This window comes from Orbicella faveolata, unplaced genomic scaffold (genome assembly GCF_042242905.1).
Source record: "Orbicella faveolata isolate gen_17 unplaced genomic scaffold, um_ofav_v1 contig_46, whole genome shotgun sequence".
NCBI classification, from domain to species: Eukaryota; Metazoa; Cnidaria; class Anthozoa; order Scleractinia; family Merulinidae; genus Orbicella; species Orbicella faveolata.
The window spans coordinates 22729033-22870000 of NW_028301576.1; the positions used below are offsets into that span (position 1 = coordinate 22729033).

Here is a 140968-nt window from a genome sequence, read left to right on the forward strand (position 1 = left end):
GGGTATGGATGAGGGGTGGTGATGCAAATGTCAGTTTTCAGTTAAAATGTTATTCATTTATTAGTTGTCAGTTAAATTTTGGGCCATTTGTCATTTGTCAGCTAAGTGGAGTGCTATTTGACCCCTTTTAAAAACAATACAGTGGGACCCCTATCAAAAGGCCACCTCGAGTATAGAGGAAGAAAGTAAGTGTAGAGAGGTGGCCGTTATGGGGAGTAAGGGGTGAAATATGACACCCGTTTTATTGGGATGCAAAATTTCTTTTTTAAAAAAGAGAAATGCTTACATTAACATAAAAATACGTAACACATTTTAAAAATATGTCAATAAAACAGAAACAGCAAGAGATCAAAGAAAAGCGGTACGGTGCAAGATTTGTGGCCATTTACAATTAGAAAAATGGGTTTTGTATACGCTGTTTGTCAGTCGTCGATGGTCTTGATTAATTTCGATTTTCCCTGACTCCTGAAGGGCGTGGCCTTCAATTGAGGAATGTGTAACAGATAGTATGAGGGTCAAATTGGAAATGATTAATAATAACAGACTTAAAGGAAAATTATCTTAATAGAGAACTGATAGTTTCGATCTAAAAACAATCTAAACAACTTAAACATCAAGCAGTTACAATTACAGTTACAGTAGGTTACAGTAATAATATTTCCACCGAAAACAATACACATTTTCAATAAATTTCAAACGAATAACGAATAAAGCTTTTTCTCAGTTTTTAGTAAATCTGACTACCTTTTTCAGCTATTTGTCAACTGAAAGTTGTTATTATTATTTTTTATTATTATTAATATGTATTATTATTATTATTATTGTTGTTATTATTATTATTATTATTAATATTTTGGCCATTTGTCAGTTGACAGTTAACTCCATCCAGAGCCTCTGTTAATGTTTATGCAGGCTGCAATTATGATTTGTTCCGCTAAATTCCAAAGGGCCAGTCCTGATACTTAAGTATACAGTGCTGTGTACAAGTCATCGCCATTATCGCGGCATTGCATAGGGATATCAAAATAATGGTACATGTTTTTTTTTTCTCTTTACATTCCAATTTTTTTTATTGCTAACTGGGTAAGCTCCCATAGGTAAGCCGCTGTATGTATCCTTTATACCTCAAATGGCTGCATACGAGAATCATTGTCATAAACGACCAGCTTCAGTTACGGACACCTTTTTTTGCGTCCCCCGAGGGTTTCGAGTTACGAGATTTTCCACTGTATCTATTCCGCCATCATTTCAAATTCTAAATTCATGTGTCTGTTCGCTTATTGACAATAAAAATTAGCCAATGAGTGCGTGAGAATTTCTGCAGTTATGGTAAAAAGGTTATTGTCAAGTAGTGTTTTCTGCTTTTTGCGAGTAGTCTTTTAAATTGTAATTAAAAAGAAAGCGCCGCCGAAAAGAACACATGTTCCTCCTTGATCGAATTTCCAGCGCAAACAACTTTATCACAATTACATCATGCTCTTGTGTGGAATATTCAGATGGTGTTCACAATGGAGTACCTTCAGACGATCCTTTCATGTAAACTTTCATTGATTTGTCTCTAAGCAAAAGAGACGTTTTAAATAAATGACAGCAAAAGGATTCTACTAGTGATATTTGCACATATGATTTCGCCACTGAAATAAATTTGACAAGATCGCGTTTTAACTGAAATCCTTTGACAATGGTAACTAAACAGAAAAACTATCATAGACTGTTAGCTCAGGATGATTATGAATGCCATGGCCGGGTTTCATCAGACCTTGAAGCCCAAATCGTCTTCACAATGCTTAGCGAAATCTCCCTGTCCAAATCGTACGTTGAAGAGGAGTAATCAGGAAATAGCAAATATTTGTCAAAGAATTCTAAAGACATTGAATAATGAACATCGAATCAGAAACAAACATGGAATATACTCTTGCAAAATTGGCTTGGGATAACGAATGGTCTTGGTTTTGAAAACTATTCTGTTTTTCTCCAGAATTGTGGAGGCAGCGTGGCCGAGTGGTTTTGGCGCGGGACTTAAAATTCGGAGGTCGCGGGTTCAAGTCCCGCTCTGACCACTAAGCTGGAGTTGTTTCTTGGTAGATCCCAGTTCAGCTCTTCGGTCAAGCTTGCAAATAGCTAACTGGTCTGCCTGCCTGGTCTGAAGTACTGTCAGAATTGAGTGGAAATAATAATACGTAGATAAAACGTCACTTAACGAGAAGCGAAGCATCGTTATGAAAATTTTGAAAGTCCAATTTAGTTATTTTGTTAGTATTTAAGCTGCTGTTAGCTAGTTGGCTTATAGCTAAGCCGCAAAAATCATAAGTTGAATGAATGAATGAATGAATGAATGAATGAATGAATGAATGAATGAATGAATGAATGAATATAATGACATCTTTATTTAAGTCTCAGTCTTAATAGCTGAGTACAAGTGTTCTACTAATTGGGAAGACTAAAATATAAAGTAAAATGTATTCACCTAAGATTTAGTAAAATTAAGAAAATATTAAAATATAAAATTGAATCAAAAAACTAATTTGTTGATAAATACTATCATACTATCATAATATTATCACCTAATAGTTATTTAACAACTAACTACATAGATAAACAGCAGGAACAATGCATACATCCGTCGTCCAGCAGAGAGATAACGTCAAACTTTGTAATAGTGCTTTTAAAGTTATTCAAAGTTTTTGCAGATCTAATATTTTTAGGCAGTTTTGCCCATAATTTTGGAATGTTGACCATATGTTGCTGTATTATATCTAGGAATGCTGAAATCAGTTTGTCTTAAGGAATAAGAAGTGCTATGAGTATTAATATAATGTTGTTAATGTAGGCTGGACATAATTTGTGTTTGACTTTATACATAAGGGTGCATACATCTTGCAGGCGTCTGTTCTTTAGTGTTGGTAGTTGAGCCCTCTTGAGTAATTCTGAGTAGTTGTCATACAAACCTCGTACCGAAGTGAGATGTTTTCGTAGAAGGCCGCATCATAGCATTTAGAAATCACTGCCTTGAAGGTTGAATAAGTAACAAAGCTCGTTTGGCAACCAAGCCTCATTTTGTTGTTTTTCCAACACCATAATAATTTTGCTGAACAGATGTTATCGAGCCACGCGGCCAGTTGGCGGCGTCACATCCAAGCATTTTAATAGTTCACCGACTTGTTGTACTATCTAGTCGGGTGTTTTGTTCAAACAGTCACAACAATTTTTTTTTTCTCCGCAACGAAATCTTATATTACTTATTTCTTTTCCATGCAATGGTAACCACCAGAACATTAAGTTTTTGCATTGTTGTTTTACTATAAAGTAAAGCACCAGCTGGAACGATTGATTACGTGGCAGACTAAGAGCATGTCACTTGTGACATCTTACGGCCGTATTTTGTATCAAATTTCAGCCTGATTCCAATCACATTATTGCTAAGCTTCTTTTGAACGCTCCATTAGAGGGCATTCCAGGAAAGAGTGTAGTGTATCTGGTCGGTACAAAGACCAGACAGCACCGTACCATTAAAGACCTCTGTTATAAAACCGCATCCGTGGGTGTTGAAGCGGAATGGAAACTTTGTTTGTTTGACGAGGCGGGAGATTCCCTTACTATTTGCCCCCTTCCCGATTCCCCTGTCAAACGGCACATGATAACGCGTTGTTGATGATAGTTAAAACTCATGCTGACCGTTTGACCGCAATGAATAATGCCATCAATTGTCAGCTTTCAGTGTGAACTTAATAATACGTTTTTCGGTCAACTTTTTCCTCTCAAATCCGGGTAGGCTCACATTGTCGCAACATAACTAGGCAGAGCTGAAATTGTGGAAAACCTTGAAACTGATAAAAAAAAAGAAGCTTATACCCGGGGGGTACTCCCATATAATTAGAACAGGGGTGCTCGCCGTACCTCTAGGGGTTTAAAAAGCGGTTATCGTACCTCTTAGGGTGTTCAACCTAACAAAGTCCACAGTAGAAGCTTTCGCGGTACCTTTTAGGGTATTGAGCCGAAAAAAATATGACAGGAGATATTTGACAATCAACTGATTTTTAATTTTGTCCCATTTACACCGAGAATTCACATTTCTTCAATAAAAGAGTGTGCATTCAGTTTGGATAACGAGGCTTTATGAAAGTGTCAGTTAATTTGCTGTTTAAGAATTGGAATCTCTTAGGGGTGGAAAAATATTTTAAGCCTCGCCCACAAAACGGGATCTTGCAACCTCTTAGGTTTTTTTTTTTTTTCAAAATTTTCGACGAGTGCCCCCGTTCTTTTTACATGGGAGTCCCCCCTCCCGAGCTTATATTTTACTAAATATCACAGGGATAATAAATCCAGCGGAACAGGTCTAGAAACCGACCGATCCTCCAGAACTAGACAGCTCTGAATTCCCGATCGGCTCGAGTAAAATGTAACAGACCGCCTCATTCCTATGCAAATAAAAGTTCGTGCTTTAAAAGTTTTGTCTGACTCTCTGAGCGCAACGCTATATCACACACCAGGAGTATCGATTAACGCTCAATCGAGTTTTCGATGAATCGGGTTAGATTTGACACGTATCTGGATAGAGTTGTACAAAGCACTCATGAGAGTCTTGAGGGGCTGGGTGCTAGTCTTAAACAAAATGGCGCCGGAAGGGATAAAGTGCAGTAGCCCTTCGTTTAACGAGATAATTGCATCTTTAAGCCTTACGAATTGTTTTTGGTGATTGAAACTGCATGCCAGGCAGAAATGAAACTAGTGGCTTAGAGGTTTGTCCTCCTTCTGGACCAATTTGTCCGTGAATGTAAGCGTGCAGCCGATCGATGAGGTATGTGGCGACTTCAGTGGGGCTTGATTATCTGCCTTCCTCGTCGTAAGGCTTTCATACCGAGCGTACTTTATAACAACATAACTGATTAACATTAACAGCTATAATTTTAAAAGGTAATTGTTAATATGGATTAATCTGGTGCTTACTCAACCGGCGTATCCATTATGCTATGACACTCGTTGTAATTCTTTGTTTTCCTGCACTGACATATAGCACGTTTTTGTCCATCAAAATCTCACGATCGTTTTAAACTTTACAGACTTATTTTTGCTGGTATTTTTTGACCGATAAAGGCTTCATAAAGGTAAAAAAACTTTTGAAACAATGCCGCATCAGCGATTTTCAAACCTTTTTTTTTACCTTAAAATCCTTTCCGCCCAACACTTCCTTCAGGGTATTATTTTCAAAATGCGTATGTTACCAGACCACTAAGTCATTTGAAATCTCAGTTGGTATCATTGCAATCTAGTTACATAATATTAATTACGCCAGCATTTTGAGCAGGAAAGTTTCAATGCTTTTACAAATATTTTAGTCCAAAAATGGGTCAAAATATGGTCAATTGTTGGGCTAAATTCGATCATGAGCACGTTGACCGCGATATCTCCTAGACGTTAAAGAATTTTGTGATAATATTCCACCCACTGCATTACCACCTTATTATGTAACCCTACAAAGAATTTGAACAAAATCTGAGAGGGTCGATGTGGACTCCATGGTTTTCAGATGGATGCTCTCTTAAAATCGGATTAAACTTTACTCAACATAAGTCGCACTAACAATAATGGTTACGATTTTCTCTTTAGTTTGAGTTGAAAATTCTACTTATATTTTGAGTATGCTTATATTATTTGAAATCAACATTTTGGGTGTTCACGGTCTGTAAAAGCACTTTGTTTTCAACTGTTCGGTGTCGTCTTGATCAGCTCCCAAATGGGATGCCAGACTTTCGCGATCCTTAAATCAATGATATAAAGACAAGCCAACGAAGAACAAAACCGCGATGATTCCTTTTAGAAAACACCGTATAAGAAAGCGCGCTAAAAGCCAACCTCTATTTATTTAGCCCAGCTTTTGTATGCATCTGTCATCGATTTGATGATAAAATGCGTCATAACATTGTCAAACTAGCTGTGGGATAAAAACGCGTCACAGCCAAGTGGAAAAAAAATAGTTTAACAATTTTAGGACGACATTTAACACAAAAAAGGTAGTGTGCGTCACGAATTTTTTTTTTTTTTTTTTTTTCGAGTAACCGAAGGCCAAATCGATGAAGCAGTAGATTTGATGACAGTAAATTCCAAGTAAGAGTGCAAGAGAACCTGGGTTTCTTTAGGGCAAAAGAAATCTGAAATCCAGTCTGACCCTAACTTTATCGTTAACTATATTGATAATATTCACTTTATAGATCTCCCGTAAGATGTAACTTACATACATACAATTACCTACATACATTTTATTGTGTTTTAAAATTAAAAGTACGATTATAACATGCCCGCGGGTAGCTGAGCTAATCTAGGCAGGTCATGTTTACAGGAAATATGTACAACTAAGCGCAACTAAATACAACTTAAGGCAACAAGGGAACTGAAGAAATAAAAATTGACAACAATGACTAGAGACCACTGATTAACTAACGGTATTACAAATAATAATTAACAACAGTTATGACAAGAGACTACAGATACACTAAAACGATATTACTGATATTAATGAATTCAGCTTTTCTTTTTGAACAATTTCTGGAAGATCAATACAACAGTCTTCTAAAACTAGAATTTCACGTTCTTGTGGGAGAACAGCGAAGGCTGGAGAGGTATGAACTTCTCGAGCTATCACCTGACGATAAAGAAGTCAAGAAAATCTCTGTTTTCACGACAGCAGCGAATGAAGTCCCAGCATCCTTGCTACAACGATTTGATTATTTCTCAAATCGGTTCCGTGCAAAGAGAGCCGTAGCTGTCTGCCGCAGATACCGGGACGTACTCCGAGAGAGAATGAAATAAAGGAAAGGGATCCACTTGACAGATGTGAAAACCTTTGCAACTCAGAAGTACCAGCCGGTTTGCATAGAAGAACTGAAGAAAGCTGTACGCGAAATAGTAAAGCAAATACAAGTAAAGGTCTTTGACAATGAGATCAAGGCGCTTGAGAACCTCAGGTAGAACGAAGAAATACAGAAAAGAGATGAAGAAAGAAAGCGAAATCAAGTCGTGAAACAAGCAAACACTCTCTGCCGCCTTCGTTCTTTCCTAGATAGACATAGGGTTCTAAGAGTGGGTGGGAGAAGTCAGCAAGCTAGCCTACCTGAGGATATAAAGAACCCAGTCATTCTTCCAAGAAGAGGACACGTCAACGAGCTCGTCGTAAAGGATTTTCATGAGAAGACTCAGCTCCAAGGGAGAGGTTTTACCCTCAACGGAATTCGCCTCTCCGGCTATTGGATCACTGGATTTAGCGGTGCTGTTTCAACCTTTATAAAGAATTCGTTACCTGCCAACGAGTGCAAGGCAAAATACAGGAGCAAAAAATGGCTGACCTTCCCGAGAAAGACTAGAACCATCCCCTTCATTTAGTTACTGCGGCGTCGATCTCTTCGGCCAATGGTACGTTAAGGGATGTGGTTTTCGAATGCCTGGCCTCCAGAGCCGTTCATTCAGAAGTCTGTCTTACATTGGAAACCGACTCATTACTAAACGCATTGCGACGATTCCTCTGTAGGCGTGGCCCCATACGCCAACTTCGAGCAGATCAAGGTTCAAACGTCATCGGGGCAAAACGAGAATCATGAGAAGTTCTCAGTGAAATGGATCAAGACAGGATCAAGTCCGACCTACTCGGAAAATGAACTGTGACTGTATAGAATTGAATTTTAACGCTCCCACAGCCAGTCACATGGGAGGCGTGTGGGAGAGACAAATCAGGACCATTAAAAGCGTCCTCTTCGCCCTCTTGGAAAAGAACGGGAGCCAGCTGAACGACAAAGTACTAAGAACATTTATGTGTGAAGCTGAAGCAGTGACAAGCAGCCGTCCACTCACTACTGACAAAACCACGTCGCCTGTTTCTCTAGAGGCCTTGATCCCAAATCATCTCCTTACCGCGAACGCTAAGGTCGTTCTTCCAACCCCCCCGGAGCCCTCCAAGAAGCTGAACAGTACTCAAGGAAACAATGGCGGCGCATTCAGCATATAACGAACGAGTTCTGGACTCAATGGAGGAAAGAATTTCTCCATGCTCTACAAGAACGGCAGAAATGGGTGCGCCCAAGACGAAACTTACAGATTGGAGATGTCGTTATAATTGGAGACGATAATACCCCCCGTAAACAGTGGCAACTAGCTCATGTGACAAAAGCTCCAAAGGGAGATGATGGGCTAATACGTAAGGTGGACCTCGCTGTTGGAAATCGCCATCCCTCTAGCAGTGGCAAACGATCAAAACGAGTCTCTTTCCTGGAGCACCCAAATCAACAAGCTTGTCCTCAGAGTCCCGAATAACACAGAAGGAAGACCGGGTGTCTCCGACGAGGAGCCAATCCCGCTAGGCTGAACAGATTCCCGTAAAACCAAGTGAAGTTGATGCTGACAGAAGCTGAATGAACACTTTATTTTAGTTGTATTTCTTTAGTTTGGACATTTTATAGCTAAGAATTCTAGCAGACGCCTTTTTTATAAATTGATTTTACAATTTAGAAGAGCCATGTATCCGCTGCGATATAGGCGCAGCTAAGTATCTATCATCAAGTTTCGTTCCGTGATTTACAGAGTATCACGTGGGATATATTTCGTTATAAGAACCAGTTAATAGCACTATAGAATGAGATCAGTAACGCGCGTGATCGAAGAATCAGAAATCGTTAAAGAACTTATCAAGACATAAGATAGGATTCAACCCGGAAACGTTGGAGAGTAAGTATATTTTATCAGCATTTAATTTCAGCCTGTTTCAGTTATGTTTGTTTTCCATTAGTGTACATAGCTAGTTTGTTTTCCTCGTCTCGCGTGTAGAACCACTTACCTGCTGTTAGTAATTTAGCTTTATGTAATTGTAATTTTAGTCGACCACATCGTTAATAAATCAAGGAAATAAATCCAAAATAATAGGAAAGACTGGGTCATTTTCCTCGGTGGTATAGTGGTGTGCGTTTTTAAAGAACAAGTTTCTGTGACAAGATTTGACTCGTGGCACAGTTCGAGTCTGGCCAACTACGGCAGCCACGGACACGTAGAGGCCTTGTGATTTAGATTTCACATTTGTTTTTAAGCTCTCGTAAGCGAGAACCCGAAAGGAATCGGGCCTGACGATGAAAGATACTCATAAACATTCGTAAGCTATGGTCCTGCATTTTGTTGCACTGAGACTGTCAATGTTACAGCTGGCTACAATATGATTACGAAAATGGGGAGTTATATTACAAGTTGAACGATGTAATTGGATTTTAGCAATTAGTATCTAAAATATAAATCGATATACTTATAGGTATAAACTAAATCAATATTAGTCCATCCACAGACGTTTCTTTTTTTTCTACTAGTTCATCTACTGCGATCTGCTCGCGAGGGGACTGCGAAGTGTGCACAAAAAAATTACCATGTCTTTCCCAGGGCCATCTCCTTGCGTTCGAGCTTTTTCAAATCCCCTGCTGTTAGCACTTTTTCTTGGGATATAGACGAACTCAAGACAAATAGAGACTTTGTGGACAGAATAACAATTAATGGGAGGCCAGACTTTGAAGTGATCGAGTTATACCTAAGATTGAAAAAAAACACCTTAAATTGACAAAATAAATAAGCAACAACAAAGAACAACACCATGGTAATACACTCTGTAAAAAAAGAGCGCACTCAAAGCCTTACACCTATTCAACAAATTCAGGCTAGCTTTTCATGCGTCTGTGCTCAAATTCATGACAAATTAGCACAGCTCAGCAGAGAGGATCTATAGAACATCAAAACGATCAAGCGTAAGTAAGTAAGCAAGTAAAAACTTTATTAATGTGTCAATGTATTTAGTTTTCACAACTAATTGGGGACACAACAAAAAAAAAATTAAAATTATTTACAAAAAAGGTTTACTCGGACGATGGAAAATGCCAGGTAAAAGTGCGAGAGCAACTAAACTTTCTTCAGTCAAAGTAACGAATGTTGTGCAATATACCGAATGGGAGTCGATCGAGTCGTCTAGCCTTGACGATATCTCGATTTATCAGAAGTTATGTCGTGAAAAACGAAAACTAGTGGTCTTCTGTTGTAGCCCTCTGACTCTACTGAACGAAAGTTTTGGCAACATGAAAAGAGATTAAGTGTGATGGTGTATAAAGAGGGAAAATGTAGCAACTGACGACTTTGTGGAAAGTTATTGGAAATAGTTAGGGAACAGTATTTATGAGATGTATTAGCTTGTTTTTCTTGTTGTTCCTACTGCTGACGGCTTTGACTTGTTTGTGTTTGTTTTGCTTGAGCTACTTAGCAGGCAAACGTTCGGCCTGCAGAGTATGAAAGAATGTGACGAAATATCCTGCTGGAAGCACCTTTTTATACCATGCACCACGTGTAATATGACTAGGTCGAAGCTTGACGTGTGCTACAACGTGGTAAAACGCTGACGTTCTTGATTCTCGAATTAGACTTGCGCTTGCAGCAAAGGGATATTTACGCGCACGTACAAAATCTGAACAATGTGCCCCGTTTGGAGGAGGAGGGGTCAGACGAAAATCCTGACCGCGCTACAAATTAATCAAATAGCAGGACTCTTACCCTGTGCTCTTGGAAAAAAATTGATAAATATATGTTATTTGCCAGGGGGAGGTCCCTATGAAAATATATCTTTACCTGAGCGAGGTCGTGAGTACGTGGTAAAACGCTGATGTTCTTGATTCTCGAATCAGACTTGCGTTTGCAGCAAAGGGATATTTATGCGCAGGTACAAAATCTGTGCAAAACAAATCTGCCCCCTTGGGGGGGGGGGGGGCAGATTTGTTTTGCACAGATTTTGTGCCTATATATCCCGCCTATATTTTGGGCCTATATATCCCGTATCCTATTTATTTAATCATCAAAATCAACAATTTTCATACTCTATGTCCCGGGATATCTGTTCATAATGTTCCATATCTCATTATTTTTACCCCCAAGTATCCTGTATCCTGTATTTATCACTGAATAACTCGTGAGCCTGAAAACCATTGGGAAAAAAGCTGGCGCGTGCACATTATCTGTAGGCGGGACAAGCGTCCAATGTGGTCGCTCATTAAAAGAAGTTACTTAAAGCTTCGAGTAATAATAATAATAATAATAGTGATAATAATAATAATAATAATAATAATAATAATAATAATAATAATAATAAACGAATCTTTTGACAGGATTAACCAATCAGTACTATAAAGTACTGTTATCAAAGGGGTCCTGTAAGATTTAAAAATTTAAAAATTTAAAAAAGGTAAAAAGTTAAAAAGGCAAAACTAGTACATTGGGAAACACATAAAAACGCACGATTAAAAATTACAAATAAAAATGTTCGTTGGCCTTTTGTCTAAATAAAAGCCTAGAGTTCAGAGTTCTTATGTCCGCCGGTAAACTGTTAAAAATTGAAGCCGCTAAAAGCGAAAAACTCCGACGACCAAACTCCAAGTTCATTTTCGGCAGTTCGATCGAGGAAAATCTATTTCTTGTGTTGACATTGTGACTTACCCTCTTAAAATAGTTCTTAAAAGGCGTGCATACATTTCCAATTAGACAATCAAAAACATACAGACAGACTTTTCTTTTCAAATAACTGTCAACTGATGGAATACGAGTGTCAGTCTTGTTTTGCAGTTCTGAGGAAATGCAGCTTAGTCCACGATGTTCGAGGTTGCGAATTAGTTGCCTGCGTGTATTTGAATAGCTCAGTGTGATTAGACTACAATAGGTAAAAACAGGCATAATCATAACCCTGTAAATGCTTTCTGCAGCTGCACAAGTAATGGAAGAACGAATTTTCCGTAGTAGAGTAACTCTCCCGGCCGCTTTCTTGTAGGTTTTGTTGAAATGGGTTTCAAAACTCAATGTAGGATCTAAATGAACACCCAAGTACTTGTAGGTTGTTGTGCTGTTTATAGGTAATCCATTTACCGTCAGATTGAGCTGTTTACCTTGGAGACGACTCAACCTTTGTGCAGTTCCCAAGATCATCGCCTCTGACTTCCCTTTTTTGAGATTTATGATGAGTTCATTCTTGCGAAACCAAGTTGCCAGATTGTTGATGTCATCATTTAGATTCCTTTCGATAACATCAAAATTGCTTCAAGAAGTAAAGATTACCGTGTCGTCGGCATACGTGATGATTCTGGATGATTGAAGAGGTTTGTGAACATCAGCAAAATATATATTGAACAGCAGCGGCCCAAGAATGCTTCCTTGTGGAACCCCAGTAAAAACGGGATTGGGTTCTGAAAGAACACCGTTGTATTGCACAGTCTGCTTTCGTAAAAACAGGTAATCTGTGAACCACTTCAGCTCATTGTCACAAATCCCATAAAAGGGCAGTTTGTTTAGTAGGCCTGAATGACTAATGGTATCAAAAGCTTTAGACAGATCAATAAAAACTGCTCCCGATACCTTGCCATTATCAGCTTCTTTCCTTATTATGTCTGTGAAGTATGTAACAGCCAGTTCAGTAGAGCGTTTAGAACGAAAACCAAATTGATTATCAGGAAGGAGGTTATTACTTTCTAGATAGGACACCAGTTGACTATACACCACTTTCTCTAGGATCTTTGATAGGATGGGAAGAAGTGATATTGGTCTGTAATTGCCTATCTCAGATGAGGAGCCAGACTTAAAGAGTGGTAATACTTTGGCTTCTTTCCATTCAGCCGGAACAGTTCCAGATCTAAGTGATAAATTGATAATGTAGGTAAGCGGCTTTGCTATTACTGAAGCAGCATCTTTCAGCAAGCCAGGTGGAAAGCTATCTAAGCCAGTAGCTTTTTTCCTTTTGAGATTTCTCAGCTCTTTGTAGATTTGCGATTCGTGAACCTCCTTGAACAAAAAGTTTGTTTTCACTGTCTGTAGGTAATTTTGTTGCGTAGGACGGCTCCAGATAAAGTCACGAAGCAAGAAGGAACTTGACTTTAGTAATCGGGCCACATTTGTGAAATAATTGCAGAAGGTGTTAGCAATAAGCTTTTTATCTGTTGTTTTTGTTCCATTTACTAACAATGTTGAGCCTAGCTCTGAGGGTGATTTCGTGGGATACAATTTTTTAATTGCCGACCAGAACTTATCTGGGGAATCCACATTGTTGTTTAAAAGTTCTCGATGATATCTGTTCTTAGCATTCTTGATTAAGCCAGTCACCCGATTCCGCTGCCGTTTGTAAGATGACCAATCAACCTCACAGCTTGTTCTACGAGCTTTCCTGAGCATTTTGTCTCTTAAGTTCATTTCTCTTTTAACGTACGGAGTCAGCCATGGACACAGCCTTCCTTTAACCTTTTTCTCGATGAGGGGTGCACGTTTGTCAATGCATTGTTGAAGAGAATTTTTCAGGAAAGACCATGCCTTGTTTACACAGGAAGATGCAAAAACATTTCCAAAGTCTTTGGATCTTAAATCATCACAGAATAGTTGAGGGTTATAGTTTGCATAGTTCCGACATGTAATAACCCTAGGTTGATATTTCACGTTGTGGAGTTTGCGTGCACAACCAATTAATTCGTGGTCGCTCAAACCAGCAGGGATTACTTTCGTACAACAGATGTGGTGTGGCTCATTGCTACAAATAACATCAATTAGCGTCTGAGATTCTGGCGTAATTCTCGTGGGGGTTCTAATGAGCTGATTTAAGCCAAAAGATGCCACAATTGATTTGAGTTCTTTGTGATCCGAATTCGCCAGAAAATTGCAGTTTATATCACCTGTCAAAATGCATTCTTTGTTTTCTGATGACACAGTTGACAGCATTGAATCGAATTTGCAATTAAAATCTGGACAGAGATGTTTCGACGAATCTGGAGGGCGATAAATAATTCCAATAAGAAGACCTTTGGTTTTCGGAAATAGAATTTCGAGCCATATGCACTCAATGTCTTCTTGCTCGAGATCCAGTCTCCTGTGGAAGGGTACAGCGGATGATATATAGGCGCCCACACCTCCGCCTTGTCCTGATGCTCTAGATTTGCCAATAAACGTAAAACCGTCAATTTGTGCCTGAGCCTCGTCATCAGTAGACAAATGCGTTTCGCTAACAGAAAAAATACCAATATTTTTGAAAGCATCCAAAATATGGTAGATTCTCGGTTTCTTTCCTAACAAGCCTCTGATGTTTTGATGTAAAATTTTAAGGCCCTTCTTTGACAGCAACTCCCTTAGTTCGGGAATGACGTATTGTTGAAAGTCCTCCGTAGTTTGTGTCTGTTCTTGTTCGCATTCTTGTCCAGTTTCGTTGTATTGACTACAAAAACAACAGGACACCTCTTCAGTGGAACCAAAACATCTCAGATGAAAATATTTCTGACAGAGGGGACACGATATTCGGCTTTGACTTTTCTTCACGGATTTATTGCACGAGCCACATCTTACTGCTGGTCCAGGACAGGTTTCGACATCGCCGCACAGTAAGAGCAATATTTGGCAGAGTGATTCCCTCGTTGCGCGAAGTCGAATTCTATTTCTTTGGCGAGAAGACCAAAGCGATGAATAAATGAAGGTTTCATGCCGGTCTTTGATGTCTTCCTCATGGTATAGTGCACTGGGGCTATAGAATGCCTGCTTCTTAATATAACAAATTGCTAAAATAGACAGAGCGATGTAGCACACAACCACGTGCATCGACACCATCTCTATAGCTATATAGTAAAAAGCTAAAGATCTTTAAAAACAGGCTTATGTGTTCCCAGGTTATTATTGTAAACTCTTTTACGAACAAAGATAACGTTTGCGTTATTTGAAATATTTTAATTAGCGTTGGCTAGGTAATAAAAGATTCTCTCTTGGGTGTTCCATCATTAAACATAGGTTGAGCAAACTCAAAATGATCGCGTGTAGTGATACTTGCCTCAAGAGAGCTATAGTAACGGGAAACATGTTACCAACGACTGAACGGGAGCAAATGTTAGGTGCGTTATAAAGGAAATACTAGCTTAATTTTGTCTCTAGGCGCAGGGCGAAGTTAGCAATTTAAAGCTCAAGAACACAGTTTTTCACTATATGGAAGACCCTAAGTCTGCAAGTAACAATTTGTTCATCTCTCTCCTGCGGTAAATTGGCTTACACTGTAAGTGGGTTGGTTTTTGCCACTGTGTCTGTGAATCGGCTTACGTGCCGTCTGCAAACAATTCCTAAAAAATCTTCTTAACGACCAATTTACATACTAGACACAAACGAATGTATGAAAGAAAAGATTTATATCTTGCAAATTAACTTTTCTTGCATTTAGTTCACCTCTAACCAACCAACGATCAAAGAGATAAACTCGACTGAAATTGACTTATTTTTTTTAGTCAAAGCTGTACGCCGTGAGAAACACAATATAGCACAACCAAACAAACTCACAACCTTAAAACATTCGTTCGAATTTACTCATAGTGACTTTCCCTGTCATTTTAAAGTGAATAGAGATAAACTTGTGTAGATTAATAGTCGATGGAAGTATGAGAAGGAAGAAGGTAGGCGATTGTCGCTATTTCACTCACTAAAATTAATCAACACGACAAATTTCACCCCTCCTTTCTCGCCGTCTAATACCTTACATACTTACATACTTTATTTATTTCAACATGGTAAAATCGTCAGTAAATTATTATAATTGTACAAAAAAGGAGTTCAATTAAAAGTACATTGTTTTACAAGATCGCCGTGTGGGAACCTGACAGACAGTTGTTATAAAGTTGGTCAATTTTCCTTTTGAAGCGTCCGGGAGAGTCTGATTTCCATAAATAAGTGAGTAGGCTCTTCCATATTATTATCACTTTTTTGGGCATTGTGGCGCATTTTGAAATAAACCAATGAAAAGTGAGAATCCAACAGTCGTACGATATAAGTAGGCAATCAAACTCGTGAAGCCATTACAATGTTCGCGCCGTTTTCCTCCAGCGTTGGTGAAAGAAATGATGGCGCCATTTTCATGCCCAAATCATGGCTGAAAACACAGTAGACAACGAAGGAAATCTACATTCTCAATCTTCTCAACTAAAGGAAAAAGATCTACAAAAGCTAGAGGCTGATTCCGTGCCTGTAAACACCAAAAGACAGACCTCTTGGGATTTAAAGAAGTTTACTCAGTGGCTAGAGAAGCTAAAAATAAGCTGTGATCTTCACACCGTGAGCCCTGCTGAACTAAACGGAATTCTGCGAAAATGTTTTGCCGTGATGAAAACAAACAAGAAAACAGATCTCACACCAAGGGCTAACCCAAAAACACTGACCCCCGGTCCGCGGATCCCCACTACGGACTGGGTCCGCGGACCACATTACGGACCGGACCAAGGACTACCCCTACGGACCCCCTCTACGGAGTACCCCGAAAATAAAATAAAAATAAGAAACAAATATTTCACTCATGGGTTGTCAAATAATTTACTCGTGTCGGCAAAATTTCGAACGTTACAGTGTACAAATGTAACATTCTTGGGTTTAGGCTCAAGCGCAAGTTATACCATTATATATTGCCATTTCTTGTGCTGTGGCCATACAGTATATTAATGACCGGGAAGCCTCCAGGAAGCCTCCAGGAATCCTCTGGAAAGCCTTGACATTTGTGCTCTTTGCCCCCTGCCATTTTCTTCAGCTCATTCTCGCGTGGATTTGTGAACTCGTTCCAGGCTTGATAATTTGTTCAGCGGAATTACAGATACAAACAAGCTTCAACAACCTAAAAACACACCTCCCATAGCTCGATTGAGCCACGAATGAAAGTTAAGAACTTTCCTTCTTTTTGTCATTGGCATCTCCTTACACTGAAAACAGCTTTCAGGCATTTTTTGGGAGAGGGGGCATGGGGAAGGGGGCGAGTTAATTATATTTGCACAGTGTAACACTCGAAATTTCGCCGATATGAGTAATCCATTAGACAACGTATCAGTGAAATATTTATTTCGTATTTTACACTGTTTTGGGGGGTCCCGTAGAGGGGGTCCGTAGGGGTAGTCCGTGGACCGGTCCATGGGTAGTCCACGGACCCGGTCCACAGTGGGGTCCACGGAGCGGGGGTCAGTGTTTTCGGGTTACTCCACGCCAAGTTCCTTGACTGGTATACGAGCTGCTATTCACCGTACAATTACGGGACAACCTATTTCAAGGTCGATAAACATCTTGAAAGATGTCGATTTCACACAAGCGAACAAGATGTTTGAATTCGTTTGTGAATCATATTACAAGCGCGGGAACCCTAAACCACAACACAAGAATCCAACTGAAGTTGGAGATATGGCGAAATTGAACTCGTAGTTTTTCAAATGACTGTTCAGACAAGCTCCAAGAATTTGTGTGGTTCAACCTTTGTTATTATTTGGGGCGGAGAGAAAGGGAAGGTTGGCGCGAACTTACTAAGAACCCGCTCAAGTTCAAGCACGACGATCAAGACAAAGAGTATATCACTATAAAGCATACAGAACAAACCAAGAACAATCAAGGTGGTTGTAAGCAGAAAGACCAAGATTACACTGATGTGAGAATTTATGGGTTACCCGGTTCATCGCTGAAATTGATGCTGAGTAAACTTCACCCTGATTGTGAAGCCCTGTTTCAGACTTCGTTGACAAAGTTCCCCAAGGCGTTAGAGTGTTGATACAAGAACGAGCCCTTGGGAAAGAATTCGATCGCCCAACTTATGCCAAAGATTTCCAAAAAGGCTGGACTTTCCTAGGTTTACACAGTACATTGCGTAAGGGCGCCTGCTATAACAAGTATTCACCAGGCCGGGGTTGATGCAAAGCAAATTTGCGCCATTACAAAGCATAAAAATGAACGGAGCTTGACGTCCTACATAAAGGGGTCTCTGTTAAGTGCCGACCGGATGGCCGTGGACGGCGGATGGCGGATGTAAAAATGCGGATGTAAAAATGCGGTTTATAAAATGCGGATGGAAAAATGCAGGTGACAAAATGTGAATGATAATATAGACACGAGGGGAAATAAGTTTACGATGTTTTCTTACATTCTGAGTTGTAAAATTAGGCCGAGACTCCTAGCCTGGAGAATTCATAGATCGAAACCTTTTTTACTCCGGTTATGAAAAAAGTGAAATTAAAAGGAAAAAAAACACGAAAAGACTTTGATCAAGGAACAGTAGTTATTCAGACTCCGTCTTTTACCACATCGAAGTGAAACACTTCTACGGTCACAGATCGGCTACCCACTGTACCCTTATTGACAAGTTTGCTGGGCACACAGAGCGTTCGCAGCAAAAGACTGTGCACAACACGTGTGCAAAGGTGTCTCTGTCACAAGTGGACTGCACAAGAGCCATGGAGTCGTCCGACAGCGACAATTCTGACTGAATCTATCTTTGTTTCGAAAACGTGAGTTGATGGATTTAATCTAGTCGATTAAACTTCGACCTTAACTTTATTTCTCGAAATCTTTGCTAACCATTTCCTTTTTTGCTTGTCTAGTGAAAGCGCCGGTTCATCTTCCGATCGGCAGGATAATAAGACCTTTGAAAATGGAAGGTAGGAGCGTTTTACAGCTTTTGTTTTGGAACAGATTTCATGCCATTACAATAGCGGAAACAAAACTTGAACACAAGGAGGAAACGTTCTTAAACTTTTGCAAAGAGTTCTTTTTGGATGTGCTGCAGCTTATACAGTTTACATAGCTGTCGCACTACAGCAAGGCAACTTTAAAGTGTAAAATCTGTGAAAAAACTTTAAGGCCGGACTGGAAAAAAGGACGAATTGGGAAAAGTAAAGAAAATGTTAAAAAGAAGATAGATAGAAACTTTATTAAGAATGTCATCAACCACCTAGCTGGGGAAAAACCCCCCTACTAATACGGGGTAATTTTGACCAGAAACCGAACAACTCTTTTAAAGTAACAGTCCGCATTAAAGCCACAAAGAAACTTCAGATAAAGAAGTGCTAAAAATAGCTTTGCACGCCCTTTCCAGCGAAACCCGTCAAAGTTCGTTGGATTTTTCACAGACACAACGGAATATATCAGAGATATATTTTGTTTGGTGTTTCAACCTAAGAAAGGTCAGTTACTATTGACACTACAGGGAAATAAGTTCGCCCCTTGTTTTTCTTTTTTTTTTTTATATACAAACTAACCTGAATAGTCCATCATCAGTAACAGATGAAATGGTAGTTTACTGAAGCGTATCCGGCACGCCGTGGGAATCTACAAAAACCTAGGGCTAATTTAGAAATTTGTCCCAAAAGTACATAAACAATAGCCTCCATTTGGCGCGAAAATATGCGCGGATATTTGTCCGCGGACATTATTTGTTCTGAGAAGTGAACAGTTTTCCGAGAGCGTAGTTCGAGGAAAACTGTGAGCTTCGAGGAACAGATAATAACCAAGGACAAGTATCCGAGCATATGTTCGCCCAAAATGGAGGCTATTGTGTTTATTATTCTTCAAATCTTTTTCGCAACGCGCGCAGTTTTGAAAATTGGGCAATATTCTCGGATAATACGGTTACCGCATTTTGCCATTCTCACATTTTATCATCCGGATTTTTCCATCCGCATTTTGTTATCCGTCTTTTATCATCCGCATTTTGTCATCCGCATTTTATCATCCGCATTTTATCATCCGCCATCCGCCATCCGCCGCCATCCGGTCCGCACTTTACAGAATCCCTACATAAAGATTAAAGAATAGCTCAGCCTCACAGAAACGTGCTTGCTCGGACATTCTTGGTCGTCCGTTTCTTTCAAAAGAAGCTTCTGATGTGAATACCGCGTGTAGTAGCTCTATGGCCGGTGGCGAGGTGCATGTAGTTTTGCGGCTTCAAGCCAAACGCATATCGTTCAACCAATTATGTCAGTTTAGCAATTGTACTATCAATTTCAACACTTACAAATAAGCTTTGTCGAACTTTCCTTTCATGTCTTCTACAATTTTTGAAAACTCAAATGGCAAGATTTCGTAATTTCTAGCCAGCTATTGTGCATTTTCATTGAGGGAAAAATAAAAGTCATTCAACTTGTAAATGCTCGCATGATTGTTCAGACTGTTTTGTTGTCATTTTTTTTTTCAGTTTTTATTTTCTCAATGCCGTCCAGATTGGTAATAATAGTAATAGAGTTGATTTTCTTGGGCATCAATATGTTTCGGGCCCTTCTCAGGCTCATTTTAACCCAGCACCTCGGGCTAAAATGAGTCTAAGTCGGGCCTAAAACATATTTATGCCCGCGAACATAAACTCCATTGTTATAATAGCGCCCCGCTATAGCCAAAGCCACGCTTGCAGTAGTCTGTGCGCGGCTTGGGCGGGTCTAGTTTGAGCTCAGAATTTCTTAGATTATACGGTGTACTGCGGATACTAAATAAGTTTTGCAGGTACGCAGGAATAAGCACCCCCCACCCCTCCCCAATTTTTCAATTTAAAAATCAACATCGCCTTAAGTTTTCTCTGCCGATTTTCTACATTTAGCGAGAAAATGAAGAAACTCTATAGTTAGAAATTTGAATTTTTTGCAAAACGCATTGTCGAATTCCGTTCTTTTTAGCTCTTCGTTTATCTGTGCGGCGGTTTCAAATGCCTCTTAAAGAGTTAAGTTTTGTGAAAACATCACTGGCGTCATCCGCTTCTAAAAAATATGACTAAGATGGTTTACCTCCGTTGACTCACCTTTGATATTTTTAACTATAAACCCCTGTAGACCATGCTAAATTACTTGTGCCAATTATTTTCCACACGCTTTATCTCTGAAACGAAGTCGGTGACCCCCAATATCATCATCATCATCATCATCATCATCATCATCATTATTATTATTATTATTATTATTATTATTATTTTCGCATTTCTAACACAAGTATCTCATTATCTGAGAGCAGTAAAGGAATTAAAAGGGTAAAGTCAACGCTGGGTAGAGCTTGAAGAGCGCCACTTTCAGAGATAAATGGTCCCACACGTTTAAGGGCGCCTATGGCTGAGGATATCTTCTTGCCCATTTCGTCTATATGCCTCGTCCATGAAAGGTGTTCGTCAATTACCAAGCCAACTGATTTGGCTTCTTTAACTTTTTCGTTCGATTTGCCGTCGATTTCAATATTGATTTGGTTATTCCAGAGAGCATGTATTCGTTGATTTGACTCAATTACCACAAATTCAGTCTTAAAAACATTAAGGGTTAGCATAATTATTACAATCCAGCAAATAAGTTTTGTTAGCTCTGAGTTAACGACAATTTCAAGGTCAGCTATTGCACTGGCCGCTTAGGTTATACTTGCGTCATCAGCAAACATCCTCGCAGAGGCTGAACTGAGGTAATTGGGCAGATCACTAATGTAAACTAAGAGTAGCAGGGGTCCAAGCTAGCTACCCTCTAGGACACCATAAGAAACTAGGGCAACACCCACCAAATGGCCATTTATGCTGCAGTTTTGGCTACTGTCGAAGAAATATGAGTCAAAACATTTCACCATATTTATGCAGCTTCCCTATGAGGAGGCTATGGTCAATGGTATCAAAGGCCTTTTTGAGATCGATAAAGATAACACCATTGACCACTGTCAATGTTGACCGACCAGCTATTTGTGGCTTCAATCAATGCAGTAAGTGTACTATGTAGAGATCGAAATCCAGATTGGCAGTGAGTTAGTAAATTGTTAACAGTAAAATATTCGTAAAGCTGGTCGTATACAATTTATTTCCAAAAATTCTGCGACTGTCGGAATGAGAGGAATTGGACACAAGTTGTTTGGGTCGTCCCTTTTTCTCTTCTTGAAAATAGGGGTCACCTTGTTAATTTCCACTCAGTTGGAAACAAACCAGTGCTAATCGACTTTGTAATTATTTGTGTGAGCGATGGTGCGACTATGTTGGCAGCCATTTTTAAAAACTTCCTTGGATTGTTATCAAGGCCCATAGCTTTCCTTTCATTAAGTTTTAGTAACAGTTTGCAATCTACGTTCACTGCTGGAGCTTTCATAGAAAAGGTAGTTTCAGTTGGCTCGATATAGGACTCGGGTTCTATGTTAAACGACGGTAATTCAAAGGCTAGTCTCTCACCAATGCTAGAGAAATAGAGATTTAAGACTTCGGCCATCGCAGGAGATTCAGTTATCGGTTGTTCTCTAATTTTATTTTCCGAAATATTCTTTACCTTGTTTGGATGTCGTGAGAACAAATTGTTAATTAAATGCCAGTTTTTCCTAGGTTTTGATTTACTGCAAGAAGATGATGAAGATTTGTAGTAAAATATTTCCGCTTGGCCTTCTTAATTTCGTTATTTGTATGGTTACGGGCACATCTGTATTGATAGCATGCCATGGTCAGAGATAGGAAATTCCGGACCGCGTTAAAAACCAATCAGATTGCGAGATTCGTTACCGTGCGCCTCTTGAGAAAAAAAAATATATATATGATATTTGTCGGCGGGAGGTCCCTATCGAAAGTATCTTTAACTGAGCGCGGTCTTGAGTACGGCCCGAGACCGAAAGCCGACGGAAGGTTGTTTCAAAGCGTAGCGCAAAATTTCTCTCGAGGTGGACCGTTCAAAGCCAGCAAATAACTTTTTTCATGTTGTTCTGTTGTCAATAAAATTGAACTGCCAAAATTAATAGCAAAATATTTTTGAAATGGCGAAAAGACACAGGACAGGAAAAAAGATCTCTAGATCTTCCAAATTTAACTGCTTAAGATTTTAAAATCGCAAAATTTCATTGCAAGGAGTAAAAAAAAAAAGCCAGTCAAAGATAGGCTTGTTAACAATTCTGCTCTTGTTTTCCTGCATAATGTTTGCTTCCAAATAGTACAATTCGCTTTCCCTCTGAGTGCTTTCATTCAGTCTAAATCCATGTCTTTACTAATTCGGCAACATTCTAAGACGTGGAGGTCACCACGATCTTGTTGGATAGTCACTCTGTTTATATTCCGCGTTGCAGACCTTTGGAACACGATCAGTACACATGCATACATGCTAAGGTTTCTTCTGTTGAGCTAGAGATTACATACGCATATTTATTTCGATAAAAAAAATTGTCACTTTTTAATCTGCACACGATGATAGAACGAGGCATGCGTAGTGCAAGTTCATTTTGTATGCGCCAGCTATACGTTCACGGAGCATAATTCTCTCTTGGCTTGGTTTACACTTTACAGTCGTGTTAAAAGTATTTTTACTTATTTATTCATTTATTTATTTGTTTATTTGTTTATTTATTTATCCATATATTTATAAATTTATTTGTTTATTCAATATTTATTTATTATTATTTCATTTTATTTTTTACCTTGTATGCGTTTGTAATTTTGTTTGTTTACATGGGCATTTCACTTAAAACATACATTATTTGTCTGCACTGGTTTGTAGAACGAGATATACATTGCACGCGTTCGTAGTTTTATTTGTGTCTACGAGGGTATCGCTTAAAATGTATCACTGGCCTAAAAGTATACTTAAGACTGCTCTCGTTCATAGAACGAAACATACATTGCATCATTTTATTTTTCATTTCTTTTGTTTTGGTTGAATAATACGCGGTTTTATACCGCACTTTGGAAAAGAGTGATAGGCTGCGAACGAAGTCGCGCCGCAAGCGCTTATGGGATTACTTGGGGGGACACAGTTCAAAACAAACTGGCGGAATTTAGTACGGAATGTCATAACGTGGATTGTAGTGGCGACAGCAAGGTTTTAACAGAGCTAGATAGCAATAAGATCGAAGTCATTATTTTAGACGATAAAAAGTCAAGAGGGTTCAGGAGAATTCGAACGACGTGTCCCGCTGTTTATTTATACCACGTTGTAAATAAATACACGTGAATGCGGACATGGCGAAATGAGGAACAAATAGTTGAGAAATAGAAGAAACGACATCACCCAAGGCTGGGAGTTCTGCAGTTTTTAATATCACCTTCGAAAGGGCAGGAAAAAGAGAAGATATTACAACACGGGGTATTCGTATTTCGTTTCCCATCCAGGTACGAAGCCCGCCGAACAGGGCTAAACTTTGTAGAGCGGACGAGACGTGGTGCTGTCCTTGTGGTATAGTGACTCTGAACGCAGTTTTTTTTTATTATTTATTTGGAACATGAGAAAAGGTGCAAAGAGAGAAAAAATCACTGATACTGGCTGGGAAAAAAAATGAGAGCAATAATTGAGAGCAATAACAAGAACCCTGAATTTAGGTATTTTTAAATTATTTGATTACTCTTTTTATCGTTATTGTAGATATTATTTTAGCTTTATGACAATTGTATTGTAAATTTCTGTTTCTCTTATTTAGATTTAGTAGTAGTAGGTCCACATCAGCTGTACAGTTGCTTATTTTAAACCTAGTTATCAAATAAACGTATGTATGTATGTATGAGTTTAGAAAAAAATAATAGTAAAATGTGACGTTGAAAGCATTTCTGCAGATTTGTGTTAAATGCGATTGCAGTTTGACAGTTATTTTAATAAAACGCCCTACTGAAAATGTGTCCAATCTAATTCATAAATTATGTGTAATTATGTTTTACCAACAGCTCCATAGTTTTATGCTCAGTGAAATGCCGAGTAGGAACGCAATATGGCGCTATTAAGGATAATGGTGTATACAGCGGTGGTTCGTTCTTCTCCGTTTAGCAAAGTCTACATGTTTGACATGCGTGAAGTGAAACGAATATCGCGGTTTAAGAGGCAATGTACTGTCGTTTGCATTACAAATTGCCGTCTCCTGTTTGCGCGAATGTTATTTGAAAGCCTTAAACGACGAAACTGCGCAAAATGCGCTCCTTATCTTTGTCACTTATTGGTGGGAAAGCATGCATTAATCTCTGTACTTCTATATATTCAATAAACTCAGGCCGCATTTTATCCCTCTGTTTTCGATTTGATGTTCTGCCTTACCCAGATTAGTAATCAGCCAATCACAAGCCGTGCCTACTGTCCTGACACCGTGTGGGTCGACCAAACTCACCTGATATGCCACCAAAGCGGAATAATAGTGACCAAAACTGGCTAACGGGTGACGGCCTTGGACAGCTCTAAAGAAATCTGATTACCAGTCACTTGACTACACAGTACACAACACACAGCACATGCCGACAGGTGTTGCTAATTCAACCCTAATCTGCTACATCAGAACGATTACTAGGAAACTTATTTCGTATTAACCACATACAATATTCGTTATGACAAATAATCTTGGCGTGTCCTCGTAGAAGAAGCAACAAAAGACGAGCAGAAGGGGGTGGAGTGGCATGTTACTTATTTATCCTGATTTTAGTTCATTTTGTTTGAATCAGAGTAACATTGGGAAAAATGATCTTGATATGCAAAGCCTTAATATAGCCTGCAGCTGTCTTACAATTCATTAGTCTGTCCAAAGACGTTTATTTTTTGCTACTAGCTATTTTTCTTCGAACGCGCGATAGCGGTCGCGAAGAGGGCGCAATACAATTTTGTCTTTCTCAGGGCCGACCCCAGTGTTCGAGCATTTTCAAATCCCCTGCGTTTAATACTTTTGCTTGGGCTCTAGACGAACTCAAAACAAACTAAAAGGTTTGTAGATAGACTAATAATTAATGGGAGGTCAGACTATGGACTGAGCCACGGACTAACCTTGAAAAAGAAAAAAAGGTAAGGTGAGCTTCACGTTTTTCACGACATGATTTCCGCGAAGACGGCTCGACTATACATAGATACGACTCCACTCACTTAGAATGTATTCGACATTAGTGAGAGTGATTTCGAAAACTCTAAATGTCACGCACGGTAGCGAAAAATGAAAATGCAAAACCGTCCTTTTATCCATTTGGAAAGTCTTGAAAACCCTCTCTGTTACCAAATTCAGTGCACTTGCGTCAGAAAATATCTCTGAACACGATGAAATAGAGAGATTTTTTCATCGAATTCTACGTCAAACTTTGACTAATGCATTTTTTCGGCCTTACAGATAAATCCAATCTGAGTAGAATTAACTCGTATTAAGATACAGTTTTTCGTTTATGTTCGAAAATAACAACACCACCAAACACACTGTAAGAACTTCCCCAAACTTTTCAAGCTCCGTGCATGCGTGTCGGCTCTTGTTCCCACAGAATTTCTCGTTCTTGTACACTTCCACTCGTGTTGCTACAACCCGATAGGAACACTAAAACAGTCTTTCATTTTGTACATAAAATAATCATAAAATCCTTGGGTTTACCTATCATAGCAATTGTCCAACCTTTCACCCGAGAAGAAAATTCGGAAAATGCCGAACTATATTACAACTTGAACGATGTAATTAGAATTAGGCAGTTACTATTTAAAACGCCAATCGATATACTTACAGGGTTTCCAAGCTCACCAAACCGGAGAAAACATTCTCTGTCAAATTCTGAATATTATTTCCCGATAAGTTCCTTCAATAGAAAAAGAAACAAGTAAAACATGTCTAGCATTAATTGTGAGATTACGAATACACATTGTAGTATAATAATAAGGCTAAATTGATCGTGCACCATGCGTCTAAACCAAACACAGTGTAAGCTCTCTTAACGAAGACTCTCGTGAACGGACGAATCAACTTGCCACCGCCTTCAGAAAACCCGCGTTTGAACTCCCATATTAACTCTGCATTTACCCCATTCCCCACTATTTAGATTTTGCTTTGTTTTTAAGCTCGCGTAAGCCGACACTCGAAAGGAATTGGCCCTGGCAATGAAAGATACTCATAACCATTTGTAAACTGCATCACTGCATTTTGTTGCACTGAAACTGTTGAAAGAGTCTAGATTAGGGAGAGGGCGTAAGGGGGAGGTGGGGGGTGTAAATGTCAGTTGTAAGTTAAAATATTATCTATTTTTCAGTTGTCAGTTTAATTTTGGGCCATTTGTTATTTGTCAGGTAAGTGGTTCTTAATTATTCACTTAAAATGGCGTAAATCTCTCCTATTTGTCCCCTTTTGTAAACAACACAGTTGAAACCCTCTAAAACGGCCATATTGAGGACAAAGGAAAAAGGTAAGTGTAGAGAAGTGGCCGTTATGGGGAGGTAGCGGTGTAATATGACTCCCGTTTTATCTGGATACAACATTTCTTTTCAAGAAGGAGAATATAAGTACGTAACACATTTTTATAATATATATCCATGAAACAGAAAATAAATTTAAACAGATGGAAGAAGGGCTGTACGGATCAAGATTTGTGAACATTTACAATTAGAAAAATAGGCCTTGTATACACTCTTTGTCAGTCGTTGATTGTCTTAATTAACTAACGGTTGTAGAGAGGTTTTTTTGGAAGTTGAGACGCGTTTCATCGGCAGTTGCTGTTGTGGAGAGGTGGCTGTTGTAGAAAGGTTGAAAAAGGAATGTATGGCCTGTCCGCCGAGACCAAACCAACTGGCCGTTATAGAGAGGTGGCCGATAGTGGAGGTTTCACTGTATGCCATGCATATAATTAAATGCAAAAACCTAAATGATTTTCTCTTTTTCCCACCCCTACCCCGTTACATTTGCGCTAATTTAATATCCAGCGCTTTTGTTTCGCTCGTGTGCTCGACCATCCTGTGAGAGGTACAACTGAGTTACACCTCTCTATAACCTCTGTTTTAATTCGGTCCGTGTTCATCTGAAGAAACAGACTATGAAAATTTACTTTATTGGTGTTGTGGATGGTCGTGGATGGTGTGATCGCCAATTACTTGAAACAAAAGAAACAAAAGATTCCAAATTTAATAAAGAATACATAAACCAAAACAAAAAAGCTAACCAACAACATTTTCGGCAACACCAGGATGAGAGGGTTTTCTTATTATTCCCAGTTCCGTCTGACATGCTGTAGAGCTTTAGTTCATAATTGCCTAACAGAGAATTTTTGTGATTTTCCCTGACTCCTGAAGGGCGTGGCCTTCCGTTGAGGAAAATGCAACAGATAGTATAAGGGTGAAATTGAAACAGACTCAGCAATTAAATTCGGCACAACTAATGCCACATTTAATTCAAATGCCGACCTTGTTATTCAAGTCGGGTCAAATTAGTATCAGTTTTGGCGCATCTAGAATGCAACGTTTAAACCGAGCGTGAAGTTTAATGTGTCCAAAATACCTAATATTGATGCACGCTGCTCTTAAGTGAAAAAAATAAAATAAAATAAAATAAATAAATAAATAAAGTAACTTTTAGTGATTCCAAATACATCATAGATATTATTCACAAACTAATATCTCAGATTTTTAGACGTTCACCTTCTCTGAAATTTCTAGTATGGTCACGGGTATACATGTACGCGTTAACATAAAAAATCAGCTAAATAGTCATTCTTTTGATAATAGCAACCAATGTCAAAAAAAAAAATTAAACGTACTCTAACTCTTACTGGTTCGTGAACAGCTAACAAGTCATTCATTCATTCATTGATTCATTTATTTATTTAATTATTTATTTATTTATATATTTATTTATTTATTTATTGTTTATTTTGTAACGGGAAAATCCGACTGCAAAGGTCCATGTCAAGTTGATTATCCACTATGTACACGCTCAAAGCGTTCTTAGTTGTCTGGGAAAAGACAATTTGCCATCACCACGACCTTCTGGGTTAGAAAAAATATGTAACTATAAATGTCAAACGGTATAAATTTAATTTTTTTTTTTTCAAAAAAAAAATAAACTTAAATAATTTAAATTTGAAATACTAAAAAAAAAAAACTCAACCCAGACCTGAGACCGTCCTGAAGTCGACGTTTTACCAACACCCCTTCCTATCAATTCAGACCGACCAAAGCCACCAAATAACGCTCTTTTTTCTTCTTGCAATAAATAAAGCCAAACTTAATACCCAGAGACAAGGGCAAATACTGGCTTTAAGGTAGCTTTTCGGCGGCTTTACGGAACAGTCAAGTTTCTATTTCGTGCTATGTAAGCTTCCATGTCTTGTCTGTAAACTTCTCAGCACCATTGGCCATGAATGTTAGACAGCCAATTCCTTGAAACCATCCTTAAATTTGCCTATTTACCAGCTTCCAGTGAGAGGGAGCCGACCTACACATTCAAGAGAGGATTGGTAAAGCCATAGGGGAATGTATAACAAAGGCAAAAAGATCTACCAAGCTTGCGTACTCTCTCTGTACTATTATATCAATCACAATGCTGGAGAATGACCTGAAGAAGTTGGAAACCTTTCACCCTTCTTGTCTTCGTAAAACCTCGGATATCTTATGGTCAAGAAAGGTTTCCAACAATCTGCTCTTCAAACTGACAGAGCAAGAGGATATGGGGATTGTTTCTTGTAAGAATAAGGTGGCGTTGGATCACTTACGCGCACCGTAAAGAATCTACTAACATTTCTAAAGATGTTTTCAGATGGACACCAGAGGGTAAAATGGAGAGGGGCCGTCCCAAATCCACCTGGAAGAGGACTGCAGAGGCAGAGCAACAGGACCTAAATCTTAACTAAGGACAAACCACACGGCTTGGAATCGAAAGGACCGATGATGATGATGATGATGATGATGATGATGATGATTCCATTCGGAAATTCCACTAAATTCCTGGCACACTCACATCAGATACGTTTTTTAAACACAATAAAACAAAAGAGATTTTATTCATCAAGTTCTTTCGTGTTTTCGGCTTACAAATAAATCCGATCTGACTTCAAGGTCATTCTTTAACAATTTTAATGCTTTTAGCCCTGAAGATAGTGCGGTAGAGTTAACTGAGGGTTGTTGTAAAAAAAAACACACACACACACAATAGACGTACGTCCAGGAGCCATAATTGGGGACGAAGACCGTAAGCGCGCGCTATTTCTAGTATTGGGGTTGTCCCCATGATATGAGACAATTATTCTATTTTTAGAACAAATTGCGCCATCGCCTGCGGCACACGCGTGTACATGCTGCGAGGATTTTTGCAGATGTCGCGCGGGGAAATGGCGTCCGAAATTCCCGAAATTTTGTATGTTTTTGGCCCACAACTCAACGCGTTTACGCCTGTTGGAATTTTGCTTAATTAAGTACTTTCGTCGTAAGTTGCTCCAGTTTGAGTGAAGTAAGACCGTATCGAATTTAGATATGTTTCGCTTTAAACTTATATATATCGCTGACCAAGTTGTGTTCCGACGGATGCTTCTTTTACATGAGCCGTACATTACCCCACTTTAAATTTCACATATGTTGAAGATTAACAGCTTTTCCATTACACAGTAAAAAACTAGCTGGATGTATTTAGATATAGCAGAGCTTCAGGACTTCATGGTTTCCTGGCTCCTCTTACCACACCCTTCCGAGGAATTTGCCAGTCTATCGCGACGGAAAGGGAAAACAAAATAATTGCTAGTTTGAGTTTCGCCTGAATTGTAAGCAACGCTTGATGTTTCATCCAGGCCCAATAACTTTACGTCCGTAGATACTGCTCAGTTTTATTTGTGTAAAAGTCCAGTAAATTCTCTGTTGTCGATGAATGAGAGCGCCCGCCGATGCGTGTTTTGTACAGTCAGTAAACATGATAAATTGGACTTCCGCCGCGCCGCACTTTCGTGTGAAAGCGTACATCGAACTCAAACAATAACTCTATAGTTTTTAAATATGTTTAAGATTGATAAATGTTTGAGAACATATTAAAAGCTAAGCTGGAAATATGTGAATAAAGCAGAAATATTAAGCAAAGTTACAATGACGCTTTCTTTAATCAACTTCGAATAACGATTTCGATTTTGTTAATCGAGTTATCAAACCTCCTTGTCTATTTTCATTTTCGTAGTGTAAAACTTCGCTATGCTTATGTTGAAGAAACACTCATGATGTTACTAGCCTTTTTTGCGTTCTTGAAATTTGTTGCATCTCAGCACAAAAGATAACGAAAGAAATCTTTGTCAAGATTTGTTGACAACTGAAAACACCGACTCGGCCTTGAAAGTGCACGAGCTGCACTATGCAAATGAGCTAATTGTACGCGTCAGACTTTCCTTTCAAAAACTTTTGCAAACTCACCAAACAAGCAGAAACAATAAGAAACCATCAAAACAGGTTTTGGTTATGATTAACCATTGTCTGAGAAACTCACAAATTAACTCGATACCAGAGTAGAGAGTTTTCTTGCTATATTCTTAAGTCAGAACAAACGCAAAAACTTACGCGTGAGCTTACAACTAGCGCGAGCAGATCTTATTATTCATTCCCAGCGCGAGATTGAAGTCTTGTTTTCGACCCTGAAAAACTCACCTTTTCCGTTAGCTCAGAGCATAAAACTACATATAAGCGTCCTGGTTCTTGTTCCCTGCCTTATTCCCTGCCATCACGGTGAAAAATCTGCAAGAGAATCTCGCAACTCTCACCATTTGATCACGCAACGTGACAGCATCCACGCGAGAGCCCCTGACATGTGCGTGGATCCGCGTGGATATATGACGTCAGGATGGCGCAATTTGTTCTAAAAATAGAAAAATTGTCCCATATCATAGGTGCGCGCGGATCCCAAGACTTACGCTCTCCGTCCCCGATTATGGCTCCTGGTACGTCTTGATAACATCAAAGAACTTTAGCCTGCGTAGCGTAGCAGGACGTAGCAGGCGTTAAACGGAAGAGGTGGAGGAGGGGGACTGGGAGAAAGAAGGAACGCCTGCTATAAGAACCCCCTTCTTTTCATTTCTGCGTTCGCTGGCGAACGCAAAATTCCTATTGGCTAATACTCACTAAGTAACTTATTAATTGTCGGTTACACAATCGCATCAAAAACAACCAACAATAGTCGCGGACCAGAAAATGTATTAACAAGGGTTTTGAGAGAGCAAAAACAGTCGGCCAGCACAGTCTCTAGACATTTTGTAAATAAAATTTCGAAAGACGCTCTCCGCTTTTGCCCAGACTCGATGCCACAGAACCTGTAGAGATTATTGCAATTGTAATCCTCCTTTCTATTCCCTATTTTTGAACTCTTGTTGGGAGTGGAGGACATTTCCACGCTAAAATGACCTCGATGTTTATGTTATGTTGAGATATTCCCATTTTTCACACTTCGATAATTGAGCAATAGCACTCCGGAAAATGATTTTTCAGGTGACTAAATTCCCGCAGGAAGTCAGTTTTGCCGATAAGCCTGCGCTAGTTTCTGATTGGTGAAACTTGACAGTAATTGACAGCTGTTGAAATCGAATTACATCGAAACCGGTGGGCGTGATGCGAAAAACCCGGTTCTTATAGCAGGCGTTCCTTCCCCTTCTTCCTCGCGTTTTAATTTTTGCCTCCCTACCCCTTTTCAGTTTACGACTGCAACGCAGGCAAAAGGACTTACATGAGCTATTAAAAAAAAAAGAAATAAACGTAACTTTTTTTTTCGTGTTTTTATTTATTTTTATAGAAACACTCGTGAAAATTTGGGATAACTTGTGAGAGCCGTGTAAACACTGATTCTCCCACCCTTTCTCCCGCGTTTCTACAATTCGATAAGACTACGAAAATGATTCCTTATTTCGTCAATAAAATAATAAATGTAATGTTGCTATCATAATATAATCTTTTTCTAACATAGGGTTGACCTGTAACTGCCCCCCCCCCCCCCCCGCCCCCTTGCGAGTGCAAAATTTGTCAAATGTCTGGAGTATCGAACGATGTAAGTGGGTAATAATGTTAACTTTTATTAAAATCTAACCTAGACCATTTGTCTAAACCAAATATTCTCTTTTGCCATGATTATTCCAACCGGTTGTAACCGTCTACTCTTGCATGGAGAGTAAGCCCAACGTTATGTTTTCAATAAAAAATAGTCTTGTGTGTCTTTTAGAGTTAAACTTAGCAGGATTTCATCGACCACCCTTCACCCATCACCCTCTTGAACAGTTAAGGGGAGAGACAGAAGTGGAGGGGGAGGGGGTTGGGCGTTTCGTTGTTATCATTATGCTGGAAAAGAACGGTCCTGTGGATTTCAGTACATTTTTTGGTTGTTACTGCATTTTGACATCTCCCTCTTAAAGGTCCCCCACTCTTATACCACTGTGCACTGTTGCTTTTAGCTTTCGGTCATGGCCTGTGAACAATGTAACAAACGTACCGATAACGCTTTCAATAATTCTTAGCCTGTAACTCGCAGGAAGAAAAAAACCGCTGAGCACAGGCTATTCGGCACCTATTCACGCAAACTTGATGATTTTCTTTTTGCTCGACAAACGGAGGGTAGGGGTTGATAGGACGCCCCACTGTCCTATTTCTGACAGAGACTTCAATAGTATAATATATTTGTCCGTTCAACCTTTTGACTACCAATTTTTCACCCAAAAATGCCATATTTAACCGTTAAATCAGTTGTTTGGCTGCCATTGATTATTATTATTATTATTATTATTATTATTTTAATTTACAATCAGTTTACAACATGTAATAAATATCTACTTACTTAATAATATATATCTTTTTTTTGTTAACCTAATTACTTCACAACTTCACATAAATCTGTGGGTTAGTAAACGTAAAAAACAAGAGAAGACAAGAAAAGTAAAGCAAAAAAGACGAAAAATAAAAAAGCTACAAAAGAAATCTATATATAGTCTTGAACTTTGTAATGTTGTTATTATGAACAGCAATTTTCCGTTGTATATTGATTTTTTTTCTCTTAGAAGCGTGAGAAAACTGGAAATTGCTGAGCTGAAAAGCATACGTCTAAACTAAAAATTCTAATATAGATTGAGAGACGAAGATTTGTTACAGGATTAGTAAACAATTGCAAAATATATAAATAACAAAATATTAAAAGATCTAGTAAGATCCAAACATGAAGGAAACATAATTTACTCGCGTTTCAGTCTGGGCTAAGCTGGTATGACAGAAGCGAGTTTATAGAGTCTCCTCTGAAAATCGACGGTTATGATGCAATTTTGTAAAGACACCAAAAACATTATTTTTAAGAGAGCTTTAGAACATCTGGCATAACTTTAATTATTTATTTATCCATTTATTTATTTTAGCATATCTTAAAACACAATTTTGTCTCGTTTACATATAGATATAAATTTTTTAGATATCTTTTAACCTTTTTACAATTGTAAATTTAGTTAGCATCGGGCAGGCGAAGAGCCACCCTGTGGATATACTGCCCGAAATGCCATTATTATTATTATTATCGTCCTCACGTAATGTTTGCTTAGAGTCCTTAGGGCCGAGACCAAACCATGGTCCTGGGGCACTAGGGGATAGCCAGTTTTTAGCTTGATAGCACCCTCCTCAAAATGTGTGCTGTACCTAGCAAGGTTATCTTTTGTAGTTCACTGATGCTTAATTGGCAGGGAATGCCCTTTATTATTATTATTATTATTATTATTATTATTATTATTATTATTATTATTATTATTATTATAAATTATACTAAGTCGGACCCGGTATCTTAACGAGTCGATGTCATGATAAAAGGGAAAGCAACTTACTTGTTTGAAATATAAATGTCTCAAAGGAAGAACTTTTTCAGGCGTTTTCTGGTGTTTCTTGAAGGGATCCTGTTTCATGCGCACTGGGCAGATCAACAACCAGAGCGTTATGGCCGTAGATGTCGTTCTGTTGAGGTTGTGGTTGATCGGGCCTCCACTTAATAGGAATCTTGTTGAACGTCTACCGACGTCCGTTTATTACAAGCTTGTCTGCGACTATGGAGGCTTTAACACGGTCGGTCTTTTGGGCTTTCCTGAGAGCAGGAACTAAAATATTTTTCCGTATTTCACGCACGTGAAAAGGCAGGTCTTCCCCCATTCTGATGTTAGACTCTGCAAGAAGACGGCGCTGGCTCCAAACGTGGTCCCTGTCTGCCCAGCAGGTGAAACGGACAATAATCGGTCTTGGCCGTTCGTTGTGTTTTTTTCCCAAGCCGATAAACTCCGCACAATGGCATGTTGTTTACACGCTGATCTGGGATTTGAAGGTTATTCTTCAATACATCCTTCACGATGTGATGTCAATTCTCGCCCTCTGTTTCGTTGATTCTAAATAGAAGCAGGTTCCATCTGCGGCTGTAAATGCTTTGGCGGGTCAACTCTGTCTCCTGCCTGATTTGGTCTTATTCACATGTGGCCACGCGGTCTTTGATGTCATCTTGCCCCTGTTGCGTAAACTGCAAGGAGGCTTCGAGTGCCGCCACTTTATCGGTCAAAACCTTTATTTCATCCTTCGCTGTTTGAAGGAGGGCTTGTAAGCCTGCGATATGTAAACCTTTCTCCGCGTCTTTTTGCTCAAGTGCCTTGTATAGGGTTAAAAGCTTTTCATAATGGCGGCCATCTTCCTCGAGTTCATCGCTTGTCGAGCTCCTTGGTCTTGCTCGTTTCCCTTTTTTTCTTTTTGCGTTCACCTTTACCACCCATCGTTCAAAAAACGTTTAGGAGAAAAACTTCAATTTACCTTTAGGGAATGATTGAAAGCAATAACTTTACAAGTAAGCTCACGTATGGCAAGACCTCTTCGGAGACTCGAAACGCAAGTACGCTCTCTATGGATGCATTCCCCAGACTCGTCTTTGGCTGCCATGACGCTAAATGGGCCAAAGTTTTGCTGAAAAAGCTAATTTTTATCAAAAAGAAAGATTTCTCGAGGATTAGGCACAAAAATGTGCAAGTTTCAATTTGGTGTGATTCCCCGTTCCGAATTTTTTTTTTCTTGCCCCTTTCCTTTCCTTTTTCTCGGCCCTTTGACGTTCGCGACCTTTTGCGTTGCATATTCTTTCTGGCTGCCGTAAAAAGTTGGGTGTTGATTATGGGCAAAGCCTAGAAATCGCACCGTGATCAATTATAGGTCAAGTGGGCCATTTTACCACCACTTTTGCACCAAAACTGATAACGTTGTTTTTCAGTTTGCTACGTCACAATGCCGTCAATATCCAAAGCCGACCATTGTGCGTATAGATCTATCCTAGCTCTACAATCTGCTTATTAAGAATATCTGGTGACGTTTAAATTGATGACGTCACAAGTGGTACTAAGAGCACGACCACCCAGGACGTGTATAAACGTCCTTGGGGGTCAAATGGTTACAGGATCCTCAACTTTGAAAGATTGGAAAACAAACCCTCGGGTAGTTTTTTAATTTCGTTGTCATCCAGCTTCCTGAAATTAGGTAGAATGTTGTTTATCTATTGTGCTTACTTACATAATTAGTTTGGCTTATTTAGGTTTTTTTATCCTGTTTACATTTAAAGCAATGCAAATAATATGAGGGATTTAAAAAAAATACAACAACAACAAATAAGTGGGTTTATCTTTCGTAGCAAGACAACTAACTCCTTGTACCTTAACAGTGTTTTTGTTTGTTTGTTTGTTTGTTTGTTTGATTTTGTTTTTGTTTTCCTAAAAGATAGATAAAGATACTTGACTGAATGCTTAACGGTATAATAAAGGAAATAATTTTGTTAGTTTTTTTTGGCAGCAGAATTTTTGCTAGCAATAGTTTCCATTAGTATAAGCCTTTGAGTTCAGATCGAGGAACAAATAACATCAGTTCTGGGCAAGGAAAGGGCACGGCAGGATTAAAATTCTGAAGACATTTGACCTTGAAATATTGAAAACCTTTATGTGTGACAAAGGTGTCAAAACCCAAACTTTTTGTAATAACAAAAAATTGCATGAGAACATTAAAGCTTTTTTTTTTTAACATTACATTAAAAAAAAAGAGCTAAAAAATGCTCCAGAAGTCATGATGCTTTCTGTACGCAAAGTCGTATTCCAATTATAAGGCGAAATGTAAACAGTTACGTCAACAGCTATTCTGCTAATTCTTCCACGAGGTGTTAATCTGTTAATATTGTATTCTTTATTCATAAAAGCCTTGCCGTTCTTTATTATCAATTCAACACTATATCTACAGCAGGAAAGAGTGACTTTTTATCATATTTGTTAAAAGAAAAATAAAGATAAACGTACAAGAGGCGTAATTGAGATAGTCCGGTGAATATCCTTGGAGGAAGACGACGAATGGCATTCTGAGACAGATCCCTGCAAACAAAGAAGTAAAAATAGACACTTAAATATATATTTTTATGAAAGACATTAAAAACTTGATGTATATAATCGGGAGATGTTAAAACTGTTGTAGTGACGCAAAATGGTCTCGTATAACGTTGCGGATATACATGTAAACACTCCCAGTTGCCCCACATTATCTCTTTCAGCCTAGACATTATCCTCCAGCTACCCGCCCCCAGCCCCGCATGTTTAGTAACATTTTTACGACGTTACTGAAGTTCAGTGTTTCATGTGGTAATGTACATTTAAACGTCACAATTGCGTCATAACCGCTTGTAGCTCGTTTGTAAAAAAACGCTTAAAGGCCTCGGGCAAAAGTCTCCTATTTTTCTCTCAAGACCGCCTGGTATTCTAATAGAGACCGCAATGCGGCCTGCGACATCATATTGGAATTCCGAGTATTTCTAAATCACTAGCGTGATCTGATATGTTGCGCAGCAGTCACTCGCTATATTTCTGGCGTACCACGCGTAAAACTGTGAACCGTTAGATAGCAGGTAATTTAAGGTGGCTTTTGAAAAGCAACGAATGCCGAAGTCGTTCGTTCAAAACGTCTTTCAAAGTCACTATACGAGTTGTTTGTAACGTTTCTATAGGTCAGTGCCAGACACAAATTTAAATGTATATTGCTAATATCCATCCCTGACTGCTATGTTAGCATTTTAAGTTCATTGTGTCATTTAATATGTACAGAACGTAAATGGTATACTTACAAGTATTGCAAGCTTGCCAAAGCAGAAAAAATATTTTCTGTCAAATTCTGAATATGATTTCCCTTTAAGTATCTGCAAAACAACAAGGAAGAAAACATCAGCTAGGGAGCAGCAACCATAACAATTACTGTTAAGTTCACTATCGGGGGACCCTTCTTCGGAAACTAACTAGGTATCCAATGTTCTGACGTAAAGTAAAAAAAAAATTGCTTGAATCGTCTTTCACAAGATTTCCAGGTTTGCTTTTCAAGGGTATATATCTTATTCTATATATATATATGGGACGGTACAAAAAAGCTTGGAAATCATGGAGGCGACGTTGAAAATAGTGATACAAAACTGAAAATTCGAAATCTTTATAATTTCGCAGTCACTCTGCAACGTATGAAGGACACTTAATATACAGAACTGACTGTCAGTGCCTTAGAGGTAGAGATTAGTTTATTCTGGTGGACCCTTTTTGTGTACTTATGGGATATATTAAAGCTTTTGTTTCGTTAAGTCCGTGTCTTTGACTTATAGGTAAATCTGGGCTAATAATTCATTTAGGCAATTCACAAAAATGTACCCATTTATTGAAAAAAAAATGGAATTATGTTTCTACTATTTTTTAAGCGTCTTATAACATTGATTGTAGCCTGAGTATTAGGCTTTTCATACTTGCGGGGTAAAAGGAGGAAATACACGGCAAAGAAAAGCCTGACACAAGGGTCTTTATTGCAGTCTTCCACCTCCTCATAGCGTGACAAGCGTCAGTGTGCGTATAGCTGGTTTTCACATGACGTCACTAAAATTCGAACTACAAAACTATTGATCTTCCTGAGATTTTACTTCAATGATGTATAAGAGCAGCTGAAAACTAATTTTCGTACAAATTTTCGCTCCGAATGGGTTCTTGGTTTTGTGATACTCTACGCTTGAATTTCTAAGCTTTTGCGTGACGCGGCATTTACATGACGGCCTGGAGAGCTGTCACGATGGTTAAAAAAGTGACTTATTTCGGGGAACTTGGCTATCTGAACAGTTCATGTCTTAGGGAAAGTATTATTTTAATGTTTTAGAGTTCGTCGAGGGATAAATTCATCCGTTTGTAGCAAAACTCAGTGACAGATGTTTCTGTTGGTTTCTAGCCGGCATGTTGGTGCCCATACGGATGGGCACCAGCATGGCGTCTCCTTACAAATCTCTATAAATTTGGGTAAAAAATTTCTCCGCATATCTCGCGTAAGAAAAATTGCTGTGACCAGAATTTTGGCGAGAGTCTTTGCATATTTACCTTCTTTCATTTCCCAGATTCTGGACTTTGTCCATTGACCGGTTTTGTTTTTTATTTTGATCTATTTTGAACTGCGTGACACTGAAAACCAGCAATTAATCAATCAAATCGTTTCCGGCTGTCATGTTTAATTGCATGCATCACAGATCACAACGGCGAGAGTTTGAGCAAATAATCCAGTTTCGTCCATGTTTGAACTGGTTTCCGAGAATATTTGCACAATTTGCCTCGAACATTTTCACACAGAGTATGGTAAGTGTGTCACCACAGTAACGCTTTTTTTTCTGAAACTTCGAACAAGGAGTTTTCTAATGTTTTGTGTGAAAAACCTGTCATTCTTGTGGAATTATTTCTCGAGTTGAGAATTGTTGTCATTCAAGATAGTGAAGACGGCAAAAGGTCTGTTCGCAAAAAATGCGCTAGGAAAATAGTGAATTGCTACAGAATGTTCGAGGAGTTACGGGAGGCATTTGCGCGTGGTAGGGCACTTGACCAGGCGAAGGAAAGCGCTCCACGAACTCCTTCGAGAGCTGGTCCTAGAGGTTCAATTCCTGTTCGAGGCCAGCGATCCCCAACAGGAGTGACTCCAAAGGCGAAGCGGTAAAAAAAAAGGCACTTGTGAAAATGAAGCTGAAGGGGGTCAGTGAAGACCTTCAACAAAGAGAGCTCTGTTTTCTGACCAATACTCTAAGCTCGACGATGAAATATCAAGCCTGATGAATATCGCGACAGAAAAGAATTTACCACCAATCGAAACACTTTCACTTCCGGTAGTGTGACGTTATGTTGCATTGTGTATTACCCAATCAGCGTAACATCCAGATTTTGGATGTTTGACAGAAGCCTATTAAAACGTTTGTGTCAGGCCTTTCTCTGCAATTTCCCCCTACCCCTACCCTCTTGCTAAGAAAGGCCAGATACTCAGGTTACATTGATCGAATTTCGATGAGCTACAAACTTACAAGTCTTGCAAACTGAACAAATCTGAAAATACGTCTTCTGGTAGCACTTCTATTTCATTTTCACTGATATTACTAGGGACAGTAAAGAAAATTATTTACAATCAAGTATGGCTATGATAGAATGACGATTATGCTGTTGTTGAACCACTCCTTGGGCTGGTAGTCTGGGGAGGGGGGGGGTTAGTAATCTGCTACCGGTAACTTACAGTTTAAGACTAATAAATTACAAAGTGGTTGGTATGCAACTCTAAACATCAGAGAAAAAGCTCACTCAGATAATGAATGAACATGCAAGTTACAAAAGTTATCTTGTTTTCGAAACAAAGCACTCATCGGATCGCTCTACCTTTGCACGACAAGGAAAATAAAAAGAATAAAGTGAAAAGATAAAAAAAAATAATAATAATAAACCCAAAAACAGTACATAGAAAAGTAGGGAAAAAAGCAGCTTTCGCTTTAGCCTACCCTTCTCTTGTTCGTTCTAACTTGACGACCTAATTAAAACGTTTCTATTGTACAAAAAAATTCCCCTGATTTTATTTATAAAGAATTGACTAAACTTTAGGTAGAAAAAGTAAGTTTTGTATATCTTCAACAATAGGCAAAAAATATAACAAAATAGCACGTGATGACAAAGGTCACATTTGAACAGGTTCCTCAATAGAGTGTTCTTTTAACCAAGCTCGAAACGTTCGATTTTCTATTTCACCCAGGATTCCCAGAAAGGAGCCTGTTCTCAGACACTTATTGTTATTAGGTACTTACAGGCTTTTAATCGCCACCATGTGTCGGAAGGCTTCTTTAGGTATATAAGTTATCATGGTCCCATTTATATTGCTAATTCATAAAGACAAACACGATATTAGAAGTGTGATGTGCCACATGACCATCAATAACACCCGTAATAATTTAAGGGTGGGCCTTATATTTATAATTAAATAAGGGCTCACAGTCGCAGTTAAAAAAGGAGCTGAAGTTGCTTACATCCAGGAGATTTACAACATAACTGTTATGAGTTTAACACATGCAACTTAAAGTAGGCCATATTTTAATTTGAATCTGCTTATTACGTTTTCTTATGCCCTTCCGTTGAATCGCAAAGAGATGTAATCTTCTCTGACGTGAAGCATTTCTCCCAGGAATTCGTGAACAATGTTACTGCAGTACATTTCCCAACACCCGGACGTAACAGATGCGAAGCGATAGCCTTCCCCAGTCCCCAGAAACCACAAGCCAATTGTCGCAAGCTTCTCTATCGGTACCGCTGCCAGGAATAGAGTGTTTCTTTTTTGTTATAACTGGTGAAAGAATACGGAAAAGCGCTTGAAAGACCTCAATGCTCATTCGGAAGTGCTCTCTATAAAAGTTATCAGCATGGCAGGATTTCTCGTGATTTCCTGAATGAAACCATCATTGATTCAAGGACAGTTCATTTGACCGCGATGGAGAACATTTTGACGTCTACGCAAAAATCAGCATCTTGTTTGAAAGAACTCACCCTTGGAAATTTGCATAGTGTTTACAGGAAGGAAGAAGAACTGCCTTAACTGTGAGTATAGATAAACGAAACAAAAGAGAAAGAGAAGAATCGAGAAAATAAGAACAAGGTCCTCGAAGGCTGTCAGTTTGTTGTTTTTATAAGACACTTCAGTGCGGCCGCTCAATCACAAAATATAGCCGCATTATTTCATCATAACCAACTTCTAACTGAGTTAAGTTATTTGGAAATTTTAACCAGGTTAGTGCGGCCGCAGCCAGTCTATTTAATCTCGGTGGGAAATCTAATATGTCTTCTGTCTGTCCTCTAAAAGGTCGAAAGGAAATTTCAAGTAAACTATTTTTAAGGACGTTCGCGATAATTGTTTCAGCGCATCCTTACTTCGCACGCAAATTCACACACCACGTCATGCATCGAGCGCGCGCGAAGTAATCAAATGAACAATCATAGAGCAGATGGCCATTGCTATAGCTTTGCCTGGATTTAACGACCTTGGACGTTCGGTGACCCCTATTTTTCTTTTGATGGATCATGTTCTACGGTTAGCGAAAAAAATGAAGAAAATCTATCGATTAGAAGTTTTAATTTTTTGCAAAATGCACCATCGAATTCCGTTCTTGTTAGTTCACCGTTTACCTGTGCGGGGGATTCAAATGCCTCTTGAAGGGTTTTGGAATTATTTACACAACAGATCCTCTTCTACAAAATATGACTAAGATCGTTTGCTTCCGTTGACTCACCTTCAACATTTTTAACTATAAACCCCTGCAGACCATGCTGAATTACTAGCGCCAATTTTTCAAAATCAGGGTAGTTTTCCACACGTCTTATCTCTGAAGCGAAGTCCTTGACCCCCAATCTTTTTTTTTTTTTTTTTTTTTTAACTTACTTTTTTTTTATTTTGCATCTTTGACAAAAGTGACTCATTATCTGACTGCAGTAAAAATTAAACAAAAATCTATCGACTGGAAATTTTCCGCACGACCGTCCTTAAGTCACATAGGTCAGCAACATCATGGTCGATACACATAACCATAATCTAATAAGAGAGTACACTTACAGGTTTGTTGTTGTCGTTGGAAGACACTTAAAGATGTAAAATGATGAATTTGACGTCCTGCACTTAACTTTGTTTTCAACTTGGCCGTTCCATTTCTCACCATGGCTGACACACAGATTTCTGCAATCTGAATGCAAATGAAGGAATTAAGATCGTCTCCGATGCCAAAACACAAATGTTTGGTTTGGACAGGAGCCATAATCGCGGACGGAGACCGTAAGTCTTGGGATCCGTGCGCACCTATGATTTAGGAAATTTTTTTTGGGAGGGGGGGGGAACAAAGTGCACCACCCTGACGTCATATATACACGCGCAATTTCACCAGTAGTTGCCAATCGTTTTATGGAACAGACAGAGCTGAGCCTTGGACACCGTTCCCACTCCTCTAGCTATGTGATGAATCATTTCTATTAGTATCACCCAACTAGTGGACTAATGGAAATCCTGCATTTTAATTGGCTACGCGAGTAGCGAAATTGGCGAGATCGAACGTGACGCTTTCTTTAGTTTTACTTCCAAATAAATATTTCTTCAACTTGCATTTGCTGGCTTTATTATTGGACTAGCTGGGTGATACTAAAACAATTAGACTCTTCGCCCTTAAGGACCACGGGTCGATAGCCCATTCGGCTACGCCTCATCGGCTATTGACCCGTAGCCCTTGCAGGCTACGGGTATAATTGTTAATTAGAACATTGAGAATGAAATTGGCAAAATTGTAAGAATATGTTAAGAATATACCCACGGCTGAGGCCTACTCTGGGGCCTCATGTCGCCTTAGGTCGCCTAGAGCCGCCTAAAGTCGTCTAGAGTCGCCTCATGTCCCCTTAAGACGCCTAAAGTAGCTATTCGTTACGCAATGTAAGAAAGGTTTTCACACCCTCAAATTGCCCCTGTAGAAGGACATTACACTTAATAACCTTCATGTTAAGGTAAACTCCACTCCAACCTTAAAGAGGAGGGGCACGGTGGCCCAATGATTGGTGCAATGGACCCCTGTTGGGGATCATTACATTGTGCTCGTATTCTCACAGTGTCTCCTCGCCCAGATCTATAACTGAGTTCTGGTAAGGGGAGGGGTGGGGGGAGGTGCAGCAGAGGTAACTTCAAGAGATCATTAGTTGATTTGAGGTAGGCAATCAGTTCAATAAGTGTGCTTTCTATATTTTTTACGGCCGTTTCCAATGCATTGGAACCATCTAATACTTCTCTTAAGAAGCTGAGGATCTGGCAATTATGTGAACATGGCTACCCTGCATGGAAAAAAACCTCATATTATAACAGTCCTGCGCTTGTCTAGCCTCCATGTTAGCGTGAATTATTTCTTCATGTAGACAATACTTAAATAGGAATGACAATCTGATGAACACTCTTTATTTTACCTAACAGAGACAGCTTTCTATTTTGGCTCAGTTCTTTTTTTTTCCTTGTATTTTCATTATAAAAGAGTTAATAAAGAAAAAAAGATGACACTGTTTTATCATCAGGAAATATATTACATATAGAAAGAGATAAAATTTTACTGTATTGCAATAATTTCGTTTATTGCTTTTGTTGGGATACTACTGAATCAAACTCTTAAAAGGCCTACAGTGTATAAACAACAACAATGAGAGGTGTTCTGGGTCATCAAGGTTAAAAGAAAAAAAGGAAATTAAAGTATTCTGGAGTAAAGCTCATTTTTCTCTTTTACGTTGGGCAGTTAAAATATGGTCGTCCAAAGTCAATTGAGCCGAACTGAGGCTACACTTTAAAATACTTTGCTTACCCACTGTAAAAGAGTAACAAAAGTGGGTCATTTCTCCAGCAAAAATCATTGTTTGCATTATTTCCACGTTCGACAGCTGTAAAAGTTTGATCTTCGTAACTGGACGAACCAACTTGCAACATAAATGTTTTCCTATCTTGACCGTTAAATTCTTTTCCTACATTTCATCGTCGTCAGTTTGATAAAGCCAGGTATTCACATCATCTGATATACTTTGCGTGGACTGTGCTACTCTTACTTTCACAAGGTACAGAAAATAATTTGTGATCAACTCTCAGCTAACATGCCGCCAGCACAATATTTTGATCACGTGACAGAATTTGGCCCCATGACAGTGATCATAGATCATGAGAGTAATCATTCTAGTACACGCGAGCACAACACGCGCGCAAGTGTGATTACTCCGAGATGCGTTTACAAACCGTAACAGAGAAATAACCAATTAATCTGCGCAGAAAGGAAACAAATCGCTAAACTGATTCTCTCTGAAAGTTAAATTGGGTGATTTGAAATAAACGTACAAGAAGTCCTTGGTTTCCGTTGAACTGACGTCATAAAATGAATGAAGCTGTATTGTATTGCTCTCCTTAAAAAACCTTGGTACAGCTGTACCCGCTTGTCATGAAACTTATCCCGGCGACACAGTTCGAGGAAAAAATAAAAGAAGCATTATATGCAGCACATATAATGTTATTTTATATCGAGACATTTTCTTGGGTACTATAATACGTCTATCAGTTATTTGGGTTGAGCAAGGAGAGGCACATCACCTAGGAGACTCCAATCAGATACTAGTAGGCGGGATCGCGGTTACTATTTAGTTTGCTTGGCATGTCAGTTTCGGCCTCCTTACCATTCAGCAGCAACGCTATCTCCAGAGCTAATTTTCAAGTTTTAAGGCAAGTACCCTTCACCCTCTTTTGTTGTTTGTCGGGTTTTCCGGTTTCTTTTTTAATTTACTAACGAAATGGGAAAACCTCGCGTCTTAATTCTGGGCCACTCTTTTATTCGTCGCCTGCACGAGCATATTAATCGTCCGAACGAAAGCGCCTATACTGCCAAGTTCGGTATTTCAACACCAGAATTTCTGTGCAAATGGCGCGGCGTGGGCGGTCGAACGATCGATAAAGTTTTAAAGTATGATTTAAGTGTTGTGGAGGATTTTGGCCCTGATATAGTGCTCTTACAGCTAGGAACAAATGACCTGCCCAACTCCCCCGCCATTACAGTGGGTTCCTCACTGGAACATCTAGTGACTGTGCTACACGAAGAGTACAAGGTCGACCTGATATGCGTATGTCAAACGCTTCGCCGTTCCTCGTCCGATGTTGCGTTTAACTCGAAAGTTGGGCTATTGACAAAATATATGAAAACGGTACTTGAGCCCATCCCATACGCATTCTTCTGGTCTCACAGGGGGTTTTGGAAAACAAAGGGTACCTATTTGTTAGGAGATGGCGTTCACTTGAATGGTAGGGGGCAACATAAATTGTATCGCAGTTTACGAGGGGCAGTGCTCAAATGCTTGCGTTTACTTGATGTGGTTTAGCTACTTATTCATATCTGCGTGTCGCCGGTTCCAATTTTGTTTTCATGTTTCCTTGCTGTGTTGCGTCCGCAGCTATTTGACATTGTACTTTTATCTGCCGACAAATTTGAGCAATGCTCTTAATTCTACTGTCGGCTGTATGCTATGTCACTTTATCTTAATGGGGTGCATGTTACTTATCTCGATTTTGATGGCAGTTGTATTTCCTGCCATTCATTAATTTTGCCCCCTTATCTGACGCAGAAAATAATTCTATCATGAGAGCAGGACGTTGCCATTTAAGTGTACAACCCTTTCCGGCCGCGTTCCGCGTGCCCAATTGCACTTGGTTACTGTCCTCGCCATTTTCTTTCTTGTATATTTGGAACCTGGCTTTGACTTGCTTATCGACTAGCTACAGTTTTAATTATGGGCCTATCACGTCTGCCCTTCGCGTCGCGCATCGGCATTTTAGTTCAGCCCTTCTCGTTTAATAAAGGTAGCTGCATGAACTCCTCTTTGTTCAATCACGAAGTCTAATTTTATTTAATTACACTCTCTGTAAAGCTATGTCTTCTCGTAAACGCCCATCTGCCAGCACCTCTCGCGGTCGACCCAAACGTGTTCGTGCCACTCCTTCGGTCTCGACAGCAACGGTGGTCCCACCTGCGACCGCTTCCACTGTAGATATGGCGGCCCTAACGGCAACTCTTACGGCCGCTGTGACCAGCGCCGTTCAAGCTGCAATGAAGACTCCAAATTTGCCGACTGACGAGCCTCCTGCAAGAGAGGGTGCGAGCACCGCCATGACGGTCGAAGAGGCGGTCTTCGAGCAGTTGGCCCTTCTCACATCGCCAGACAAAGGTACTCATGAGCCCAGCTCCTCTGGCTCTTCTTCTCTAGACTATTCAGAGAAGCTAGTATTTTCCAGTATTGCCCTCGAGCTGGGAGGCAACGTTATTGATAAGGTCAAGGCTCGAGTCTGGGCTAACGAGTTTGTAGATTTCAGTCTTTTACTTTCAGTATCCCCTAGTCCTGATCGTTATTCTTTGTCAGTCAATACCTCCTCTCTCAGCTCTGGGGCTCATCTTACTCTCGAGCCTTGTAAGACTACGAAAAAGGTCACTACCATTAATCAATGGATATCAGCATTTCATACTTTCGTAGCGATTTACGTTGTTGAATGAAGCTGTATTGTATTGCTCTCCTTAAAAAACCTTGGTACAGCTGTACCCGCTTGTCATGAAACTTATCCCGGCGACACAGTTCGAGGAAAAAATAAAGAAAATTTTTCAATCAGGCATTTTGTGGAAACACTTGGCGGGAGAGCTCGAATTTTTTTGTTATCTGATCAACAGGGGTAAAAAAAAAATTCTGAAAAATAATTCGGTTCACTCTAACTGGGACATCAAAGTCTTCTGGTACCTCCACAAAAATCAACATTTCTAAATTCCAATTCGATCGGGAATTCGAGGGCCACGGGTTTGTCAGTCGTAACACTGTTGTGTGTTACCCTCGTTAAACAAAGTTAATTTATTAATTTATTTTAGTGTTCTTACGATGGACCTTAGCATGTGGTATTGGGATGTTTTGTCTCACTGAGGCAAGAGAGTAATAAATCGATTGGGTCCCTGAAAATGACTGAGCAACTTTGCAAATTGGAAACCCATTCCCCAAAGTCGCCTTAAGAGAGGCCTACAGCTCAGATTTTGTCACGAGCGTTTTCTGGGTGCTGATGGAAAATAAAATGCAATAAAATCATATAACGTTTTCAAACGAATTGTATTTTAATTTACCTTTGAAAAGTATGGCGTATTCCTTCCTTTTTCTAGCTAGCAAACTGATAAAAACTAATACTAGACACACAGTTATATCAGTCTGGTCACATCCGTTTTGTTTAACTGAAAGACACACACTATGCTAAGTCTGTAATCTAAGAATGTACATAGCAATATTTTCAGCATAAAGTGGGTATAAACATAAGGATATCCAATCTGGGTATAAAAAAATATACATTCATAGTTATTGCATAAAACGTACAACAGTTTTTAAAGACATGTTTCGGCATGCTTATGCCATCTTCAGTTTAATAGAGTGACTAATGATACGTGACACAAGTTATATACTACAAAATATGAATAAATTATTTACAATATGCATTACAAAACAGTGGAAACGGAAATTACAGAGTTAAAAAGGTGTTGAAGTGATGTAACTGTTTGTTAAGGTCAGGTTTGTTCTTACTAATATAAAAGGCTTCTTTAAGTTTAAGATCAATAGAGCTATTCGCTGAGTCTAAGATGCGAAAACAAGAAGGTGTGTACATGCCCCTGCATGAAGAAAATTGAGAAAGATGTTTAAAAATATGCGAGTTTTTATCGCTTACTGTATGTTCTTTAATCCTGGTAGAAAAATGGCGACTGGTTTCACCAATATAACAGGAATTACATCCCGCACAAGTAAATTGATAAACTACCATGGATTTTAGAGTATCAGGAGTACGATCTTTAAAACTGAACATATTCTTGATTTTGAAAGAAGTAAAACCTAATTTGATATTAAGATCCGTTTCACAAAAACGTTTAAGTAATTGCCGTAGTTTGAGTTCCGTTATTCTAGAGTACTGGCCGATAAAAGGAAGCTTAAAATAGCGTATATTGTTTTCATCATTAACGTTGCGGCTTTTTTGATCAGAAGGCTTGTTAAGATACCGCTTGAAGGTTTTTTCAATGATGTGTGAAGGAAACGAGTTACGTTTTAGAGTGTCCGAAAGATTGATCAAATCGTTTTCAAAACCGGAAGAAGTGTTGTTGATTTTATAAGTTCGGTCAATGAGAGTACGGACAAGGCCAATTTTGTAGCGAAACGGAGTGAAACTAAAAAAATTTGTTAAGAGACCAGTGTAGGTTTTTTTATGAAAAACTGAAAAAACGCAGTCATGCGAAGAGTTGTCAATCAGAACATCCAAAAAGGAAAGTTTACCGTCGTTCTGTTTCTCGAAAGTAAATTTGATGTTGGGATGTTGAGAATTGATGAATTCAAAGAAAGACATGGCATCCCGCTCATTTTTAAAGACGCAAAAAGTATCGTCAACATAACGCCTATAGAGTAAGATGTCGGCCTTGTTAAAATTATTTAGCCATGTTTCTTCGTGAAATCCAAGAAAAAGATTAGCTAAAATAGGTGCTAAAGGGGAGCCCATAGCTACCCCATCGACTTGATCATAAAATTTACCATTGAAAAGGAAATGAGTCTCGGATGTGGCAAATGAAAACAATTTCTTAAGGTCGGGTTTTTTGATGGAAAATTTGGGATGATGTTTCAAAATAAGGTCAACGGCAATATCGATAGTTTCATTTAGCGGAATGTTTGTAAAAAGGCTTTCAACATCGAAGGAAATAAGGAACTTGTTGTTAAAATCGAAACTCCTGAGCTCTTCAACAAAAGAAAAGGAATCCTTAACCGAATATTTATCAGGCAAAAGCGGAACAAGAAGAGAACTTAAGTACTTAGCTAAATTATAATTGTAAGCTCCAATAGAGGATACAATGGGTCTAAGAGGTGGTTGCCTATGATTATCACGTTTCTTATGTAATTTCGGAAGGCCATAGAATTTTGCTGGTTGTGAACCCTTAGGAAATATGTTGCAATAGGTATCATCATCGATAGAACGCTTTTTCTTAAGTTGAGTAATAAAACGTTTATCATTATTGCTAGTATTACGACCTTATGGAAACATTCATAGTTATTAATACAAAGAGTGTATCGATGTGCTGATGATTCGAGAACCAAAATTTATGAATACGCAGTGATCTCGACTTCGATTATCTTGATGTCACTGATGCAAACATTCAGTTCACTTTGCAGGAAAAAAAAGAACTCCATGGAAGAATTCTATTCCTTGACACCTGTCTACATGTGAACCAAGGCGATGACTTCGAATAAGCCAACACCACCCCACCCCTCCCCCCTCCTCCCGTCCCCCTCAAAGACCCAAATGAAAATGATTAAACCGTTCCTTACATACACGTTTATAAAGTGGCTGATCAAGTTCGGTTGAGCCGAACGAAATATTTCAGACGGTCCAAAAATTTAAAAAAATTGGCATATAAACCGCGCATAATTAAAAATCCTCAATGATGACGCAATGTTTTATTATTATTATCATTATCATTATCATTATCATTATCATTATCATTATCATTATCATTATCATTATCATTATCATTATCATTATCATTATCATTATCATTATCATTATCATTATCATTATCATTATCATTATCATTATCATTATCATTATCATTATCATTATCATTATCATTATCATTATCATTATCATTATCATTATCATTATCATTATCATTATTATTGTTGGTTTTGAAACAAGTCTGTATGTTTATAGCAGCAGTGATGGCTCTCCATGGATGTTGAACGGCATTTTGAGTAGCTTTCCTAACAGCCTGTCTTTATCTCTGATGATAAAAGCGGGAAGGCCGCGGATATTCTTTTGTTTAAAACGCGCATCGAGGCAGCCGAACAGATGACACAAAACTGGACATTTTGAGGAGGCACCTAAATCTAATTGTTGTCTCTTTTGTGTGCGTGCCAACCGGTAATGTTAAAAGCGCTTGTTAGCACGTGAATTCGAACAATTGAACAAATTGACCAGTTTCGATATATTAAAATGCAACCTGAAACAATACTCCTCAGCACGAGGTCCCAGGGAATACCTACAGAATTTGTGGGGTTTATTCGCCGGAGCGGAGGTATGGGGCCAATCAAAATCTTCACAAATTCCGAGTAAAAACAAGTACTGGCAAACAAATGATCTCGTTTATGGCCATTGATCTTTTGGCAAGAAATACCATACAAGTGTAAAGATCTAAATCAATTTGCTTTCTCCAAAAGTGTTAAAAACTATGTTCTATCTCAGCAATATCAAACGTAAGTTTCCACAATTCTTTTAGCTCTTTCCTTTAGTAATCCGTCCTTCTACCATTGTTACCTTTAATTGCTATATATGTATTTTTCTTTTCTTTTTCTTTATGCTAATATTGTAAGTTCAAAATGTAAGTGCAAAATAAAGTGAAGTTGAGGTTGAAGTTGAAGTCAAGTGCACATCACTCCAATAGAATTCGACAGATGTAGCAAGTTTCGCGTGCCCGGGAAATTATTTTTGACAGGTATGTTTAACTTTGCTGTTTTCTTTTAGTTCAGAATGAAAGTTCGTTCGTGAAGTTCGCGGATAAAGCTCGTAAGTTCAGAGAATTGTGAGGCGAGACGTAGAGACGTGGTGCGTAGAAGCGCATATTGAGGCTTACGATACTTCGCTATGAAACTCTCAGAAGCGACAGGTCTGCAAATAAAACGTGGAGATTTACATCAAGAATGTAAGAGAGCACAAAATCGTGTCATAAGTGACATAAATGTACGTACTGGTCATTTCCTATTTCTGCTGTATTTTACACCTGAACTTGCGACTTTAATCTTCTCCTGCTGTATTTATATCGATATCGCTGCCACAAAATATATCTCTGAAAATTTTAACTCACAATCGATGGCAAAACGCTTAGCTAGATATTCCTTGCTGCATGATTTCGAATTACGTTAACACTTAAAATATCTGTTGTGTTTCAGAGAATGTTCATCAACTGCGAAATGACCCAATTTATGAATATTCCCAAACAGTGAGTTTCCCAAACATTTTATGGCTTTTTTGAGAACTTTACGGATGGCGCTCACTATCCATGTTAAAATGATCTGAATTTATTGTTGCTCGTTTTTTGTTTTTAATTTTTGTCATCAACTAAACTGTATGCAGAACGCTATGAAATATGAACCTTACTTAGGACGGAGCCACGGAGATAAATCAAATGGATAGTTTTAATACATACATTACATAAATTACTTTATTTACTCACGGATTTCAGAGTAGCTTATGGAGCTAATATCTAAGAGCATTTAACTATCATTCCTTGTGAGGTTTTTTAGCTTCTTCTCATGAGTCTTGATGAACTGATTTGCCGCTTTAGCTACACTGTGGGCAACAGCTTGCTTGCAAATTTTTTAAGCTTTACACCCCTTTGCTACAAAATGGGGCTGGTTAAAATGCTCATTGACAGGACCTTTAAGATCAACAACACGTGGTTGGGTTTTCACAATGATATTCCGGATTTGTTCACTATTTTGCGTACCCGAAATTTCTTTGTTTTCACCTACCTTCAAACACCGCCCGACAAGACGTTTGGCAATTAAGAAGCATCTTTTGAAAAGCGCCATCAACAGACGATTTAAGGAGCATCGTAAGCTACTTTGCAAGAGAAACAACTTGATGATCAGAATCTCCAGCGTCTTAAACAGTCTGGATAGCTACATATTACGTAAGGCTGTTGCCCACAGTGTAGCTAAAGCGGCAAATCAGTTCATCAAGACTCATGAGAAGAATTTAACCATCAGCTTTGAGACTGATAATTGTAAAACATAATGCACTTAATTTCACTTTCACAAGGCCGGCTTTTCTTGCTATAGAAGTACTAAACCAAAGATAACTAATTAAATGTGCGTAAATAAGTGTTAAATGGCCATCTTCACCTGTAGGGGTTCTCCCTTACTTAGAGGGATTAAAGTATTTTGGCCTATGCTATTTTCGCCATAATCATTTATTCACAAAGCCCAACAGTTATGCCAAGTTTGAGTGAAATCAGTGATTTGAGCTGTATCACCGCAGTCCCTGTCTGGTTCTCTCTTGGGCATGCTTTTAATCGCACTTATCTTGTTTATTTTACGAAGGGAAAATGATAATGACGGCTTTCAAAAACCAAAGAATTTCATTGTAGTCCCTACAGAAAAATATATCTTACCTACAATATTAACCGGTAATTCTTTGGTGTCGGTACCAGCTTCATTACTAGCCACGCATGAGTAGTTTCCAGTTTCATTTAAGTGAGTCATTACCAAACCAGTTCCTTTAGCCAATAACGTGGAGTTCTTAAAGATGGATATGTTGATTGGTGGGTAACCTTCGGCGGAACACCAAACAAAGTGACGTGGTACTGCCCGCACAACTGGGACTGAGATCAATATTTTCGGTTTATCTGCATATGTAAAGGTAATGCACAAAGAGGGCAAACTTAATTTTATCTATTAGACTATAAAAGGCCTTTATGAAAAACTCTTTCATTAATAGTAGCTTGTCATTTATTTCTAGATGTTTAGCTTGCACCGTAGTCCAAACAGTAATACTTCATGCAACAGACAAGGTACCGAGCATTACTTATTAGCTCTTGCCAAAGATCCATGTGAAGTCAGGATTGTTAGGTACACTGACAGCGACAGTATGTTATCAGACTTGTTTGACTATCACATGTGATTTGGACCCAGAATCTAACGTTTCACTACAGTGCGACTACTCAAACCGGGCCACTTGGAACAGGGTTGACCAATCCGAACGTTATCTGAGGGCAGAGGATGTCATTTTTTTCTTGTCATGATGTTGTGAAGTTCAAGAATACAAAGAATCGTCCAACTCAATGTTTAAAACAGACCAATAAGGTAGCGGGAAGCTATGGATCTCTTAGTAATCTTGGTGATTTTTTTTTGTTTATTTTCGATCCTAAATGCAAGAACTGTCTCACAAACAAGCAACAAGACGAAAAACCCTGTCGAGTGGAGCTCTTTGATACTCGTTGTACACATTTTTTTTTTCTAAACATCTCTCATAACTGTTTTTGATCGAAAACGTGAAATTAAAATTCAGTTCACGAAGACACTGAGAGGAACTGTTCTGATCAAAATCCTTCAAAACACTTCGCAGGTGCTGACAACTTTTTAACGAGCTGCGATCAGCTCAGGGAGCACGGGTGATCTGCAAGATTTTATTACCGGAAACAGTGTAACAAAAAAAAAAAGGGAAAATACTAATGCTTAAAAAATTGAATGGATTAAAACTTGCCGATAAAAAAAGATTACATTTCCATTCGTTTCCTTTCGTACTGGTATCACCTCCCCCGGGGAGGACCGGATATGTCTTTTCTTCGGTCTTGTCTTTTTAATTTCATTGGCTTATTTACGAAAAAAGTTTGGCCCTTTTTTCCTTAAGGTTCTATTAGATCAGCTTTGTTCCAAAAGGATCAGTTCGAGTAATCGCACTGTAAATCGGCAAAACGTTATAGAACTTCACAGTATAATTTAATGGGAATCCGAACCATCGAGTTTGCATTCGAGTTCAAGCTCGAGTTCGAGTTCGAGTTAGACTTCGAGTTGGACTTCGAGTTGGAGATCGAGTTTGACATCTGATAAAAAATATAAAAATGCAAATAACAAATATAAATAACAAAATAAAAAAAAAAATGGAGGAGGAAATTATATGCTAATTACATGGTCATATTCTAACCATGAGCCAACGATCTCTGTTAAGAAAGTCGAGTGGCGTGACGCGTGATGCGTGACTCATCTTGTGTTAAACTAACAGACCTGCATAACGTGGTATGATCTGAGGTCCTGTCATCAGCCTGCTTGCTGGCCATCGTGGAATTGGCAATGGAAAGGTAGGTTCAAGTTACTTTATGAAGACTTGCAGTTGAAAGATTTATTTTAGAATGCAAATTAACGCTGAAACATGCCCCAGTTTTCAGCGAGGAAACAATCATAGAGACCCGGCATAGAGATAACTTCATCGCTAGAGAAAGATGATCATCAGAAAGGTACACGTGGTGATACAATGTAAGTCTTCCTTTTCATCATGGATCAAAACGGTATTTCAGAAGAGACTGAAGGAAGAATTGCCGTTTTGGGATTTTATTTTTCTGTACGTGGCTTTATTGCTTATGCGTCCGTCCGAGTGACACAGCACAGACCTGCCATCTTGACGGGTGGGCAAAGCGGTCAGAAATTACAGTGAGCAACCGGAACGATGATCCTGCTGGTATACGTTAAAACAATAGTGATCTAATCGGCTTCACATATAAAATGGAGAATATAAAAGCAGAATCCAACACAACGTAGGATGATTTTTTGAAGGTATACGATATTTCGGCTGGCCAAACCAGCCTTCTTCAGGTACAATGAGAATTTAACATGAGGACGTGTTTTTATGTCGCATATTTTCGTCATACGGGAAACACGTAAAACTAATTGACAGTGTGAATTAAAGATAAGCATATAGTAAAACAAAATAAAATGTTCAGACCATCGGGATCAATTGTTCTGCCTTTTTGGATTTAAAAAAAGCTTCTCTGGCCTTACGGATGGAGTATCGGTTGGAAAAGAATTTTTTGATGGGGATTAATTGCATGTCGTGGCAGTGTGGTCAGGAGATGACAGGAAATGTTCTGCGGCTGTATTAAGTTTAGATTTGTTGTTAGGGTTATCTATGGTAAGGTGGTGTTCGTTAAATCGGTCTTTTAAACGTCGTTTACAGTACATGGGAGAGACGAAACGACGTTTAAAAGACCTATTTAATCAACAACGCCGTATAGGAAACTTCTCACTGTACCTGGGGAAGGCTGGTTTGGCCAACCGAAATAGTACACCTTCAAAACAATCATCCTACGTTGTGTCGCTTCCTGCTTTTATACTCTTTAGGATTTACTGTGTTTGTATGAGAATCCGATGGCAAACAACTTTTCCTATAATGCCCCTTAGAACATGAACTCCTCTATTACCCCAAAGATTTGGCCTGGAGGTTACCTTCTTCTGTACATTATCTTAAGCAAGTAATGAAAAATTTGGAATTTTCTTTTCCAGCCTGCGCGGGTACTAGCTGGCCAGGGATATGTTCTCTCATTCATACATCCATACACTTTCAATAGCTCCGATCAGTTCAATCCAATTTAATTTAAAACGATTCAACAAATGCAAATGTTTTCTTTTTCAGTTTCCTTAACACTAGTTGTTTTTTCGTTTACATTTAATGACAGTACTCGAGACTGCAAGATTAAGTGATTTAATGACTTTAAAAACATTAACAATGTTAATAGTTACAATTAATTTTTAAGCTTTTAGTTTAAGTGGACGGCAGGTTGTTTGTCACACTGTACCTGTATCTAACTATTTTTTGGTAAATAAAGAAGAATAAATATATTGTTCCAATATATTTCTTATAACTTTTTTTTTGACTTAAGTAAAGTGGAAAAAAAACAAACAAACAAACAAACAAAGCAAAAACAAAAAAACAATTGACTGCTGCCGGGCTACAAAGCCGGAAAAGCTAATTTGGTTGGTTTGGTTCCATTTGTTTGGTCTTTGCCTATCTTCGCCTTTATCTCTTGTCAAATCTATTTCCACTCGAAGTCTAACTCGATCTTCAACTCGAAAACCAACTCGAAGTCCAACTGGAAGTCTAACTCGAACTCGAACTCGAACTCGAACTCGAACTCGAACTCGAACTCGAACTCGAACTCGAACTCGTACTCGAACTCGAACTCGAACTCGAGTCCAAACTCGAGGGATTACTTCTCCCTAATTTAATGGAGTGCGTTGTTTCATTTGTTTTATATCATCTATAATTCTTTCACGAAGTCGTTGTTCGTTGAAAATTCCCATAAACCACGTACATTATGCATAAGGAGCCGACGCCTTAACATTTTTAGTTTTCTTTTCTTTTCTTTTCTTTTTTCTTTTTTTTTTTTTTCTGTAGTAGGGTATTTAGAGACAACATTTCTTAACCTTAGGGGCGTGTTCTATAATTATGTTTCTCCAGTAATAGAATTCTTACAAAAAGAAAAGGAAATCAAGTATTCTTCCTCAAATTTAAATTTCTCTGAACAATTCGTAGGTAACAAGTTTACCTTTAGATGAGTTAAATGTGTAAACACCCTTCAAGTTGCAAAGGTTATCTTCCCACCAATAACGGTTCTCCGTTAGCTCCACCAACATAAAACGGCCACTTGACTGTATGATGAAAGGTCGCCTTGCTCCGGTAAAAACCCCTAAAGAGGTGTTAGTTGTTTTTCGTCCATCATAGATTCGGATCAAATTCTGCCCAAGCTTTTGTGAATCAGATAACTGAAATGTCTCAAATTTCAATCTGATAGTGTGGTTCAGTGGTGCCGTGATGACCCAGGTGGAACGGTGCCATGACCAAAATGATTTGAATTCGGAACTGATGGACTCGCCAGAAGGTCCATTAACGACAAAGTTGCATGTGGAAAACACAACTATAAAGGTAGATGCCTCAGTATTAGATAATTGTAAAACAAAATCCAATTTGAAACACTGTATTTTACTGTTGAAATAGGAAATTACGGAACGAGTCGAAATAAATTATTTCTCAATTTCTTGCGAGTCATTTTAGCCAATTAACGGGTGCGTACAATCCTCCATAGGAAAAAAAACAAGATGGCGACTAGTACATTTACCCATAATTCTTAGCACAAGAAAACTTTGACGATCCTCATAAAAACGTACAGAAAAGTTCTCAAACCGTCAAACCCAGTAGACACAATGTCGTTACCACAGTGACAAATACTGCCAAAATATGGCTTTGCTTGTACTTTACGAGCTGTGTAAACCTTACAAGGTATTGTGGAAAAATGCCACCATCTTTTTTCATACGGAGTATTCACCCCCGTAATATTATCAACAGGTAATCTAAAACAGCTATGGCTCTTTTAAAACAAACTTTAATATCTTGTCACCTTATATGTTTGAAACCTTGCTGTCGATTTAGAATAGTTTAATTGTTCTATATTTGTCACTCCCTTGAGTTTATGCAAAAATAAATCCAAATTTAGTCTTGATCTCATTAGCCTTGAAGCAAATCCTCCGTGTGTGCGCATTTGTTTGCACGGATAATTTCAAAGGATCTCTATAGTCCTCATCTTTAGTTTTTACCTATATATAACTGCAAAATTAGTCAATCTTGAGTAATACTTTGATAGTACTGTCCACAAATGACTTACCTTGCGGATTGCACAGTAAAATTGCAATCAAGACTGGTGCTGTATAAAGCCAGCGTTGCATCTTTAACTCAGTGGAACAACTCCAATGCTATGAACTGAAATGATATGAATGCTCTCAAATGTGATTGATAAATCTGAGAGGCCAAACCTAGTAGCGACGAGATATATATAAACGCTTTACACTTCAAATTATGCCTTGATCCATGTACCTCTGAGGGTTAATCCCGCTCCAAACGAGAGCGGCAGTTTTCATAGATATAGTCATATTATTTATATTCTTTTTTCAATCTTGTAAACTTTCGTCCTTGTTAAGAACGGGCCTTAGGTAAAATTATTTCATTGAAAAGTTGACTTTCTTGCTAACCATAGAGAATGCTGATCTTGATAAAGGGACGAAATAAGTGTTTTGCCAGCTGGGACCTTGACTGTATTTTAAATTTTAAAGGTAACAACGGAGCTCCTCGTTTAAGCTACAGCCTTATGATAGCAGCCCTATCAACCACCCCAGTGTGATTATTACTAAAAAAGCGATTAGTACTGGTACCACCTCCCTCGGGAGTGCGGTGGGGCGGTGGGACGAATTGTATTTTTTCGGCCGATGGTTTGAACTTCTCGTCCGTATGGTCATCGCAGATTTCGAAAAATCCCAAGCGCATTTCGAAGCTCCCGGTGCTATTATTCTAAAATGGCCATATAAGGTTATTTTGAAATCGTATAACAAAGCCAATTGTGTTCAAACTCGATCCGTTTTTCTTGATAAACGATCAACATCGTGCACCTTGAGGGCTTGCTACACAGGCCTAAAATAACTATCAATTTTTGAATACTGGCTTACAATTAATACAAATAGCTGGCTTCAAGTGGGGTAAGAAATAAAGCAAATTTGAGCGGCTTTTTAACCCAAGAATAAACCATATTGAAAGGAAGCCTGTGTGATTAGCGAACCGGCAGATCCCAGATGACAGACATTTTTAAATGTGGCATTACTCACAGATGATATGACGTCATGATTGATACATAAAATTCTGATTGATTGAGTCAATACTTAAGAATTATAAGGCGGAGGGGGGTGGGGTGAGGGTCAAAGTGCTCAGGTTCACGAACGAGAAGTAAACGGGCCATAAAGGGTTAAGAAACAAATCAACTATGGCGAGTCTTTCTTTTAAAAGATGAGCGCTAAATTATTATTTTACTGGACATCTTATAACCAAAAGTCATTAAAAATAAAAACTTTTCTTGAGTTATCCCTATCAAGGAATACTTAGTACAGAGTTCCCTATGACTGGATTTTTAAACAGTTGCATGATGTGCTTAAGTTACAAACTGTTCTCTTTATTTCAATACTTGCTTCTTCAGTAGGATAGGAAAGTAAGCTCATCTTGCAGAAATTAAACAGCGGTAAGGTGATTTGAAAAGCAAACTTTCCGTTAACTTTTGATGTCTTTTGTTTATGAGCAGTTTCAGATCAAATATGTTCTTACAATATTGGACCGATGAATATCGTTTAGAAACAAGAAAAGAGCGACAGTACTCTAGCTGGCAGGATAATAGCGCTAACAACAATAAAAAACGTTCATGGAAACTAACCTAACCTAGACTTACACTTATTCTCGATCCCCAGTGAAATTTCTTTCCAAGGCAACAGAAACTTAACTGCAAAGAGAAAGACGAGTTTAATAGTTTAAACCAACATATGTCTAGCACACTTTTGTTTCTTCGAAACGTCAATAGCATTTAATCGCGGCGAAATCCTCACTGTGGAAAAACGAAGTTAACTTTGAAAAATTTATTCACTTCTCAAAGGCATTTTTTCTGTGATTCCAGATAAATTTAGCCTGATGTTGCAAACATGAGAGTGTTGTCTCAACACACTAAGGTAACCACGCATAAGAACTAAATAGCGCTTAACTTGGTATTGAAGCATTCAAATTAACTTCGCATTTAATTCTGAAGCTTTCTGGAGGAAAGATCATCAGCATTGGAAGTAAAAAATTATCGGGAAACAATGTTCTTCTCACATCTTCAACCGAAACAATAGGCCATATTCGCATTCTCGGTTTTGGACTGGAACTAGCTTGAAATGGAGGCTTGTGCGGGGGAATATCATTAAAAAGAGACAAATGTCATTTACAAAGACTCCCTGCATTAGCCTCGGTTGCATGCTAGTTCCAGTCCAATACCGAGAATACGAATATGGCCTAAACCGGACCACTGAAAACAAAACAAAACAAAACAAAACAAAAACAACAACAACAACAACAAAAAAACAATTGAAAAAGTCTTCAGCTTACCTCAAACTAGATGCTCTCGTTTGTTCGTTCGTTTGTTTGTTTATTATTGTTTTTTGTGAAATCAATAATTTAAACTTAAAAATGTTTTAGAAAAGCATATAATACATCTAAAAACAGCTGAAATGATAAATGTAGAAGGGAATACGCAGTTATTGACGCGCAAGTGTATTTTTGTAAAGAATGATTCTCCGTTCAGCAGAAATTTCTTTGTCGAAATGTCTTGTAGTGCATTCCTCAACAGCTCTAGACAGGCGCAGAATCTATACAATAACTCGATTGAATATTTTCAAAAATAACAAAAAAAATCGGCGCAGTGCGAAAAGAACTTTTGGAACATATTATCATTATTGTTTGAAAGCGCCTAAATAATTGACTATAATTTTAATGTAAGGTCGAAAAAAACTTTCCACAAGTTTTTGAAAATTCCTAGGATTGTGAGACTCCTCAAACGAGCAATTTTTAATAGTAATGAATATAAAAACATAGTAGATCTCAGCGGCAAAACATTGTTCTTTAAAACAAAAGGATGATATCTACAGTAGACATTATCAAGAAAAATGTTGACAAAGACTTCAACTCACCTTGATATCAAACTTTACATCCTGGTGAGTGGTCTCTGAGTAAACTAACCCAGTCACACTTCGAAGAAAACTACAATGTTGGTCTAATGCAAAAATAACAAATGTTCAGTGCAAACAAGAAGCAAACAAGATGTCAGGCGCCCAAGGCGGCTCTCGGTGAGTACTGCTTTACCGATAGATTATTTTCACCAACAACGCAACTGGTTCGGAACTTTTTATTTCCCCAAGACCTCCTTTCAGCTGCTTTACAATGTCATTTCATTCTTATGAGGGTAGACAGAGTTTATTCCAAACACGCGATAGGGGCAAAAGTTATCGTGTGAAGCGTGAAAAGCAACCAAAAGACATACGTGATGAGTGAATTATTTTTCCGAAAAAAGTACCGTAAACAGTACCTAAGAAGTATATCTAGAAAACGTAAAATCTGTGCTTGAAACGGGATCACAACCTCGCGTTTCCTACCTACCCTTTCTTAAGAAATGAATAATCTATGTTTCTTGATTATCAACGAGAAAAAACGAGTTATCAGCCTATTTAACTCCTGTTCCATGTTCGGACATCGCGCATTTTAAAACAACATCAAATTGAAGTCTTCGAAAAGCGAGAAACTAATTCGTATTCTGCGTTCAAATAAAATTGAGCTCGTATTCGGAAAGCTAAAAGTCTGCTGCCTCGAAGACTTGGTTTTGGGTCAAAAAAGTACTGACAGCCGAATGTTATGTCAAGTTAATTGCACGAGCTAAAACACTGAAAAGTGTTAATCGAGTTTAAAGCTGTCAACTAAATTCACTCAGGATTGTCAGCAACACTTCCCTTGGCTTTCAAATGTTTAACTGACTTTGTTTTTTTAATATACATAATGATTTCGAACAGCTATTCGATTATAGCACTGGACGTGTTTCTCTCAGCACATAGGATATACGCACAGTAAAAATTACCTGATAAAAAGTTTAGAGAGTCCTCAACTTACCTTGTTAACAGGGAACTTAAGGTTTAAAGGCAAGGGAAAATAGTCACACTGTTAAGAGATTAGGTTGGTTTAATTCAATAAAAATTAAAAAAAATTCACTTCAATTAATATGATGCTAAATAATTGTAAATTGAATACTATCGCTCTTTTGTTTCGCACCGTTAAGGATACTGCAATTACCCTGCTGTAAATACAACTACAAATTGTACACTTGGGGTCGACACGTAAATAACTCGGCCATTTTTGTATTAAGTTCAATACCACTTACTTCAGCTAACCTGAGAATATTTAAATACAGAGGCGTTCGAATCTTTCCATGAAACATCTTTTGATGCTAATTAAGACTTCCGCTTTAGAGTTCGACCTAGGAAAACGAAATGCTCAAAACTCTCACGACGATTGAATGATCAAAAGCTAACGGGAATACGTTTTACACTCGGTTTCACAATAGCGTCCTGATCTCAACGCCAAGCTAAATGTTTCATTAAAACCATAGTATGCATATACACAGGTTGACAACGCTTCAGTTAATTCTATTCAAGTAGACTAAACTTTATGGCTTCAAAGATCTCTATTAACGAATTCGAGAGCGGTAAAGTTCTAACTTTGCAGCTTTTTCCCAATTTTTGTAAAGAACTACGTAAAATAATTGCCCTTAACAACAGAACACACGACATTCGACACTTTAATTTAGCTTTAATTTAGTTAAGAGAGACATAAGCTCCAAAGTTCCTTTAAAACACTAAATATAACTGTGACGCAAAAGACAAGGGTCCGAATACGACAATATAACCTGTGCCGCTTTTAAATCGCAAGAATGTTTTTATTCAAACATAACCACTGTCTGCCTAGTACTGGAAAACTTCATCTCTTCAGGTAAGATGAAAAGTTGAGACGAAATTAACTCAGGGCTGACAGAAAAACTCGCTTTAAATTTCAAATGTTAAACTGAGTTTGAATTTGAATGCCATCCTGTCAAACAACAACAATCCCAACAATGGGAAAAAACGAAGGGCTGACTGACCGGCAAAAACATGTTTTTAATTTGTAACGAGGCAATAAATCGACAGCAATAAATAGGATCATTCAAGAAGTTTAAAAGTCACTCAACCTACCTCGTCAATAGAAGACTTAGCTCCAAGTGAGTGGTCTCACTGATAATGAAAAACAGTCATTCTGTAGATATCAATTTCATTTTGCTTTTAATAAGAGGATTTTAATGTAAATAATATGTCAAAACGCTCTTTGTTAAAAAATAATTAGTCGAATATTTTTCGGTTTCGGTTTCCATCTGTCTGGGATCAAAAAACTAAACATCACGCTTCTAATCCAACTTTCCACAAAGAAACAAACAATACATTTCTAACCGAAATAATAATTTATAATATGCAATTAAATGCGATATTCACGATCGGCTCGAAAATTTGCTTAACAGTTTTTTTTTCTTCAAGAATAAATCTATTTTTCAATATGAATGAGGTCCGTCCAAATACTGTCAGTAGTCCAGGTGAAACTGCATTCCGTCTTCTTCCTTGTTAATTTTATCCACGGCTCCAGAAACTCCATGCTTTAAAAATTTATCGTGTATTAATAAAGGTCATCAGATTATCTTTATCAATAAGGTTAAAATTTTATGATATCTCAAAATATCAATCGGTTTTACGTTTTAGGACTTCACTAGTCACCATGTATCTTTGGCCTAATATTTGCTGCTTTCTGACATTTCCCCCAAAAGACCCGTTCATCTTGACAGTCTTTAAACAACCTTTTAATTAACTTGTCAGGCTATTGATTACTTGACAAATAAGGCAAGCAATTTGGAAAACGCTAATTTCGTTGGGACTTCCTTTCAGCTGCTTTGAACAAAGTGAATCGTTTTAAATTCTCATTAAGGTGTTTGTGCGCAACTTACAATTTCTGTAGTCTAAATCATTAACATGGACAGTTGTCTTTATAATTATCGTGTCTGGTTTTAACTTTCGCTTGACAACGAAAATATTTCTTTACGACATAATGACGAAAAAGCCAATTCGAGTTTAATATATATATATTTTTGACTACCACGTCTTTGAATATGAAATTGAATATACTTGGCATGATAGGCGAATTTTCCGCTTATCATTTTAAGCTTAACATTCCCTCCAGTTGATTTGATTCGCTTTTTTAATCCGAAATTCGTTTTCTACTGATTGCTTTCATACTACAAGAAGGCCAGCAAAGTGGGCCATCACTGAGAATTGGTTCACGGCGGGGAATATTCTTTGAAGAAGAGAGGCTCGGTCGGTCATATCTGGAATATCATGTTCAAATTAGGAAAAAAAAATGCGTGTTTAAAATGTTAATACCGAGTTTCTCATCTCAGCGTGGACACATGACGTAAAACATGTTTTAATTGGTGAAAACATGACATGTTTACCTCCAAATATTTGAGGTTTGAAGGGCGTTCGTGCATGCTAAGTTCTGCTAAAATGGTGGGAAAAAAAATGAATATCCAAGACTTCTTCGAGAAAATGACCCCTTACTTTGGACAATCGATTCCAACAACTTTGACTAAGTGAACGACAGTTTGCTCGGTGTTCTGATGTGGTTTCCTGAAAGCGAGTCGTGTTGCCTGTCTCGTGATGTTGCTTAGCGTACTTGTGTGTAGTTGAACTTTGAAGACGAAACCTGCGACTTATTGTACTAATTGGACGCATGCGACACCTCGTTTCTCAAATCCTAAGACAGAAGAACTCCTGGTTTGAAGTAGGCTCGATTTCCAGCCGTTTTGTGAGTCTGCGTTTCTTTCCCCACACCACGGCTGGATCACTGGTCTAGCCATTGTATTTTTGGACCAATCACCGCCAAGCCTACTAGAATCGAGCAGGCTTGGCTGTGATTGGTCAATTCTGTCACTCGTTTATCCAACATGGCGGAAAACAGTGCTGATGAGTTTTCTTTTGCTGTAAAGTGTGTTTTAGAGCGCTTTTCGTATAGGCAAACTTTGGGAAAAGATGTCTTAGGCCTAGGGCAAACGTCGAATCTTACTCGAATTTAATTCGTCGAACCTATTAATTTTGAAATAGGCGCATGAATGGTGCGACGTTTGCTGCAATTAAAATCGACTCAAACTAATTGGCTCCACTCTAGCATAGGTTCGACTTGCTAAGTCGAATAATGCGATAGTGGTTCGGCGATTCAGCAAACGCCGCTCTAAATACGCGCTGAACTCAATTCATAAATCATGCAAATTACAAAATAATTGATTCAAATGTGATGGACTGGGCAAACTCTATTTCCCCCCCCCCTGACGCGCATGCGCTGTACAAAGACAATTTCGGGAGCGGGAATGCATTCTCGCCATTAGAGGCCGCGCTCCTCTTGGTGCTGACCAAAAGGAGCGCGGCCTCTGGGAGCAAGAATGCCGGAAGAGTATGCCGAAAGTCATTGCTGACATCGCTCAGCGTGATAAAAATGTGTTGTTCCTGTTTCAATAACACTAAATATAAATGCATGAGATGCGAATTGCCTACTTGCATTAAATGATCAGTGTTTGAAGAAAACGAGAACGTTGAGAGATAGACAGCCGGTAAAAGCGTTACATACTGCGAGTCTTGTGACAGGGACCTAAAGAGAGCCGCGCCGGGTCTACCGTTGTCTGAAGAGAGGAGTATCGGCATTTCGCTAGCAAGTCCTAGCAGTAACTAGTCGCGCATCGAGTGAATACCACGGGGACACGTGCTTATTCCCGTGTTTTAATGAAGTGCAACTTGGGAAATAGGATCGACGTAGGTTCGACGCTTGCTATCACTCTGGAATTAAGGCGACTCTTTGTCGCACCTATTTTTAATTTATTCGACGCGACTTGGATTCGACGTGTGCCCTAAGCCTTAGTTTTACAGCCAACGGCCTCAGGAAATTCCGTGATTTTTCAGTCTTTCTAGCACATCTTCGATGCTGCGTTGATGACTCAGGCATATTAAGGAGTGGATCAGTTGTTATTTAGTGCAAAACTTTCAGGGGTGGTCCACCTGGAGAACCGTGCGTACAAAGGCTTCTAACTTAGGTATGGTAAACGACTGCCAAAACAAGTTAAGTTAATGGTGTTGTTGCCATGGCAACCATTCACGTGATCAAATAACAGTCCACTTCCGGTTTAGATTTTAAGGCCGCTGCAGACATGGAAGAACAGTAGTTATTCAAGATTTTATTGCATAGTATGACTGCTTACCCAAGAACCATACCCAATGTAATTGGAATGCATGTCCAAGTCACGTGACCAAAGGACTGTCACTAATGTAACTTTATACACACTACTTAAAGAGACTTTCAGCAAGGTTTGACAACCGTTCCAATTACATTGAGTACGGTTCTTGGGTAGGTAGTAAAACTACAGAACAAAACGTTGATAAAGGAACGTTTTTCCCTGCCTGCAGAAGCTTTCAAAATTAAACCGGAAGGGGCCTGTTATGTGGTCACGTGACACATTTCAAGTAAAACAACAACGTTAATTTATCTATTAAGTGGAGATGTAACCTGCAGACAAGTTTTGTCTACAATTGTACGAACCGTTTCCAAGATTGACCACCCAGCCCTTAATATACCTGAGGAGATTCGGAAACCAGTCCGATTTACTAGTTGTGCTGGTTGTTGTTTGGTTATATTATATCTCTCTGCTCAACTCGTTTATGCAGGACCAAGCCAGGTTCCTCGCTTCAATCGGTGTAAAAGCAATTAATATCGGGGACGAGCGAAAGAGGGTGGATTATTTTAGGTCGTGCTAGGGTCCCCGGTATGGTTATCCATATAAATTTGATATATGCAACTCATCTATTCATATACACGCGACTATAAATTTGAAAGCGAGAATTCTCGAGAGTATCATCACATGGTCTAATTGGTGCAACAAACCCCCTAAGCTAAAGAGGTCTATTCCAAATGTTCTGTTGATGCATCGTCACATGGACATTTAGCACATAATAGGACGGCCTTACTTCTGCGTTTTGATGCAGACCTAGGGGACTTTGAAAACACTTTCAGTTGCAATTTTGTAATGCAATTGGAAAGGAAATACATGTTATTCTGTAAATATTTTCCATTAATCTGTCTTACAAGGAAGGGAGGTTACTTGTAATCAACAAACCTAAAGTATCTGTACGTTTTAGTAATTGTTATTCAGTGAACCATCAGCTCTTGTGAGTGCACCCAAAACAAAAGGAAATAAGTTTTGAATGCATGTATGATCGCTTTACTGCACGTGTTTATAGTCTTGGCTACAAAACTTGGCATTACTTACAGCATCCGGACCACCGAGGAAACGCCTATCCTCTCACTGTCTAATTTTGCCGGTAAAAAGGTTCTTTTTCGGCGATTTTTACCAGCAAATCAACTTGATTTTGTGTTGGTTATTTTTTTATAGTTATTTTCCATAGTCTCAAAAAGGCAGGGCTAACTAAACATGTGCTTGGATACGAGTTTTATTTCGCCCGTGTGTTTACCCAAACGTATCATGCAATAGGGATAGGAACAGTACTTTACCTTATACTCCTGGTATCTTTTATTCCAAGGAAAGAAAAGGAGTTACAACATAGCGTGCGCACTAGTCCTATCTAATTCCTTTTGAGCCATCATAAACAAAATTTTTATGTACGCGCGGCCGTGCTCAATAAAATGACGTGTGCAGTTTCATTTCAGCTGCAAAATTTCCGTCGAGTTTAGTGCGAGTTCCTTTTGTTTAAGTTTCGGCATTGTGAAGATTATTCTGAACAATCCAAACCCTACTTCGAGCCTTTGACTTTTGCCGAGCTAAGATTTTTACTTAAACTTGAGTATTTTGACTTTGTCTACATTTTCATTGAGTATTTTTGACCTTGTTTGCCTACAATTTCATTATAATAACATACACGAAAAAAGTTACTCGATTCTGATTGGCTGAGAGCAGTGCAGTTCAAGAGTAACATCAGTGCAAAACGTGTAACACCGGTGCAAAAAGTGTAACACCAGTGCAAATTACACATCATAATTTTGAGTCATGATTGGCTGAAAGACAAAAGGAAATTTTCTAATCCAATGAAATCACATGAAATGATGATGAAAATTTTGTGCGGAAACTTTCAAAAGTTTTCTCGAATGAGAAAAAAAGGCTTCAAGAAAGATCTTCCGGCACTTCCTCCACGTGAATTTTTTTCATGTTTATATTGTTAATAAGAAATCATACGGTTTTTCTGGTTCAATTTGAAATTAATTTTCACTTGTGAGTTTTTCAAAAAGCTGAAATTGAACTCGAAACCGTATAATTACCTAATATACTAATTAAATCGAAGAAGCGAAGTTTTCGTCGACAGTTTTAGAAACCAGGTTAAGCGTTTTCGTTCAACTGATTGTGGCGTGTTAGGACCCTAATGACCTTTGTTTTCCTTCACCGTGCATTGTGAGAAATTTGTAGTTTATCACAAATAAAACAGGTTTAGGGCCAAATATGTTGTCGCCATGTTATATAGATGTCGCCATGTTATAATACGCACGCTAAATATGAACTAATTCTTTATTCTTACCTGCACTCTACACGTATGAGCTTTTTCGTTTTGGAAATCCTTCAGAACTAGTACCATTCGGTGATGTTACCAAGAGTGGTAGAGCCGGTATGGTAAACAGGAAAAGGTCTAGTTTGCTGCAGAGGTCTTATAACAGAGGCAGGCCGAAGAAGCAACATTGGCTTATGATCCTTGGTATCACTGGATAGCTCTCTTGCATTGGACCACTCGAGCACAGTGATGACGATTTCGACTGAACTCAAAATTTTTGTTTAGCGATTTACCATAAATAAGTTTATCGCTCCAAAAATACCCTTCGGGTCCAGATTCCTGTTGGCTAAGATTTCGTGCAGTTTTCAAACAAGTTCCTGTTTTAGTTTTACGCTTTTCCCTGGATAACCCAAAATATTTCTACGTAGAACACATTTTTGGCAACAGGTTTAATTTTCACGGAGTGACAACCTCCGCCATATTTTTCCCCGCGCTGCTCGCATGTTAGTTTGCATAAAAAGCGGATCAGTATGACGTCACGGACAAAACCGATACGGACCAGTGATCCAGCCGTCTGTTGGGAGGACTATCAACAAACGGACTCCCAAAACGGCTGCAAATCGAGCCTAGGTTTGAAGTTGTACTTAGCTCTTATTAACCGAGCAGGAGGTCTGTATGGGAGAATCTTGACTGAGGTCGTGAGTACAGACCGAACGCAGTGAGGTCTGTACACATGACCGAGGTCAAGATTCTCCCATACAGACCGACTTAGCTCGGTTAATAAGATGTTTATTATATGGCAAAGAAGAAAACTTTAATTCGTTAAATGTAACTGGTGACATTTTGCTTGCAAATGGAGATGAGCTTAACTTAAATCTGCCGAAATTTGCTCGCCCTGTTTACTTTTTTTTGTCATCGGGCATTTTGGCACTTCCATAAATGATTGAGAAGAAAATAAAAGAAAACGGTGAACATTTTTGTATTTGAGTTTGCTACTTTTTCAACGCAAAATGAAACCGGTCTAGATGCCGGTCTAGATGGGAAAATCTAGACCGCGGTCAATATCGATTTCAGCCAATCAAATTCTTGAATTCGGTAGTTCCCAGTCCTTGTGAGACACAGCCATATAATAAAAGTAAATATTAATCGAAAATATATCAAAAACCACTAATACTTGCAAACGTTGGCGCGAAAGTTTGCTTATCGGCTGTAAAACTTCAAATATTTGGCAACCCCCAAAAAGACATGTTTGCACCCAATAGACCAATTCCGAGTTGCCTCAGTATGACTCAAGGGTTCATGAAGATTGCTCAAGTTGTGGTACAGTGATATAAATGTGATTCATTTGTGTACGGTAGTCAGTAGTATAATGGTTAACTAATTGTATGTATCCTTTGTTTTTTATCAGTGATTTTTTTGAGACACCTTTCGTCTGTTGTGTCTTGTATTATATTAATATTGAAATCTCCAATAAGTATGGTGGGTATTCTAGTTAACAATTAGACCCGTGGCCCTTGAGGGCGAAGGGTCTAATTGTTTTAGTATCACCCAACTAGTCGGACAGAAAAGGTAATAATAAAGTTAGCAAATGCAAGTTGAAGAAATATTTATTTGGGAATAAAACGAAAGAAAACGTCACGCTCGATTGCGCCAATTTCGCTACTCGAGGACTATTACTAATAGTCCCCTAGTAGCGTAGCCAATCAAAATGCAGGATTTGCATTAGTCCACTAGCTGGGTGATACTAATATCTGTTATTACTGAGTTATGAAGATGAACGAGGGCTTTTATCACTCTAAAACTGGAACATTAGATTTGAACGGTAGCTACCTGCCACATAGATATTTGGAATTGGACTGCTTAGAACTGTTATAGTAATTTCTACATTATTAATATTGAACCTGCATGGAATTCCTGTATAGTTTAAATCATTTTTAATGTATATGGCAGTGCATAGCAAGTTCTGATATTGAAGTTTTAAAAGTCATTTCTGTGAATAATAAATCCACTTGGGATATACCTATCATCTTTATCTGACATACAAAGCTTTGTTTCCACAAAAATATTAACATCAGCTTTTTATCATTTATGTGATACTATTATTGTAGCATCAGGTAATAAAGAGCGGTAGCATTGATCCATTGAAGTATTACTGATGGAAAGCTAGCATCTGAGTTAGAACATCACCCTGATAACAACTAAATCAAATGTGATAATCAGAGAAGCTAAAAAATAATTTTAACTAGTTTTTTTTGGAAATATTTATTCAGCACGCCTTCATAAGGCTACTTATAGGTCATTGAACAGCTATCTAAAGTCAACAACAACAGCAGCAGCATCTGCAACAGCTAAACTAACTAACTAACTACAAAATCAAAGTATAAAACACGAAATACAAAATTATTAAACAAGATGGTCTTAAATATAATAGTAGTACCAGCGAAGAAAGTAATAAGAAACCTTAACGCTTGTACTTTCTCGTCTGAGAGTAAGTTTTGATCGCAATAAGAAAAAACATTATTTGCACAGTACAAATAATTCCATTGAACAAAGTTGTCTGTGGATGAGAAATTGGTATAAAAAGTCTGGGCATGCAATTCTAAAAAAGAGTGCATGCTTCCAATTTTCAAATGCCTAGAAAGTTCAATTTAACTAAGGTTATGGTGACGAGGGAACAATTACAAACGGATCAGGTCCAACACTTAAACCGGATAGAGTCACCGACCCGTTACCTGTGCTGTTCCTCTCCCAATTTTTGCCTTTCACAACAAAGTTTCAGTTTTGGAACCGTTCAAACTGAACCCGCTCTGTGTGAATACCTAGACCAGTTCATTTTGGCAGCGGCCGTGCAATTTAGGCTATCTTCACCCAAGATTGGTCCAAAATGGATCAAGCCCAAAACTGCCTAATGCATATTCTGAGCATGACTAACTGGTTGAAGTCGCTGATTCGCTCACGTTGATCAAGTAGTGGACCGGTTTTTGAACCTATGCTGATGTACTATGTTGATGAATTTTTTTTTAATGAGTTTGAAAAGCCTAATTTCCTGTCACAATACCTACTATATACAATGCCAAGTGGACAGATGAAGATGATATAGAAAAGCATCCAAAATTATTACAAAGAGTACGTTGCAAATAAACTAAATTATACATATGACACGGGCTCAATCATGATAGTTATTATTTGAGGTGGATTGGATTAAAAAATCAGAGTGCAGCTCAAATATCTTAAAGTAATTAAATATATGTAATTAGAATTCATCAAATACTTTTGCTCGCACGAGATTGGTCTAAATGAGTCACGTGACTGAATATAAACCAAGTGGGGAACATTCCTCAATTTTAAGAAAAGATCTCGCGTGTTGCAAAAATACTTAAAAGTTACAATAGCCTCCATTTGACCTTATAATTAGGTTCGAATATTTGTCCTCTGACATTATCTGTTCCTCGAAGCTGACAGCTCACTTCCAGGAACAGAAAATGTCCGCAGACAAATATCTGAGCATATTTTCACGCCAAATGTAGGCCATTGTTTATTACAATTCAAACTTTGGTCACTTTCAAATAAGAGGTTTTCGCGTTTAATTCAAAATGTTTAACTGTAATTGGCTTGGAAATTCCTAACTTATCTAGGTTTACAACTACTTCTGTTTGCATGTAATTTGTAAACATTACTGTCTATTTCTTCCCTTTTGTCCTTTTTCCATCAGAATTTTCCTAACATACGCCTTTTAACCAAGGTCGTCGAACCTCCACTAATGACCACCTCTATAGAACAACCACCTCTCTACAACGGCCACCTCTACATGACGGCCATTTTTTTTTGTTCTGCGGTCCATACCTCAGTACAACAATTCTACAAGGACCACCTCTCCACAACAGCAACGGCCACTAAAGCGCGTACCGACTGCCTAAATAACCTCTCAACAACGGCCAGTTTAAGAATAATTCACGAACGGTGTATGCAAAACTCCATTTTTTTTTTTTTTTATAGCAAAAGGTCAACGAAACTTAATCCGTACCGCGCCTCGTTGGTGTCTGTCTCTGTTTTATTTCTGCATTTTAAAGGAGCTCAGTCATGGCATTTTCAGTTATTTTGGCCACGTACAAAACTACCTCCAAATTGAAGGAGACCTGAAAATGATAGTTTACTACGATAGAAAAACAGCAAAGCGATAATAATAAACCATAAAGGAACAAGAGTGGTTAAGGATGGAGAAGATTGACACGGATTACAAACGACTGGCAATAAAAATTGAGGCTTAAATCTCCAACATGCGCAAACCTTGACGAAGCTCCTTTAACAGATGTATATTTGATTGTGTTATGTATTTATACACACACACAAAAAATCAGGTTTAGTATTTCACCCTTACTTCCCCATAACGGCCACCTCTATTATTAATGGCCACTTTTCTCTGTCCCAAGGCAGCCGTTGTGGAGAGTTTCGACTGTTAAGTTATTAATTTAAATATAAACTAGCAATTGCTTGACTCAGCATCCATGCGACTACTTTACTTGGCATGTATCATGTTGTCCAATGTAACATCAAAGTTGGTTTTCGTTCAAATTAAGCTGATCATAGTCATTTGTCGCTGATAGCTCCACATAGTTATAAGGCGGCACAGGGGCTGCAAAGGAAAAGAGAATAACATGTCATTTTGCTAACCTGAAGCTGAGCGATCGCTTCTTGTAATAAAATTGATTAGGATGCAGAGAAGTGAGAACCATAAACCCCTGTGAAACCAATTTTCGAAAATCTGCGAACTCCTTGAAATTTCTAAAAACGACCACATTAAAAAAAAAAAAAGAAAACATCTTCACAGGAATGTCTCCGAGTAGTTGACAACGTAGGTGAACATTTTAAAGCAGTAATCCAAAGAACGAACGTGACAAGGACACGAAATTAATGGGAATATTACGGAAAACACTAGCTACAATCTGAAAGCTAAAACAGTCGCTGACACGTGTGTGGTGTGTGATTTTGTAGGAATAACCAGGAATACCATATAAGGAAAAAAATAATTAACCTCTATGAAACTCTGTACTAAGAATACAAAGTCGCCATAAGACAGGAGTACCTCAATACCGTCAAACCTCTTCATGTGTCCCTAATATTGACGTACTACATTACAGCGAGATTATATAAATTCTGGCTTGGTTGCAAAAAAAACAAAAAAACAAAACAAAAACAAAAACAAAACTGCCCGTATTATAGAGGTGTCTGAATGTCAGAGGCTCCACTGTACTGGTACTATGTCGATGATTGCTGGGTTGTTGGAGTTAGCCTAGCTCTGAAGTCAGTTTTAGAGCAGCTCACAGCCTATAGTCAGCATGTACTGTATTTAGCAACTTTCTCGCACAATGCCAAAAAAGCAACGTTAAATGCTTGCCACTGATCAAACTATTTTGCTTTGAAATATTATTGCTTGAATCCACTTTCTTCTATTGCTGAGCATGCAGTGAGGTTTCCAAATAAATTACGGTAAACAAACATGGAAAACATATATTAACCTGACAAAAACCACCCTTGCTGTCAATATGTGTACTCGAGCTTATAACACTTGAGAATTAAAAAGTACATATCAGAAAGCACCAAACTTAGGACGAATAAAGATCAATTGTAATATTATCAGACAATATCTACTTACTTGAAGTATTAAACGGTTCCTCAAGCGTATTCTTGGCAACACACCACGTCTATGAAGCCATTGTCTGAGGAGAAGATTACACACACAGTTTGGATGCATGCCTAATCCTTGGCCAACAGATTTACTGCGATACACTAGCTGAGAGACTAGTGAATCATTTTTAACAACAGCATTATTAACTCTCGACATCTATCGCGTGATAGTTGACGAGGGCGCAGTCACTGAAATAAAATAACACTGCTAAGGGAGCGAGTTAACAGATGTTGGATTGCCGTGCAATGAAGAACTGTCTTGAGACGTTGATTCAATAGGTCTCCATTCTTTAAAGCAACTGTCTATAAAAAAAAAAACCCATCACTTTAACTCAAAATATTATTCACAACCATTTACACATTCCCAGCTTTACCCTAAACGTTCTAATAGAGCAAAACCTATATTGCTTTAGAACATAATCGCTGGCAGGAGCCCATTCCCAGAAGCGACAAGATTTCTCTTTAAGTCCAATGACCCCTCCTTGAATTTCCCAAGGTGGTCGCTTAAGAGAGATTCTTCCTTTAGTAATAAGAAAGCCACTCTTGACTACCAGCAGTACACTGACAAAAATACCTTCGTACCTTAGCAAGTATACCGCAACCGAAGCTGTTATAGATGCCACCACAACTGACACTGTGATCAAAGCGATTTGTTTGCTGCTCAGTTTTCCTCCGTCCTTTGGTGGTGTTGAGTTATCTACATGAAAAATACACACATGCCGAGTAGTTACATATGAGTTTGTTACCAGGGATTCATTTTGAAACAAAATGGAAACACGAAAACAAACCCTGGCCTAGTATTCAAAACGCCATGTATTGTTTTCATCTTACATGCCACAAAAACCTGAAGATTGAATATTTGTCCATTTAAAAAACAAAAACCTCCCTCGGAATAAGTTTAACTGTACTCTCTTTCAAGAGCACCCCCACCATGTACCCATCTTTCCTAAAACGATGAGTAAAAGCTTGAGTCCACTTCTTTGCTCCTTTAATCATGTACTGCTTAGAATACAATTTAAACTCCATGACGGTACGTCGCATTGTGTTCGCAAACTCATTAATGACTAATGAAATTTTAAAGGCTGCCGCACACTAGCCGATTTTTTGTCGTAGAACTGCAGATTTTTTGTCGGGGTCAAATCGGGTTAAAATTTGTCGGGCCATCTGCTTGCCGCACACTAGCCGATTTTTTGTCGCGACTGACCGCGTTCAGGCTTGGGGCCGAGTCATCCAAAATCAAGATGGCGCCTATTCACAGACGTGACTCTCATGACATTTCTTAATTAGTTGAGGCGCGCGCGAGCCCCGACAAATTGTCTTGATCCACCGCACACTAGCCGACAAGGCCCGACAAGACGTTTTGAGATCTAGCGCTGTCAGATATCGCCCGACAAGCCCCGATCTTCTCGCAGACTTGTCTGAATTGATCGCACACTAGCCGACAAGTGAAGATTTTTTGTCGGCCGACAAAAAATCGGCTACTGTGCAGCAGCCATAAGAAGAGAAATCATGAACGTGACAGTGTTTTTTTTTTTTTTTTTTTTTTAATTGCAAAACACAGGGGGAAAAACAACTTACAGTTCAACTACTTACATTACTTATGGGACAATTACCTACATCACTTACTGGATAATTACTAACAATACAATTACTTACATTACTTACACTACAATAAGTTACATTGTATTAATCAATTAATTAATTAATTAATTAATTAAAAAGACTACTTACTACTTACATACAATACACGTTACTTACAATACTGACAAGTGCAACACTTGTTAAGGTTGACCTACAGTACAATAATATCCGTGCACAGTGTTAGCCTTAGGGTTTTCTTCATTTTTTTTTTTTATACAGTTGCTTGTTGGTGAATACGTTTAATTATTATTATCACCCACTTAGATTTCTAAAGATTATCATTTGACGCTGCTCCAGTTTTGAGGCTGTTGTAACATGCCAGAAAGACAGAGAAATTTTTCATTTCAGGGGGCAAGTTGCGTGTCCTACACGACCATATATAATATCTCGCCACAAGAAAATTAAAATTAAGTTTCTGTTTATTCTTTGATTTGTCTGGCCTTAGGCCTAAGACTATATTTAAAGAAAGGTTGTATGTTCTCAACGCAAGATTTTGGCTTACAAGAAGCTCCTTAAAGTTTTGCCAGAAGGTAGAGACAACTCTACAGGACCAGAAAAGATGAATTAGGCTTTCCTTCTCAGTTTTGCAGAAACTGCAGAGATCGTTATCTTTTATTCCTACTTTTTTAAGAAAATCATTAGTCGCCAGTCGTCTATGCAGCAATTTGAATTGAAATACAATTAGTTTTATAGATTTTGTACACTGAAAAGATAGCTGGTACGCCGCACTCCAGTCTATTGGTTCATGGGCTTCAAAGGCACAATCCGTAGCCCATTTTTCTTGACTCTTGGTTGGACACCTTTGTTTAAGACCAATTATTTTTTTATAGGCCTGTCTGCTTGGTTTACTTGCTTTCATAAATTTCGTATAAAAGCTTTCGTATTGTATATTTGTATTATTGTGTAAAGGTACTTTGATTTTTTTTTAAAGCGGATAACAGCCCATAAAAAGCAAGATAATTTGTTTCAGTGATACCATACCGATCTTTGAATTCAGAAAAGGATAGGAAGGTGTCTGAATCTTTCATCAAATGCGAAACCCTGTAAATCCCTTTTTGCTGCCATTTTGCCGACAAATTGTCTTGATCCACCGCACACTAGCCGACAAGGCCCGACAAGACGTTTTGAGATCTAGCGCTGTCAGATATCGCCCGACAGGCGGATCAGGTCCAACACTTAAACCGGATAGAGTCACCGACCCGTTACCTGTGCTGTTCCTCTCCCAATTTTTGCCTTTCACAACAAAGTTTCAGTTTTGGAACCGTTCAAACTGAACCCGCTCTGTGTGAATACCTAGACCAGTTCATTTTGGCAGCGGCCGTGCAATTTAGGCTATCTTCACCCAAGATTGGTCCAAAATGGATCAAGCCCAAAACTGCCTAATGCATATTCTGAGCATGACTAACTGGTTGAAGTCGCTGATTCGCTCACGTTGATCAAGTAGTGGACCGGTTTTTGAACCTATGCTGATGTACTATGTTGATGAATTTTTTTTTAATGAGTTTGAAAAGCCTAATTTCCTGTCACAATACCTACTATATACAATGCCAAGTGGACAGATGAAGATGATATAGAAAAGCATCCAAAATTATTACAAAGAGTACGTTGCAAATAAACTAAATTATACATATGACACGGGCTCAATCATGATAGTTATTATTTGAGGTGGATTGGATTAAAAAATCAGAGTGCAGCTCAAATATCTTAAAGTAATTAAATATATGTAATTAGAATTCATCAAATACTTTTGCTCGCACGAGATTGGTCTAAATGAGTCACGTGACTGAATATAAACCAAGTGGGGAACATTCCTCAATTTTAAGAAAAGATCTCGCGTGTTGCAAAAATACTTAAAAGTTACAATAGCCTCCATTTGACCTTATAATTAGGTTCGAATATTTGTCCTCTGACATTATCTGTTCCTCGAAGCTGACAGCTCACTTCCAGGAACAGAAAATGTCCGCAGACAAATATCTGAGCATATTTTCACGCCAAATGTAGGCCATTGTTTATTACAATTCAAACTTTGGTCACTTTCAAATAAGAGGTTTTCGCGTTTAATTCAAAATGTTTAACTGTAATTGGCTTGGAAATTCCTAACTTATCTAGGTTTACAACTACTTCTGTTTGCATGTAATTTGTAAACATTACTGTCTATTTCTTCCCTTTTGTCCTTTTTCCATCAGAATTTTCCTAACATACGCCTTTTAACCAAGGTCGTCGAACCTCCACTAATGACCACCTCTATAGAACAACCACCTCTCTACAACGGCCACCTCTACATGACGGCCATTTTTTTTTGTTCTGCGGTCCATACCTCAGTACAACAATTCTACAAGGACCACCTCTCCACAACAGCAACGGCCACTAAAGCGCGTACCGACTGCCTAAATAACCTCTCAACAACGGCCAGTTTAAGAATAATTCACGAACGGTGTATGCAAAACTCCATTTTTTTTTTTTTTTATAGCAAAAGGTCAACGAAACTTAATCCGTACCGCGCCTCGTTGGTGTCTGTCTCTGTTTTATTTCTGCATTTTAAAGGAGCTCAGTCATGGCATTTTCAGTTATTTTGGCCACGTACAAAACTACCTCCAAATTGAAGGAGACCTGAAAATGATAGTTTACTACGATAGAAAAACAGCAAAGCGATAATAATAAACCATAAAGGAACAAGAGTGGTTAAGGATGGAGAAGATTGACACGGATTACAAACGACTGGCAATAAAAATTGAGGCTTAAATCTCCAACATGCGCAAACCTTGACGAAGCTCCTTTAACAGATGTATATTTGATTGTGTTATGTATTTATACACACACACAAAAAATCAGGTTTAGTATTTCACCCTTACTTCCCCATAACGGCCACCTCTATTATTAATGGCCACTTTTCTCTGTCCCAAGGCAGCCGTTGTGGAGAGTTTCGACTGTTAAGTTATTAATTTAAATATAAACTAGCAATTGCTTGACTCAGCATCCATGCGACTACTTTACTTGGCATGTATCATGTTGTCCAATGTAACATCAAAGTTGGTTTTCGTTCAAATTAAGCTGATCATAGTCATTTGTCGCTGATAGCTCCACATAGTTATAAGGCGGCACAGGGGCTGCAAAGGAAAAGAGAATAACATGTCATTTTGCTAACCTGAAGCTGAGCGATCGCTTCTTGTAATAAAATTGATTAGGATGCAGAGAAGTGAGAACCATAAACCCCTGTGAAACCAATTTTCGAAAATCTGCGAACTCCTTGAAATTTCTAAAAACGACCACATTAAAAAAAAAAAAAGAAAACATCTTCACAGGAATGTCTCCGAGTAGTTGACAACGTAGGTGAACATTTTAAAGCAGTAATCCAAAGAACGAACGTGACAAGGACACGAAATTAATGGGAATATTACGGAAAACACTAGCTACAATCTGAAAGCTAAAACAGTCGCTGACACGTGTGTGGTGTGTGATTTTGTAGGAATAACCAGGAATACCATATAAGGAAAAAAATAATTAACCTCTATGAAACTCTGTACTAAGAATACAAAGTCGCCATAAGACAGGAGTACCTCAATACCGTCAAACCTCTTCATGTGTCCCTAATATTGACGTACTACATTACAGCGAGATTATATAAATTCTGGCTTGGTTGCAAAAAAAACAAAAAAACAAAACAAAAACAAAAACAAAACTGCCCGTATTATAGAGGTGTCTGAATGTCAGAGGCTCCACTGTACTGGTACTATGTCGATGATTGCTGGGTTGTTGGAGTTAGCCTAGCTCTGAAGTCAGTTTTAGAGCAGCTCACAGCCTATAGTCAGCATGTACTGTATTTAGCAACTTTCTCGCACAATGCCAAAAAAGCAACGTTAAATGCTTGCCACTGATCAAACTATTTTGCTTTGAAATATTATTGCTTGAATCCACTTTCTTCTATTGCTGAGCATGCAGTGAGGTTTCCAAATAAATTACGGTAAACAAACATGGAAAACATATATTAACCTGACAAAAACCACCCTTGCTGTCAATATGTGTACTCGAGCTTATAACACTTGAGAATTAAAAAGTACATATCAGAAAGCACCAAACTTAGGACGAATAAAGATCAATTGTAATATTATCAGACAATATCTACTTACTTGAAGTATTAAACGGTTCCTCAAGCGTATTCTTGGCAACACACCACGTCTATGAAGCCATTGTCTGAGGAGAAGATTACACACACAGTTTGGATGCATGCCTAATCCTTGGCCAACAGATTTACTGCGATACACTAGCTGAGAGACTAGTGAATCATTTTTAACAACAGCATTATTAACTCTCGACATCTATCGCGTGATAGTTGACGAGGGCGCAGTCACTGAAATAAAATAACACTGCTAAGGGAGCGAGTTAACAGATGTTGGATTGCCGTGCAATGAAGAACTGTCTTGAGACGTTGATTCAATAGGTCTCCATTCTTTAAAGCAACTGTCTATAAAAAAAAAAACCCATCACTTTAACTCAAAATATTATTCACAACCATTTACACATTCCCAGCTTTACCCTAAACGTTCTAATAGAGCAAAACCTATATTGCTTTAGAACATAATCGCTGGCAGGAGCCCATTCCCAGAAGCGACAAGATTTCTCTTTAAGTCCAATGACCCCTCCTTGAATTTCCCAAGGTGGTCGCTTAAGAGAGATTCTTCCTTTAGTAATAAGAAAGCCACTCTTGACTACCAGCAGTACACTGACAAAAATACCTTCGTACCTTAGCAAGTATACCGCAACCGAAGCTGTTATAGATGCCACCACAACTGACACTGTGATCAAAGCGATTTGTTTGCTGCTCAGTTTTCCTCCGTCCTTTGGTGGTGTTGAGTTATCTACATGAAAAATACACACATGCCGAGTAGTTACATATGAGTTTGTTACCAGGGATTCATTTTGAAACAAAATGGAAACACGAAAACAAACCCTGGCCTAGTATTCAAAACGCCATGTATTGTTTTCATCTTACATGCCACAAAAACCTGAAGATTGAATATTTGTCCATTTAAAAAACAAAAACCTCCCTCGGAATAAGTTTAACTGTACTCTCTTTCAAGAGCACCCCCACCATGTACCCATCTTTCCTAAAACGATGAGTAAAAGCTTGAGTCCACTTCTTTGCTCCTTTAATCATGTACTGCTTAGAATACAATTTAAACTCCATGACGGTACGTCGCATTGTGTTCGCAAACTCATTAATGACTAATGAAATTTTAAAGGCTGCCGCACACTAGCCGATTTTTTGTCGTAGAACTGCAGATTTTTTGTCGGGGTCAAATCGGGTTAAAATTTGTCGGGCCATCTGCTTGCCGCACACTAGCCGATTTTTTGTCGCGACTGACCGCGTTCAGGCTTGGGGCCGAGTCATCCAAAATCAAGATGGCGCCTATTCACAGACGTGACTCTCATGACATTTCTTAATTAGTTGAGGCGCGCGCGAGCCCCGACAAATTGTCTTGATCCACCGCACACTAGCCGACAAGGCCCGACAAGACGTTTTGAGATCTAGCGCTGTCAGATATCGCCCGACAAGCCCCGATCTTCTCGCAGACTTGTCTGAATTGATCGCACACTAGCCGACAAGTGAAGATTTTTTGTCGGCCGACAAAAAATCGGCTACTGTGCAGCAGCCATAAGAAGAGAAATCATGAACGTGACAGTGTTTTTTTTTTTTTTTTTTTTTTAATTGCAAAACACAGGGGGAAAAACAACTTACAGTTCAACTACTTACATTACTTATGGGACAATTACCTACATCACTTACTGGATAATTACTAACAATACAATTACTTACATTACTTACACTACAATAAGTTACATTGTATTAATCAATTAATTAATTAATTAATTAATTAAAAAGACTACTTACTACTTACATACAATACACGTTACTTACAATACTGACAAGTGCAACACTTGTTAAGGTTGACCTACAGTACAATAATATCCGTGCACAGTGTTAGCCTTAGGGTTTTCTTCATTTTTTTTTTTTATACAGTTGCTTGTTGGTGAATACGTTTAATTATTATTATCACCCACTTAGATTTCTAAAGATTATCATTTGACGCTGCTCCAGTTTTGAGGCTGTTGTAACATGCCAGAAAGACAGAGAAATTTTTCATTTCAGGGGGCAAGTTGCGTGTCCTACACGACCATATATAATATCTCGCCACAAGAAAATTAAAATTAAGTTTCTGTTTATTCTTTGATTTGTCTGGCCTTAGGCCTAAGACTATATTTAAAGAAAGGTTGTATGTTCTCAACGCAAGATTTTGGCTTACAAGAAGCTCCTTAAAGTTTTGCCAGAAGGTAGAGACAACTCTACAGGACCAGAAAAGATGAATTAGGCTTTCCTTCTCAGTTTTGCAGAAACTGCAGAGATCGTTATCTTTTATTCCTACTTTTTTAAGAAAATCATTAGTCGCCAGTCGTCTATGCAGCAATTTGAATTGAAATACAATTAGTTTTATAGATTTTGTACACTGAAAAGATAGCTGGTACGCCGCACTCCAGTCTATTGGTTCATGGGCTTCAAAGGCACAATCCGTAGCCCATTTTTCTTGACTCTTGGTTGGACACCTTTGTTTAAGACCAATTATTTTTTTATAGGCCTGTCTGCTTGGTTTACTTGCTTTCATAAATTTCGTATAAAAGCTTTCGTATTGTATATTTGTATTATTGTGTAAAGGTACTTTGATTTTTTTTTAAAGCGGATAACAGCCCATAAAAAGCAAGATAATTTGTTTCAGTGATACCATACCGATCTTTGAATTCAGAAAAGGATAGGAAGGTGTCTGAATCTTTCATCAAATGCGAAACCCTGTAAATCCCTTTTTGCTGCCATTTTGCCGACAAATTGTCTTGATCCACCGCACACTAGCCGACAAGGCCCGACAAGACGTTTTGAGATCTAGCGCTGTCAGATATCGCCCGACAGGCCCCGATCTTCTCGCAGACTTGTCTGAATTGATCGCACACTAGCCGACAAGTGAAGACTTTTTGTCGGCCGACAAAAAATCGGCTACTGTGCAGCAGCCATAAGAAGAGAAATCATGAACGTGACAGTGTTTACACGATCCGGTAACACGGTACAAAATCAGCCATGTTGGGGCACAAGTTACACAGTGGGACTTCCACGACAAGGCAGCCTGTACCAAAAGAGATTTTTATGATTTTATTTCTCCGTTTTCTCCTTAGCTCTAGTTTCCATTGAAAAGATATATCAAACACTCAAGATACTGTTTGACCACATTTCCAGACACCTCAAGGTTTCGCAAAAATACTACGCTATGTGTCATATCGTTAACTCTCTTGTCGGTGATTAGAAATGCGGTCAAACGTTTTCTTTCTATTTGATATTTTACTTTCTTAACCCACCTTGAAGTTCCTTAATTATGTACGGCTCACCACCTGCACTACAAAATTGTTCTTTGTTACACATCTTTATGAAGACATTGTAACTTTGGGCAGAATCAAGTCTTTGTAAAACTGCTCTATTTGATGTGGCATCCACATGATATTCACAGTCTGGAACAGAACCTTGGCTAACATGATGATAATTGCAGTAAACCACATGTTTACCTGGAGTGCCATGCCAGGAGGAATTGCGTGCCAACTGGAAGAAACAGTGGGAAATAAGTACTGTTAAGAGTTCAATAGAGGATATTACATGGCCGCACGGAGATAAGAAATTTCTCTTCGAGTGTTGAAAAATATTTCACGAGTGAGCGCTGCGGACGATTGAAATGTTTTTCAACACGAGTAGATACATTTCGTATTTCCAAGCGACCATGAAATTTTCATTTTTATTAGATACAATTCTCACAATACATAACGACGTTTTTGAAGATTTCCAACCATGAGGTGCTTTATCATATCCAAACTGATTAAGGGTGGGGTAGGTGCTGTCAGCTGAAGCCAAACGATGACGTTGAAAACACTTACCAAGACCTTCATTCCCAAATTTATACTAGAGACGAATTATCCGATGCCGAATTTACATAAGGAGACATTGGTTTATCCAACTGAGACGCCTTATCAGTCTGACATGGATAAATAGCCTAGGTATAAATCCGGTGTCTGGACGAATTAGGTGGCAAAATTGATCTTGAACTGACTCATCTGTCAGCACGTCTTGCAGACATGCTGAGACGGATCAGCCCAAGACAAATTAATGAAGAGATTGTCTGTAAATTACAAAAAGACCAGAATATTAATAGCGACCCCTGTTTACATAGCCGAGGATCCTGCTAATTAAAAAAAAAGCAATTTTCATTTTTTTTCGAGAAACCATCTCTATGTAAAGAAAGGTTAATGATATTGACAAATCAGATGCACAATGAGGTGAAATGAATTTTTAGTCACATCCATTGGGATCTTATCATAACCTGGGGCTTTACTCGTTGACAAATTCCTGCAGATAACTTCCAATTCATTTGAATTCATTCAGGTGTGTTGTTGTTATCCCCAAGGAATCAACAACAAGAAGAGTTTACCGTAGGTATGGCTATTGCCAGGTTAGGACCGATGCTAGAAAAATAATTACGGATTATTAGTCTCAAGCAAATAAATCGTCCCTAGTGTAGATTTGGCCACTACTCTGGATACACAAATTAACAAATCAAGTATTTTTTATCGTTATTATACAATGTTGGCTTGTAACGAAAATATTAACCAAACTTTTTTAAGTCGTAAGTGGAACCAAGGAGTAGAGATTAGAGAGATTGTTCGAAGGCAGAAGAGAAGGAAAGTGGGAAAAAAAGGAAACAGAAGGAAGTTAAGCACAGAGCTTACAAGACAGTCAGGCAGGGGGGGGGGGGGGGGACACCAAAGGATGTTAAACAGGTAGCTTACCAGACAGGCAGGCAGGCAGAACAAAAGAAGGGTGGGAAAAAAGGAAACTGAAGGCACGGTGGGGGGTGGGAGAGGGGGGAGGATCCCTTAATATAGGTATGTGCGGCCCCAAAGGGCTAGGTTTTCAGCATTTTTGTCAGAAATAGGGCATCAATTTTGGCCAACTTGGTCATAAATAGGGTATGGTTTTTGCACCCTAGTCTTGAACTGGGTATGCTGTTAAGAAGATTATAAGTTACTTTCTCAGCAGTATCGATAAGACCATCAACAACAGCCCTTCACAAATTATATTTACAACAATTTAACATTGGTCTAAACTAGGGAACTAATTATAAGGCAGGTCTGAATAGGGTATCGACTTTAGGGCCAGGTCATAAAAAGGCTATCAAATTTTTTGTTAGGTCATAAATATGGTAGGAAATATCACATATTTCGATCATAAACAGGGCCGTTAGGGTTTTGGGAAAGCGGGCCGCACACCCCTACCCAATTTTTCTGGCAGTACCCACCCTGGGACTGAAGGGTGCTAACCAGGGAGTTTGCCAGACAGGCAGGCAGGCGGACGAGAAGGAAGGTGGAAAAGTAAGTAGCTGACCACTCAGTAACAGTGAAAAGCCGTCGGTTGAAATCATTTCTAGTACCTTTAAATAGAAAATGTAATATATATTACAATTATTAAACTGTAGCTTCATAACCAGTTTCCTATATAGACAGTGTAATTTAAAAAGCTAATACACACCTCCCACTCTACTGTAACATTCCTCAGAGCAGTATTACCAGGGAAGATCACTGACAAATCTCTTATCACCTTCGATGGAGTATCTGGTTCTAAAATTTAAATTGCGAAACAATTACATAAATATTAACAATAAATTAAATTAATTACATTGTAATTGCAGTTTCTATGTTTTAACTGTACTATTTAAAAAGTATTTACAATGTAAATAGTCATTTTCTTGCTGAAAAAGATAATGTTGTGAACCTTTTTGTATCAGCACATGACTGTATTTTAAAGGTCGGTTGCTGAATTATTGGACCATGCAAAATGCATTTGACAAGTTAACTAGCAATATTAATAACTTTGTGCTAGTACAAGACGTTTTATACATGTACACACATGTACAATGCAAGCCAAGCAAGCGGTTCAGACTTCGGAGTTAGTAAAGTGGTATTAAATATGCTTTCTAAAACAAAACACCTGTCTGAAAGGGGTCTACTTACACATACAAGAGTTTAAACTGCACATACAAGAAATAAACTATTTTGATCTAACATGCTTGTACAGCTGTATCAGCACAGAAGACATACCCCCAGCTGGTGTTTTCACAATGCGTGGTCCTTGCACTTCACTTGGAGCACTCTTCTTTCCTTCTTCATTAACAAATCTGACTATTATGTAGACGTAATACTCCATAAATGCCCTCAATCGCCTGAGCAGGGTAATCTCTGTCAAACTTTTTTTAATAGATATAACCTTGGTCTACAAGGGAAAAGGAACAAACAAAAGATCTTCATCAGGCTCTATGCATGAATATATATGCATCTGTTTAACTTTAATTTACAGTATGCAGTTTCAACTACATGTAGTTGGTTTTTATCTAACTGATCACATGAATCACAAATCAAAGTTTTCCGCAGCATTATTACGATGGCAATGTGCAAATGCACAATTATTTGGCTCTTCTCCATGACTCAAACTCGAACGCTTTTCAAACTTTCTGGCCAAGGTTATATCTCCTTCATTTGATAGACGTTTCTTGAATTCTACTTGATCGCAATTTCACTCAGCAAATTCGTTTGCTTCGCTCTCAAATTTTTCATTCAACTAATTTTACAAACAGCGCGCATGTCATGTGATTTCCCACTTGTTGTTGTTTTTGTCACATCAACTTCCGGTCATTTTGTAAAATTAAAACCCAATAAAATTAAGCTATATTTCCAAGAATACAAACGCACCGAATTTAATAAAACAATTATTCCATTCGCGCTTGTTGGATATGAGATTGGTTATAGCCAACTCGGCCCTACGGGCCTCGTTGGCTATTTACCATCTCATATCCAACGCGCGCTCATGGAATAATTGTTAATTGTCATTACGCAGACTGACACATGAATTTACAATTTATGCGCTGTTGACGAAAGAAGCGAGAGCGGACAATTTGACAATTTGTTATAATTGTAAAAAAAAAATAGGCATTAGTTTTTCATGCATCTGTCCTGTAATGGACAATAAATTTTGTCATAAAACTGTCAAAGTGGTCTGCCGATCCACTCGGCTATCGCCTTGTGGAGCCACAGCTACTTTGACAATGTTATGACAAAATTCAGGATCAATAACAGGACAGATGCATGAAAAACAGGCATCAATTTATCAAAACATCTTATTGTGTAGCAATGAAAAAGCCAATTAGACGCAAGGAAACCAAATAAAATTATTTACAAACAGCAACTGTAATTATTTTGCGGTTGAGAGGTTTGCTCGAATTTCCTGAACTTTTTTGTGATTGGTCAGTACACGACATGTCAGAATCAAACTAAAGTGTTCACTTCTAATCAACTAAAACAAAAACAACAGCATTAGAGTTACACTATGCAATACCAACAAACCTTGTTTTCCATTTCATTTCTTGCATGGTACAGTATTTTGTATTCCATCTTTGTGTATCTCCATGCAGCCCTTGCAGTCCAGCTGACTCTTAATTCATTCTGCTTATCAGTTGTGACAACATTGAAACTCAAAGGAGGCAAAGGGGTAGCTTAAAGTTAGAAAAAGTCAAAAACAAAAACCTTAGATTGAATTAATTCAAAAACAACAAAATATGAATTTTATAATACATGTAGCCGGCAGATAGGGAAATATTAGCCAGGAGAGCACAGAGCATAATACACATTAGTGCAACGCATGACAACAACACAAAGTGCAATTATTAGTGTTTTACACAGTCTGAGATTTACTATTTGACAGGTACATTTTCAACCGGCAGCCTGCAGTGAGTGTACAGGCCATGTAGTTCTTAATTTGTGGATCCATAAGGGTTTTCCTCACCCAGTGGCCCGTACAGTCAACAAAGCAACCAAAGTGTTGAGGATGGGGGAGGGGTGATGAGAGGGGACATGCACCGCAGAATGGAGTGTAGGGTGCGTTACTACAATTAGGCCAAAAGGATTGGAGCTGGTCAGCTACACACGTATCTGTACCATGCGATCCTTTGTGGTCAATTCTACCTTAACTATGGGTGAGGATAGGAAGGGGAGGGGCAGGAGCACATGGGAGGGGACGTAAAGGAAACATCTTGGGAGAGAAAGGCTATATTGAAAAAAACACGAATATCCATTTGAAATACTGTACATGTCAATAAAAACTCTATCTTTACTGCATTTCCACTTGTACAGTGTAAGTAAACAGCCCTCAGTGACTATTTAAGGAGGAGACTTTTCAAATCAAAGACATGATCAGTTTTATTGATGCAAGTTCAAATCCCTCACCTAATTGTTTCATATCTTCGACAAACATACAAATAAATGTATTTTACCATGACCATGATTTTCATTGTTAGTGTAGAAATCAATATATTTAAAATAACTACTCAGTTTAAAATGCTTTTCAACAAGATTTGTCCCTCACCTCACCCTACATGTACGATGCACGCATTACAATGTATGAACATTTTTGTTTTGTTAACTAAAGATGAATTGACCCAGTGTGTTAACTGCATGTTGTGCATGACTATACCTTTAGACAATTGGAAAGTCAAGACACTTTAAAAGTACTGATAGGAATTCAGTCCTAAAATATCAAGGATCATAACTTTCAGAACATTGTTATTACCACTGAAGGCAATATGTACATGTGCCACACCCAACACATGATGCATTACCTGAATACACCGGAATGAATGGTAGATATCGCCAGCTTGTCGCACTTCCAACAGCATTCTCAGCAACTGCAGACACTGTATAGTTACAGGTTTTCTCACATGGGGAAACAAAATCTCCACTATATCGTAGCACACAGAAGAAATCTTTATCTACACTCAGAACATTCGTAGGTCGGCAATCTGGGTTACTGCTCCAATTACAGACACTATTATTTATAGTGAAAGAGTCATTCACACACAGCTTGACCGAGTAATTAACAGGCAAACCTCCAGCAACACTTGATGCTGACCAAAACACACGATACTCTCTCTCAAGGTCCATGGCACCCACAACACTGTATCTTAAATTACGTGGACGACTAGGTGGATCTGAAGAGAAAAAAGGAAACATTAACCAGGTTGCCTAAAAACAATACAGTACATTGTTATATTTAAATAAACTAAATATATAATATAGTTATTACTGGTTTACATTTACATAACTTGCAGAAAAAATGGACCTTAAAACTTCTGACATTGTAATTTTCAGACACCTTTTAGTGCATTTCGGGCAAATTTCGGACGAAAAGGTCGGACAATTAAAATTTACACCTGTAAAACACGAAATCAATTATACTGAAACAAGTTCATATGTGGAAATGATAGTTTTACCCCGCCCTCAAGGTTTTACAGACTGAGATACAATGTACACTGATGAGAAAATTACACAAATTCTGACTTATAATCTCGAGCAGACTGTCTCAAAAAGAACTTCCTTGAGTTCATGAAGGAAACTAAGAGCTTTGAAGTTACTTAAAAAGTCTTGCGCATAATTTCCCACTGAAACAGTGCAGTTTAAAACAAATGTAGAGCCCCTCAATGAATAGTACAAATTGTTGGGCCTTTCTGGTTGAAGTTTAAAATCCAAAACTGAAATTAAAAATGAAAAGAATCTTCTTTTGGTACCAAATAATGATTTATTACTTACACTGTAATTGTGATTATTTCAAATGCACTTATTGTATTTAGCATAATTTATAATATTTACCTTGTACATTGTTGTACTGGTACAGAAAATATCTCTACCCCATCCTCTGGAGGGTTTTAATATAAATCCATCCACCTCCCACAGAAGGCTTTTTGACCTCTGAGACCTCCCCCTCCCCTGTGAAAGGTCCATGGCACCCACAACACTGTATCTTAAATTACGTGGACGACTAGGTCCTGTGAAATTTCCACAAACCCTATTTGGAGTGGGTTATTGGATATTTTCTGGAAGCACACCTTAGGACTCAGTCCTCAGTCATAGGGAAAGTAGGCATTTACATACTGAATGTTACAAATCTTACAATTCCCCTAAGCTATGACTGAGTGTCCCCTCCCTCCCTCCCCCCCCCCCCCCCACCACTCATATTACTTGTGCCTTGACAGGATGTTGAAAATTATGTAAAGTTTGCATCTCTGCTAAGAGAGCTTTTAGCATCTCACAGTATTCCCAGCTTAAAACATTCTCACAAAACGTTTTCTCAAACAAACTTTTTTTTTCCTTTTTTTCTTTGAAAAGTAAAAACACATTCTCGGGTATGTCCAAGCATATGCCAAAAAGATTATGTTTCATTAAAGTAATTCTGATCTTGCCTGACATCGAAATCAGGCCTCGCAATGACTAAAATGTCTTTCATGCAGAATATCAATCATCCATTTCCTTCTTATCTGTCCATGCTTCCTTTCTAGCCTAGTTGTATTTATTAAATCTTTATCTCTTTGTCTGCAGTCCACACAACCAAAAACCCTTACACAAGAGAGGGCATAGGGAGGGAAGATGAATGGTAAATGCAAGACTTTGTGAGAAGGTGAGACTTAAAGGCCTGGTCCAAATGCTGCTCCACTCATGTGCCGAACCAAACTTGATAAAGTTCGACTTTAGAGCGACTTTGGAGCGATGGCTGTTTCAGACATCGTATTTGCGTCGAACTTAATTCGGGAAGCCGGTGGTAAAAATTTTTGACAAGAAAATATGCGTTCTGAATTCACGAACTCTGTCCAAATAGAAAAGCTGTGACTAACGTTTCGCTGTTATCATGCTGTTATAGCAATAGTTAGGGAAGCAAATTCAAACTAAAGGTTCAGTGTTTGTATTCAGACAGGTTTTCTCCCGGTTAAATCGAGTTGTTAAAAGGAAATCTAATAAGCTGGGCTATTATCACGAAGAAAAAGCAAAAAATGAATTTGCGCCAAAGAAACTCGCTTACACAGTCCCGTTTCTCATAAATCGAAGGCATACTGGTATTTTGCTGTCTTTATCTTTAGAGACGACTTTGAGCTTCATGCATGACTGGTCACGCCACTTAATTTTGAGCCAATCATGAGTCCCGTTATATGAAAAATAAATTACAGTAATTTATGTATTAGGTTCGACACATGAGGAGAACGCCGTATGAATCAGCTGCTGCTCCAACGTCGCATAGTGCGACAGACCCTGCCAAATTTAATGTTGTTTGCCACACCAAACTTAACTTGCCGAACCAAACTGATTCAAACGCCGCTCTTCTGCCATACTTAACTCATCAGTTAGGTTCGGCGCATGAATGGAGCGGCGTTTGGAATGGGCCTAACATTTTTCTTTGCAAGCCTAATAGCAACTCTAAGCCAAGTGGAGTGTTAACTGGGACATTCTTCTGACTATCTGATTATATGGTGTGTTTTTTACTGCTGCAGTATCAAAAAAAAAAAAAATTAGCAAATTGAAAAAAAATAAAATATTAATTTTATACTGGAATGACAATTTAATCCCAGATTTGCACTACACTAAGCTTGAGAGGGTTTGAATACAAGGTCTTTTGGTGGCAAAACATGTATAAGCTGTAGTTCATAAATCATTAACTAAAGCTTATGTATTGTGTGTTATATATTGTGTTTCACTTGAGAAGCACAAGTTCCTAAAACTTATTAGGTCAGTTCCATAACATTCAAACGTGGACGCAGCACATTCTAGCCCGTTAGTAAGATGAATTTTACGACATACGTAGTTAAAAGATATGAAGATTAAGTTCTTAAGTTAAACTCGAGTTACAAACATCACTGAAGCGGTCAGTCAAATAAAAACAAAAATCTTCAATAAAGCTTCACATTGAAACTTACCACTTGATAACGATCCATCAACAGTAGCCAAAAGAGATGAAAACACTACCAACAGGACAAGTACAATTTCCTCATCATTTGATTTCCCCATCATTTGACTCGCCACGCACAATCAGCACAGTACATTCATATGCCGAACGCATAAATTTTTAATCTTTCGCTGTCTTTTACGAACACTCATGAATGCAGATGTTCTTCGCTTCGATTGAGAAAAATCTTCACTGGTTCTTCAAATGTTGGACTATTTTTCTTTCTTTTTTTTCCGCCTCATCTGAATAAACAGGATTATAAAGTTGATTTAGTTCCACCATAGTTACTTCCTCAATCTCGTGATCGTGGTTGCTTAGAACAAGGGTCAAGTATGCATTATTCTACTGTCCTGAACCACTTCATGGCGAGGACTGGGAACTACCCCCGACCCTCCATCAACAAAGACTTCAGCATTCCACCCTTTGGTTATTTCGTTTGTTTTTAGTTTGTTTGATTTTTGTTTTTGTTTTGTTTTGTGTTTGTTTTTGTATTTTTGTTTGTTTGTTTGTTTGTTTTGCGGGGGAAGGTGAGGGAGGGGTTAAAACGATATTGTGGGACAGGAGCATATCACATATGCTCCTGTTTGAGACAGTTCTGGTGCAACGTTAAATGACTTGTCTGACCACAGGGGACCCGAACACTGCATTAAAAATAAAATTAAAAAAATAATAAATAAATGCAGTGTTATTTACCAGTGTTTCTGTATCTTTTTGAGGCGTTTAAAAGGGCTTTGAATAGACTCGAAGAAGTTTACATTTCGGATATTATCTCAAGCTATCTCAGACTGCCTCTTTATAAATGTGACGCTACGATTACTTCTCAAATTTCCATTATCGTCGTTAATTCATCGAGGAAGAGATTCCTACATGTAATGGGAACGTCACATTTACAAAGTGGGGCAAAGTGCTGGACACATGAACCACCCCTCCCATTTGGCACAAAACTGACTGACCCACCCCTAAATGTAGGTTGAAAATCACATGACCCAACCCCTATGAAGCACGACAGTTTTGGTTGCCTAATCCAACAAAATCACATTTTGTGTAGGAGATTGTGGTACCAGTTACGTTTTAGATTTATTTCTCGACAATAATACAAAATCTTCTAAAAACTGACTTGTCTTCCTTGACTCTTGCAACCTTCCGCCCTCATGATGGCGGCCGGGTTACGTTTGATCTTAAAGCTAAAAAGAACAAGCAGCTGACCCAACTCCAAAGGGAGGGAAGCCTGATGAAGTGGTTGCTACTCTCAGCGAGGAAAACGAAGACAAATTGACATGCCAGAAGAGCTTGACCGTTGATGTTTATGAGGGAGGACGGGTTACCCATGGCCTCACAGAACAAGCACCTGACCCAAACGCCAAAGGCAGCGAAGCCTGATGAAATGGTTGCTACTCTCAGCGAGGAAAACGAAGACAAATTGATATGCCAGGACAGCTTGACCGTTGATGTTTATGAGGGAGGACGGGTTACCCATGGCCTCACAGAACAAGCAGCTGACCCAAACTCCAAAGGCAGCGAAGCCTGATGAAATGGTTGCTACTCTCAGAGAGGAAAACGAAGAATGCTTGATATGCCAGAAGAGCTTGATCGTTGAAGTTCATGACGGCGGACGGGTTATCCATGGCCTCACAGAATAAGAAGCTAACCCATCTCCAGAGGAAGGGAAGCATGGTGAGCAGCCAAGGGATGTCTAGGACACTTGACTGTAACTGTGAGAATGATGGCTTAATCATATCCCAGTGGACAAACATGAACGAACTCATAAACTGGACTTCGATTTCTGTCTGATCATATTTAAAACTAAACAACTGTATTCTTGAGTTTCTATGTTTTGCACCTATTACGGTATTTATATATATGAAATAAGAAATAAAACTGTCTTTGCCTCAGTACAATTTTTAATTTCCACCGTAATTATCGTCAATATTTAAATTTGTGTTTACTTGTCATAATTGCCAGAAACATTGCATTTTCAAAAGCCAACAGCAGCTTTATTTGCCAGAGTTTAATTACAAGATATTTCCTCTGTTATTACATTTTGTCAGTTTCTAATTAAGCTTGTGGATTATTTTGCCAATAAGTTCATGTTGTGGCCGCGGGCTGAGTTTGTGATCTTCGTTTAGTCCAAGAGGACTTTATTCAACGTCCTGTTATTTGCTAATTTACCTCATTGAAAGCTCGAACACTTCTTGTTATGTATACTTCAACTGTTTCGTCTAGTTAATGCTACTAATATTTAGATATTTTGTTTTAAGTGAGAGCTTGCGGAACGAAGCCGCTCCTTAACGCCATACAATTCATTAGCCATTCATTACTTTGATTTCGTTGGATCGTTTCCAATTGAGAGTAATTTAGTTTGAACTTTCCCGTCCAAGTAACGAACGCATGTAACAATAAGTTCTTAAGTTGAAACTAGAATTTTTTGTTATATACCAGTCAAATCGAAGCTTCAACATTCCCCTCCCGGGCAACCCCCCGGGCATTTGAATTTAACTTTTCAGTAGCTTCTATTATGCTTGTGACGCTGTGTATGTAAACATGGTTTAATAAACAGCACCAAAGAGAACCAAGGCCCTACATGCCACGAGGCACGAGGAGGACAGGTAACAGGTAATAACCAAAGATAACCAATAACAAACTTGTCAAATTTTGATGTCGAATTATTATCAATAAACCCCTAATATAAAAGTAGCGTTTTGTCGATGTGGATCAACTGCATGTAAGTATTACACTAGATCAATTTTCTACTCGTAGAGAAACACGTAGAGAATATTTCAATTTAAAATAAGTATATTTAATACCTCTGTTTCGATTGAAGCCAATTTTGTTAAATATTGGATATATCAGTAAAAGAGAAACAATTACAAAGTTGTCAAATTTTGATGTCAAATTATTAAACCTTTAATTATGTAAACTTTTATTAGTATAATTGAAATAATCATATTAGCACTCTGTCGATGTAGAACATAACTATTAATTCATATGCTGCTAGTGCAATGTCAGTGCCAGTCAATGCAAACTTTCAAATTTGCGTAGTTTTTAAAATGAATTTAAACTATTTAAAGAATATATGAGTGTAAAATATGTTTGTCTCTGTTGAAATCATTTTTGTTTCTTCCTTGCCCTTGTTTCTTTTGCCTTCTGCATTGGCTTTGCACGGTTTTCCTTCTTTTTCTGAAGATGGCTAACCCAAATCTTCACTTCATTTAAGGAAAGGCAACACTTTTTAGCAAATGTGATAAGGCTGTCTTCGGCATCAATCCCCGTCTTGAAGGCCTCTTCAATAATTATAATACGGAACAAAGCTTGTGTAAGCCTTTGGTTTTCAACCAACCCGCCACGAATCCGCAATCTTTTCCTTTGAATTCATCAAAGTTTGTTTCCGCGATTGATTTATCAACCCACGTGGATTCATCGGGACACGTGACATGAAATCGAGGCTAGGAATCAAATTCCCTACCCGGTATGAGTGGTGATCAAATGCCCCGCCCCCGGGAAGACTAAGATGATCAAATTCCTTCCCCCCGCGGGCAGGAAAAGGCGTCAAATGCTCGGGGTATGCCCGGAGAAATGTTGAAACTTCGATTTGACTGGTATATTAGTTGCACTATCCTTAAAGGACTTTGTATTTCGTTGCAATTGCTTTCACATCGTTGCGCAATAGACGCTGGTAAAAGTCATACATAAGCGATCGCAGTTGCAAAGCTCTTTCGATAAGATTTCGATTAAATTTTATGCACTTTTTCGAGAAAACAAACACTGCTGTTGGAACCAAAGCAGTCGGAGTTATTGCTGTTAATCGGTTGTCCAGTTCGTTACTAGATCCCAGTACCCAAGAGTGTAACGGCTCTTCCTTGCAAGCGAGTGCCCCGGTTTGTGTCTTATTAGGGAGCTAAAGCAATGACGACGGCGAACCCGAGGACAACGCCTAGTAAAAAAATGAATTTATATTTTACCTTCGAATTTAGCAACTGTCTAGATCTGCGCCTATTGGTCTCAGAACTTGCTCAAGCTAAATATGTAACGCCAGCGTTCAATTCCAAATGAAAATGCGAAAAATTAGCCGCAGTCGTTAGCGTTCTCCAAAATACGCAGAACTTAGTCATTTCACGTTGTTATTTTGCAGAGTACGGCAAAGAAATGTACAAAGATTTATAACGCACGTGCACAGCCATTGATTTGCTCATTAAACCCTTTTGATTGGTGGACTTCTCGTTCCCGTTGCCGTCGTGATTTGCTTAAGCTCCCTCGTCGTAGTTATTAATAGGGAGTTTTAGCATGCAAACCACGACGTCGGCGACGGTGACGAGAGCGACACTAAACAAAAGGTTTAATAGAGAGTTTAAGTAATGACGACGGCGATGGGAACAACGCCTTGTAAAAAATGAAGCTATATAAAACAACAATTTAATTGACACTGACTTTTTTCGGCGCAAAACCTTAAAGGTGCTGCGAAAGCTCCTGCTGAGGACCTCTTGAGGCTGAACACTAAGAGGAACCAAAACTGTTTTTTAACCCCGTAAAGGTACGACGATCGCGAGCACCCACGTCCTCTTTATATGGGGTCCCTTCCCCCGGGAATTATCTCGTTGATGAAGCATTCAGAGTTCGCCAGTTCCAGTTCGTTTTCAAAAGAAAAATCTTCCGTTACAATATACTGCTATTTTAAATAGGACTCACTGTATGTAAACAGTGATTTTGTAGCTCCTTGACTGAGGCGAATTCAGCGCCCATTTGTTTATTTTGTTCTGTCCTTCACCGGACATGGTGGCTTTTTCAGTTAGGCCCAGTCCACACTACGCCGGATAAATTTGAAAATGCAACTTTATTTCTACGGTTAGGCTTACCGTCCACACTAATTCATCACGAAAACGGAGCTTTTTGAAACTGCTCTTCAAACCGGAGGAATTTGAAAACGCCGGCTTTTTGTTTCCGTGTGGACATAAAACATTTGAAAAAGGAGCTTTTCAAAAACGATGGCGTGACGATAATCATGCGATTTCCATGGCCTACTTTTACTCAAACACATGCAAATCCAAACTGACTGGTGATCGTTGCAATCAGCCAAAAATCGTAACATTTTAACATCTGTCAAGTGGCACGAGATAATTTGTCCACTGGGTTTGGTGCAAAATAAGGTTATTTCCAGAGGAAACCTGTAAAAAGCACTGAAAACGAGAATTAACTGTCAAAACTTTCGTTCATCGCACAGAACGAAACAGAAACTCACAAGATCAGGAGCCCATCACCGAGGGGCTCCTGATAGAGGACATAACTGCCATGGTACTCCGTTTGCGCGCTATTAGCCGTGGAAGACTGGGTATAGTTATGGCTTGGGACGAGAAGGACTAGAAACTAAATAAGGGGGAAATGGCGGCCGGCTTGGTTCGACAAATGGATGCCCAAACGGAATAGAAAAGACGTGTCTTCCTACCTCAGTGTTACCATTGATATGTTCAAAAGCGAAAACATTCATCTCCTTGATGGTAAACTTGACGTTTAGACTCTACGTTTTGAGAACAAGGCGGTGCTGAGGGCTTGAGCTTAGTCGTCATGGTGAGTTACGAAACGTAAACTGTTGATAATAGAGGACATATATGTATTTGTCTATGAAATTTAAATTGAGCTGATTGGCATTTTATCATTTTCTTGATTCGTTTTGCTGCTTTGTATTTGTTTGTTTGTTTTTTTTTTTGCCGAAATGGAGTGAGACCTTTCAAAGATGACCCTTTATTTTGTATCAGTGACAGTTGGAATTCAACTGGACGCTTGCTGTGTGTACCCAGGCAGTCGTTATACTGAGAAGCACAAGCTATATTGCAATTGAGCTAAATGTTCTGCATTTGAAGTCATACGAAATCCAATCGAATCGATGTGCTTAAGCTATTTTGCTTTTGATTGCATTTCTTGGAATCAATTAATAGCTTATTACTCGTTTGCAGGTCTTTAGGGCGTGAAATGAGTCAAGGTCTTTATATCAGCCTATGAACGTTTCAGTCTATTTTCCTTAGCCTTTGTCGTTTTTTTTTTTTTTTCTTTTTGCGTTGCCCAAGCAAGGGAGACATTTTGAATTTCAGAGTTATGGTGGTGCGTGACCTTGAGCTACGAACGCATTTGTCGAAAAACATATACTTTTTTCGTGATTTTTAGCCCATTCAGAAGTTAAAGTGTTAGGAAAGGTGCTTATTTAAATGCTTGTTTGCTCAATACAGATAATCAGTCGCCTAGATAGCCAAAGTAAGTTCCAGATGTTTACACTATTTTCCGACTGCAATGTTGGTGTGCCGTGGAGGTACACCAACATGGCGGCTCCATACTGGGCTCTGTGAATTGTGCAAAATATTTCGAAGAATATCTGAGGTTTGGGAAAATGCACAGACTTAAAAATTAGAGAAGTGTCATCTTTATTAATCTCCTATACACAATTTCTTGACTTTATCCACTAAATGGCTTCCGAATAACTTTTTTATTGCATCAGGATTGTGTGACAGTGCAAGTCAAGAATTGTTTTGCTGGGCTCAACATACATTAGTTTCTTTCAGCTTTAATGTACAATAATTCGCTGCATAGGTTTCATTCTTGTAAAGACACATAACTCTGTTACAAGAAAATAGCGAGAGAATATTGGTTAGTTCGATATTTTAACTTTGTTATACTTTAGGAAGTTTCTCAGAACATTTTACTTAGGTGTACTCAAAGAGATACATTCGTAAACAAATTCTCTAACCTTTCGCTCTTGTTGCTCAGACGTTCTTGAGTTCGTGCTGGGATTCTACTTGGTTCACGATCATGTCTAAAAATACGATGACACTTCTAAAGATGCTTTTTATGAAGTTGAAGAGTTGATAACCCCGGTTGATAGCTCCTTTGGTATAACATGATTCTTGATAATTTCACTCAAAATGTTCGCTCGTAAATTGATCTCTCATAAGGCTTGCAGACTGACCCATTCCGAAAACGCTTAACGTCCTTTAGTGTTGGTCTACCATGAATGGTGCATGTATGTTCGTTTGTGTCTGATTTCATCGCCCTAGAAATCATGGAATCTGTGCTAACTTTTCACGATGACAACTTCTGTAAATTCCATGTGCTGTACGCATGCAAAGGTGACGCATGCGCTTTAGAGACCAGATGGCAATCTGTGACTAAACGAGGAGAAAAAAAAAAAAAAAGCGGAGCCAAAATTTAAACCCAGGCCTCACTGCCTGGGTAAGTATGCTGTTTTTTAGCACCAGTACTGATAATCTCAACTACTTGCCTAACATTATTATCATCAATTTTCTATAATTAATACCGAAAGGCATGATACATTTGATATCAGAAAAACTAACTCTAACAAAACCTTTTTCTACTTTCAACATCAATGTGATCTATTTTTCAGTTTAAGTTTTATGTACAGGCTTAGGCTCATTGAACATACATGTACATATATGTACTTGTAAAGCTTAAGGTTACATGTGTTATGTTGCTATGGTATGTTGATAAGTAATAGTAATTGGACCGAGAGGAGTGCAATTCAGGGAGTAATCGCGCAAGTGAAGCGCGAGGCTGATTTGAAATAACAAGCACGGTTACTCCCTGAATTGTACGACACAAGGTCCGATTAGTAAACTAATTAATCGTATCTATAACAAATTTAGGAACTAAAAATGTCTTTTGAGAACTTCTTTTGAGTGACAATGTCTGTAGCGCTTTTCATACATGTAAGTTTTAAAAACTGCAGGAAACATTGCGAAAGAAGCCATTAATTGGCGCACATAATTAAGGGCACAGAATTGAGCAGCGAAGACGTGAGCCGCTAGGAGGGTCTGGGGATATGCTCCTCCAGAAAATTTTGAAATCTAGAGGTTCAGAAATGCTATTTCCAGCATTCTCAAAGGACTATTTGTAATTTTAGGTATGGTAAAAAATTCAGTTTTCCAAGGGCATCTCTTGGAGATCTTTTGTTGAACAAAAAACAAAAGAAACCTTTTGTTTCGCTAAACGATGAAGTCACCAAAATGTGGCATTTGTCGCTAGTTGTTCAAAGTGATACAAGTTTTATTGTTCATATAATTACGCTAATCTCTTGCTGTTGCTTCGCTAGCGCAAGCAGATAAGGCGCTGAATGGGCCAGATTCAAGTTTGTTTTGTTGTGACACCTGTTCGATATGAGGTCGGGCAATTTTTTTTCCCAGTCTATTTCTCTACTTCTTTCAAAAATCAAAACATTGTATTTAAAAAAAAAACCGTGCTGTTGAAACTGCTAAAAGTAACTGCTGCCTTGCGTTGAAATCCACCTTCGAAGGATTCGCTCCAAAAGATTCCGCTTGGAAAACTGATTTTTTTTTTTTTTTTTTTTTGCATACATGTAGTATTACATTATTTCTCAAAAATGAAGTGCAAATCAACAAAAGCAATTATGCAACAATGCTTTTCATGTCAAAACAAGTCAGTCTACCAAAAATTGGCTCGATCCTGCAAAAAATGAAAATCACCCCAAAAAGTGATATATGCCCTTTTTGCATGAAATCCTTCAATTCTTTTAGTGTTCTTGGCAATTATTCTTCATTTATCTTTTGTCTTTAGTTAATTTTTCAGGTATTTATAAATGTAACACCCTTCTAAAATTTGTTGTTACAGTAAATACTCTTGGTCTGAAAATTGGAAAACTTCTGCAGAATTCAAAAGCAAGACATATACATATTAGGTTTATGCTCAGTTAACTACACAACTGAAACTGGTTGACGTTTGTCATGTTGACTTCAGTCTAGCAAGAAACCAGGCGAGTCTGTGAAGGTGGTCGTAAGATGCCGTCCAATGAATGAAAAGGAAATAGCCCAAGGGCATCAAAGGTAGGGCTGCTGTAAGCTGTGATAAATTTGTAGGTAATTTAAGAGGCCTTCCAATAAACCAGATCCCTTATTCTGAAAACCCTCTTGGGACCCTCTAATTTATTTTGCATCGCTGGCTTGTTCACAGCAACATATAAACTTAAAAACCTTTTTGCGTAGTAGAATTTTAAAATTTGTTTTCATTTAGTATTCTCAAAGAATCGTTAAATAGTCATGTGATATAAATTAAATGTGATTTTGAAAGGGAATTACTGCATTATAATGGGTGCTGCGAGAAAATATTGCTATTGTTGTGTTCGGTTCTGTTACTATGCCACTCTGACCAATATATAATTATATGAATTCATATATTTTCTCTCAACTAGCTGCCAATACATGTACATGTAGAATGGGGTAGTGTTGTTTAGTGTTTTCTCCCTCCAGTTACACTGTAACTACACATTATGATGTTTTCAGACTGCTACAGCTGTACATGTTCGACTAACTTATTGATTCTAACATGTCTAAATTGTGATGTTATTCTTTTTATGCTTTAAGGATAATTGAGATGAATGTTAAAAAAGGGACAATAGAAATCACCAACCCAGCTAAGAAAGAAGAAGTGCCACGCATGTTCACTTATGATTCAGTTTACGACTGGAAGTGAGTTAGTCATTAATTAAAAGTTATGTGTTGTAAATAGGGGGACTGCCTTGTACATGTAAAAGCCCATAAGGGTTTCTTCAGTTTCCATCCAGAATAGTTATCCTATTTTTGTCACAATTCATATGGTAAATGATTTTTAAACATGGGTAAATACAATATGTAAACAACCAATCAATCATCTCATTCATACATATAACCCAATTTAAGGCAACAAGGACTACACGACCACGATCCGACTTCTAAGGGTACTAGGTCCATGTAATGATTAAGGGTTGAGAAGAGGTGACGGGAGAAGTCTACTCTAATTTGATGTCATTTAGCACATGTACTCTGACAAAGAAAGGATGTGGTCTCATTGCTGGACAGGCATATTTTTGTGCATACATTGTTCAAATATGATTCCTGAATTAACTTATTGGTTCTGTATTACAAAGCCCAGCCCTCCAGCAGCTCAATACCAACGAAAAGAACTCCTTAATAAAGGACTTTGATCCTTAATTGTTGCCGCCCATCCTCACGGAACAAATAACTTTAATTTATTGCCATGTCATGCCATGTAAACTGTCAAATGTGTGCGCTCAGATAAGAGGAAATGTATTGAGTGTCACCATAAATTACCCTACCATAATTATTAACATTAACAGTGAAGGCAATTTTTCTGTAGGTTAAAAATGTTATGAGTTTGTCTTAATTAGGTATACTTGAATGGTTTAGGTGAAATTGTCCATTGAATAGGTTATTTTAAAAGTTTGCTAAAAACTACTATAATTTACCTGCTGTCATCTGCATTTTAACATTGCTGTGCTTCTGATATTTATTTAGTTCAAAACAGATTGATCTCTATGATGAGACATTTAGACAGTTGGTGGATTCTGTTCTTGAAGGGTATAATGGTAGGTTTTTTCTCTTTATTTTGATTGTGGCGCAATTTATTCAATTCCCTGTCACGGTTGTGACAAAAGCTACATCGGGGAAACGAAACAAAAATTTTCCACCCGGCTCAAAGAACATCAAAAAGCGGTTGTAAACAAACACTCGCACAAGTCAGCTTTAGCGGAACATTGTTTACACTCTGGCCACACCATCTCCTGGGAATCTTCAAAGATTACAGATAAAAATTTTTACTAACATTTTTACATTTGTATTAAACCAGAGTAACGTTTTACAATCATGAATCAACCACCTGGTTACAGGACCATTTTTTTTTTAAAATAAATTAATTCATTAAAAAAGAAAAAAAAAATCACACATACTTTTATTAGTAACAATTAATTCTTTGAGTGGCTTGGTCATACTTTTCTTCCAGGTGAGCATTGTTTGGTTTTCTTTCTATTGTTTAATTCAATGTTAAATTACATCTACAGTCTTGAAACTCTCCACTAACAGCCACTCTCGTAAGCTGACAGCTCTACCTTCAGATACTTCTTTTATCAATTTTAGCAATTGCCTGTTTTGCCTCCTAGTCAAACTCTGTAATTTACACATTCTTGTAAGCGGATGCGAACAATTTTTGAAAATGCAAATTGGATTTTTCTTTAGTGTAATGCCATCTTGTAAGCAGACAAACCATGAATATTTGACTCTTGAGGCAATGAAATTTGTCTCTAATTTGCAATATTAGATCAACTTAAGTATGACCTTTGGCAGTGCTCAACAGAGCAGTAGTGGGGATCAGTTATGTCAAATCTTCATTTGATGGCTCGTAATAAACAGACACTTTTTCCAATTCTGGAGGGACTGTCCCCTTATGAGAGTGGACTAAGTGTATAAAAAGGTACAGACCTTTAATTTTTCTTGGACCTAGTACATATGTGAATGGTATGTGATAAATATTATATGGAACAAGACTTGACTGTTTTAAGCTACTTTGTGAATTTAAATGTACAGTGTATTCTTTGCTAGGTACAATATTTGCCTATGGACAAACAGGAACAGGGAAAACATTTACCATGGAAGGTAATGTCAGTTAGAATGATTGACAGTGTATTGTCAATAATTATATAAAGCATCATTTGTTAAAATAAATGTGTACAAAAGGCACTTAATGACTGGCCCCAAGGGAAACAGTGAGTTTTGTTTCCCCAAGACCCTTCAGTGAGCTTTGAGGTTTCCTGCGAGACCAGTCATTAAGTGTTTTGTTATACCTCCCAACTCAAAAATTGAAAAAACGGTAAAGAAAGATGTTTGCTTGAGGCTGGCTGGCTCACAAGTTTGTTGCAGTTTCAAGGAGCATGACCTGATCATATGTGAGTCCAACATTCAAGTTGTTGTTTCCGTAGGGAGTTAGTGAGTTTTGACCCACGACACGTGACACAAATTCTCCTCAAATCAGAAAACGTATTTGAGTTGGGAGGTATAACAATAGCTGTAATTACAGTCAAGTCTGTGGTCAAACATTGTTTTGTCTAAAAAGGCAAACAAACAAGGTCTTGAGCAGAATTCACCTTTTTGCCTCGTTTCATGTTAAACCACTTACAACTAAATAATAACAGCTGTTTTTGGTTGGGTTACTGCATCTTTCAAATGTTCAGCGGCTCCTCCCTGCTTCCAACTACTGCTGAGCACTGTTTCATAATTTGTCTGAACTGTGCTCAAGGATTAGATTACCACGCGCTCGGTGGTAGTTGTAAGCTGGAGGGGCTGCCGAACATTTGATTGACAGTAGCGAAAAATGCATTTGTCGATTGAGCTTTGAATTTTAAAGTCCACATGTTAACTGAAAGGCGCGGTAAGCCATTGTAAACAAGCAAGATACACAAGTCTTCCCTCTAGGTTGCGGATATTTTACTAGATTTGAATGGTCATCCTCTGCCATGTGAAAAAGCAAACAAAATCTCGATAAGGGAAACACAGTTGAACCTTCAATTACTGGTATGTCAAGTAGAAGATTAACCCTGAAAAAAAGAACAAACAAAAACACTTTCAAGGTCAGAGTAAAAGTCGGTAAATGTACATGTATTGTGCATCTGTGTGACTTACACTGTACTTATTTTACACAATTTTATAACTGGACATTTTTGGGTTACTATCATAGGACCACAATCTAAGCAAGCACAAAGCACTAGGCAGTTCCACTAATTTGTTGTCAAAACTGACAGCTGGCAACTTATTAGTGATTAAAATTTACAATTTTAGTTTCTTTATTCTTGTTGCTTCACAGGTGTACGAACAGACCCTGTTTTAAGAGGAGTGATACCCAATTCCTTTGAACATATCTTTACACACATAGCCAGGACAGAGAATCAGCAATATTTAGTCAGAGCTTCTTATCTTGAAATTTATCAGGTACACTGTACTTCAGCTATCTTGTAGCTGTTCCAGACACATTGTAAAAGAGGAGTGTGTGTAAGGTAAAAAACCTGACCAGCTGACATGCTAACTGATACTGCAAATTAATTGTATGACTAACTAACTTATATTACATGTGCCTTGTTGATCCTTTTGAAATGTCTCCCCAGAAGGAACTTTTTTTTCCAGGATCCTGATAAGATAACTAGTACATGTACATGTATGTTGAGATCCTTCTGTGCAATCCCATGTAAGATCCTATGCAAGATCCTCTTTTTATCTGTAGGGTCCTGTCTAAGATCCTGCACAATCCAAGAACTAAACATCATAATTTATAGCGTAATACAGCCCTACACCTCCTACCAGATCCTTTAGGGTTTCAACTAGGCTTGACACCTTTCCTTTACCCTACTTTTGAAAACAATACATGCATTTTATATCTAATACATGTAAGTTTCTTCTTCTTCTTTCACTTTTCTTATAATAAACTACATAGTAACAAAGTGTACATGTACATGGCAATAAATGATGTACAATGATTTTTGGTATTTTAAGGAGGATATCAGAGACTTACTGTCAAAAGATCAGAGTAAAAGACTGGAACTTAAGGAAAGACCAGACACTGGTGTTTATGTCAAGGTAATTAATAAATAATTGTTGTTAATGCTATTAGCTAAATAAATGTTACTGTTCTTCCCTCAATAGATCTGATGGCCTCTTGATCAAAAGGCTCAGGTTTGTCAGCCCTGGCCGGGGACATTGTGTTGTGTTCTTTGGCATTAGAATTACTCTCACAGTGCCTCTCACCACCCAGGTGTATGTATGCATGCAAATGGTAACAACAGAGTGTCATGTTGGAAGGAGACGGGTGGGGGTGGGGGGGTGTACATAATAGACTAGCATCTCAACCACGGGGTTGTCATTATGGGCCATAACCCGTAACACTGGTTACGACTGAGTTTGTTTGATAGGCCCTTGATGTTGTGGGTGAAATTGACTTCTATTGATGCAATTCACCCACAAAGCAACAAGTTTGTTATGGGTGTGAAGATCAAAGTGACAGGTGACTCAAATCTTAATGACAGCCCTGATCTGGTTGGGAGCAGAAATACTCACTGTTGTGCTGCGGAAACCAGTGGTAAGGGCCACACAGATTGACTACAGGGTTTGAATATATACTTTAAGCATACTTTTAATCAACTTTTTAACTGACCTAATTGAGTAACATTAACAATTAAGGAATCAATTTAAACCTGAGATGTTCAGTTAACACCATGTGTATGACAGCATTTGGAATACAGTGAAACCTGTATTAAGCAGACCCCATATTAAGCAGACACCCTCTATTAAGCAGACACCAGCTTGAGTCCCAAACTTTTCTTCCCACATTTATAGTAAAATAAACCTGCATTCAGGGGACACCCCTGTTAAGCGGATGCGGACACCAATATTAAGTCATTTTGTTGTACAAAACCTGTAATAAGCGAACACTTCGAGGGCATTTTACCTCTGAACGTTCAGCTGAGACTCCTTTAACATTGTTTAGCAATATCGTTTTAAATCTAAGTGATTATTCCAGATTGATACATTGACTGACTGGACATTGTGCTATGAGCAGTCTTTGATCTTACACTGTGTTACACTGAGTTACAAATGGGTTAATAATTCACTATTATTGCACAATATATAAGAACCTGCTTAGAGCAGACACCCTGTATTAAGCAGACACTAGTGAGAGTCCCATGGGTGTCCGCTTAATACAGGTTTAACTGTAGACATAGGTGAAGCATGACAGTGATGTAACAATGTTGTAAAGTTCTGTAATGTCCTAGTGAAGTGACTTGAGGAATGTGGGAACAAAATAATACATTGAATCACAGTGCACAATGCATCTCAGAGCAAACTCCATTCCACTTTATCAAGAGGACAACAAATAGACAAGTTTATTTCTTACTTTTTATAAATGGATGTAAAATTTAGAAATAAATAAACAAATAAATAAATAAATGAACAAACACTTAAAAATGTTATTTGTGTTGTGCTTCTTGTAGGATCTTCAGTCATTTGTTTGTAAAAGTGTAAAAGAGATTGAACATGTCATGAATGTTGGCAATCAGAACCGAGCAGTGGGGTAAGTGTTGTTGCACATGTTATAACTCAGCTTACAATTCTGACCAATCCTGCTCCACTACTCTCTTCTCCTTCACCCCCACCCCCCTGACAATGTTGAGTGTCAGGGATCAAAAATGTCTCATAAATCCTCTACAGTTTAAGGACTGCATTTCAACCTTTGTGTAGGCTGATTCTATGAGTGTAAGATATTAGTTACTTGCAATTTCCACATGTGAAAGGCGTGAAATCGGGCAGTGCCCCAGACACTATTGGTTAGGATTTTAGAATGAACTCATGTACTGGGTAAAGTACATGTAGCATTATTGATGATACATGTGAAAGGATTTATGTATCCATGCAATGTGCTACATTGTATGAAATGGAGATGTCTACGACTCTCTTGCACGTATTGCTTGCCTATGATTGTGTTGTTTGTGTATGAATACTACAACGGTTTTTTTTTTCCCATAAGGGCAACCAATATGAACGAACACTCGTCAAGGTCCCATGCTATCTTCATCATCACTATTGAATGCAGAAATTCCATCTACATTAACTTTTAGAAAACAGTGCTAAGAAAATACGTGCGCTGATTGGTTAAAAATCGTGTTTCTATTAAACGATTAGATAATGAATTCGAGTCAACTATCACGCATAGAAATCGAGAGCGAGTAATCTAATTGTTTTAGTATAAATCTATTACTCGTTCAAAACTTTATCTAAGTCCTCTTGACAGAGGGTTCCCAATAGGTTTGGCGGGATGCGGGATTTGGCTTTTTTTCGCCGTGATATTTGGGATTTAAGCTGAAAACAGGGGCGGGAAGCGGGAATTGCAATTACGAGCGGGAGCGGGATTTCGTGTATTTATGGGGTTGGGATGCGGGATTTGCAAGGGGAACAGAGCGGGATACGGGATTTCAATTCTTACGTGACTTTATAAATTGTTATTGACCAGCGCAAAAACCCCAAGCTGGCAGAAACGAACCGTATAGCTGTGTCAGGTTTCAAGTAATGAATAGCAACCGCTCTGTACCCTGTCAGGTTCTTTTAAACGTGTCGTCCATTTCCGACATTTTCGATGCTTGCGTCTGTAACCTTGACCTCCCGATCCTTTCTAGTTTTTCTAGTCTTTCGACCTTTTCCAAAGCGCTTGGCTTGTTTTGGCCAGGATGGCCACACCGGATGGCGGTGATAGTGATTTACCGAACGAAGTATGCGACATTGCGAATTGCGTCACCATATATTAGACCATAATACGAAAAGGATGTGCGAGCAGGAACGCCTTCATTCGGAAAGAAAAGTTCTGAACCCAGTTTTCAAGTAAAGTGAAGACGCTGAAAGCTTTGAAAGAAACTGTCAAGTGTGTTTACGGGCCATCTCTTGAATATGGGGATGAACAATCTTTTTCTTTCACTGATACATGGACAAAAGGAAACAAAACAGTAAACCGTTTACAGGAAGAAACGTTATAATCATTTGTGCTTACGTATCTGCTACCCATTGAATTCTTTTGTGATCTTGTATGCAATATCTTGTTTTAAAAAGCTTGTGTCAATAATTAAATTAATTATTAATTTAAAAAATTAATAATTAACCCAGAAACGTCCTGGAAAAGTAGGCGGGAGCAGGATTTTCAAGCAAAAAAGGGCGGGATGGTGGGATTAACAGGAAAAAAAATGGGCGGGAAAGCGGGATCTGAGAACCCTATTGTGGACCCTCTTGACAGACACTTCGAAAACGCCACGAAGCGGTCGTTATTTTGTTAGCAAGGGCACACTGCTACGCTACTCACTATCTATCACAGAATAGATAGTGAGTGGCGTAGCCAATCAGAGAACGGCATTCGTGATAGAACTCTTGTAGATTTATACTAAAACTCGATAGAAACACGGTACAAGTTTTCTATTTCGTAAATATAACATTACAACTACAGTCGAACCTCTGGTTGCGACCACCTCTCCCCGGCAACCAGTCTTCCAAAATACCAAAAGTTTCCAAGTCAAATCACCATATTCGGAACCTCTTGTTAGCGACCACCTTTCGTAAGTGACTGCGATCACTTTAAGAGCTAAAAGTTTGAAACAAAATTAATTGAAAACGGAACTTTTCGGAACGACGATGTCACGGTAGTCAATACATGTGATTTTGCTACCCGAGTCTTCCTCAAACACCAATCCAAAATTGTGGCTGAAATGGCGGGAACAACAAGTGGGTGGCCACGTGGGTCCAGCTAGACCCATATTAGCGTGTGCTCAAAGGTGCACTGAATTGAACGTTTCTGCCGCCGGTGATATTGTTGTGTTTTCAAATTTCTCCGTCGAAGTGTGGACAGAAAACATTTTATCTGTTTTCTAGTGTGGACGGCAAACGTTTGATGGGTTTTCAGAGTGAAAATGCCATTTTCAGATTTTTCCAGAGTAGTGCGGACGAGATCCAAGCAAACTGTAAGAAGTGTTTTCCATCATAAGTGACGACCGCACTACCAATAATTACAAAATAGGAGCAAATGGCTTGATATGTCCGAACAGGTGATAAAAGGGAAAACAGAGACTGTTAACTGTTGAATATTACGGAATTCTGTTGCAGCCTGGTGCAGATGGTGAGAGTCACATTCGGGTTGGTAAACTGAACATGGTGGACTTAGCTGGGAGTGAAAGGCAGGCCAAGACTGGTGCCACGGTAAGTTCTGCTCTTACTTACAACGGTGTGATAAATTAATTCATCAAAACTATAACATTTTTATTTTCATTTTGGGCGACGTTTCGTTAACGAATAGAAAAGTGCTGTTATGGTTGAATCCCACTGTACCCCGACGCTAAGAAAGCAACGGCATAGGCATGAAATCTTTCTACTACCAACTGCTGTTAGTGTGTTAAGTTCCTTTTGTGCTGTTATTGTGTAGCTGACGTTTTCTTGTCTTTTCACGGTAGGGAGAGAGACTCAAGGAAGCTACTAAAATCAACCTATCACTTTCTGCACTCGGTAACGTGATATCTGCGTTGGTAAGTAAACCGCCGAGTGAATTCTGTTTGTAGATTGAAGTAAAGGATATGAGTCAGTTCCAGATGTCAAAGAAAACAAACAAACAAACAAACAAACGAACATGAAGAAACTTAAACCAATAATAATAACAGCAGCAACAGCACCAAGACAAACAAACCAAACTAACAAACAACAAACAAGCAAAACAAAATGGACCTGCTTTCAATATGGAGTGAACGTCAGTGTAATAGATGAACGTTGTCTCTATTGGAAAGCGACAGTTAACCGTTAATTTTATTTATCCTGTCAAAAGTTAATTTTATGCAAAGAATTTAAATAAGCGGTGCTTACTGTTTTGAACACCACTTTTAAATGCACAAGAGAGAAAGAATTATGAATTAGTATTTTGAGTATATTTTGGGGAATGGTCAGGGATGTTCGGTTCTGTACGATTGGTCGGAGTAGGCCTGTTAGATATTGTTTTGAAATTGTCTGTCCCGACGCGTAAAGTAAATGGTCTGTCTTAAGCGATCACTTAATTTACTGCTTTCTTGTTTAGGTGGATGGCAAGAGTACTCATATTCCTTACAGAGATTCCAAGCTAACAAGATTGCTACAAGGTGAATTGAGTGATGAATGCATTTTCAACAATGAAAAAAGTCATTAACAAGAATTGCCAAATTCGGGGATGTTTGCTAAATATATAAGTATTATCAGTCGCGGCAATAATGTATATTTGTTTTGTTTTTGTTTCGTATTGTTTTGTTTGTTTTTTCTTTGCCGACGAAATTCCTCTTTCTCTGTTGTGAGCAGATTCTCTGGGAGGTAACGCAAGGACGGTTATGGTGGCCAACATAGTAAGTGTTCTATTCTGTTCTTTTTTCTCATAATGGCTGGTTTGCAGTGTCACGCCTGCCATCAAAAATAAAAATCGTAACCATTCAATAAATGAAGTCAAGAAACTGGGATATGATAGATGATTGATTTATAAACAACCTCGCCAAGATTTAGGTCTGTGGAGTTTTTCACTTGCGCGTTATTCGGAAAGGTGTTTCACTCAAATTTATGGAGCTTTGTATGGAGTCGCCATGTTTGTGCCCCTCGGAGAGACACAAACATGGCGGCTGTAAAGTAACAGAAACATCGGTCCTTGGGTTTTGCCAATGAAATGAAACGTTATTACTCTAGAGCTCCGACACATTGAAATTAACACTTCTTATAGAGCAAGAATTGTTTAGTTAGCAAAAGCTTGAGCAATAACTCATCTTTTGACCTAATCAAGAGTCTCCTCGGGCCGCCATTTTAATGTCACGCAACGCATAAACTTGGAAATTCAGACGTGCTCTATTACATACTGAGGAACCCTGTCGGACTTAAACGAGGCAAAACGTCAAGTTATTAGAGGGTCCTACATCTGATGAAACGAAAACTACACAAGGATTGGTAATTTCTTAGTTTGGTAAATGATGACGTCATATGAAAACCGGCAATAGATAGTTGAAATTTCAGCTCAGCACTGAGGCTGAGCTTTAAGAACGATATCTTCTATGTAAGTTTCCTGAATTCGGCATAACTGCGTTTTCCGTGACAGCCGATAAGTTTATTTTTGTGATATTCTTGCAGGGTCCGGCAAGTTATAATTTTGAGGAGACAATAACGACATTAAGGTACATGTATCATATAAAAAGGATGCAAAAATTAGAGTATAATTTTCAAACCTTTTAAATCTAAAATCGAACGAGCTCGAGCTCATTTAGTAATCATGAGTAACTGGACTGTGTGGAGTACAATTCGCAATGGAATAGGACTGAGTGGAATCCAATTCGGTCTGGAATCATACGAGTGATAACAAAATCGGACAACCGTGCAGCGGGAGAACGATTTGTTTATCACGAGTATGATTACAGACCGAATTGGACGAGACAAGTCTGATTACTAAGTAGTCATAAAGATTACAATTTCCGAGAGAAGAAGAATGGCCAAGTTATGAAAGAAAGGGAAAATTTGCATGAAAAGACTGACAAAAGAGGCGTAAGATACGATTATGCGCTGTAGTGTCGCGTTACACGCGAGCAATACTGCGTACTTTCTGCAGTTTTCATGATTGTCATTTATATTGATTGAAGTTAATTAATCAAGCCGTTTTTCTTTGTTGATACAGATATGCAAACCGCGCCAAGAACATCAAAAACAAGCCCAAGATTAACGAAGATCCTAAGGATGCCTTGTTGAGAGAGTTTCAAGAGGAGATTGCAAAGTAAGAGAAAAGTTCCCAGTGAAACACAACTAAAATCTCGATTAAAATCTGATAGCATTTTCAAGTGACATCACTGAGTCAGTGAGTAAGTGCTTTACTTGAAGAGAAAATTTACGGATCGAGAGATTAAAATGAACATTAGGGACCTTTAGATTGGACTACGAGTACAAGATTGACTACGAATACGATTTTCAAATTTCAAACCAGCGACGTTTCCAGAGTTCTCTCTCTTCATGTTGGTTTTAGGAAGAGAAGGCTCTGACGGGATCAATTCCAAGCATACACGTCGTTCCAACTCAGATTTATTGACAATCGGTAAATTGATAAATCAGTAGGTAGAACGTTGCTGATGTATGCCGAATTAAGGACCTTCGCGCTAATTGTTTCTGCGCATCCTTACTGCGCACGCAAATTCACACGCCACGTCATGCATGAGAGCGCGCGCTCAGTAATAAAATGAACAATGATAGGGCAGATGGCCATTGTTATAGCTTTACCTGGATTTAACGATCTTGGACCTTTGGTGACCCCTACTTTTCTTTCCAGAAACAGATTTTATTTACATTTCTCCCCACATTGTCCAAAAATGAACAACAAATCAACGTGAGAAGTTAAAAAAATTTCAAGATTTCTGTCCACGGGACGTCGAATCCTGCCATCTTGCAGCTGCAAGGCTCGTGAAACTGTGGTCGCTAAAAGCGAATTTGTTCCTTAAGGAACCTCACCAGTTAACTAAATTCACTTAATAGGTCCACTTAAACAATATTTGGCAGAGAATATTTCACTTCAAAGATCTAATTGCAATATTTTTGGGCTTACAGATACTGTGGCCGTATTCGCTAACGAAGCCCGATTTTTTCCGATTTAGGGTGTTCTTCCGGGCATGTTCTCTCCAAAACAAGTCGGTGACGCCCCATTTTTTTACATTTCTGACATAACCAATTCATCATCTTACAGTGATAAAAGTCCCAGAAAAATATCATTGTTGGAAAATTTTCGCGCGAACGTCCTTAATACCGTCCTGAACGCTTAAACTTGACTCAGTTAACGACTAACCACCGAAACAACAACTTGGCGGCGCCGTTTTTGATGGCACATGGCAACATTTTCCCCGCAGGGGTTAATGGGTAACAATATAAAAACCGCATGCAGCGCGGGCTCATCGCAGCGAAAACTGCAACAGAAACAATGCTCCTAAACTCAAAACAAGTTCCTAATACAAAGGCAGCTCATGGGATGAGATGCCTATGTGACGCTATGATGTGAAGCCTGTAAACTAGAATTGAAAAGTTGTTCTCGTACTCAAATATTAAGTGCCCTATTATGTTTAAAAGGTGCCTCATTTCGAAGTGTCTTCCATAAAGCCGGTGTTTTCAAATTCCACCGGTTTGAATAAAAACTTCGTTTTCGTGACGGATTAGTGTGGACGGCAGGCCTAACCGTAGCAATAAAGCTGCGTTTTTAAATTTCTCCGGTGTAGTGTGCGCGGGGCTTAAGAAATCCATGCAAACTGCTTGGAAGCCACAGTATGGCGTTGTCCCAGGCGTCGTTTGACCGGGGTGCGCCTCCCGCACACTTAGCTTCAAGTTTTAATTGGTTGACTGCTACATGATACTGAACTGGTCTGACTCAATTACTTTATTTACAGGTTAAAGAGAGAGCTGGAAAGGCGCGGTGGCGGTGGAGGAGGAGAAGGATCAAAGAAGGCGAAGAAAAGAAGACAAAGGGAAAATGGTGAGGACTGCACGAGTGTCTTGAGAAAGATATTCAACTTAAGGAGTAACGTCACGGCGACAAAATTTTGAAAAGTTTCTCTTTTGTTATTGGTCATAATCATCTTGCTCAGTCCTTCACGCCCTTGTCTATCAGTTTCGATTTAATTATTTCTCCTCTTGTGTCGCTGCTCCTTAGAAAACTATTATGTTGATCCCACCTGTAATGGAGCATATTCTCGGTATTGGACTGGAACTAGCTTGCAATTGAGGCTCATGCGGGGGAATATCATTAAAAAGAGACAAATGTCAATTACATTTCAAAAGACTCCCCGCATTAGTAAAGAATTGGTTCATGCTTTGTGTGCGTATATCGAGTTATGGATGCACGCGGGAAGTTAGGAGAGCACGAAAAAAGCGTATTTAATTATAATGAAAATGTTGGCAAAGAAAGTCAAAAATACTCAATGAAACTGTAGACAAACAAAGTCAAAATACTCAAGTCTAAGGTAATTCCATCGAAATAGAACTCACAATAGATTCTCTTTCAAACTTTACCTGTTGGCTGCTTATAAATGTATCAGGAGAACTTAAAATTTGAAATAAGAAAGGGGGGTTCCCGTATTCGTTTAGGAACAGGAGGATTTTCAATAAACCCCCTTAATTCTTGAAATTATCTGCTTTCAGAAACGTTTATATTTGAACCGTTCAACTTACGCTTTAAGCGAGAAATACAACAATGAATGTACTGCATAAATGTTAAGGAGAGATTTGATGTACGTTTGATGATAAAGGCACTCATATTTAGTCGACAGGGATGCAATATGTTCCAAGCACGCAGTTTTCTGGGGCCACATATTATCTTTTACGAGTGCTAGCTATGCTCTCATTTTCGGTGATAAGTTTTTACTTTGCGATAGAAATTGTTCCATATTCACTGTATAGAGAGGTGATCTCTGCATTCAAACTAAATAAAAAAAATCGTTAGGTCCCGGTACTCGTATCCGAGGAAAAAACGACGATTTGTCTCTCGCAAGCCGAGCCGTTTAGAAAAAGCAACCATATTGTATATGTTGTGTATGTGCATGCGCTCGTGAACGCGCGCTAATGACGCGAAAATCGTGCGCAGTAGGGATGCGCAATGCAATTTTGAGGAATCACCTTAAGTAAACGTCTTAGCTTGGCAAAAGTCAAAGGCTCGAAGTAGGGCTTGGATCGTTCAGAATAATCTTCACATTGCCGAAACTTAACCAAAAGAAACTTGCACTAAACTCGACGGAAATTTTGCAACTATATTGAAAATGCACACGTCAAGTTATATACGCACGGCCGTGCGTACATTTAACAAATTGACGTTAGTTTTTCATGCGTCTGTCCTGTTATTGATCATGAATGTCGTCATAACATTGTCAAAGTAGCTGTGGATCCACGAGGCGATTAAGCCGAATGGATCCGCAGACTACTTTAACAATGTTATGACGAAATTCATTGTCAGTAACAGGACAGAAGCATTAAAAACTGATGTCAATTTGTTTTTTTACGGTAACAAATTGTCAAATTGTCCGCGCTCGCTCAATGACGCATCGCATAAATTATGAATTCATGTGTCTGTCAGCTTATTGACAACAAAAATTAGCCAATGAGCGTGCGAGAATTCTTGCAGTTATCATAAAAAGAGATTTCGTTGATGATGGCTCAATAGGAATTAGGTAGGACCAGCCCGCGCGCTATGTTATAACCTTAGTTGCAAGCTAGTCTCAGTCAAATAGTGGGAATATTGATTTTTTTTCCATTAGGAAGTAATTTTGTGCGTTAGAGAAATGATTCAAAAAATATTCCCTCATTGGTCTTTCAATCCAAATGTGATCAGCATCTAATTTCTCCTGTCGATAATCATACATTGTTATGCAAAAGGTGATGAGAAATACGAGATTCATCCACTACAGTACACGCGGTGCAGTACAGAGAAACGATAACAGCATCCGCTTTTTCAACGCACATAAAAAAAAAACTGCTGCAAAAACGTATTTGTAGTTTGTGTGTTTCTTCGTTTGTTTCTGTTATTGTTATTATTACTGCTGCTGCTGGAAGCTTTGTACCGTTTTTACCAACTACAGTATCTGAGAATCTGAAAACCTGAAAAGGCTGTTGTATTGAAGGTGTTTTATTGTTTAGTTCTATATTCTTGTCTTGTTTTGTTTTGTTTGCCTTTTAAGGCTCTATCGTCCAAGAAGAAGACGAAGAAGGCGAGGAAGGAGAATCGAAGAGCACAGAAGATAAAATCAAGCTTGAAGAAGACAAGAAATCTCTGCAGGATAACCACACAATGATGGCCGAGGTGTGCATCCACCACACGCTGATTTATTTCTCGTTCACCTGTGAACATGCACTGTGTTTCTATCGAGTTTTAGTATAAATCTACTAGCGCCGGTTCTATCACGAATGCCGCTCTCTGATTGGCTACGCTACTCACTATCTATTCTGTGATAGATAGGGAGTAACGTAGCAGAGTGCCCTTGTTAACAAAATAACGGCCGCTTCTTGGCGTTTTCGAAGTGTCTGTTAAGAGGATTGAGATAAAGTTTTGAACGACTAGTAGATTGATACTAAAACAATTAGATTATTTGCTCTCGATTTCTATCTATAATCCCCAGCTAAAACTGGGGAATATCTGAGTGATATTTCCCGTTTTGGAAAACTGTGCGTCTTGCAAAAATTATCAAAAGGATAATAAACGCAATAGCCTCTATTTGGCGCGAAAATATGTTCAGTTTTCCTCGAGCTTCGTTCTCGGAAAACTGTTCGCTTCTCGGAACAGATAATGTCCGCGGACAAGTACTCGAGCATATTTTCGCGCCAAATGGAGGCTATTGTTTATTTAACACAGGAATTTTCAGTTGATACCACTTTTTACTATTACTCATTCTCTACTTTTCTTTTTTTAAGGAAAAAGAGAAACTCATGGGTGAAATTCAGAAGAGGGCGCAGCTTTTGAAAAAGCAACAAGAAGCACAATCTGCTTTAAAATCAAAAATCAAGGTAAGTTGATTTATAACAACGGTAGCTAAAAGTGGAATGGGATCGTTTACTTCTGAGCTTTTGGTTAATGTCATATTAATTATATACTAAGCTTACAAGATAAGGCCTGTACACGAGGGTTAAGGCATCTTGTTAAAGATTTGTTTCTGTGTCTTTTTTTCTTAAAAGATGATGGAAAGCAAATTACTGGTTGGAGGGAAGAGCATTATCGACAAAACGTCTGAACAAGAACGGGCGCTAGAGGAACGAAGGAAACAGATCGCTGAACAACAGGTAATGACATGTACTAGCTATTGAGCTCGCTAATTTCGCTTTCCTCTTTCAGGATAACACCAAAATGCCTCTACGTAATTATATAATTATCACGCGTGGCTTTATTAAAATTAGAACCTTCTTTTGAATAGAAGAATCAATTGAAATCCCCTTCTACCCCAGCGAAAAGGGGCTCAGATTCGAGCTTTAAGTTATTTCGCTCCAATAATACCCAGCCCTGTTTTCCTTAGAGAAAAGTACAATTTTTTCCAAAACTTTCTGTTTTCTTTATAATTCTGTCCAATTTACCTATTTAAGTCTCTATAACGAGCAAACTTTGGGCCGATAAACGATCTTATACATTTTTGCCAAAAATACAGAGGGTTAGGTTGTGCTTTTATTTAACCCTTCAACGCCCAAATTTTCACGAAAAATGCCGTTTTTGACCGTGAAATCAGTTATTGTGGCTTCCATGACGCTAAATGGGCCTTAGTTTTGCTGAAAAAGCTTTTTTTTAACCAAAAAGGTAGATTTCCCGAAGATTAGATACAAAAGTGTACAGTATTGTAATTTAGTGCATGCGCATAAGCAAAATTTTGTACTTTTTTTGTTTTGTTTTGTTTTTTTGTTTTGCGTTTGCCCGTTCCGAATTTTTTTCTTACCAATTTTCTTTCCTTTTTCTCGGCCCTTTTACTCTCGCTACCTTTTGCGTTTCATATTCTTTCTGGCTGGCGTAAAAAGTTGGGTGTTAATCATGGGCAAAGCCTGGGAATGGGACCTTGATCAATTCAAGGTATTACGGGTCATTTTACCACCACTTTGCACCAAAACTGTTAACGTTGTTTTTCAATTTGCTACGACAGAATGGCATCGATATCCAAAACCGACTGTTGTGCGGATAGATCTATCCTAGCTCTACTATCTGCTTATCAAGAATATCTGGTGACATTAAAATTGATGACGTCACAAGTGGTACAAAGAGCACGACCACTCATGACGTGTATATGCGTGCTTGGCAGTCAAAGGGTTAACTGTATTTTTTGTGAAATTTGGGTGTCAAAGGGTTAGTATTTCCACGATTCTTATTGTTTCAATGTTGTATCGGTGTTGCTCGTTCGTTTACCGCGATACCAAACTATTGCCTTAAGATTCTTTTCACATTTGTCAAAATGTCTCTAAATTCTATTTCATTTTTAACGCCGTGAAAGAGAAATGCAACAAAAGCTTGAGGAGAAGGACGAAAGCACCCTGGAAATAAAAGAAACTTTCACATCGCTTCAACAGGAAGTGGATAGCAAAACTAAGAAGCTGAAAAAGGAAAAAAAAAATGGTTAATAAAATACAGTCTCTCCTTCTCGAGTGGCCATCCCCTCAAAGATTCAGATATCACACAATACATTTGATATTAGCTATAGGGACGGTCAGTGAATGCAATGACTATCATCGAAGAATCCACTGGTGATGCAAGACTTTGAATTACATTTTGTACTCAGTGGATTAGAGGAAAATAATAAAACAAGCAGAAAATCGCAAACCACATTGAGAAAAATGTCTGTGTAGCAGTCACTTCGACAGCGCAAGAGCACAGGGGAGCATTTCAAGAGCATATAATACATAGGAAAGGAAAATCTAGTAAAGTAGCGTACAAAGCTAACTTGTTATTCTGAAATCTGTCTTGTAGTTGTTTGTAAAGTTACAAACCATTCGGTCGGAGATCTCTGACCAGCAAGAAGTGCATATTCAAGAAAGGCAAGAGGTAGAGCAAGCACTGGAGGATCTGACAAGGGAACTGAAACTAAAGTGAGCTACAAACTTCGGTTTTATAACACGTCTAGTTAGTCCAGGGGCCCGTTTCTTGAAGGTCCCGAAAAGATTTCGCACCCGGAAAGCCATAGCAAAATCTTAAACCTTATGATTACAGAGCTGTTTTATTCACATATTCTTAATATGAACAGAGCTTCCGTTCACACAGGAAGTTTTTAGATACAGATTAATTTTTAAAATGGCTTTTCGGGCCCGAAAATTTCCGGGACTTTCGAGAAATCGATTCCAGGTCTTGAGAATAAATGAGCTGAGGTTTTGTTTAGAGTTGCCACAGGTCAGGAACTGTTCAGGGGGGAAAAATCTTCAAGCTCGGGGAAAAGTCAGAGATTTTATCTTGAGTTGGGAAAAAAATTACATTTTGACGGAAAGTCAGTAAAATCTGAAATAGTTTAGCATGGCTGATTCAATTCCATTAAGAGCTGGAAGAAACATTTCGGGTTACTGTGATGTCACGGAAGTTTTCCCCAATGAGGAATAATTTGATATTTATATTCAGGTGAAAATCAGGGAATTTTGAAAACTGATGTCTGTGGTAACCATATTTGTTAAAGTAGCCTGTCAATTCTTCCCAAGATATTTTTTATGGAATCCTTGTTTCACAAGCTATTTGTCGGTCTTTTCAGCAAAGTGAACTGTAATTTACCGTGATTATTTCTTTTTTTTTTTTCTTTTGTAGAACGTTAATAATAGAGAACTGCATTCCTCCAGACGAGAAAGTCAAATGAACAAACAGAGCGAGTTACCCTGAAGAGAACGAAGAGTGGAAGTTAAAACCTTCTTCTCAGAATGGCAGGTGGTGGACACTTTGTTGACTCGTACACAAAGTCATTTCTTTTTTCTTCCATTAAAGTACGTTGTAGAGTGGTACTGGGAAAGGTTTTGTTTTGATTGCTTTGTATTTTCATTTAAAGAACCTTAGTCAGTCTCCACCATTTTCGATGCCATCGAAATTGTTGATATTAGATGGTGAAGCGAAATCTTGTTGCTTTCCCGTAAGTTGTGTTCCTAAAAGTACTTTTAATTATCTTTAGTGGTTCTGTTTCTTTTTTTCGACATGCTCCGAATAAAATATAATAGCCAAACTCTCGCTTGTTAAACAAAAACAAAGGTGTGGCGGACTAGGGTCCGTTAAGAGTGAATAGCGCTACCTCCTTGTTGTTTCTTGTTAACAGCTTTGGCCAATGCACCTGTAGACTGCGACCAGTCTCTCTTTTGCTCGAAAATCCGTGGGGAAGAACGCAAATCAAGTGAACGTGCGAGCGTGACTGCGTTGCGTTCTTCGTTGCGTTCTTTTCCACGGATCTTCGAGCAAAAGAGAGACTGCTCACAGTCTAATGCCCCTGTGACTTTCCCCTTTTTAAAAAAATCAAATAAATTTTACCCGGTTCAATATTATCCTTTTGATTCACGTTCTACTGACTAATTGCTTTTTGTTGTGGCTTGTTATGTTGACTAGTTCTAATGTTGCACGTTGTATTGAGCAGCCAGCAAGCTATGGCCAAAAGACCAGTATCAGCTGTAGGGAAGAGGCGACCCATCACCGAGTATGCCAAAATGGCGGCGGCTATGGGCGGACACATGAGATACAAGGTACCTACACCTATCAGCGAAACAACCCATCATTTCGTCTTGTTAGAAATTGCCCTCATGGTGTAACTTAATTCCCTTTAACGTGGCTTCATTGCGAGGTTATATCCTGGAAAGTTACTCAGTAACTCAAAAACATATCGGACACCGTTTTGAAATGCAAAAGATTGTTCTCTAATCTTACACGTCTTCGCTGTGAATAACGTCGTAGAACGTTACGTGAGTCATTACCTCATGATCAATGTCCTCAGTCTTCAATATCACAAGATGGCAATATTTAACATAATTGATTAATAACTACTTATTAACCGAGAGTGAGGTCTATACGGGAAATCTCCAACCGAAACCTTGCCCTATTGACCGAGCGATAGCGAGGCGAAAGAGGCGAAACATTGAGGGTCTGGGAAACAAAACTTACTGTTTCCCGGGTAGCCAGTAATTTAGTGTTTTGTAATACCTCCCAACTGAAAAAAAAAAAAAAAACGTGAAAAATCGTTTGCTTAAGGCCGGCGTGCACACAAAGTTGCCGCAGTTTCAAGGAGCACGACCTGATCACGTGCGAGTCGAAAGTTCAAGTTGTTGTTTCCCTAGGGAGTTAGTGAGTTTTGACCACGGCACATGACACGTTCTCATCAAATCAGAAAACATATTTGAGTGGGGAGGTATAACAACATAGAATATGTCAATGTGGCTAAAGCTTATGAAGCACGTTCAAACCCTGTTGTTGGGAATCTAAGATTAACCTGCGGGTCTGAAGAATCCCTCAGACCCTTCCTTCCTGTTGTTGTTTGTGTTTGTTGTTGTTCTTTTGGTCACTTTCAAACGGTATTAGCAGTAAATGATGTTACATATTTATTATTAGCAATATTAGCAATATATGGGCACCTAACTAGTTTGGTTACTTATAGTTAGTCAAGTACCCTGTTACCTTTTTTTTCGTGAAATATACTATATGATAAAAAATACTATATTTTGACTGAAGTAGAAATAAACTATTGTTGCTGTTTTTTGTTGTTGTCGTGGTTGTTTTGGTAACGATGTTTGTTTTTTGTTCCTTGCAAGGCTGAGAATATCATCATGATCGAACTAGACATGCCTAACATGACTACCAGGGATTATGAAGGTCCTGCTGTGGCACCCAAGGTTCAAGCGGCTCTTGATGCTGCTCTTCAAGATGAAGAGGACCTCACCCTTGATGCCGAGTAAGCTACGGAACACTTGGTTGTTTTACTACCAAGGGATGCCAATACTTACAGACACCAAAACATTTTGATTTGAGCTATGGTTTATCTCAGCTGTAGGTTAATAAAAATAATCTATAGCTATTTACCATCGATCTGCGTTAGTGCTTTTTGTGTGCATGTTAGTAGTGATGTGTTGACCTTTGTTGTATATTTCTTTCTTTTTTAGTGTTCTTCTCAGTAAAACTAAAGTGAAATCAAAAAGAAGAGACAAGCCTGATCGCAGTGAGCGACCGAAAACAGGGTGAGCTGAAAATCAAAATTACTTTTCCGTTACACTCATTTGAATTTGAAACCTTGCCGATCCGTGCAACGCGGTCTCTGATTGGTTGATTTCCACGTGGTTTGCACGGAATACTTCACAATGAGTTTAATAAACCATATAAAACACAGCGCTTTTCGCTGCGTGAAATTTACTAGTTTGATCTACACCATCGAAACATGCACGAATCGCGTGTCTTAATTCTCTAACCTTATTTCCTAAGACGGAAGAGTCGAGGCCCACAGTCATCAGGTCAGCAGCAAGGTTCATCGGAGTCTGTGCAATATCCAACTGCAAGAGGCTTGTTAGCTCAACAGAAGAGAGTGTTACCACAGTAACAACACTGGACATTAAATTATTGCTCTAGTCGCTGTACCGTATTTAAGGGGGAAGGGGGGGGGGGGTAGCACGGTAATGCGCTTATATGGTTGTTTCCAAAAATGAGTGCAAGTTGAATTCGCAAGATACCGAAAAATATTACACTGAAAAAAAAAACAAAGAGCTCTATTTAATTTCAAGTTGCCTGAACGGATTAATCGTTTGTACCAAACATAAATTATTGATCCCACGTAACATCAGTTGCGAGCTTACAATGCATTCCAATTCTCGTCAATTTTTGTGAGTAATTTGTTTTAACCTTCAAGCCCCGGCCAAACGATCGCAACATTTCAACGCAACGTAACGCAACATTGTTGGGCGCAGTATGTTGCGCGCGTTTGGCCGCCATGTTGCGAGGTGTTGCGACATGTTGGGCGTTGTTGGCTAAAATTTGAAACTGGTCAAATTTTTCATGCAACATTTGTGGATGTTGCATGTTGTTGTGGTCGTTTGGCCAGGTTCGTGCAACACTGTTGAAACCGGGCATGCGCACTAGTTCGATTTTTAATACCCAACTTGTCGCAACACGTCGCAACACGCCGCAACAGGGTGGCCAAACGTACGCAACATGTTGCGTCCAACAATGCTGCAATATGTTGCGTTGAAATGTTGCGATGGTTTGGCCGGGGCTTGCAAATACTGGGCCAACAATGTTGCGTTGAAATGTTGCGATGGTTTGGCCGGGGCTTAAGGTCTCCAGTGTAGTTTCAAGCTAACCTCCTACGCAGACGTCTTAGATTACGTCATTAGTCACGAGGGTCTGTGTACGAGGCTAGTTAGCTGCTTTGTTATGTCATTTTCAGTTCCAAGTATTTTTTCTGTTGTTTTCTCTAGGTTACTAGCTTATTCTGTTTAGATTTTCCGTCTGTTTGAGAGAAACTTTTCGTATAGCAAAATGACGGGCGCATAAACGTGCTACAAGGTCTTAAAATACGAGTAAAACAAGAGGAGACCAAGTTACTTATCTTAATTTTCTCTTGGTGTAAAAAGATTATCATTAAAACTTGTTTAAAGCGTGCGGTCCGGTCACCATAATATAACTGTTTTTAGTTTAGAGATAAAAATTTCGTTTTACTTCATGCTTCAGTTTACGGGTTATGCCGTGAAATAATTCAGAGACTGACTTTAGGGATTGCTTATCCCTCGAAACAGACAGTGCAGAAAGCGGAAATGTCTGTCTCGCTGGGCTGGGTTTGCCACACATTTCATAACACAATACCGATCGAGTGAAGCGCAGTGGAAGGCCAATATCGTCCCGATAGTCCCTAGAAAACCTTGTTAATACGAGATTATAACTCAAAAAGACTATGGAAGACGTCTTCACTGACTTTGTTGGGCGATGATAGTTGGTGGATGCCCGAGGGTGGGGGGGGGGGGGGGAGGGGGGGACTTCCATATACAAAGGACGGGGTGCTCGTTGTACCTTTTACGGGTTAAAAAAGCACATTTGGTAGCTGTTAGGGTGTTCAGTCTGAGAAGGTCCTCAGCGGCAGCTTTTGTGGTACCTTTTAGAGTATTGAGCCCAGTAAATATGACAGATGTTTTGTTTTAGAATTAGTGTCTCTCAGGGCTGCAAACAATTTCAAGCCACGCCACAAAACAGGATCTTGGTATCTCTTAGCGGTTCTTTTCAAAATTTCTGACGAGCAGCCCCGTCCTTTTTATATGGGAGTCCCCCCCCGGGGGTGGGGGGTTGGACAATGGCGAGTTTACACCACAGAAAGAACTTCTTAAAAAGCAGTACGGACTCGATTGTAGTCAGGCTGATTATTTTCTGGATTTGTTGTCCACTAAATGTAATGCAAACACCTCGGACTGAAGTCCAAAGGCAACTTCTTTTAGTGCCCTTCCCAAAATTTGTTTTTTTTTTCTTTCTTTCTTGTGGTGTAAACGAGCCGTAGACACAGTTAAGGAAATGGTGACTGTCATTTCCTGACTTCTTCTGTCTCATAGCTCCTTTAAATTTATATAAAGGTTGTGTGAAATGTTTCTCACGTGGGAAGCAATTCATGACGTGTTTTCCAGTCTCCATGAAGTAGTCTAACCCTCAAATTTCGTCATTGTAGCGCTTGTGGCGACAGTTTTACGAGGGAATATTCTTACTGCTCGGGACGAGCTCAGACTGTTTCCTGATTGGACAAAAAAATCGGAGGATTGCCGAAAATCGTCGGCTTTTCTGCACTGAACAGTCAGTGAACCAAACTGTGAAAGCCCTACATTTGTCATTGAATTTAAGTAAATTTAATTCTTTAAGCTGGATCATCACTTAAAATATGCTATTGTAAATACCTGTAATGAAATGTTCTAACTATTTATTGTAAAACATACTGAAAAAACTGTTACTGTGAAATATGTGTATCAGAGATACTGAGCGAAAAAAAAAAAAGAAAAAAGAAAAAAAAAAAAACTGGACCTAAACCTTTTAATAATCACCGGTCTTCTATCGCAGACTCACCAAAAATCTGCCATTTTTTTAGATTAACTCCAGTGGCCAGGGGCCCGTTTCTCGAAAGGCCCGGAAACATCTCAGGCCCGAAAAGCCATTTTCAGTTAATCGGTATTTAAACACAGAGAGGGGTATACGCCTGAAACCTGTTGTACGGAATGGAACCTCTGTTTATATTAAGAATATGTGAATAAAACAGCTCTATAATCATAAGGTTTGAGATTTTGCTATGGCTTTCTGGGTGCGAAAACTTTTCGGGACCTTCCTAATCCAGAAACGGGCCCCAGGTCCGTAAAGGAAGTTATATTTTCACCAAATTTGTTGCAAAAACTCTTTTTTTTAAGTCTCTCCCGAGCTCAGTGGACAGAACGCTCGCTCCCCGTTGTTTAGGGGTTCAAGAGTTCGTATCTCCGTGTTGGTCGGTCTAAGAACTTCACCTTTTTCTTATTTCAATACCAAATTTAAAATTGATTATCTTGTTTGTATGTTTGTTTGTTTGTTTTTAAACATACAAATTTAGACGGAATGCCACGTGAGGGAGGAAGGGAAGGGTAGTTCACGCAGTACAATCAAAGGGTCGCGTTTTCTTCAAAAAAAAAAAGACTGAAATTTGGCAAACAGAAGCATTTGATACTTTGTACGCATGGTCAAGTGACAGTCCCACGAATCTTCATTGTCGTTCTATACTTTTTTATGCATATTTTGCATTGCCTAAAACAAGAGAAGGTGAAGGGTGATAGGGTTAATTCCCCATATAGACTTTATTCCGTAGGTAATCCTTCCCTGGGGTCAGAAATCCCGGAATCCCAGAAATAGCCAATCCAGTGACGCGGATTTTGGTCACGTGACCAGCTCAAGCGGATTGACACGCATTTACATCTTCGACGAAAATTTCTACCCAACGCGCGTGATAAAATAACCCGGTGAAGAAATGGTTACCATGTCTAAAAGTAACTTATAAGAGATGACCTTGGAAATACTACAGGCTCTCATTGGGGATTGACTCTCTTTTTGAATACCCTTCATTCTTCTAGACTAAAAAAACAAACAAACAAAAAATGCTTCTAAGTCACTTGACTATACACTGCCCAGTCTTGATCGCCATTGAAGAATTCCTCGTTATTCTGCTCCAAGAGCTGTAGAACCTCATCAGGCTGGCGTTTACTTCTCACGTCATCATGTTTTTCTTGATTCCGCTGGTACAACATCCCAGCAAAGCCGGTGCTCCGCTTAAAGTAGCGACTAACTCCCACGATCAACAAGTAAGTCAGAGGCGTTAAGATGCTGATGACAAACGCACAAGCCATCAGTGAGCACGGCCCCACCGATGTATCAACAATCGTGTTTCCCACAGCAAGGGGAGTGAGCATCTCGCCAAAACTTGCCGCGACTAAAAGAACAGATGCGGTCTTTCCTGACACTGTTACAAAATACTCCGCAAAGTTGATAGCAGATGGGAACACGGACGCCATTAAAATCCCCAAAATGACAGTGCCCGCCCACAGTTTGGTATGGTCGGATTTGTTGCATTTTAAGTCAGAAATCTGCGACACTAGTATGGCTGATCCCAACATGCACCCAGCCATGTCAAGCTAGAGCATCTCGGAAGGTGTAGCGGCCGCCTTTCTATGCAAAACGGGGCGCGAGAAACATTGGTGCGATCCACACGTCTAACAGTTCTACTCCGGTTTATTTTCCACGTTGTTGGGACGAATTATTACAGCTTGAACATGTTAAGGTTCAAAGTAAGGCATGACAGGATTTCCTTACCACAATGTCCGGATAAGATTGTCAAAGACTGTAATGGAACGTACTCGGGAATGGCTTCGGGTGAAGCTTGAGTAAACAGGTAACGAAGCTACAAATACACACTGAAAATACACGGACGTTGCGAAAACGTTCTCCTAGCACGAGGAACCCCTTTTTTTTAAGTCCCGTATTAGAACTAGGGGATGACGGGATGCGTAACGCAACACTGAACGACTGAGAAGGCGTTACAGAAGGTCTCAGGTACCTTGACAACGGTACAGATGCCAGTCTCGCCAAGGCGAAGCTGCCCCAGAAAGCAGAAGTGAGAAATGCTGCACCATCCTCGCTCATCGATGGAACGTTCTTCACACCGAATGTAAAGATGTATCCTCCATATGCAATCTCTGGACCCACACAGAGCAAAAGGAATGCAGAAAACAGCGAAAGAATCACCAGCCTGTACACCAGGCTGCCGTGGTTGCTTTTAGCTGCTGACTCTGAGCGTCCTATAGACTGCAAGCTTTTATTAACACGAACGCAATGAATCCAACAGCAGTAATGGCCAGGGGGAGAGAGCTGATCCAATACGCCCACGTGACAGACATCGTACTCTCACTGGCATTATAAATACTGCAATTAGTAATATTCACTAAGTGGTAAGTTGTTGTGTTTATGAACTCTGTTTCGTTTGTGGTTGCGTCCGAGACATTTATCCTGAGTGGGCCCATATCTTGAAGAAAGGGCTGTACTATAAGAGGGGCTACAAACGCGCCGAAGGCGAACACAAAGTGAAGAGCCTGCATGTAAGGTCTTGATTTCTTACCCCAGGTGTTCAGCAGAAGGACATTCCCACCTGAAAGAGAAGATGAATATTGCTCATCAGCCAAAATTAAAACTCCAGCGTGTAAATGACAATAAATTTCCAAGCGTTCTAACAAAGCTTTCAGCATGCTGTGGTTCAAATTTACCCTTAGTGCAATTTGGTACTTGTGTTTCCCTCTATTCTGGTACATGGTAATGTACTTAAGAAAACAGCCCTAAGAAAACACGCGCGCTGATTGGTTAAAAATCGTGTTTCTATTAAACAATTTAATTATGAGCTCGAGATTTCTATCGCGTGATAGAAATCGAGAGCGAATAATCTAATTGGTTTAGTATAAATCTACTAGTCGTTCAAAACTTTATCTAAATCCTCTTCGCAGACACTTCGGAAACGCGAAGGAGCGGCCGTAATTTTTTTTTTTTTTAACAAGGGCACACTGCTACGCTACTCACTATCTATCACAGAATATATAGTGAGTAGCGTAGCCAATCAGAGAACGTGTTTCTATCGAGTTTTAGTATAAATCTACTACCGTTCCATCACGAATTCCGTTCTCTGATTAGCTACACTACTCACTATCTATTCTGTGATAGATAGTGAGTAGCGTGGCAATGTGCGCTTGTTAATAGAATGACGGCCGCTTCTTTGCGTTTTTTCGGTATCTGAAGATTATTTAGATAAAGATTTGAACGACTAGCATATTTATACTAAGACAATTAGATTATTCGCTCTCGATTTCTATCGACCTCATAATCTAATTGTTTAATAGAAACACTCGTGAAAGTTTGGGAGAACTCAAAAAAGCTATGGAAACATTCGCCTGCGGCTCGTGTTCCTACAGCATTTCTCATTCTCCCAAACTTCCACTCGTGTTTCTATAGCTCGATAAAAACACGGTACATGTGTTCTATTTCTTGAATAATGGACGTGAAACAAAGGAAAATACCAAAGATAAAATTGAACCACAACATCATATATATTCATATACCTGGGGCGGATCTAGGGGGGTTCAAGGGTCTCAGACGAAGCTCGTAGAACTTGTAAAAATATTAATCAATGCATTCAATTCTTAATGGAATGAAACTACAACGTTTCTGACACTCTTGACTTGGCCTCAGAATGCCGAGAATCCCATTTCCGAGAACCTTAATTTCATAAATATTATGGGGGAGAATGCCCACGGATCCCCCTACAGGGTACCACCTTCGGTGGTCTGTATCTCGAACCCCCTTCGCTAAAATCCTGTATCTGCCCCGGTATACGCATTTTGTGATTGGTCAATAGCTGCTCACTCAGGCACTAGTGCATCAAACGGGAGTAAAAGCTGTAGACTGTGGACAAGCTGTTCACTCAGTGGATACTGTTATAAATGTGTAACTAGGAAAAGTGTGCATTGGACCAATTGGTCCATACCATCAGAGATTATCCCAGGTTCTGTAGCATCAGGTAACTAGAAGTTTTTCTACTCCACACTGGATAGGATGATACTTGTAGTCCATCCCAGTTTTACCACCCACCCCCCCCCCCCCCCCACCGTCCCCACCTGCAAACAAAAAATATATACGACTACCTCTCGTAAGTGACCACCTCTTCTCAGCGACCAGTTTTCCGAAGTACCAAAAGTTTCCGAGTCAAATCACTATATTTGGAACCTCTTGTAAGCGACCACCTCTCCTAAGTGACCGCGATCACTTTTAGAGCTGAGAGTTTGACATTTTCTTTTGTTTTTAGCCTCCTGTAAGCAACCATTTGACAGATAATGGGGCGTAAATTGGATAATCAAGTGTTGTAACATTGTCGCATTCCTGAGTAGTACACGAGATGGAAATTTCTCAATGGGAAGTACCGGATTTTTCCTCGAAATTGACTTTTCGCATGAATAAAACATTTCAAACATGGGGTAAGTGTCTGCAGTTACCATATGCTAATGAGGCAAAATTTTCACCCAATATGGTCTAAGCTCTCGTACGGGTAAAGCGACCACCTCCTGTGAGCAACCATCTAGGCTTGACATTTTGGTTGTTAGCTTACGGGAGGTTCAACTGTACTTAAATTCACTAGTGCCTATTTATGCAAGCTGGGTGGAGAGAGGCACTATGAGAGTTAAGTGTCTCACCCATCATACAGGGCTGCAAATATTTTTTTCTCTCTTGAAAGGACATATGTCCTACTAAGACACCATCTTGGTCAGACAAAACAGATTGTGGTCGGACATCACCAGAAAAAGTAAGACTTACTCACGGTTGATTTTTATTCATCCTTACGGTAAAATGATTTACCGTAAGGTAAATGTCCGCACGTCATGTCCGACCACCGTTGGGGTTCGTCGGACGAGCAAATTTTGGTTAGCCAATGTCCGACGACTGACTGTTATTTGCAGCCCTGATTATACAATAGTTTCTCCACTGTAGATGCACTTAATTTATTGCTATTTAGCCAAAGTGGTTGCAATCAAAAAGCAACCATTGGGCAAAAAAGGTAACCCCTTCAGAAAATAACCCCTCCCAAAAATGAGCTCACTACAGTGCAGATGTCAGGTGTAGATTTCCCTCCCTCCTATGATACGTCGACCCACAACAGGGTCGTTTGAGAATACAGTGTATGCCCATAGGCTTATTATCGTTGAAAATGTTTGAAAATATTTGTTAGCAACCGCATTGAATTACATGCACATGCTGAGTCTGTATCGAGATGAACTTTTGCAATGGGTAGCAGGACGTGGTGGTGGTGGAGGGGGGAGGGGGGGGGGCTGGTGGTAGGGCAGTTGGAAGCAAATAGACAGAGCCAGGAGCAATTGCAGAATGTGAAACTATTCAGTTCTCATTCAAGCACAAACTGTTTTCTGCAACAACAAATCTCCCCTAAAATGCTTTCAGTTTTTAGCACCTGTCTACCCTCCTACCTAACCATCAAAGCGACCCTTTCGCCAGATAGGGGGCAGCGTAGCCAAGTAGTTAGGGAGCTGGATTTGAAATCTGGAGTTCCCTGGTTCAAATCCTCCACCCTAACGCTATCTTCGACTGCATTGTGTAAATAGCCAGCTGGTTAGCCTCCCAGCAGTTGGGATTCTTCATTATTATAGTTTATGTTCTATTTACAATATTTGTTTGATTATTTACACGTATTTACAGTATCCCCAATTAGCATGACAGTGCTATTGATACATTTGACACTTAAATATAGTTTACTTTAAAAATACCATAGTTGTAGTCAGGCATGATAAAAAACAAATTATCCGAAATACAACACGTGGTCGACACTCTAAAGATCAATGGTTACACCGACCAAGTTATTAGAAGCTGTCAAAGTACCATTGTTTCTACAATCCAGTCTCAAACCAACAGAGGTTTTGTTACTTTGCCGTACATTCAAGGAACTTCAGAGAAAATCGCTGAAACTTTAGATCAGTTCAATATCAATGTTGCCCACAAACCCCTAATGACCGTTGGTTCCATTTTAAAAAAACGTAAAGACAAATTCAGTAAAGACCTATCAACAGGAGTGATCTATAAAATCAATTGTAAAGACTGTGACAAAGTCTGTATCGGTCAAACATCGAGAGCCCTAAGATCCAGGACTAGAGAACACAAGAGAGCGATTTTCACAGGAGACAGGAATTCTTTATTAGCCCAATATTACATACAAAACAATCAAGATTTTGACCTTGACGACGTCAAGATCATTGACCCCTGTTTCCAATGGTCAAAAAGATTATTTTTAGAAGCATGGCACTCAATTTGCGAACCGAATACCATTAATAGACACATTTACATTCCTGACATTTACAAGGCCATTGGCAATCCCAAGTGACGTTTCCGCGGCTCTTTTATTTAAAGCACTCATTTGAATTCGTAGCTATTTATGCTGAAGAAGGTTATAGTGTTTCAACCGAAACGTCCACACAAAACGTTTTTTAGTCAGTGACAACAAAATTTTAATTCATATTTTTATAGTTTACTTATTTATTTATTTATTTATTATTATGATAAAGTTTCCATATAACGCGCGCTCTGATTGGCTGAAAGAGCGTGCTTTATCAGAGAACAGTGCAGGGGTTGATGACAGTAAGTTAGCTTTCAAATTTTTGCTTCGGAATTTTGACAAATTTGACCCAAATTAAACATCCCCGGCCCTGTGATTCAGACAAACGCAATGGAAACGAGCTATTTGTCTGTAGTAAATATGGCTCACAGAGACCATCTTTAGCAACAGCAGTGTTAAAACTGTACTAAAATAACAAGTTTTGCTAGATTCCCGCCGATAAAACACGTAACGAAATAAACAAATTCTCAACCTAAACAGTGCTTCGATAAAAGACATTCTATTTGTTACGAGGGCAGAAATTATACTTAAGGAGTAAAACAACGACAGAAAACAACAATTGAACTGTCTCTGTTTATGATGAGCTTTATTTTTGTAAAAATGCTCAATTGCTCAAACAACACTTACATGCAGTGTAGTAACGCTCGTTCTCCGATCATCTCAGCGAAGTGAACCAACGAGTGGTCAGTGCAAAGCTTGCTCTGATATTCTCTTCTGCGCTCGGAGTACAACCAGTGGGAGCCGTTTAGTCTTTCTAACTTTTACGCTAGTTCGGGCAATCTTGCTGCATGCGGCTATAAGCCGTAAATAACTGTAGCTCCTTTCAAATTCAACTCGGCATTTCGCATATTCATCCGCAAGCTTTGAGCTCAGCGTTTCATAATTTCCACTGGAAAAGTGCACATTTTCATGGGCCACAATACAGCCGGATTCCTCTGGACTATAAACCTTCACCTGCTTTTAGATCCGTATTTAAAAATTAACATAAAAGCGAACTTTGCAGGTATCGTTCTTCTCTCGAAAGCCGCTCAAACTACTCGAAACTGAAAGCTTAGCTGAGGTCCAGTTTGTGATTGACAGCTGTCGCTTCGTTAGCCAATCAAATTATTTGAACAATTCTAACAAGGATTGTGATTGGCTTATTTTAGCGTGCTTTATCAGAGAACAGTGCACGGCTGACGCCACTTTTGCTCGTTTGGAAAATAAAGTTTGGTTTGAAAATTGAGCCAAATGCGTGGGGAAATTATCGGATTCTTTATTATAAAACAAATAAAGAAGCCTCGACTGTGTTCTGTTCTGTTGTAAAGCACTTAGGAAGCAGTAGAGCACTCAAGAAGTAGGGAAAAACACTCGACTACGTCTCGTGTTTTCCCCTACACTTCTTTCGTGCTCTACTGCTTCCTGCTTGCTTTACAACAGAACAGAGCACAGTCGAGGCTTCTTTATTTGTTAATTACTACATGTATCTCAAGCAACCAGTTTCAAAGAAATGGAAATTTTGTAAATAACCATCCACATCATTGAACTGATTCACAAAAGAGCCAAGCCATGTAGCCTGACACAAACATGAGAGAGAGTTAGGGAGAATTTTGAAGTTTACGTCACATGGTCTCATGCAAAATAGTTTCCCTATCAGGGTGCTCATTAAATTTACTGGCTGGATTAAACTTCTCTCATTGTCAATGCCTCAGTAGCAACTTCAAACCAAAACTCCAAGAAAATTATCTTTACATGTACCATAATTCATTATCTCCCTAAGCAGCATTGGGTAGAACTTTCCAGAAAATGTATTCAGGAAATACCTATCCCTTCTGTGGGGGAAAATGGTTATTTTCTGGAACTGCACATTAAACTTACCAATTAACTAGTAAGGAGTATGATACGTATGAAACTTCTTTTCAAAACAATTGACAGTCTATTACATAGAAAGTGTGATATACCATATCCGCCCTGCAACTCGCCTTCGGATCTCGCAAATAAGTTCGTCGAGTTCTTTTCTGATAAGATCACCAAAATACGGGTCGACTTAGACAATGCAGCTCTCATCCATCAAGTTCCTGAAGTTAACCGGGTCTGTCCTTATACGTTTGATGAGTTCAGTTTGGTAGATGTTGACGAAGTCCGCAAATGTGTTGTGAAATTATCTTCCAAGTCATGTGATCTTGATCCTCTTCCTGGCTATGTCACAAGAAATGCTTTGAGCACACTGCTTCCATTTATCACCAAGATTATAAATACTTCGTTGCAATCTGGCCAAATACCCTCTCAATTAAAAGTTGCTAAGCTACGTGCTCTTCTTAAGAAGCCTTCTCTGGATCACACGCAGTTTTCAAATTATCGCCCTGTTTCGAATCTTACTTTTCTCAGCAAAGCAATTGAGAAGTTGGTTGCTAACCAACTGATCTCCTATGTTAACAACAACAACCTGAATGAGCCATTACAGTCTGCCTACAAACAGTATCATAGCACAGAAACGGCTCTCATTCGCGTGCATAATGACATCCTCACAGCAATTGATAAACGTAGAACGGTAATTTTATTACTTTTGGACCTCTCTGCTGCTTTCGATACTGTTGACCATGATATTCTCCTCTTCCGTCTACAACAGCGCTTTGGAGTTACTGGCAAGCCGTTACTATGGTTTAAATCTTATCTGTCCAATCGCATGCAGTACGTCTCTGTTGATGGTGCAGCTTCCTCAGATCATGCTCTTCAATGTGGTGTTCCACAAGGATCAGTGTTGGGACCCATTTTGTACGTTCTTTACACTTCACCCCTTTCAGACATTGTAAAAAAATTCAACTTGAGTTATCATTTTTATGCTGACGATTCACAACTTTATCTGTCCTTTCAGCCAACTTTACCCAGTGATAAGGATTTAGCTGTGTCCAACATCGAGCGCTGTGTACGTGAGATTGATCACTGGATGTTGATTAATCGTCTTAAACTTAACAAGGATAAGACTGAACTTCTAGTGATCTCCGCAAAACATCTACCGAGACCAACCCTTCAAGTAATCTCTGTCGTCGATGAAACCATCTGCTCGTCACAGAAAGCAAGAAACATCGGTGTCATTTTTGACCATCATTTTCGTTTTAATGAACATATTGCAAGTATTTGCAAATCATCTTTTTATCATCTCCGTAATATCAGCAATATAAGGAAGTACCTGTCATCGACCACCACTGAAATACTTGTTCATGCGTTTGTTTCTTCAAAATTGGATAACTGTAATTCTCTACTCTATGGCTTACCAAACTGTCTTTTAAAAAAATTACAGCACGTCCAGAATGCCGCTGCTCGTCTCATCACCCTCTCTAGAAAACACGAACACATCACACCTATTTTGTTTAATCTCCACTGGCTTCCTGTTAACTATCGTATCATCTTTAAAATTCTACTCATCACGTACAAGGCCCTAAACGATCTGGCACCTTCATACGTTCGTGATCTTCTCACTCCTTACACTCCGTCTCGTCAGCTACGTTCAGCTTCTAAAGAACTTCTTTCCATTCCGCACTTCAATTTGAAAACATATGGCGCAAGATCTTTCTCTGTAGCAGCTCCTACACTTTGGAACACTCTTCCGTCTGACATCAAGAACAGCTCCTCAGTGTCCCTTTTTAAACATAAACTAAAAACGTTCCTTTTTAAGAAAGCATTTTTATAACTTTTTAACGACATTTTTTTATTTTTACTTTATTTGTCTTAAGTGTTTTTAATATTTCTAACTGTAAAGCGCTTTTGAACTTTTAGGATATTGGCGCTATATAAATATTTTATTATTATTATATTATATTATTATATTATTATTATACGTCAAATTTGAAACAGTGACACTGTTACATTTTACATTTTACGGCAAGAATTCTGCTCTGACTGATGCTGACAACATTATTAATATTATTTGATCTCTCAAACCTGTGTCAAGTGATCCAAGCGCCACTCCTAACAGTGATATGACAACCACCAACCCATAAATACTACTAACGTACGGCAAAACCCACATCATCAGAGTGGCCCACAAACATGACAGCGATAACACCACGTGCCCATTGTACTTGTCAAATAACCAGCCGCCAACAATGCTCCCAGTGAGGTAACCAATAGAGCGAGATGTGAATGCATATGACATGTGTGCCAGGCTTGTTTCAATTTGACAGGACAACTCTATCAATGTGGGTCCTAGGATAGCCACAGAAGTACCCTGTGTAGAAAGGGAAGAAAATTGTTAGTATTAAAAAAATGATGCAATATTAGTGTCAGAATCACTTAGCCATTAAACTGGCTTTCCAAGAATTTCTGTGTAATTAGCTTAGACTACAAGTAGTCCCTCTTTCGCTTGGTCATTCAAGCACGTTGTGTGGCCATTTTTTATCGTGGCTTTCTTTCGCATCATGCATGACGGACTAAGCAAAAGAGGAACTACTGAAAGTCTAACCTAGTGTTAGCTAACAATAATAACAATGTCTTCATTTTAAATTCACTTTATAAAAAATAAAACATGTGTGAAAAATGCTCAAACATTGTGCTCTGAACCAAGCAAAAAGATGGTCTAAAACTTAAAAAAGAACTTATAACAAGCTGTCTGGGTTTGCCTGGATTGTCTCTGAATCAAAAACAAATTAAATGTTTGAAAGAACCTAGAGGATACACACCATGTGCTCACCATTCTTCTAACTATGCCCATGTCCACTGCAGCACCAGAGAGATTAGTTGAACAGACCATAGGAACAGTGAACAGACATGCAAAAGACAGTCTGTTTGAGGTCAGAAACATAATGACTTGAATGATATAATTTGTTTTCTTATTTTCCTGTCAGTGTATCTGTAAAACTCTGACGGTGCAGTAAATCTAACATTTTCACAGAAGTAATTCAGCCTAAAATGTGTTTTGCAGGCTGCTGGGGTAAATTTTCATTAGCTGTGTTTCAGCAGCTTAGTGTCCCAAATTTTCGTCTGAAATCCGTCTGAGGTGACATAAGATTAGTGTACAAAAATTGTGTACTTCCACAAAATATTCTCTCTCCCCCAACTCCACTGAAAATTCCAATATTAAGGTCATTCCCCTGTATTGCATTGCGCATCCTTACTGTGCATAATTTATGGCGTCATAAGCGCGCGTTCGTGCACGCGCACATTGAAAACACAGCGGATTTGCCTTAATATTGAGTTCTGTCAATTGAAAAATGGCTATAGCTGGCTAACGAGCTCGGGCACTTCAAATGTTTTTCCAGTCATTTTAATCAACTAATCGTTAGCTTTGCGTGAGAAAAGACTGATCTGATTTCTATGTTTGAAAATGGAATAAATAACTAAAGAAAAATAGCAGCTTCATTGTAGTCTTCTCTATTTTGCAGTTTGATAGCCGTAGCAAGCAATTTGGTTCCAATATTTTAACAAAGATTCAGCTGTCTGTCAAAATCAAACTTAAAAAGTTTATTTGTGTCCGACACAAGTATTGACTGTAGTTTGAGGCGTGTTTTCATGAGTCTGGGTTCACAAAGAGTTTACAATAACTTAGAATGCGTTCTTGTAATAAGCATTAAATAATGCTAAAATGGGACACTTTCAATGCTTCATTGCTCCTTAACGAGCACGGGCACCCCCCTTTTTATTTTATAATCTAAGTTCTCATATGATAAATATTCATTGGACAAAGTTTGAACAAAAATCTAAATCCAATTTTATTTCAGGAGAATTACCTTAAGCTTCAAACATTTCTATATTTTTTCTTTAGTCTTAAAGAACCCACCCCCTCCCCCTCCCTAAGGAAATTCCAATTAAATCTCTGAAATAAAACACCCGAAGTTCTAGCGTCTGAAATTTTTTGCAAGTAATGAATTAGTAACAATTTGCAGTTTTAACAATAATTGCAGAAATTCTTGTGTGCTCAATGGCTAATTTTCATTAATACGAATTGGATCACTGGATAATGCAATTCGAGCATTTTCATTGGCTTAGCCATCATGGGTTGTCAGCCATTATACCTTACGTTTTAAGAGTCTTTTTTTTAGTTTAGTTTTCTATATTTTAGGGGTGTTTTCAATATTCCAATATTCCACTCACGCTTGCTGGATATCGGATAATTATAATGATAAGCCAACTCATACCCAATGCACGCTCGTGGAGTAATTGACAATTAAGAAACGGTAAGCGTGCAGCGTGCAATTATCCGGTTATGGATGCATGCGGGAGGTTGCTAAGCATGAAAGAAGCATAGAAGAAAGAAAGAAGCTTCTTGAGTGCTTAGCAAACCTCCCAAGAGCATCCATAACTCGATAGTTGCACACTGCATATTTACCATTTCTTGTATAAACATATTGAGACTTTTGAGATAATATTTATTAAATCTCATCCTGCTTACATCAATTTAAAACCGCGCGAAAATGTTCATTCAAAAATCTGACAAAGCAACACACCAACAATTTTTCCTGGATTGCGGCGAGTTATAGTTTTAATATATTTCTTCGATCAAACAAACAAACAAACAAACAACTTCAAACTGCTCAGTTAACCTAAATATCAAGCTGACAACAAACGAAAATAATTATTGTAGTCGATAAAAGCGTTTCTCAAAAGTTGACTAAGCTTACGCTAAATTGGATCAGTTTTCCGGAGAATTGAAAACAAACTGCACATGGTTGCACAGGCGGCCCAGACGTTGTATACGATTAATACGTGACATTATGCTGTTGGCGATTACGTTACAATTTTAGCCGTTTATAAGACAATGTATGAGAATGCTTCGAAAATTACTCTAAATGCTACGTGTAGAAAATAATTTGAATAAAATGGCTTACCTTATGTTTGCGTTGCGTTGTTTTAATGTCTCTGGGTTCCTGGAGGTGGTTTAGAGCCATTTAGGCGAGTTTTACTTTCTGGCGGTTTGCCTTCCCCTAAAGAGAAACGAAAGGCGGGCGACCCACTGGCCCGACGGCCCGCACTCAAAGCTCTGTAAATTCCACAAAAATGGTCTAATCTCGTCAGAATTGTCTCATGGTAGCCGTCGATAACTCTTCTTCCCATTCGGTTTCTCCCAAGGTTTCAAAGTTTATCTTAACCGCCCGAGAATCGCTGGTTTTTCAGCCCTTGCTTTCCATTTCGGCTCCATTTCGATCCGTAACCGATTATCTTGGGCACAGGATTTGAATTTCTAGCTTAGCGACCTCGCCATCGTGACAAAGTCGCCTCCAGCCGTCGAGAGGCACGGGGCATTTTTTGATTATGCAAACTGCACCGTGCCGCGGTGTATAACTGAAATTAGCGCCTAAAAGCACTGTTAACTGCAAAAATACAAGGAGCAAACAATGTTCAGCTGAATTTAGCGCCTAAAAGCACTGTCAACTGCAGCGAGAGATGGCAACGAGTAACTGACCAATGCCCCGTGCCTCTCGACGGTCGGAGGCGACTTTGTCACGATGGCGAGGTCGCTAAGCTAGAAATTCAAATCCCGTGCCCAAGATAATCGGTTACGGATCGAAATGGAGCCGAAATGGAAAGCAAGGGCTGAAAAACCAACGATTCTCGGGCGGTTAAGATAAACTTTGAAACCTTGGGAGAAACCGAATGGGAAGAAGAGTTATCGACGGCTACCATGAGCCAATTCTGACGAGATTAGACCATTTTTGTGGAATTTACAGAGCTTTGAGTGCGGGCCGTCGGGCCAGTGGGTCGCCCGCCTTTCGTTTCTCTTTAGGGGAAGGTTAAACCGCCAGAAAGTAAAACTCGCCTAAATGGCTCTAAACCACCTCCAGGAACCCAGAGACATTAAAACAACGCAATGCAAACATAAGGTAAGCCATTTTATTCAAATTATTTTCTACACGTAGCATTTAGAGTAATTTTCGAAGCGTTCTCATACATTGTCTTATAAACGGCTAAAATTGTAACGTAATCGCCAACAGCATAATGTCACGTATTAATCGTATACAACGTCTGGGCCGCCTGTGATGGTTGAAGCTTTTGGTGGCTGAGCTCTCTGTCCTTCATGGCCTCTTCGACAAAAGAACAATATGGAAAGAAACATTTCTCAAAAGCGAGAGTGGAGAAGAAAGTGAACAAAAACCCCTGGCTTTGAGCTGTTAGAGATGCTCTTATTCAATAGCAGGTTTGTGGGTTATGATGTCCTTTCCACTTTGTTTTAAATTTGATGAATTGTACGTCTAAGGCTGAACTTAAACACGTGAACAGCTTTAAAGGATGCTTTGTTACTTTCGTTATTTGGTAAAATAAGCTTAAATGAGCAGAAGACTGAGGCTTAAAGGAAGATGTCAGAAATGCAAGCTTATATTTGCGCAAGATGCAGGCGTTCCTTCGAGCAGCCGTTTCTTCAAGAGTTCAATTCACGATCGAACGACGAGCGATCTAGCAAAACTGAAACCCAGGATCTGAAATGATTCATCAGAGGCTACCAATATTTGAAAAACTATTATCTTTAATTAATGTTTTTGGAACAAAGGGATTTTGTTTGTAAGACTTCACGTAAAACAGATATTTGCTAAAACTCTCATGTTCAAGTTTTTCTCGCCAAAGGCATTTCAATGGCTTTCGGCCGGCGTCGACAAAACCTGGATCGGATCGAGCCGGATCACGGATCGGATCACGGATCGGATCAAGGAAAAAAATTCAAAATTCAAAATTCAAGATTCAAAATTCAAAATTTTGTTGAGCAAATTACACTAGAGTGACTACTGTGAGCAGAACGTTTTATTTAATTCAGGTGTGATATTCCTTTATTCTTTTATAATATCAAGCCAACTGGGAGCTGGTCACAGATGAATTTTTTTCAGGCTGCTGGGTTTTGATTGCGATGATCAATCATGTCTTCATATCTTTCTCCGCAGTTCAGATAAATGATATTTCGTATATTCGCTTGCATCAAAGGTAAACTGTCATAAAACGCGTCAGCATGGTAATAATAGGACGAACGTATGAATCGAAACACAAAAACTAAAAACACTAATAATATTAAGAGGCCCTGCGCCTAAGAAACGACCGATGATTTCCGGCTAAAAAATAAAATCGGCCGATTTTTATTTCTCAAATAGTGGTTACCGAATACTATTTAAAAATGAATTTCTTTTGTTTCAGTTTCGCTTTAAACCAAAACTATCGAGCCGCAAACTTTTTCCGTCTGATAGCAGCAAAATCAGGTCGAAAATAAGCCCCCGCAAAAAACGGTTCAGAAATCACCATCGCAACGCAAAATAATAAGAGAACTACACAGTGATGAAGAAAAAGGCCTTTTAATGCAATATCATTCGATAAACATCGAAAAACTGCCGAAGCGAATAAAAAATAAAGTTTCAAATATTGCATACTAAATTAGATGGAGCGTTGGAGCTGATTTCAAAATAATTATTTCTCAAAAGTCCAACGCTGTTGAAAGTAATCACAGTGATGAATCAGACATTGGGGGGATATACATCACGTTTCTGGAAAAACATTTTTCGGCCAAAGTATATTGACCTTGTACAAAGCGTTCAAAGTTACCGTGTTTACCGTTATCCTGCTCCTTCGGCGAAACACTTCTCTGTTGCCAATACGGCCGTGGATAGCGTGGTAAACGCCACTTTAAACCTCGCTAGGCGCTCAAATCCATCCTAAATAGAAGAATATAGAATTAAAAGAAAAAGGAAGATGAAAGATACGCAGAAAAAGAAAATAGCTCGAAATTACCATCTGCTAAGGAGAGTTGAATCTTGGAAATGTTGTCGCGTGACAGCGTTCATTTGTCCAAACTGCGGCGGAATCCAAACGAATGCGTGAAATATAACTAAAACAAAAACAATCTTTCTATCACCAGAAGTCGTGAAGTGAAACAGTTTTATGTTTTTCCAATTAATGGTGATGAATTCAGCCTCAGCTAGTCTCCAAGCGCTTTGAATGTGGGCAGCACGTATTTCGTTACATACATTCCAACGGACGTTACGGGTCAGCGCATTGCAGGGGTCAGCGGACCTAAAAATAGAAATAACCAGGTTATCATGGCGGATGCTTGTTCTTTGTCAAAAAAAGGTTTCTTGGACTGCGGATCCTCGCGTGGTCGCTCAGAGACAGTATTTCTGTATGAATGCCGAGATGATTTAACTGCACACCTAAAAAATTGTTTTTTGTCGCGTGCAGACCTCAAAGAGTACGAGGTCATCCTACAAAGGGCTGGCTTCGAACGGTTGTCACATGAACAAGTTAAAAAATTACGTGTTTGTCCTCGACATCGCTATGGTCTTGGAAAGTACTGGAGGCCTTCAAAGTTTTGTCAGTACCCAGGACACACAGGAACACCTACCAGCGTCAAAAGTCGAGACGTGATCAACCCTGCCATAGCAAATGACGTGTTTCAGTTGTTTGGGATATCTGTTCCCATAGGCTCACGTAAGTATAAGACACATAACATTTGGAAGATTACCTTGTCATAAAGTGCTTTTCATTTTATAGTGCATCTCTTACAGGGTATTTTCTATTTCTTTTCTTTTATCTTTTCATTAGCCATATGTTCACCCTGTCGGAAAAAACATAAAGCAGGTACGAATTCTACGTCGTTGGCTCCTGAAGAGGAATG

At 38.8% G+C, this 140968-nt stretch overlaps 5 protein-coding genes and 2 pseudogenes across 9 annotated transcripts; 2 read left to right on the top strand and 5 right to left on the bottom strand.

Moving 5' to 3' along the window:
* Positions 1 to 33792: 33792 nt before the first annotated feature.
* On the bottom strand, positions 33793 to 41742 carry LOC149098928 (uncharacterized). 2 transcript variants are annotated; one of them, XM_089277239.1, is made up of 5 exons: positions 40585 to 41742; positions 39820 to 39891; positions 37582 to 37653; positions 36767 to 36838; positions 33793 to 35953 (listed from the first exon to the last, which is right to left on the bottom strand). In XM_089277239.1, the coding sequence occupies exons 1-5, from the start codon at positions 40638 to 40640 to the stop codon at positions 35878 to 35880; spliced, it is 348 nt and encodes a 115-aa protein (XP_089133365.1). In that variant the 5' UTR covers positions 40641 to 41742; the 3' UTR covers positions 33793 to 35877. The 2 variants fall into 2 exon arrangements, with proteins under 2 accessions (XP_089133365.1, XP_089133364.1); XM_089277238.1 differs by lacking the exon at positions 33793 to 35953 and having other exon boundaries at positions 36147 to 36838; positions 40585 to 41737.
* A 441-nt stretch (positions 41743 to 42183) lies between these two features.
* LOC149098929 (uncharacterized) lies at positions 42184 to 62559 on the bottom strand. Its single transcript, XM_089277243.1, has 7 exons — positions 62534 to 62559; positions 60449 to 60531; positions 59179 to 59229; positions 57577 to 57671; positions 56464 to 56832; positions 52537 to 52770; positions 42184 to 42504 (listed from the first exon to the last, which is right to left on the bottom strand). Exons 4-7 carry the CDS (start codon positions 57635 to 57637, stop codon positions 42374 to 42376), a joined length of 795 nt encoding a protein of 264 aa, XP_089133369.1. The 5' UTR covers positions 57638 to 57671; positions 59179 to 59229; positions 60449 to 60531; positions 62534 to 62559; the 3' UTR covers positions 42184 to 42373.
* On the top strand, positions 46189 to 46860 carry LOC149098930 (uncharacterized). Its single transcript, XM_089277926.1, has one exon. It carries the CDS (start codon positions 46243 to 46245, stop codon positions 46858 to 46860), a length of 618 nt encoding a protein of 205 aa, XP_089134052.1. The 5' UTR covers positions 46189 to 46242.
* Positions 62560 to 71635: 9076 nt separating the features above from the next.
* Positions 71636 to 88405, bottom strand: LOC149098931 (uncharacterized). Of its 3 annotated transcripts, XM_089277356.1 has the most exons (9): positions 88000 to 88405; positions 86729 to 86877; positions 85430 to 85601; positions 84861 to 84949; positions 82646 to 82883; positions 79989 to 80103; positions 79375 to 79438; position 75535; positions 71636 to 72554 (listed from the first exon to the last, which is right to left on the bottom strand). In XM_089277356.1, exons 1-9 carry the CDS (start codon positions 88388 to 88390, stop codon positions 72472 to 72474), a joined length of 1302 nt encoding a protein of 433 aa, XP_089133482.1. In that variant the 5' UTR covers positions 88391 to 88405; the 3' UTR covers positions 71636 to 72471. The 3 variants fall into 3 exon arrangements, with proteins under 3 accessions (XP_089133482.1, XP_089133481.1, XP_089133480.1); XM_089277354.1 differs by lacking the exons at positions 71636 to 72554; position 75535; positions 79375 to 79438 and adding an exon at positions 79559 to 79709; XM_089277355.1 differs by lacking the exons at positions 71636 to 72554; position 75535; positions 79989 to 80103 and having other exon boundaries at positions 79328 to 79438.
* LOC149098932 (uncharacterized) lies at positions 80931 to 82372 on the bottom strand (annotated as a pseudogene).
* An 8075-nt stretch (positions 88406 to 96480) lies between the features above and the next one.
* On the top strand, positions 96481 to 121661 carry LOC110044461 (kinesin-II 95 kDa subunit-like; annotated as a pseudogene). Its single transcript, XR_016203560.1, has 26 exons — positions 96481 to 96707; positions 99900 to 99985; positions 100523 to 100627; positions 101453 to 101523; positions 102533 to 102586; positions 103791 to 103915; positions 104474 to 104557; positions 105970 to 106049; positions 106503 to 106567; positions 108612 to 108709; positions 108961 to 109032; positions 109572 to 109632; positions 109826 to 109869; positions 110636 to 110679; positions 111174 to 111269; positions 112918 to 113003; positions 115198 to 115319; positions 115928 to 116020; positions 116189 to 116291; positions 117468 to 117616; positions 117954 to 118072; positions 118773 to 118889; positions 119581 to 119686; positions 120746 to 120885; positions 121094 to 121168; positions 121410 to 121661. The product of XR_016203560.1 is annotated as a kinesin-II 95 kDa subunit-like (transcript).
* Positions 121662 to 125191: 3530 nt separating this feature from the next.
* On the bottom strand, positions 125192 to 134607 carry LOC149098933 (solute carrier family 60 member 1-like). The gene is made up of 2 exons (XM_089277583.1): positions 134326 to 134607; positions 125192 to 126612 (listed from the first exon to the last, which is right to left on the bottom strand). Exons 1-2 carry the CDS (start codon positions 134537 to 134539, stop codon positions 126266 to 126268), a joined length of 561 nt encoding a protein of 186 aa, XP_089133709.1. The 5' UTR covers positions 134540 to 134607; the 3' UTR covers positions 125192 to 126265.
* Positions 134608 to 140968: the final 6361 nt, after the last annotated feature.

What these genes read in the sequence shown, in the direction of transcription:
- LOC149098931 (XM_089277356.1), bottom strand. Translation starts at nt 88,390, where the DNA reads ATGTTTCCTTTTTTCTCTTCAGATCCACCTAGTCGTCCACGTAATTTA. An exon ending in GAAATGAAATGGAAAACAAG is followed by an intron (nt 85,602 to 86,728) that starts GTTTGTTGGTAT and finishes TTTCCCTTGTAG; the next exon opens with ACCAAGGTTATATCTATTAA. An exon ending in CATAATTAAGGAACTTCAAG is followed by an intron (nt 80,104 to 82,645) that starts GTGGGTTAAGAA and finishes TTTTTCATGTAG; the next exon opens with ATAACTCAACACCACCAAAG.
- LOC149098933 (XM_089277583.1), bottom strand. Translation starts at nt 134,539, where the DNA reads ATGTCATATGCATTCACATCTCGCTCTATTGGTTACCTCACTGGGAGC. An exon ending in GCTTGGATCACTTGACACAG is followed by an intron (nt 126,613 to 134,325) that starts GTTTGAGAGATC and finishes CTTCTCTTTCAG; the next exon opens with GTGGGAATGTCCTTCTGCTG.
- LOC149098929 (XM_089277243.1), bottom strand. Translation starts at nt 57,637, where the DNA reads ATGCAACGCTGGCTTTATACAGCACCAGTCTTGATTGCAATTTTACTG. An exon ending in TTTACTGTGCAATCCGCAAG is followed by an intron (nt 56,833 to 57,576) that starts GTAAGTCATTTG and finishes CTACCTTTATAG; the next exon opens with TTGTGTTTTCCACATGCAAC. An exon ending in ATTACCGGTTAATATTGTAG is followed by an intron (nt 42,505 to 52,536) that starts GTAAGATATATT and finishes ATTTGCATTCAG; the next exon opens with ATTGCAGAAATCTGTGTGTC.
- LOC149098930 (XM_089277926.1), top strand. Translation starts at nt 46,243, where the DNA reads ATGTCTTCTCGTAAACGCCCATCTGCCAGCACCTCTCGCGGTCGACCC.
- LOC149098928 (XM_089277238.1), bottom strand. Translation starts at nt 40,640, where the DNA reads ATGATAACTTATATACCTAAAGAAGCCTTCCGACACATGGTGGCGATT. An exon ending in ATGGTGGCGATTAAAAGCCT is followed by an intron (nt 39,892 to 40,584) that starts GTAAGTACCTAA and finishes TACTGTCCCTAG; the next exon opens with TAATATCAGTGAAAATGAAA. An exon ending in TTGTTCAGTTTGCAAGACTT is followed by an intron (nt 37,654 to 39,819) that starts GTAAGTTTGTAG and finishes GTTGTTTTGCAG; the next exon opens with ATACTTAAAGGGAAATCATA.